This window comes from Oryzias latipes, chromosome 15 (genome assembly GCF_002234675.1).
Source record: "Oryzias latipes chromosome 15, ASM223467v1".
Lineage (NCBI taxonomy): Eukaryota > Metazoa > Chordata > Actinopteri > Beloniformes > Adrianichthyidae > Oryzias > Oryzias latipes.
Genome location: NC_019873.2, coordinates 302,237 through 435,000, shown reverse-complemented (window position 1 = coordinate 435,000; position 132,764 = coordinate 302,237). Strand labels below are relative to the sequence as shown.

Genomic DNA, 132,764 nt, shown 5'->3' with positions numbered 1-132,764 from the left:
GCACCAGTTCTAAGTCAGCTGCTCTCTGACACTCTGTTCCCCAGCATTTGGGTCTGCCAAGTCTTTCCGGCCTCCTTCCCCACCAGCAAATCCAACTCACTACCAGGTAGTGATTGGTGGTGAGTTGGGACTGACTTTCAGGGCCCAGGCTGTGCATGGAAATAAGCCCAGCTATATCTAGCCAGTGCCTTTCAACCTCCCGCACAAACTCAGGCTCTTCTCTCCCAGAGAGGTGATATTCCATGTCCCAAAAGCCAAGTTTCATGACCAGGGTTTTGGCCAATGAGGTACCCGCCTTTGATTGCCACCCAAACCACATTGCACTGGCCCTTTTGAGTTCACTTACAGGTAATGGGCCCACAGGAGAGTGATCACACATCGATTTTTTGCTGGCCTGGACCTAACTAGGTCGCTTGGAAGTGCCAATTTCAAACAAAAGTGAAAGTTTTTAGTCCCAACCCCCCAGAGTGGTGCCAGGTGCTGCCAATCCGGGCGATGTAATGGAATCTTTGGTTTTTGAATGCTATGGGAGTGTCTTGACTGACATGTCTCTGTAGCATGGCAGTCAGGAACTGTACCACTGGACTGGCAGAAAGGGGTGATAGTTCTACTTTTCAAGAAGTAGTGTTCCAACTACTAGGGAATCACGCTCCTTCGCCTCCCTGGAAAAGTATATGCCAGGGTATTGGAGAGGTTCGTCCAATAGTCAAACCTCAGACCCAGGAACAAAAGTGCAGTTTCCGTCCTGGTTGTGGACCAATGGACCAGCTCTACAGTTCTCATCTAGTCCATATGTGTTTTGTGGTTTTGGTGAAGCCGTTTGTCCGTGTCCCTCATGGAGTCCTGTTTTGTAAATAGAGCCTTAAAACAGTCGTGAAATGTGTGAAGGAATGGGAGTGAAAGTGAGGGTACCCCGGAAGCCCAAAACACATGTTCACATGCATTTACATAGACTGTTCATTGGAGGTGGCAGCTCTAACTAACGTTGCCAAGGATGGTGTGAGGGTAATTTAAAGGGCCTATATCATATAAACTCAACATTTTGAGCTTTTAAGTGTTTTATAATGTTCATTTATCATTATAAACAAAGCGGTATTTGGATCCATTCATGCATCTCTGAGCATTCCTCTAAAAACCTGCACTCTGAGCACCAGCCCCTCTCAATCCAAGAAAACCAGTAGGTTCTCACATTCATACGTACAAAAGTGAGGAACATCCCCTTCTAGGAAGAGTCTGGAGCAGTCTGATCAGCAAAAGTTTTCATTTTTTTATATGCATCTCTGCCCAAGTTCGGATGTTCTTTGTTTTTGTGGATGCTTCCGAGGACGACTCTAGGTTTACGTCATGAAATGGGCAGCACCCACAAGGAGCGCTGGTGCCTTGGAGATAGAGTAGTCTTCTGGGTAGGAAATGAGCTGCGAAAATAACTTCTTTAGAACAAAAAATTCGACACCAAGGGCACACAGACAGGAATTAATTTTTAAACAAGTAAACAAGTAAACAAGTATTCTCCTGTTAAATTGTGTTGTACGGTTCATCAAAGCAGGTCATTTTCCAGAGAGTTATGCAGAAAGTTTTAGTCTTATTGAACTTTGTTTTGCACACACATGTGCAACTGAATGGTAAATCCCAGAGATAAAATCACCCGAGGAGCAAAATAAAAAGTATGCCTTTATTTTTTACTAGACTTGCTTATATTAATTTCATGTGTTTCTTCCCTTCCTTTTTAAACTCAGTGTATTCCAAGGATATAAATTGGGTCCCTTTGGGGAACCAGGCAGATGTATTTGCAGACAGTCGGATTGGGGCAGTGCATGATGACATTGTAATAGCTCAACTACGACCTGGGCAGGAGCTGGACGTGGTCATGCATTGTGTCAAAGGCATTGGTGAGTGAAAACTCCATACATCCTACTTCTGTGTGCAGCCCTGCTGCTGCTTGTGTGCAGCTCCATCAAATCATTGCAAAAGCAACAAGAAAGGCTAACCAAAGTTGGAAAAGACCTGCAGTTAAACCCCACAAAGGGGTTTATGTCCCAGAACTTGTACCAAGGACATTTCAGCCATAGGTCCATCTCACTAACCTGTTGGCTACCACTGCCCTGATGTTCTGTGCCATGATAGTACAGAGGGTCTTGGTTTTAAGGTTTGCTTTGTGTTCAGGAAAGGATCATGCCAAGTTTTCCCCGGTGGCAACAGCTAGTTATCGTCTTCTCCCAGATATCACACTGATGGAACAGGTGGAGGGAGAGAAGGCAGAGCGCCTGAAGCGCTGCTTTTCACGTGGAGTTATAGATCTAGAAGATGTTCGAGGTAAGAAGCAAGCAGCAGACTGTTGGGTCATTTTCTCATTCATTTTGAAGCAATTCATTTAAATTTCTTTTTAAAAGCTTTACATTTAATAGCTTCATTGTGTCAACTGGTATATTTCATGATTGAGAGTAATTATAATGGCTTTACTTATGTATCTCTTTGACTTTTATTTTTTTATTTTCCAATCAAAAAACTAATCATTTCAAGTTTGCATAGATGTATATCTGCTTTCTTTGTCTTTTGTATTTTTTGTTTTAATAGATTGAAATGAAAACGTTTCAATTCTAGTCTTCACAGACCTTATTATTTAGAGATGGTCAGTTGTCTGCTTGTGTCTGCAGGGAAGAAGGTTGCCAAAGTGGTGAACAGTCGACTAGATACGTGTAGCAGGGAAGTACTTCGACACAAGGATCTGAAGAACTTGGTGAAGCTGGGCAGAGTGCGAGACCATTTCATCTGTGAGTTCTGTTTTACTCTAACTGTAGTTACTAGTTAAGAGGTTGGTTAGAAGACTGAAGCAATGCCACTCCTCTCCACAGCTATGTCTCCATGTTTTCATGAGAGAAGAATAAAGTTAAAGTGCAGTTTAGTCCCCAACATGACCAAGACCAAAGAGCTGTGTAACCCTTGTGCTATCCTAGGCACTTTACCATCGGGAGTTGGGTCATCTAGACCAGTGTTTTTCAACCAGTGTGCTGCGGCACACTAGTGTGCCGTGGGAGATGGTCAAGTGTGCCGTGAGAAATTGCCCTCATTAACTGATCTAAAAACAATTATTCCCATCTCCAGGAAATCAGCTCTCTGTTCATCCAAACAGGCCCTTATAAAACACTGAGAAGTTAAGAATATGAAATATCATAAAATACTTATTTCTTTGTGTTTATATGATTCTATTAAAGACATTTTGATAAGAATAACGGGATACCGCGATTTAGCTGCAGCTATAACTGTGTAAGGAAAAGTCCCGCCCCTTTAACTGTCTCCACCAATCATTCTTGGTCTCCTGATGACCTTGAACCTGTCAACACTCTTTTAAACTGCATTTTAGATATAAAGCTGTGGATGGCAGAAAACTTCTTGCAGCTCAACCAGGACAAGACTGAAGTTTTAATCATTGGTCCTGAAGACAAGAGAGAGATGATTTTACCCAAACTTAGGAATTTTAAGTCTTCTCAGTGTGTGAGAAACCTGGGCGTTCTTTTTGACTCTGAGCTGAATTTTACTCCTCACATCAGAAACGTTGTGAAAATAGGATTTTACCATCTCAAAAACATTGCCAGAGTCCGCCCGTTCCTCTCTCTTGCCAGCACAGAGGTGCTAATGCATGCTTTTATTTTTAGTCGTTTAGATTACTGTAATGCCCTGCTCTCTGGTTTACCCAAAAAGTCGATCTCAAATCTACAACTTCTACAGAACTCAGCGGCGCGAGTTCTGACGAGAACCAGGGGGCGGGAACATATTACACCGGTTTTAAGATCGCTGCATTGGCTCCCTGTGCGTTTCAGGATTGATTTTAAAATTCTTTTAATGGTTTACAAATGTTTTTATGGTCTTGGGCCTTCTTATTTAAATGATATTATTTTAAAATACGAACCCTCGCGGACCCTGAGGTCCTCTGGCACTGGCCTCTTAGTTGTCCCTAAGGTAAGGACCAAGACACATGGTGAGGCTTCATTCTGCCATTATGGTCCTCGCCTGTGGAACGGCCTGCCGGAGAACCTCAGGGCCGCAGAGACTGTAGAGGTTTTTAAGAAGAGGCTCAAGACCCACCTTTTTAGTCTGGCTTTTATATGACTTTGATCATTCCTTATGTCTTTTATTATTCATCTATTTATTAATTGAGGTATTTATTTACATATTTATTTGTTTATTTATTTATCTATTTATTTTCTTGTAAGGACTATTATTATCTTTGTTTCTAATATGCAAATCTTTTTATTGTTATTTTACCAATGATACTTAGGTTATGTTTTAATCACTGACGTTTTTTATTTTTTAATTACTAACATTCTTATATCTTATTTTATTTTTTATCTTTTTCTATTTTTATTGTTGTTATTTTATGATCATTTTTAATTTTTATTCTGATGTTTTTTACTCCAGTGTTTCCTCTGGGGGATCCATCGTTCTTGGGCACCACCAGCTTGACCTGTAGGGCGTGCCGTTGCTGTGGTGCCCGTTCTGGTTGGGCGGGCTGGGGTCCCACTCTGTGGTCTAATAGCCATGGATGGGGCCCTGGGCTGCCCTGTGTTGGGCGGGCGCTGCGGTAATGGCCCCTGTGGTCGGGCTGGGCCTTGGAATGAATGGATCCCCATGATATCGTTTCCTCACAGCAGTACCAAGCCAGACCTTCTTCAACTGCAGTTATTTGTTTCTGTTCAATGTCCTACTGGGGTAACTGGGTGGGTGGGGATGGGGGGTGGTGAGGGAGGGGTACCTTCTTTGTGGGATTGTCCTTTGTTTTCTGTTTTGAACAACTTTCATTTTTTATGACTGTTTTATCTGTTTTTATGTTAAGCGCTTTGTGTTTTTAACCAAAATGAAAGGCGCTATATAAATAAATAAAGTTTGAGTTTGAGTTTGAGTTCTTGAAGGCTTAATCACATGTCATCAGTCTGACCAATCAGAAGTGGATAAAGTATTCACTTCCTTGTTTCGATTTAGCGCAAAAAAGTCTCTCTGTTCTAACAAAAATACCAGCTAAAGCTCGTCTTTAGCGGTGTAGCTTTCCACAGAATCTGGTATCAGACTGGAACAAGTGAACAAAACCATGAAGCTCAAAGACGCTGGTCTTTCTGCGGTCGGCGGATTACGGGCACTACATCTCCCATGATGCAGTAAAGTGACTGTCTTAGCGCACAATGAGTCTCTCCTCTTAACGTCTTAAAACAACGAACACACATCAAACAGTTTTTGAATCTTTTGACTTAATTTTTAATACATATTTTAGAAAAAACAGCTGCAGCTTCCAGCGTTTTCTGCAACAATTATCACAAAAATGCATGTGAGATTGCGGAGCGGCTGTAGATCAATACAGACTGAGCTTTTTCTTTTTTTTATTATTTATCTATTTTTTTGGATGCTGGTGTGCCGCGGGATTTTTGTCAAGGTTAAAGTGTGCCGTGGCTCAAAAAAGGTTGAAAAACACTGATCTAGACCCACTAGACAGAGCTCTGAACCTTTGTTCTTCAATGATTTGTGATCTTCACTGGTGTCCATGGATTACATGAAATCTTTCCACCTTTATCCACCTTTGTCATGGTAGGGAGAACACGTCAATGGAAGGGTGGGGTCATCTTAGATAGCACAAGGGTTAACAACACCAGGGACCAGATGGTTCACCTGAACAAGACTTGGATGAACCGATCTACATGAAGCTGCAGCTTGGAGAGAAGAGATCAACTGTTGGATCAAATATTAGAAAAATACAATAGAAAAGGAAATACAACAAAATTGATGACCTCTTTCCACCTGGGGCTTTTTCTTTTTCCGGGGGGGGGGCTTGCAAAAAATAATTGAGAAGCACTGGTTTAAACAATAGTGAACATGAACAGCAGTGCCATTATTTAGTACAAAATTGCTGTAAACAGGATAAAAAATGAATAAGTCAAGTGGCTGCCAGGCACATTTATATTAATTTTTGAAAAACAAAGCCATAGATACCGCATTATTTAAAAACATAGCTGTAAATCAGAAATTAGTCCTGTGAGCAAATTATAGTGTCTTTGTTAAAAATAAATGACACCATTTAGTGCAGATGTGGTGTAAACAAAACTAAAATTCTCCCAGAAAAATAAAGTCGGGTAGCTAGGAACTTTCCACTAAGTTATTTAAGACATAAATGACATAAATGAAATAAATGACCAGGGATAAAATACTTGAACTTTAAGTGCATCTAAAAGTAAACATCTTTGTGAACAAAATGTTTGGGTGAAAGCTGCATGTGATGTATGTTTATACAGTCAGGACCATAAATCTTTGGACAGAGACACATTCTTTCTAATTTAGTTTCTATACATTAACCACAGTGAATTTTAAATAAAACAACTAAAATGCCATTGAAGTGCAGACTTTCAGCTTTTATTCCATGGGTTGAAAAAAAAGATTTCATAAAAAGGTGAAAAACTAAAGCATTTTTAAACACATCCCTTCATTTCATGGCCTCATAGGTAATTGGACAAATGAAATGACTGAAAACCAAATGGTCATTCCTAATATTTGGTTGAAAAGCCTTTGTTGGCAATGACAGCCTGAAGTCTTGAACTCATGGACATCACCAGATGCTGGTTTTCTCCTTCTGAATGCTCTGCCAGGCCTTTACTGCAGCGGCAAACAGTTGCTGTTTGTTTGTGGGCCTTTCTGTCTGAAGTTTAGTCTTCAACAAGTGAAATGCTGCTCAATTGGGTTAAGATCAGGTGACTGACTTGGCCATTCCAGAATATTCCACTTCTTTGCTTTAATAAACTCCTGAGTTGCTTTGGCTCTATGTTTTGTGTCGTTGTCCATCTGGATTATGAAACGCCGTCCAATCAGTTTGGCTGCATTCACCTGGATCTGTGCAAACAGTCTGTCTCTGAACACCTCAGAATTCATTGGGCTGCTTCTGTCCTGTGTCACGTCATCAATAAACACTAGTGTCCCAGTGCCACTAGCAGCCATGCACGCCCAGACCATCACACTGCCTCCACCGTGTTTTACTGATGATGTAGTGTGCTTTGGATCAGGAGCTTCTCCACGTCTTCTCCATACTTTTCTCTTGCCATCATTCTGGTAGAGGTTGATTTTGGTTTTATCTGTCCAAAGAATGTTTTTCCAGAACTTTTTAAGATGCTTTTTAGCAAAGTCCAATCTAGCCTTCCTATTCTTGAGGCTTATGAGTGGCTTGCATCTTGCAGTGTACCCTCTGGATCTACTTTCATGCAGTCTTCTTTTGATGGTAGACTTGGATATTGATCCGCCTACCTCCTGGAGAGTGTTGTTCACTTGGTTGGCTGTTATGAACGGGTTCCTCTTCACCATGGAAATGATTCTGCCATCATCCACCACTGTTGTCTTCCGTGGACGTCCAGGTCTTTGTGCGTTGCTGAGTTCACCAGAGCTTTCTTTCTTTCTGTCTCAGGATGGACCACACTGTTGATGTTGCCACTCCTAATACTGTAGCAATTTCTGGCATGTTTTTTTTCTGTTTTCTCAGCCTAATGATGGCTCCTTTCACCTGCATGGAGAGCTCCTTTGACCGCATGTTGTCTGTTCACAGCAAAATCTTCCAAATGCAGCACGAGTCCTCTAATCAACTCCAGGCCTTTTATCTGCTTCACTCATGATGACATAACAAGGGAATTGCCCACACCTGCCCATGCAATAGCATGGAAGTCAATTGTCCAATTACTTATAAGCCCATGAAATGAAGGGATTGTGCTTAAAAATGCTTTAGTTTTTCACATTTTTATGCAATCTTTTTGTTCAACTCATGGAATAAAAGCTGAAAGTCTGCACTTCAATGGCATCTGATTTGTTTTATCTAAAATTCACTGTGGTAATGTACAGAAACTAAATTAGAAAGAATGTGTCTCTGTCCAAAGATTTATGGTCCTGACTGTATGTTCATGTTTTTCTTGAGAACCACTGGCTTTTTAGCGTCAAGACGCCGCACGTCTATCGCTGCTTTGAGGAGAAGGGCGGTCTATGGGAAGGGATGCCTACCGATATATCAGCTTAGCCAGTTAAGTTCTGTTTAGTTTATAACCTATTGAATTGTATGACTTCATGGTCTTCATGATTTCATGTTTATTATAAAGCCCATTGAGACGACTATTGTTGTGATATTGGGCTATATAAATAAATTGAATTGAATTGGGATTCGTGCATTGCTCAGGTTTGTAGGGCATAAACTTCTTTTCCCAGTCTTTGTTCATAAAATGCACCTTTAAAGTCACGAAGGACTTTGTGGCCCTGGAGGTCCAGCCGTCACACATGAGCCCCACTCTTTCTGCTGTTTCCAGAAACACCAAATATGGTTGCTTCTGCACTAGGCTGGAGGGTGATATGGAGTGCATCTGATAAGGTTTTAAAAATTGTAGACCAATAGTTCACCAAAGCAGAGCATGACCAGAACATGCGGGTTAGATTGGCTGGACTATTTTTTGACATCTGTCACAATTTGTACTCTGATGAGGATAAATTCTTGACAGTCTTCCCTTAGAAAAGTGAGCCCTATGTATAATTTTAAACTGTATTATATTTAACTTGGCTCAAGAGGTACTGTGGTTAACTCTCTGTAAGGCCCCATTATCATTCAAACTTTGCCCAAGCTCTTCCTCCCAGCTGTCTCTTATTTTCAGAAGAGCTGTGCTGTCATGAAGTGATATACGGTCTTTGATTTTGGAAATTAATCTTTTTGAATTAAATGGCATCTCACACACCTCATCTAACAGAGACTGGGGGTATTATAGAGAAGTTAGGGTCATGCTGCTGAAGGAAGTTTCGGTACCTTGAAGGTACCGAAAAAAGTGAGAGTGAGGCAGATTAAATTTGGAAGTAAGATCATTGAAGCTTGCAAATATACAGTTTAGGTACATGTCCTTAAAGTTAATACCTTTCTCTTCCCAAATTGTGAATACAAAGTCTGTCTTACCAGGGAGAAAAAAGTGATTTTTACGAATAGGACTAGTGGTAAGGACCTGAGTGAGTCCATATGTCTGTCTGAATTGAAACATAATTTTAAAGGAATTTGTAACTACTGGATTGGGTTTAATATAGTGTGAAATGACACTATATTAAGTGTCATTTCACTTAATATAGTCACCTCCAAAGATTAGTTAATGCAAATTTATGTCGGGTATTATAGGGGTAGTTTTCGTTATAAAATCCTCATTGTCCCAGTTGGAAGCATATACATTAACCAAAAGAAAATGTCATAAAGAACCCCGGAGACGATGACAAAGCGACATTATGGATCTAATACGATCCTGGTCGGTCTAAATGGTATTCTTTTGTGTACCAGAATGGCAGAGCCCCATGATGTAGAATTTAAATTTGAATGGAAAATCTGCCCAATCCAAGATTTTCATGAGTCTCATCTGATCTTTGTTCTGTAGGTGGGTTTCTTAGAGAAAATTGATTTCACATTTTAACGATTTGAGATGATTACAGATTTGTGCTTTACAGGACCATTTAGCCCCCTCACAGTTCAGCTAACAAATCTCACACCATCTTGTCTCTTACAAGCGCTCATTTATAAAAGATAAAAAAGTATTATAACAAAAAGGGAAATGTAGCACTGTGACGCGGCAGCAATACGGTAGTAACAGGGCTGGTTAAAAAACATACCAGTAAAAGTCACTGAGAGCAGCAGTAACTGCGTAATAAGCGTGCCTCTTGTGCACTGAAACCATGGAAGTCTTCCTCCTCAGTGTGGGATTGGAATAGCCTCAGATATTCTTCACCACACTTTCTCTGTCTCTCCTTCGTTGTCGTCAGTGTCACTCTGAGGTAAATTCTCTCCTGAGATCTTGCTGTTCTCTCCGTCACGCAGCAGACCGGCTTTTCCAAACCCGTTGGTGATGGTGGGTTTTTTCACATTGCTTTTAACTTGAAAGCTGTGTCATATGCATTTCTTCTTGCGTTTTTCATGATGAAGGTCCTTTCGTGCTATTCATTCAAAAAGCAGGAATTTACACTAAACTTATGTCTTCCTCGACACATATACCATATTCCCCCTGTCTCACTCTTACCTTTTCTGCTCCGGCTTCCCTAGCGGCCGTTAGAAAAAAATGCATAAATTAGCCGCATCATTGAATAAGTTGCAGGGTTGAAAGCGTATGACAAAAGTAGCGGTTTATAATCCTGAAATTACGGGTATCTGAATTTTGACAAGGTTTTTTTCTATGAAAATTTTGAAACGATTTTTTGTTTGTTTTCAGAGGCAAACATACTCGATGTGTGCATCTGTCCGTCCGTTTCTTTGCATTTGTATTGTGAACATGTTCTCAATGTTTATCCATTAGCTGATTTTGGTGGTTAATCTGTTTCTCTCTTCTTTTCTTGCAGTCACCATAGAATCTACCGGCAGTCTACCTGCAGATGTCCTAATGCAGGAGGCCATCAAAGTCCTAATGGCCAAATGTCAGATGTTGCTCAATGAGTTGAGCAGTGCTGGCACGCAGTGATGATGGTGGTTTGACAGGAGTCAGAACCCGTAAGGTCTTATCTAGTTTCCGGGGGGGCAGCATTTGCATTGTAGAGAATGTTTTAGATCCAAGAGCAGTGGGGTGTGATCTGATTCAATAATTAGTTGAGTAATTAACTGCTAATCTATGTTTGTGATCTCACTTAGCTTTATATTGTTTCTAAATATGCTAAGGCCCTGTTCATTCAAAGATCTGCCGTATTTCTCATATTCAGTGTTTCAAGTATATATCGATGCTCTTAAGAATCACAAGAAGATCTTAGATGCTTCTATTTTTGTCTTCCTTAAAGAGTTATTAAATTGGAACCAGAACCTTTTACTGGTAGTACAACAATAAAAACTGTCAACACAATCAGAACTTGTATTTTCTTGTTTAAACTTGACACATGGAAGTGTGAAGCAAAAATCATCTCATGTTGGACTAAATGTTTTTTTTAATGTAACTTTGTAAACCATGGTGATGGAACTTTCTTTCTCATCCATCAAATGCCGTTTCCTCTCCCTGTGTACTTAGAAGCTCACTCACCCACAACTGTCAGCATTGGGTCAGCTGATCCAGCTGTGGTTGTTTCTCCCATGGACCAATGACATCCCTCCTGCAGTATGTTAAAATGAATCAGTTAGCTTCTGACTAAATGTCAAGCTACTGTAAAAATCATCATAAGATGCCACTTTCTGATTACCTTCCAGTTTACATTAGAACATGCTGCTGCCCCAGTGAGTAAGAAACAGCTTAGAAGAAGCTTAACTGACCGTTCTGTGTCTGAGTTTAAACACACAGTTCAGCCAGTACTTAGTAATATTCTGAGCAAATTCTCCGAGTCCAGCTCCCATAGCATCAGTCCTAGTATAAATGACCACTTTGTTAATGATGCCTTACAAGCCCTCAGGAGTACACTTGATGTTGTTGCCCCCCTGAAACCTTAGCTTGTTAGACAAAACCGAGTAGCACCGTGGTTTAACGCTGAAACTCGTTCTCTTAAACAAGAAACCCGTAAGTTGGAAAGGGAATGCCGCCGCTCTGGTTCAGAGCAGTCTCTGAATACCTGGAAACATAGCCTATTAAATTATTAAAAAAGCTCTGCGTAGAGCTAGAAGCCAGTACTATTCAACCTTAATATCAGAGAATGGAAACAATCCCAGATTTCTTTTTAGCACTATTGCTAAATTAACTCGCAGTCAGAGCTCAGTAGAACCACATGTTCCTGTTTCTCTCAGCTCTGATGATTTTCTTACATTTTTCGATAGTAAAATCTCAAATATTAGACATAAGTTAAATCAAGTTATTCCTACTATCAGCCCAGAACAGGCTGAAGCGGTAGAAATGGAGGCATCCATAGAAACCTCTGTAACATTAAACTGCTTCACTCTTGTGGATCAAGCAGAAATAGCATCAATTATTACGTCCTCCAAATCCTCAACGTGTCTGTTAGACCCAATTCCCACTAGACTTTTTAAAGAAACTTTTCCCCTCATTAATGATCCCATATTAACAATGATAAATACCTCTCTGGAAACGGGTTACGTGCCACAGTCTTTTAAATATGTGGTTGTTAAACCTCTTCTGAAAAAGCCCAGTCTAGATCCTAGCATCTTGGCCAACTATAGACCGATATCAAACCTGCCCTTTATTTCTAAAATCCTAGAAAGAGTTGTAGTTAAGCAGCTTTACTGCCACCTACAGGACAACAGCCACTTTGAAGACTTTCAGTCGGGGTTTAGACCCCACCACAGTACGGAAACTGCACTAGTTAGAGTCTCTAATGACTTGTTATTGGCCTCAGAAAAGGGACTACTTTCTATTCTGGTCCTGTTAGACCTCAGTGCAGCCTTTGACACTTTTGACCACAGTATTTTACTCCATAGATTAGAGCAGGACATAGGGATCAGAGGATCTGCTCTCTAGTGGTTTAAATCCTATTTATCCAATAGGTATCAGTTTGTTAATGTAAATGGCCATTCCTCTCAGTGCACTCGAGTTAACTATGGAGTCCCACAGGGCTCAGTCTTAGGACCCATCCTGGTTACGCTTTATATGCTACCCCTAGGAAACATAATCAGGAAACACAGCATTAATTTTCATTGTTATGCCGACGATACGCAGTTGTATTTATCCATGAAGCCTGACCAGAATGACCAGATAGAGAAACTGAACGCCTGCATCAGAGACATCAAGACCTGGATGACAATTAATTACCTCCTCTTGAACCCAGAAAAAACTGATGTCATTATACTAGGTCCTAAAAACCTCAGAGATGCTCTGTCTGATCAGATAGTCTCCCTGGATGGCATAAGTATAGCCTCTAATTCCACAGTTAGAAACCTTGGGGTTTTATTTGACCAGGATTTATCATTTAAGGCTTAGATATCACAGGCTTGTAAAACAGCATTTTTTTCATCTGCACAAAATTGCTAAGATCAGAAATATACTTTCTAAGAGTGATGCTGAAAAACTCATCCATGCATTTGTTACGTCTAGACTGGATTACTGTAACTCCTTGTTAGCAGCGCGTCCTAAGAGTTCCTTGTTCAGCTTGTTCAGAACGCAGCAGCTAGATTGTTAGCTGGAACTAGCAGAAGAGATCACATCACTCCTGTGTTAGTTTCACCTCACTGGATCCCAGTTGATTCCAGAATCAAGTTCAAAATCCTCCTGCTTACCTATAAGGCCTTACATGGACTGGCCCCGTCCTATATTAAGGACCTCATACTCCCTTACCATCCAATCGGAACACTTCACTCGCAAAATGCAGGACTGCTTGTGGTTCCTAGAGTTAATAAAAGTACAGTTGGAGGTAGAGCGTTTAGCCACCAAGCCCCTGTTTCATGGAATAAGCTCCCAGCTCATGTAAGAGAGGCCGACTCAGTTTCTACATTCAAAGTCAGACTGAAAACATTCCTCTTTGGACAGGCTTATTGTCAGACTAGTTAGTATTCAGAGATTATTTAACTTACTATTAACATGTTTGAAATAAATTTAATAACAAACATTCTGGCTAAAGCTACTAACAGTATGGTCACAAGTGTCTGACTTTTATAAATTAGTTTTGGTTTTCAGGAAAATAACTGTTGTTTTTTGAGGTCAATGTAGAAATATAGCCGGCCTCCCAGGGTTCGGTGTGGAAAGGCTGGCGTGAAATGATAGAGGTTGGAGACAAACGTCTGTTCACTCAAAAGGTCTTTTTATTGAGAGTCTCTTGCACTGTCAAACACAGGCTCCCTCCAGTCCTAGTTTTACCTGCCGTACACTGCGAGAGTACCTGGGGGCGACTACAGAACTTTCCTCACGTTTAGCTTTCAAACAGTCCGTATCAGGGAGTCACCCCTCTCTTGGTCAAAGAGTAACCTCCATGATTCCTGTGAACGGGTTAAGATGAATGAGTGGTTCTTTTCTTCTTTTTAATCTATTGCTATTTTTACTATTTTAATGTTTTTAATGTCTGTGTGCGTGTTTTATGAGTGTCAACAGATGGCCATTTCAAGGAAAGTGTCCAATCTCTCTCTCACTCTGTCTCTCACACGTGCAGTGAGGTTGATGGCTTACTGATCTGACTCCTCTGAAGTCAGATTTACGATGATAAAAACTGAATATTTCACCATTCACCCAACAGTATTTAACTGGTAATTCTTTCCATCTCAACATTCCTCTTTCAATTACACTTACACCAACAAATACACAAACACCTGGACAGAGCATCCTTCTGGGGGGTATTCCAGGAAGCATGTTTAAACTAGCCTGACTTTAAGCCTGAACTCTGGCTGAAATCCGCCTGAACCTGCTTAATCTGGGTATGTCGGTTCCAAAAGACCGGATATGAGTTGGGGTAATAACGCTCCACTTGGTAACCCTGGGTTAATGCTCGTGCACAGCAGGTACATAAAGACATTCTCAATGGATCGCCGATTTCTGGAGTCACCATGGAAACGCGTGGTGAAAAAAAGAAAGCGCTATACTTCACTAAGACGGAGTCAGAGATTTTAATGACGGTGTATGAAGATTATACGTCCATCAAAAAGAAATATGGCTGCATCATCAGCAAGAGAGAGTTTCTGCTTGTAGTAGAAAAACAGACAAAGTAAACGAGTTTCTGATCTCATTTCCATTTTCCATTGGCCCGTTCAGCTTGGCCATTAGACTGGGGATGGTATCCCGAGGTCAGGCTCACGGTGGCGCCAAGGGCAGAGCAAAAAGACCGCCAGACCTGGGATACGAAGTCAGAAACAATGTCCTTGGGTATCCCGTGATGCCTGAAGACCTGGTGAACTAGAACGTCAGCCATTTCGGTGGCCGTAGGAAGTTTAGGCAGGGGAATGAACTGAACGGCCTTGGAGAAACGATCAAAAGGTGGCCGTGGTGCAGCGGTAGGGCGGTCGACCCATGATTGTAAGATTGCAGGTTTGATTCCCGCCTTGCACGCCCATGTGTCGAAGTGTCCTTGGGCAAGACACTGAACCCCACCTTGCCTCTGGTGGGAGGTTGGCGCCAGTGTTTGGCAGGGGAGCCGCCATCAGTGTGTGAATGTGTGCGTGAATGTGTGTGTGCATGGGTGAATGGGACTGTGACTGTAAAGCGCTTTGGGCCTTCGTAAGAAGGTAGAAAGTGCTATACAAGTATACGCCATTTACCATTTAACAATGGTGAGGATAATAGTGTTACCTTGAGAAGGTGGTAACCCAGTGACGAAATCTAATGCAAGGTGGGACCATGGGCGCTCGGCGATGGGCAGAGGCTGGAGGAGGCCGGCGGGAGGTGAATTGGAGGACTTGGATCTGGCACACATCGTACAGGCGGACGAACTCCCTGGTATCCTGCTCCATGGTGGGCCAGAAAAACCTGTGTCTTAAGAGGTTGAGAGTTCTTTGGACACCCCCATGGCAGGATACCCTCAAAGTGTGCCCCCACACCAGGACGTCTAAACGGAGAGAAGAGGGAACGTGCAGAGTGTTAGCGGGGGGAGGAGGATGGTCGGGTTCTTCACCTTGGGTCTGCTGGACACGAGTCTCGATATCCCAGGTGAGATTTCCGATGACACATGTGGGGGGAATGATGGGAACCGCCTCCTGCTGGTCGTGGGTGCTGAATATGCGTGAGAGGGCATCAGGTTTGACATTACGACTACTGGGTTGGTAAGTGATAGTGAAGCGATCGAAGAAGAGACACCAACGGGCCTGGTGAAAGTTAAAGCGTTTAGCCGTGCGGAGATAAGCGAGATTCTTATGGTCGGCCCATACAATAAAGGGATGCTCAGCTCCCTCAAGCCAGTGACGCCACTCTTCTAATGCGTGCTTAATGGCAAGGAGTTTGTGGTTACCCACGTCATAATTCTGTTCCGCGGGGGACAGTTTACGCGAAAAGAAGGCGCATGGCTTGAGTTTGCCAGTGACTTCTTCACGTTGGGAAAGGATGGCTCCAACCCCAGAATCCGAGGCGTCAGCCTCAACGATAAATTGACGTTGCGGTTGGGCTGTATAAGGATGGGAGCGGTGACGGACATTCTCTTAAGAGTATCAAAAGCAGTTTGAGTTTCTGGACTCAAAATAAATGGTTGATTGATAGATGTGAGTTTGGTGAGAGGGGCAGCGAGACTGCTGTAGTTCCGAATGAACCTACGTTAAAAATTCACGAAACCAAGAAAACTTAATTGTTTACGTGAGCCGGGGGTCTCCCAGTTAGCGACTGCGTAGACTTTAGCCGGATCTGGACGGATGTTGCCAGCTTCAATAATGAAGCCGAGAAAGGAAACAGTGGGGGCATGGAATTCACATTTCTCGGCTTTCACAAATAGTTGGTTCTCGAGGAGACGTTCGAGAACCTGACGTACGTGGAGGGTGTGGAGCTCAGGATTGGGGGAGTAAATGAGAATGTCGTCGAGATAGACAAAGACGAATCTATTAAGGAAATCACGGAGGACGTCATTAACTAGGTGTTGGAAGACTTCCGGGGCGTTAGTGAGCCCAAAAGGCATCACCAAATATTCAAAATGCCCAAGTAGGGTGTTAAACGCAGTCTTCCATTCGTCCCCCTCCTTCATGCGAACCAGGTGGTACGTGTTCTGGAGATCCAATTTAGAAAACAAACGCGCTTCTTGGACTGAGTCTAGGGCAGAACTGATGAGTGGCAGGGAGTATTTGTTTTTAACATTAATCTGGTTTAACTCACAGTCGATGCAGGGACGCAGGGTCTTGTCTTTCTTCTGGACGAAGAAAAACCCCACCCCGACGGGAGAAGAGAAGGGGCGAATATGACCTGAGGCGAGAGATTCATGAATGTATTTTTCCATAGCGAGTTTTTCTGGACCGGACAGATTAAATAAACGGCCCTTGGGAAGGGTGGCGCCGTTTAGTAGCTCGATGGAGCAGTCGTAAGGTCGGTGAGCGGGTAAGGCACCCGCCTTACTTTTGCTGAAAACCTCGGAGAGATCGATTTCTTCTGGAGTGGAAACCTGATCTGGGGGGACCGCGGGGATGGCGGAGCGGAGGCAGTTGGCGAGACAGTGAGTGCTCCAGTTGGTGATGTGGTGGTTCACCCAGTCGAACTGAGGATTGTGACTGCATAGCCATGGAAATCCTAAAATGAGAGGAGACTGAAGAGATTGCGTAATGTAGAATTGGGTGACTTCATGGTGGTTGCCAGAGGTGATGAGATGCACAGGCTTGGTACGTTGAGTAAAGGCCCGTACACACCGGGACAAATATTCGCCAGGCGTTATTCGCCAGCGTTTTTCGCCACGTTTTGTGTGTTCACACCCAGGCGATTTTTGCTGACGATGAGCCGAGCGAACATGCAATTTCATTCCCTGACATTAGATGGCGCTTAATGTAAACAGAAATACTCCTGTACACAAGGTGGCGCTGCGCAACTTTAGGCTTCTTAAAGTCGCTTTTCACTCACAAGAAGAGAGCAAGTATTTACGCGCTAGTCAGAATAATAAAAAGAAAACATATTTCAAGCACCAGTACCTTCTTTGCTGGTATGTGTGCTCAGCAAGGCAGTTTTGTGTTTGAGCGCCCCCAAGTTGTGTTTTACTGCAACTTCAGAAGCTCCAGACACGTGTGCAAAAGCGGCATTCTCATTGGTTGTATAGATTTCGACGCGACGCGTCAAAAAAAAAAAAAAAAAAAAACGAACCCGAGGCGTTTTTTTTTTGACGCGTGACATTTTTTCGCGTCGGTGTGCACACTCTCATTGGTGCCCTTTGTTTAGTCACGAGGCGTTAAACGTCGGGGAAAATCGCGCACGAAATTTGTCCCGGTGTGAACGGGCCTTAATGCGTGTGAGCAGCTGGCCACCAAGGCCTGCTGCTTTGACAGGGTGATTCAGCGGCTCAATGGGGAGACTGAGCTTGAATACCAGTTGACAGTCAATAAAACTCTGTTCAGCTCCTGAGTCAATGAGAGCCCGACATTCATGAGTGTGAGATTGATGACTGAACTTGACAGGAATATAGAGGAAATTACTTTCCTGGTTAGCTGTAGGGGAAGCCTCCCGTGGCCTGTCTTCTAACAGAGGGCTCTTAAGTTTAAAAAGTAAAAAAACCCTTTAAGGGCAACGTCCGACCAACCAGCCTCTACTGCTAGGATACGAAAGTCAATAAGGTGTTCACTTACGGATCGGCTGCACTGTTTTAAGCCCAGAAGGCGGCGAGTAGCCTCCTCTGCCTTGTGGGGTTGGTCGAAGACCAGGCGAAACTCCCCGATGAAGCGTTCAAAAGGCACTTGGAAAATGGGGTTAGCTGACAGATAAGCCTGGGCCCATTGGAGGGCTTTACCTCGTAAGGAGTTGACCATCAGTGTAATCTTACAGTGGTCTGCGTGGTAATACCGCGGAGCCTGCTGAAAAATTAACTGACACCACAGGTGTTTACATCACCTTGGAAGGGCTCTGGTTGCAAATGAAAATTTTCCTGATTCCATAATGTGGAGGCTTGGTGGGAGCTCCCGGCTGCGGAGGCTGATGCATTAGAGCTGGTGTTAGCCGACTGTTGGCTAGTTAGTCCAACTAGAGCTTGAGAGATGCTATCCAGGCTGTGAAACAGATCTTGCTGCGCAGATGCCATCTGGTGGAGCGTTTCAGCTTGACGGCTGAGGGCTGCGCCTTGATGCGTGACGGCGAGGCGGAGTCCCTCCGGGTCAGCTGGGTCTGGGTGATGGCCAGTTTGTTCTGTCATGGTCGTCATAGACGAGGCAGACACAGTTGCTGAAACCCGGAAGTAACTCTCGACCATGAATAGTTTGCAAGAGGTTTATTTTCTCCAGGAGAATTTGCAGAGTTTCTTGGAGAGCGGAGCTGGAATAATCTTCGGGTGAAGATCTGAAGTTCTAGGAGTGCGGTGGATCGTGGATCCTGAGGAGCGTGGCGTGGACGCCGAGGACGGCGGAGCGACGTGAGGCGAGGCGTGGACGTCGAGGACGGCGGAGCGACGTGAGGCGAGGCGTGGACGCCGAGGACGGCGGAGCGGCTTGAGGTGAGGCGTGGACGCCTGAACGACGTGAGGCGAGGCGTGGACCCCGAGGACTGCGGAGCGGCTTGAGGCGAGGTGTGGACGTCGAGAACGGCGGGACCAGCTTGACATGGGGCGTGGTGCCGAGGACAGCGGGACCAGCTTGGAATGTGGAGAGAAGCTCTGGACGGGGGAACCAGCGTGACCAGTGGTGGATGAACCTGAAGGTGAGCACAAGGCGAGGTAAGTAAAGTAACTTAACTTGATTAGCAGATACTAAAAGGCCAGACATAAGCACTGGAGTGAGTATAACAAACTGGTGCTGGATACTGGTGTGTAGAACCCTTAAGAAGGCAGACAGGAGATGAGGAGATGCAGGTCAGCTGGTTCAAATCAGCAGAGCAGGAGCCCTGGGAGGGGGAGGTGGCTGACACAGGCACCGTGACAAGTGATCTGTGATGATTGTAAAAACAGACAGTCCCACATAATGCTTAAACTCACAAACTGCACACACTACACCCCACAATTCCCTGTCAAAAGTGGACCACTGTTTTTTACCGTGTATTAAAGCTTGACTGGCATACGCCACCACAGGTCTCAGACCTTCCACCACCTGGGCTAATATAGCCCCAACTAAATGGATAGACCATTCAATTTTTATTTGAGGGACAAATAAAAATTAGGTAAGTTCACTACTGGTTCAGAGTTAAGTACCTTCTTCAGATAGGTGAAAGGTGCTTCACAATTGGCCGTCCACTGAAAGGGGACATTCTTTTTTTATTTTATTTTTTGACAGGGAATATCAACAGTTTTTTCAACATTTACTGTCATGGTGCCTCTGGCAGTCTCTCCTCCCCCATCTGCTCAGTCTTTCAGATTGGACCCAGCTGTCAGCACTCACGTCATCAGCCTGCCTGCCTACTTAAGAGGTTTCTTCAGCAGCATTCATTGCCAGTTTGTTGCTCCTCTATGGTGCTTATATCTGGTCACTATGTCATGCCCTCTTTACGCTTTTTCAGACTTTTTTGCCTAATCCAAGTTTTATGCCTCATCTACAGGAGAGTTTCCCCTGTGTGCTGATCTGGGTCCTACCTACTCGCAAGGCGGTTGAAAATTCTACGCCGTCTCTCACGACTCCAAGCCACATCAAGTCTCTGAGCTTCGCCACTACTCCAAGCCACGCCACGCCTCTGAGCCACGCAACTCCTTTCTACCGCTCCACACGAGCTGTTGCACCTCAGGGAGAAAACAACATCCAGACTTACCTGCCGATCTTCACTCGACCTTGGACAACTCGATCTCCTGTTATCCTTCTGGGTTCCAGTAATTGGGTCTTCTCAGCTCTGCTGCTCATGACAATTTACACCACTGTTCTATGTTTCCAAGTTACACATTGTTTGACATATGTATATTTTTTGTCAGTAAATCATATTACGTGTAAATGATTTTTTTACTCTCACTTTTCCCCTCTTTTTTTATATGAACAAAAGAAACAATAGTTGTCACACTCCTCCCTAAAAAAAATAGATAAATCAATAAAATAAACCCACATTGTTATCTTGTAGAGAAGTATTTTATTGAAATTAAAGTAGGACTGGTCTAAGAGGTCCAATATATTTGACCTATTTTTGCCCACAATCTCAAACCTTTTATCTGTTTGCATGTTTATTGCAAAAGTCAATTTTTCCATAACAAATGTCATTGTTTTATACTAATCATCTACCGTTGGAGCATCTGGTTGTAACCACTTTCTTGTCAAGGCCTTCTTCCTTCCCACCAGCAATATTCTCATTAAATATTGGTCTGCTGCAGACTGGATGAAGTGTTTTACTGTTCCCAAATATACAGCTGAGACATTAAAGGGAAAGGTTTCTTGAAATGTCGTCTCCAAACATTTATGGATTTCTTGACAAAAGTATGTGAGTACAGGACAGTCCCAGAATGTATGGTAGTGGTTGGCTTCAGATGAGCCACATAACCTCCAACAGCTTGTACCAACACCTTGATGTCTCTTTTGTGCGGGGTTGATGAAGAGTCTGATTATGCTTTTCCATCCAAATTCCCTCCAACTATGTGAATGTGTGATTCTCCATTGGGATTTACAAATATTTTCCCATTTTTCCTTAGAGATGAAAAATCTTCCTTCTCGTTTCCATTTTCTTTTCACATATTGAGAGTTTGTGTGTCGGGAGTCCTTGTACATTCTAGATACAAATTCTGCGTCCGCTCCCAGGCTGTTGCAATCACATTCACTTTTTTGTTGTCTAACTTTCCTGATTCCACAGCCAGGATCCTATTCAGTGTATGGCGTATCTGTAAGTACCTAAAAAAATCCCTCTTCTTCAAACTGTATTCTTTCGTACACGTGTTGTAGATTTGGGCTTGTCTTTGATATTTATTAGCACTTTTACTGGTGCGTGATCTGATATTTCTATTGTTCCTTTGTCGCATGACTGGATTCGGTGCAGATCTTTTCCGAACATGAAGAAATAATCTATTCTGGAGTTAGTTGATTTTGGTGATAAGTGTAGTCCCGGCTAGTTAAGTGTAGTCCCTCCAAATATTTATTATACCAATTTCTTTGATGACTAAGTTTAATTAGTTAACTATGAGTTTTTTGTGGCATAAACTAGATCCAGAAGAATCCATCTTTGTTAATCTTATATTCATATCTCCTCCACTTCTCCCGCCAGATTCTGTGGATGATATTGAATCCTTTTTTTATAAAATTGCCAGTCACTTCCTGGGGGGGCATATATACTGAGTAATGTTACCAAGAACCCTTCAATCCTTCCTATGATCATTACATATTGACCCTCCTAATTTTTGGTCTCTGAAATGTGTTCATATTGGACCTGATTTGATATTAGAATGGCTGATCCTCTTCTGTGTCCTGACTTATAGGACATATAAAAAATGTGTTTAAAGCCCCCTCTCCTCAGTTTTACATGTTCAGCCTCTGTTAAGTGTGTTTCCTGTAGGAAAACCACTTGTCCCCGTTCCCTTTTTAGCTTTGAAAATATCTTACTTCTTTTAATAGGATTCAGTATACCATTTACATTATAGGAAATTATTCTTAGGGCTGCACGGTGGCGCAGTGGTTAGCGCTCTTGCCTCACAGCAAGAAGGCCCCCGGTTCAAGTCCCGGCTGGGGGACCTGAACCAGAACATCAATGGGGGACCTTTCTGTGTGGAGTTTGCATGTTCTCTCTTGTATGTGTGGGTTTTCTCCGGGATCTCCGGCTTCCTCCCACTGTCCAAAAACATGCTTCATAGGTTGATTGGCAACTCTAAATTGACCATAGGTGTGAGTGTGAGAGTGAATGGACGTGTGATTGAGGATGTTCTACCCTGCGACAGACTGGCGACCAGTCCAGGGCATCCCTTGCCTACGCCCAAGTGGCCGGGATAGGCTCCGGCAACCCCGTGACCCCGAAAGGGAAAAACGGTCAAGAAGATGGATGAGTTTTAGTTTTATCCACCACCATTGTTGTGATGTGTCTGGATTTTAGTGGATGAGGGAAAGACAGCTTCCAGGCTGCTCTGAACTGCAGCGAACAAACGATAAACAAGATAACTAGTTACAAAAATGTGCTTATTTAAGTAACACCTATATTCCTCAGAACTTCCAAAGGTGCGGTTCCCCTGAGAACCCTGTTGTTGTTGTAAAGCAGCCATCCTGAGGGAAAATCTCTCTTTTAGGAAAGGGCCCTCTGACAAAGTTATTTGTCTTTGATGGTGAGTATACAGCTCAAAATTCAGTCCACCGACAATCGCTACCACCATTTCGGCTTTTTGTAATGATGAAAATAAACATTTACATAAACATTGTTATTCAGAAGTAAACCAAAGAGTTTCTGTCTCACTTTTAAGTCATTAGAATTATAGAAAGGATGCATTAGCCCTGAGAGAAAGAGAAGATAAAAAAAAAGGATCAGCATGTATTTACCCATCGTGGCCAAATGCAGCATGTGTGGGCTGCTGTTGTCACTGTTTTTTACTCTTTATTCATGTCTTCCTGCGGCGGGCCCCGTCTGAACTTTTGAAGCCTGTCCCTTGTATGATGATCCTCCTTGTCGCCGTCTCTGTCCTCGTCCTTGGCTGACGGTCCAGGTCAGCCTCCTGATCTGCTCTAACAGCGTCTCTGCTGCTTTGAGCACAGTCACCGGTAATCCTTTTTCTGCCATCTCTCTCGTCGCTTCTTCAGCTGAGTTGTGTACACGAGTTCTGTCCGGGTAAAAAAACTCAAAGTTTGGCAGGGAAGGGGGTCTGAAATCAGATCCTCTTTTGTTTCCGAAACTTCTTTGCTTCTGCACATTCTTTTATGTTAAGCATGCTCGGTGCATAGTCGTTATCAAAATTTACTTGAACACCCTTCCAGACGTATCCTTTCTTCTGCCAAGATGTTAGTAGAATCTCCTCTTTTATTCTGTAACTTTGTTACTAACTATGCTTGTTCGATCTGGAGGTTTTTGTCTTCGGCAGCTCTTTGACACAGTGTATCATTGATGTGGATTTATTTTCGGAGCCCTCCGCCACAGAGTAGATCCTGATGTTATTTCGTCTGGGCCTTCCTTCCTGGTCAGATTGTTGAGTTTCTAGTTTCTAGCTGAGACTGAAGTTTCACCCGCTCCTCCAGCACTTCTTCCAATTTATTTATTTATTTATTGATTGATTGATTTTTTCTTTTAACTAGTTTTATATGTGTATGTAAATACATTTATTTATTTATTTATTTATTCTATTAATTTTTAAGTTGCTCTTACTATTTCATATGCCTATTAAGGTTTATGTAATTATTTGTTTTTTTGTCCATGTTATATATATATTTTAATTTTATTCCTTTTACATTTTATTACACTCCAGTGTTTCCCTCTGAGGGATCCTCCACATCGGTGACTGACCCTTCTCAGTGAACGGGGTCGCTGCAGTGGGATCTCCTGGGTCTGACTCTTTTGATGGGATCTGGGGGGTTCTGTGGTAGTGTTCTCCGTGAACTTGGGTTGGGGGGTCGCTGATGTGGACGTGTCCCCAAAATTTCGTTTCCCCACTTCAGGACAAAGCCTGGTCTCTACATTCTATCATTTTATCACTTTTTTATTTATTTATTTATTTTTTGATGTGTGTGGGTGTTTTTGCGGGGGGGGGGGGTTGTCGCACGGTTTGTCTTGTCATCTTGTTTTTAAATTTTATTGTATTTTATGCACAGCACTTTGAGTGACATATGTTGTTGAAAAAGTGCTATATAAATAAAGGTTTATTTGATTTCATTTGATTGATTGCAGCCTCTTCTAGGTGCTCACAATCCGCTCTTCCGCCTCATCAAGTCTCATCTTTGTCTTGCTAATCTTTTCCTTAATTTCTCTCAATTGCTGTTTGTTGTCTTGGTGGACACTCTTTATTTCTGTCAGTATTGTTGTTAGGCTGATTTTTTTCATCTGCCTCGTCTTCGTTAGCATTAGCCAGTTATGCACTGCTAACACTAGCATGTTGGCATTCTGGGCTGTTGCTTCCATGAGAATCAGCAGTTTGTGTGACTTTCTTTGGCTTAGGTTTAGCCTGCCTGTCTCTCGTCCACATCTTGCCCTTATCTATCTCTTAGAATCAATTTAGATAGCGTTTGTCGAGTTTGAAGGGCAATTTCATTCCTAATGTCGGGGGTGAGCTGCCATCTTTGCCATCTGTGCACTGGAAGCCCGAAAGGGGCCATTTGTACCTGCCAGGTGATTCAATGGAGCGGTATAATATGAAAAGTTTTTCACAAACTGGGGCGACAGTGGCTCAGGTGGTTGAGCGGGTCGTCCAATGATCGAAGGGTTGGCGGTTCGATCCCCGCTCCCACCAGCCAAAATGTCGTTGTGTCCTTGGGCAAGACACTTCACCCTCCTTGCCTCCAGTGTGGCTCCACTGGTGTGTGAATGCGCATGATTGATCCCGGTGATGGTCAGAGGGGCCGTAGGCGCGAAATGGCAGCCACGCCTCTGTCAGTCTGCCCCAGGGCAGCTGTGGCTACAACAGTAGCTTACCATCACCAAGTATGAATGAGGAGTGAATGAATAATGGACATAATGTAAGCGCTTTGGGTGTCTTGAAAAGCGCAGATAAATCCAATCCATTATTATTATTATTATTACAAATCACCTGTAATATGAGCATAAGCCTACAAAATCTCTCACCTTCAGGGGTAGGCAACCTTTCACTTTGTCTGTGTTTTTGCGGGTCTGGCTGAAACCCTTCTCTGGAAACAACAGGACCTAAGAACACCACATGATCTCTGGTAAAATGACACTTCAGCAATTTTGTTCAGCTTCAACCCTGCATCCCTAATTCTAGTTAAAACCACTTCCAAGTGGTGCATGTGATACCTAAATGAGCAGCTGTTAATTAGGATGTCGTCTAAATAAACCAAGCAAATATACCATGGCCTCGTAGCACCAGCTCTATCATCCGCTGTAATGTGGCAGGAGAATTACTGAGACCAATGGGCATGGCACGCCACTGATAAAGTCCCCTGCCTGTCGTGAAAGATGTTTTCTCACAATCTTCCTCAGCCATTTCTTTTTTTTGTTTTGTTTTTTCTTTTCTTCTTTTAACTTGTCCTGTCCAACAGCTGGGCAGACAGATGAGAGCTGAGGGCCTCTTGTGTTGGACATATTTTACTTTAACAAGAGGGGTTATTAATCTTCATACAAACCAGAGGTATGTCTGAATAAACCCCTTTTGTAATTGAGGCCAAACTTTATTAATTTCAACCATGTTTGAAAATCTTGGGTGTTGGACCGGACGGAAAAGGAAAAAAAGGGAAGAAAAGGGAGGGATGTTAGAGAGAGAGGGGGGTAGGAGGGTGATAATAGGAGGGGGAGGGGGGATAAGACCATGAAGCAGCATAAAGCAACAAGTTTACTGGTTGTTTATCGTTACGGTAAGGTTCAAATGTAGTACAAAAAGGGCGGGGCCTGTCCACACACACTCAAATGTTATCAACATACCTGTTAGCTGCAAAAATGTCCACATGTCGACATGTACACAAAACAGATAGTGTTCACACGCATACTTATGCCTTAAAACCAACTAGTGTGAAATATTTCAGTCATTAAACCATGCAAACTGTTAGTGCAAAGGTGAGCTAACACCTGTGCTCAGGTGAGTGTTTATGTTCTTCAAAAATGGATGGTGGAATATGAAAAGAAGGAGGGAGAGTGCCCAGCCATTCCCATACCAAGACCCCCGCCGCAGCAGCAGCGGCAGCCGGAATCCCCCCAACGCCACACGGGAAACAGGCAGGGAACAACCACCCCCCGGGCGACCAAGACCGCCACCCAGGCCAGGGCCAGCAGGACCGCCGCGAGGCCCCCAGAGCCAGAGAGCAGGGAGGCACGGAGGGAACGAGAGCGCCGCCCCAGCCCAACCAGGAGAGCAGCCCCCCCTCCGCACCGGGAGAGCCCAACACAGGGCCCCACCGGAGAAGGACGCCCACAGCCCCAGACGAGCACCCCATCACCACCCAGGAGTTCCTGGCATCCCCCCGCCCCCACCCCAGGTACGAGCCAGGACCCCCCAAGGGAGACCCGCTCCGCACTCCAGGCAGCCACCCACCCGGCCCATGGTTGGTCCAGGGAGGAGCAAGGCAGGGGCCCGCCGCCCCCGCCCAGGAGGGGGGAACCCCGGGGAAAAAAGGGGGCCCACAAGGGGTGTTGTAAATATGGCCCGACCAGGCTCGGCCACAGTTGGAAATTTGGCGGGGCCCAGCACTCAGGGGAAAGGACCAGGACCCACCCCCCAGGGACACGAACACTCCCGGCTCAGGTGTAATGTAAACCCCTCCACCGCGCGGAGAGCGAACCGCCGGGCCCAGGAAGCCGGCACCCAGGGGACACGACCGCCGTTGCCAAGGGGCCCGCACCCCCCACCAGGGAAGGGGTAGGAGACAGATGGTCCTAGGTCCCACCTTCCTTGCAAAATGTGTGTGCGTGTATGTGTGTTTGAGAGGGTGTGTGTGTGCATGTGTGTGTGTTTATGTTGGAATGTATATATTGAGGGGGGAGGGGTGTGTGTACTAAGGGGGGTGCAGTTAAAATTGGCGGGTAGGGCACTAAGGGGACATCTCCTGATTACTCACAGTGATGTCCCCTCATCCCTCCACCCCAAGGGGCCCTGAATGTCTAAGGTGCGGTTAAAATGGGCGGGTAGGGTGCTAGGAGGACATCTGCTGCTTGCTGGCAGTGATGTCCAAGCACCCCCCCTACCAAGGACCCTACATGTCTAAGGTGCAAATTAAACCGAAAGAGGGGGGGCCCACTCCATACGGCAACCATAGGAGGGGGGCCACTGCCAAGTACCCCCCCCCCCCCCCCCAAGGCGCATCGCAGGCTAAACCCCCCACCCCCTCACCCTAATATGAGGTTATATGAGGAAGGGGGTGAGTTGGGGACAGCTGGTAGACTGTCCCCCGGTGGTCAAACAGCTGTCCCCCAGGCCCCCCCCCCCCCCCCCCCCCCCCAGCAAAGGGGCCAGGCCCACCCAGCCCAGGGGCCCCACCCCCAGAGGCGCTGACACCCCAGGCCCGGCACCACCCACCGCACAGGCAAAGGGACCACCCCCCCAAGCCAAGCCAGATCACCACCCCACCCCACCCCCCCACCACGCACCCCCAAGCCCAGAGGACCACGCAGCGCCCCAGCCCGCCCCACCCAGGCACCGGACCCGACCCCCCGACCAACGGAGCCCCCACCACCCCCCGCCAGGCACCGGAGGCCCCGACCCCCACCCCGAACCACGGCAGAAGGGTAAGGAGCAGCGACGACCAGGCCCCCCCACCCCCTAAGTCATGCAGTTAGCTACGGGAGACCAGAGAGACTGAATTCTTTCAAAGTTACTTGAACTTTGGGCTGACATTTTTTCCAAGCCGATATGATCAAGCAGCAGATTTCTGTGTTGACTTATATTTATATTTTTCTAGTTTTTCCAATTTATTAAAATAGTTTTTTTAGCAATACAAAGAGTTATGAAAATGATAGAGCCTAATCCTCCTTTTACATCGATGGCACTCATGTCACCAAGCACACAAAGTGACGGTGTCAATGTATTTAAACTTTTTAGTAATAATTGATTTAAGTTGCTGATATTCCAAGAAGTTATTTATTCCATGTTTGTCTTGAAGTTCCTGGGGAGTTATGAATCTTCTATCAATAATTATGTGCTCTAGTTGTTTTATGCCCCCTGCTTGCCAAGCTGGGAAGTGGATCATTTTTTTGTTTATAAGGATGTCTGGGTTGTTCCAGATGGGTGTCGGCAGCGACCCAAAACATTTTCTTTTTCCACACGGGGGGCCTTGCAAAAATAATTGAGAAGTACTGAACTTAATGAAGCCAAATGTTGGTTGATTTCATCTTAGTTGGCATTGATTGGCTTTCCCACCAGAGGAGAATTCATTAATGATTGTTGCCGTTTCATTTACATGTAAATTACTTAAAAACAGTAATATGTCATCTGCATAGAGACTAATTTTATGATGGCTGTGTTTGGTTTTTATTCCTATAATGCTCTCATTCTGTCTTATTGCTGCAGCTAGAGGCTCAATAAATATAGCAAAAAGAGAAGGAGAGAGTGGGCAACCCTGTCTGGTTCCTCTTCCAAGAAAAAAACCTGTTGGAAGTCTGTTTATTAGTTCTAACTGATGCATTGGGGTTGTGATATAATATTTTGATCCATTTGATGAATGATTCTCCAAAACCAAATTTATGGAGGGCAGCAATAAGGAACTTCCAGTTTACTCTGTCAAAAGCTTTTTCAGCATCCAGCGATAGTATGGTCATTTCTTGCTTTTTAATGGTGGCAAAGTCTATTATATTAACTAGTCTACGGACATTATCATCCGAGTGTCTGCTTTTGATGAATCCAGTTTGGTCGAAATCGATTATGTGAGGATTGATTTTTTTCTATTCTCTGTGCTAGTGCTTTGCAGATAATTTTTACATCTGCATTGATTAGAGAAATTGGGCTATAGCTTGAAGGACTATTGGGATCTTTGTCTGGTTTAAGAAGAAGGATTATGTTGGCTGAGTTCATGTTAGGTGGTAGTGATTGACTTTCATTGATAGATATGACCGTTTTATAAAATGTTGGTGCCAGTTGTTCCCAGAATTCTTTATAAAACTCAGCAGGAAAGCCGTCAGGCCCTGGTGCTTTACCATTAAGCATAAGTAACAGAGCTTCATGAAGTTCAGACAACGAGAGCGGAGAGTCTAAGTTTGTGATATGATCCTCATTTAACCTGGGTAGGTTTACATTATTAAGAAATGAGTAATTACTTCGCTCTGACGGATTGATCTGTGGTGTGTACAAGTGTTTATAAAAGTTTTCAAATGCGTTATTAATTTTGACCGGGTCATGAGTGACATTTCCTGTTTGGTCCATAATAGAGGTGATTGTTGATTTTTCTCTATTAATTTTAAGCTGATTAGCCAGAAATTTGCCAGATTTATTAGAGTTTTCAAATCTTTCAAGTCGTAGCCTTTGTATTTGGAATTGTGTTCGTTTATTGATGATGTCATTTAACTGCAGCTTTAATGTTTTCAGATCTCCCAGAATGTGTTCCTGTGCAAAAGCAGCAGAAGCAGTCTCCAGGAATTTGATTTTATTTTCTAATTCTAATAAATGTGCTTCCTCTTTGCGTTTTTTATGCGTTGAATAAGAAATGATTTTCCCTCTTATTACTGCCTTTGATGTTTCCCAAAGAAGGCATGGTGAGATGTCTGGAGTATTGTTAAACTCTAAGAAGGTTGCCCACTCTTTTTTAAAGAATTCAATAAATTCCTGGTCTTTTAACAGAGACGTATTAAACTCTCCAGGTTGTACCTGAGGGTGTCGATATTTCCCTAGAAATATTTACAGAAACTGGTGCATGATCACTGATAATAATTGGATGAATGTTTGAACTTTTAATGTCTTTTAATAGAGATTTACTGATTAATACATAGTCTAAACGGGAGTGTGAATGGTGAACCGGAGAGAAAAAGGTGAACCCTTTAGTGCTTGGGTGACATGAGCGCCAGGCGTCGCAGAGACCCAAATCACTCATGTACTGCTTTAGAATACTTGCAGACCTCCATGTGCGCTGGTTTGCTGCTTTGCTGAGTCTGTCAAGTTCAGGGTCCAAAACAAGGTTGACGTCTCCTCTTATAATGATTGTGGAGTCAGAGTGAACCGAAAGTGAGGTGAAGAATCTGTAAAAGAAGGAAGAGTCGTCAACATTCGGGCCATAGATACTGGCTATGCAATAGTCCCTATTCCTCAGCCATTTCTAACTGCGAGTAACCAAAAATCCAGTGTGCAGAACCACATGAAACCGGGCAGGGCATCCAAGCTCTTGGCAGCAGGTGCGAGTCTTTGATCGTGACGGAATTTAAGCCATGGTAATCTATGAAAAGAAGCCATTGGCCTGTGATGTTGGCCTTGACCAACATCACAGGAGAAGCCCAGGAACTTCAGCTCTCTCTGACCAACCCATCAGCTAGCAGGTTTGACACTTGCAGTTCAATTTCAGCTGTTTAATGGGAGCATGATGTTTGACAGTGACCCAAATCTCTGTCAGACAAACAGAAAAGAGAACAAAATCTCCCCAAAAGGGCAGAAAGTTGAGCTCTCTGCTTTTCAGTAAATGGGAAATCTTCCAGAAAAAACATTAACTTTGAGGATAAACAGAGAGAGGGCCCGACCTCAGTTGGAGTCAACGCATATAACATACCCAAATGTAGTCCCTGTTTCAACGCGACAGTGTTACCAGTAGGGTTAAGGACCCGGGCAACAGTAACTCCCTCTTTGACTGCTGTCACCGAATGGACCACCAGTCCAATGTTCTTTGTAATATTGGGCTCTAAGTAACCGTCAGCGCCCTCGATGACTTTCCTCGCAGGCACAGCGGGACACAGATGAAGAGAGAGCCATTGGCACATCCCTCAGTCTTCTATTCTTATCCGAGAGTTCTTTCATTTCCATTCCCATGTGAAACATGTCCTCCGTCAGTTTGAATATGGCTTAATAAAGACCTTCGGCAGTAGACACCGTCTGTACAGGCAGCTCACCCCCAGCGCACGAAGAGTGGAAACAGGGAACTACACAGTCCCTCTGCAGAGCCTCTCTGGGATTCTCACACGTCTCTTCAATCATCAAGGCCTCTTCCTAATCAGTGGCACCCTGGTCCAAACACTTAGCTTTAAGTGCAGGATCCAGACCAGCGAGAAAACGCCAGAACTTTTCCTCTTGTTGTACCACGTCTCTGTCCTGCTGGAATGCCGCCATGATGAGCCAACTTACGTCCGTGGCGAACACCTGCAGGCTTTCCCCAGCTGCTCGGGTTTGCGCAGACAGGTTGGTCCTGAAGTGCTTTAGCACCTGTCGCTGTCCGAAAGCTTCTTCAGCTTCTCCTTTGTGGCCTCATAGTCTGACTTCGCAAAGTCCCGGAGGCTGTCCCACGGCAGAAACGCGACCCCGTTAAGGCGTGTGAGCTCGCCTCTACAGGGCTCTCGACATTGTGCTGACAGCCACCTCCAGCTGTTTGATCCAGATCTGGAAAGTATGTCTATCATCTCATTCAAATGGAGCAGGCAAGTATATTTTAAAGTCCATGAAGGGAAAATACCCGTTGACGTGTCCCGTGCCGGGTTTATACGGGTCTTCATCTCCGAGCCACATGGTCGATAAGCTAGCTCCTGAGAAAAAAAGTTTGCCACTGGGAGCTATGCAGTTCCTAATCTGCAACACATTGCCCAAAGATTCCTATTCTTATTCAATTACAAAAACACATTGTATTATCTGGAGTGGTTTGCGTTGATAAATTATTTCATTTGGCATTCAGTGTTTTATTAATATCTACAAAATGTTTCATTTGAAAAGCAGGTTCTTAAAAATCAACCCGTTGAAAGAAACAAAGTCCCACTTTCTGACACACACTAACTAGGTGTGCAGAATAAAGAGATCTGTTTTGATTTTAAATCACTGCGAAAAATAGAAATGCAATACTGTCCACTCTCATGTGTATGTGATTGTATTTATCCCTCTCTATTTCTTTCTGTTATGTCAACATGGATCTGAGTGTAATCTTTTGAAGTTCTTTAAGAAAAAAAAAACTATGCATCATACGTCACTTCCGCCTCGGTAGCAGTAGAACAAGATGGCGGCTGTGTTGGAGCGAGTGGACGTATGTGTCGCTCCAGCGGACTCGGAGCCATTGACGCCGCGTCAGAACAGTCCCCTACCTGAGCAGCATCAGAACAACCCCCTGCTCGGACTGCCTATTGTTGCGATCGAAGCCATCCTCAACTTCCTGTCCTATGACGAGATTAGCCTTCTGCGTGCGGTAAGGACGCTCGCGGCACCGGCCGCATGAACGTTCGGTTCGAATAATGAGCTGCAAAATAGGTTGAAAAATTTGCGTTCAGAGCTTGAACTACTGAGACCAGTTAAACGACACACGATGTGCTCACCTGTATCCACGTGCGTGTGTGTGCGCGCGCGCCTACGCACTTTTTTGTCAGTGTGCTCTCTTGTCCTTGATTATCTCTGTTCCTGTCATGTTCTTGTTTTCATTGTGCAGACTGTATCATGTTCGTAAGCGATGTAGTGAAACAATTGACTGTATACAACTGGACCAAGTGACAACGCCCCCTGGCGTTCCCAAGTGGAAGTGCCTGCCTAACCCTGTTCCCATAAGCTGAGATCCCACAGACTTCTAAACAGCGGTTACTCAGTCCCTCTATTGTTCAGAGTAACTAACTTTTCTGATACCTTTTTTAACATTTTCTTGATAATCCCCTTTTTTTGTCATGTTATTTTTTCTGTAGTGCAAGTTAATTGAGTTTCAAACTGATAAATCAAATGCCTCAAAAATAGGTGCTCTCATGTGAAACATTAAAAGCTGTTGATTAACAGATGGTCCCAAGCTTGCTTTCAGTGGAAGGGGCGTGGTCTTCTAACATGCTTACTCCAGGACAGAGTGGTTGCCATGGAAATGTAGACTCAGACTGATCACTACTGATGATTTCTGGTTCCAACATGGACATGACCTTAATTAAAAAAATGGCAACCCAATTGATTTTTTTTCTATTAGTGACGTCACACTTACTCGATCCAGTCCCTTTATATAGTCAATGGTTGGAACTGTACTCGTATGACTAAAAAATCTTGTGGCTGCAGTTCAACAACAGAAACCAAAGGGGTCTACCAGCCTTATGGAACTTTTACTTTGTTCACATGTGCTTCATATTTAGACTAGGGAACTAGAAACAAAAATATTCCTTGTAGCACCCCACCACCATTGGAAAACAGATGTCTGCTCCAGGGTTCCAGTCAAGGGAAGCAGTGCCTCACCTGCCATCATCCTAATTTTCCATCATAAGATGTACACGAATAATAAAATGTGCCCAATTATCTAAATTATTATTTTCAATCATTTTTATAAAGCCAAATCTCTGTATTTAGCATATTTCCTGTTGAAGAACAGCATAGTCAGTGAAGTGAGGCAGCACTGCGGTCTGGCTTTTGTTTGCTTAATCCCATGGAAACTGAGTCAATGCATACCTTTAGCTTATTCAGCATATGCTAATAATATAGGGTTTATTTAAAATTATTTTACACTTTAATTTTTTTTACGTCCTCACTTTCTATTTTATAGGTAATGTGTTGCACATTTGTCTATCGTTTATTTATAGTTTGGATCTGACAAAGTCATACTGAGGACACAGTGGATGAAGGGAATAGGTCTGCCTCAATGTAGAGAACGGAGTCATTTATGTTCTACTCTGATTGCAAAAGTGGCAGATGTAATCTCATGAAAAAATGTCTCAAAATGTGTAGTAATAATGTATGACCAATGCCAGACAAAGACATCTTCAGGCACAACCATCGCTGATGATGCATGTATCTGTTATATCTGTATAGCCCCCCCCCCATTTAGAAGGCTACAAGACAAGCAAGCTGGTCGTTGTCCTTTGGGTTGTCCCGTAGGGTTGTGCCGATTCCATCGTGATGGCTGATTGACATCACGATGGAGAGACACCATCGTGATGTCACACCCCCGCCACGCTGCGAGTCGACACCATAAGCCGTGGTTAAATGTGCAAAATATCTTGATGGGATCAATGGTCGGATTAGAATTCAACCGTGTCCATGGGCCCGTTTCTGGGCCCATGGACACGGTTCAACATAAACGTTTTCCGATTATAATAAACGTTCAAATGGGGCACACTTTCAGTCAGAATAAATCATTCACACATGGGCAGTAGGGTTTCAAATACAGAAAGAGGAAATGAGTTCAGCTGAGAGGCTACATACGTGTAATATACGAATGATCTTCTAAATAGGGTTGGGCGATGTCCCCTAAATTGGCAGTTGACAATGTTTGCAGTTAACCATCGGGATGGACGATGATATCGTCGGGGGGGCTATTTTTAATTTTTCGTTCTTATATATTTGTCATTTTACTTTATTACTTTATTTATTTTATTTCCCAAATAATGACTCATCGGCGATGATCCAGGCTAAACTGAGGGAAGTGACTTTAAAAAAATAAACAAAATAGAAAAGAAGTGGTCCGCTCCTGCGTTTGATCAGACCGGTGGAGCGAGCGACCGTCTCTCTAGCAGAGCAGACGGACTTACAGTTTTGTGTTTTAGGGGAAGGGAGGATGCTTTGTAATGTGTGGGAGACTTAGGACTGTGATCCGTCCCGCAGCTCTACGTGAACGAGCAACCGAATTTAGGAGAACCGGGTCTCCCGGTAAAAGTGTGTGTCAGGGAAGAGCTCGGAGCGCTAGCTAACGCAGTGTGTAAGCTTCGAGCAGAAAGGCCGCTCAGTCCTTAGAAACTGTTCAAACAATCGCGTGGATTTGTGTTTCCAGTCGTGTCCCGACAAAATAAAGGCTGATGTTATTCCCACATATTTACGTACAGCCAAGATGCAGATTGTCGCATGGATTTGTGTTCATGCTAATGTTGTTAGCCCGTGTTAGCATACTGCTAATCCTGGCTTCCGGTTCTGTTTTTCAACAGAAAAAGCACTGACCACACGGATTAAAATTAAAATGATGCGCGAACAGGCTCTTCATAATAACCGTAACATTAATAAAAGCACGTTTAGGAGATCATTTCGTATATTACAAAGCTGACATATCTATGTATGTAGCCTCTCAGCTGAACTCATTTCCTCTTTCTGTATTTCAAACACATGGCTACACACATTGTTTTGTATTGAATTGTTACATTTAATAAAGTTTGAAAAAAGAAATAGCCTCATTTCCTCTTCCGGCTTTTCAAACCCTACTGCCCATGTGCGAATTATTTATTCCGACCAAAAGTGTGACCCATGTGAATGTTTTTATAATCTGAAAAAGTTTTTCTGGGCCCATCTACACGGTTGAATTCTAATCCGACCATTGATCCCATCAAGATATTTTGCACATGTAACCGCGGCTTATGGGGTCGACTTGCAGCGTGGCGGGGGCGTGGCATCACGATGGTCTCTCTCCATCGGGATGTCAGTCAACCATCACGATGGACGATGGTATCGTCCATCGGCAAAACCCTACTTCTAAACATGCTTTTATTAATGTTACGGTTATTATGAAGCGCCTGTTCGCTCATCATTTTAATTTGTATCCGTGTGGTCAGTGCTTTTTCTGTTGAAGAACGGAGCCGGAAGAAGCCAGGACTAAGAGGCTAACATGCGCTAACAACATTTAGCCTTTGATGAACATAAATCCATGCAGGAAATGCTGCAATCTGCATATTTGGGGAACGTAAATATGTGGGAATAACATCAGCCTTTATTTTGTCGGGACACGACTGGAAACACGAATCCATGTGATTGTTTGAACGGTTTCTAAGGACTCAGCCACATTTCTGCTTTGAAAAGCTCACACACCGCCCCAAAGCCGCTGTGTGAGCTGGTGGTCCGAGCTCTGCCCGGACACAGACTTTTACCGGAAGACCCGGTTCTCCTGAGTTCGGTAGCTCGTTCACGTAGAGCTGTGGGACGGATCACAGTCTGAAGTCTCCCACACATCGCGCACACGTATCAAAGCACCCTCCCTTCCCCTCAAACACACAGTCCATCTGCTTTGTTCAGAGACTCGGTCGCTCGCTCCACCGGTCCACTTGACTAATCAAGTGCAGGAGAGGACTGCTTTTTTTTTGTTCATTTTTTTTGTTAAAGTCACTTCCCTCAGTTTATGCTGGATCATCGCGGATGAGTCATTAGTTGGGAAATGAAATAAATGAAGTAGTAAAGTAAAATAACGAATAATAATTATATAAAAACGAAAAATTAAAAATAGCCCCCCCCCCCCATGATATCATCGTCCATCCTGATGGTTTACTGCAAACATAATCAAGTACCAACTTAAGGGACGCCGTCCAACCCTACTGTCCCGAGCTGATCACGTGATTGGAAATCAGGCCAGATCATGTGGTTGATGACTCAATTGATATTTGATGTTGTCGCCCAATCTGTATTGGACATTTCATTTATTAATATTATGACCAGCGCTTTATACTTCAGGCTTATTATTCCGGAAAAATACTCCACTAGAAATGTGCATGTCATGAACGGTTCACGACATTTTATGGCTGTAAAGTGCAGCAGAATACGGCAAGTTCAAGCTGGAGGCTAACAAAAATGGTTCAGTCAAGCAAGATGTTCGTAGATTCAGACTTGTGGGATCAATAGCTCTTTTTAAAAAATGTTCACAGACAAGTATCTCTATTGGCCTGTCTTAATGCTAACAACAACCTACAAATTAATTTCAACAGTAAAAAGACCAGGTTTTTGTTTCTTATTAATCTCTCCATGCTGCTAACAGAGAGACTGCTGCACAACACTGCTAAGTGATTTAAGCCCTTAAGACCCAAACTCTTCTTTGATACGCTTTCTTTAATTTCTCTGGCAGAGACCCAGTTAAGTAAATTAACTACTCTCCTAATACTACTCAAAATGTGATGTCTTGAGAGGTTAAAAAAAGAATCCCATAATGTTAAATAATATAATTAAATATAAATCAATTAATAAATAAAAAATGGTTCTAATGATATCAGCTAGTCATAAATACTCATCACATTAATGCTACAACAGTCATTATTAAGAATTTTTAAATGAAGACATGAATTGCATTTTGTTTAAAAATGTTTAAAGGTTCTAAAGATATTAAAGTTAAAGTCACTAAACATTTTCACATAACTCATCACCTATATAAACTAGATAACAGATCATTTTTCCCCTAGTTTATAGTTGCACTATTTTTACGTGATTGCTCAGGTTACGTCACAGAAGTGCTCTGTTTAGTGTTAAATGATAAAACAAAGTTGATGAAATAAAATGGTGAACCAACCTGAATCTGTTTATTAACTTTGTTCATTTTTTAAATGACTTCTAAAAGTATCGGATCAGGACTCTGTGTCAGCAGATACTTCAAATCAAATGACTTGGAATGGGATTGGCCCCAAAGAAAACCTGATCGGGACATCCCTAGTTGTCATGCAGATTGATGGAAGGCTGAGGCAGCAGAGTTGTGGGTTTGATGAAAGTTTCTGCTGTTCTGCAGGTGTGCAAGCGTATGGACACGATCTGCCAGCGTGTCCTGAACCAAGGCTTTTTGAAAGTGGAGAGGTACCATAGTCTGTGTCAGAGACAAGTAAAAGCCCAGTTGCCCAGGTGAGTTCCTCTACTGTGGCATTTATGCTTTCTCCTCTAGGAAATGTGGAAAATTAGGGACCTTCATATGCATTTTTCCAGACAACTGGAGTAGGGAATATGGTCAAAAAATAAAATGGTTTTTTTTACGTCATTCCAATTTAAATTTACGATTTTTTTCCTTTTTCTCACTCCTTTTACCTTCATTAAAGGGGCTGTATCATGCTTTTCTTATGCCCTTCGGAGTGATTTATTTCCATATATATGATAGTATATTACCTTTGGCACACTAAAGAACAATTTTTTAATGAAATATGAGTTATTTTCACATCACATTTCCCTACCTGGAAGTAAGACAACTTGATCTCTGAAGCACCGGCTTTGGCTCCGAGTGATGTCATTCACGTGATTCATGATGTCAGCCTAGAGCCAGCCTCAGCAGCGTGTCTGCGTTTCGCCCATGAAAACAGACAACCTTTGAACTTTTAAAAAGAAGGATGTGCATATTGTGCATTTAAATAAAAACGTTTTATTGATCGCCACTTGCTCCACAGAGAAAGTGTGTGTGTGTTAGCCTGCGGGGGTGCTGGCAGCACAGACTCTTCCTGGAAAGGGGCTGTTCCCCACTTTGTGACATCGCATATTTTGTGGATTGGGAGGGGCTAGCGCTCAGAGCGCAGGTTTTTTGAGAAATACTCAGAAATGCATAAATATATCAAAATACCGCTTTGAGTTTTTTGTGAGGAATTAACATAATACTACAGAGGCCGTGACCTGACATGGGTAACAAAACAATGAAATTGTTCCCATTAGTTATTATTTTGTAATAACTATAAAATAATAATTCGTTCCCACAGAATAAGTAAATTGTTCCTATGAAATATGAATTTGTTCGAATGAAGACTTTTTTTTTGCATGAACCAGAAGTAGTTGCCGTATTTTCACGGCACACTCGGTTATAGGGCGCAGTCTCGGTTATGGGTAATTTTTCAGTATTTGACACATACAAGAGGCGTACTGGGTTTGAAGGCGCGGGCACGTTAACACCAGTGATGCACGATCATGACTTTTTACAACTGATTCCAATACCTGATATTTTTCTGCCTCTTGTAGTACCATAATTTCTGAACTACAGAGCGCACCTGATCATACATTTTTAAATGATAAACTATTTCATACATACCTAGGCCGCACCTGTCTATAAGCCGCATGTGCCCACATTGAAACATATGTTGTAGAATGATATGTATGTGCTAAAAGCGCGCACCGCATGTGTAAGAAAGAGGAGCGAGAGCGGGCAACGGAAGAGTGTTGGGGGTGCGTGTTCATGTTTGATATACAGAGTAAAGGAGAACTGTAATAAAAGGTTTCCCCCAGATGAACAATGATTCTTTCTTAACCCACTTTTCCATGATGAGGGTCTGTTTATGCTATTCATCACAAAGCAGGAATTTACATTAAACTTGCCTCTTCCTTGACACAAAAACCGTATTCCCCCTGTCTCACTCTTACCCTTTCTGCTCGAAGCGCCCCCTAGCAGTCGTTAGAAAAAATGCATAAATTAGCCGTATCATTGAATAAGCCGCAGGGTTGAAAGCGTATGACAAAAGTAGCGGCTTATAATCAGGAAATTACAATACTTACTACAATAGAAATATAAGTAGGTACAAAGTAACAGCAAATGTTTCTTATGTATTCAACAAATTTGCAGAACTAGTTTTAAATGCAAAAATATTGAACAACAGATACATGTACAAACACTTTATTAGCCTTTTCAGTCTGTCATACATCTGTGAACAGAGAAAGTGCATTTCAATGGTCAGAACAAATACTTAGACTTTAACTTAAATAAAAATGTAACAAGTACATTTTTCAATGCCTGATATAATAACGTGCTAAAGAAATAGCTTAATCTTAAAGTGCTTTGTTGAAACTGAAGTGCAAAATAATAACTATAAAGTTTTTAACTGATGTGCAAAATAAATGGTTGCTCATAGAAATAAACTTTTCAAAAACATAAACATTCAAGCATTTTACAAACCAGAATGACAAAAAGAAATAAACCACCACAATGACATTTCTTTTTTTGCTTTTAACTGTGGTTGGATCAATGGGAGATCGGCTGATAATTATCGGTATCCGATATTATCATGCAACCCTAGTTAAAACATACCGGTAAAACATGCATGCTAGTGTTTGTTTAAAAAAGGCAGCAGGAGCAAAACTGAGTTGGTTGTGATTTATTTTTCATTTTTCAGTCATCGATCAGCATCCAAAAATCCTAAATTTCTATCAAACACGGTAGGTTCTCTTTCGTCTTTGTCAGAGTCCGTCTCGTTGCTGTGCGGCTCTTCATGAAGGCTGGCGCCTTTTCAGCACTTCGAAAGCAGTGCAAGCAAAGTTAGACCAAGCCTCTACAATCCATCAAAAAGTGTGGTGTAACTCGCCTGGCGCTGCCTCCCACAACATTAAAAACCGTGCCACGTTTGAGTATCCTGCCGTGCTGCTCCCATTCTTCTCGACATTGTGACTCACCGGGATGTCAAAGTCAGCGGCGCCTCGTCCATGTCGGTGATGTGGCTGGAGGTGTGTGTGGCAATCTTTTTACTGCAGTATGGGCGGAAGATGGACAGCTTTTCGTTGTAAGTTGTAATCTGCTGGAAGTCGCTGCGGCACCATAATCCTCACCCGGATGGAAAGATGACGGCATTTTACAAAACAAAAGCAAAGCTTCATCTGTACTGCCCTCAGTCGAATGGTGACTGCAGAGAAGCTTCTCCAAGCTGATCGCTGATAGTTAATCCATCACTTGAGTTGCATTTTTTCCGCCCAAACTCATCTTGAGTTTTTGTTTTCCAGCTTCCTCCACTTGTGAACCATGGATTCATTCATCTTGAATTCTCTGCAGCTGCTCCCATGTTCCTCCGTGTAGCTGATAGCTGCAGTTTAAAGTGCTTCAGCCATGTTGTAAATAAAGTTGTTCACGCCCACACTTCACTCCCCCGTTCTCATCTCGTCTTCTTCTACGTCCCACAACACATCATAGGGCGCCCCCTACACGTTGGAGAAAATTTAAGACTCATAAGTGCGCCTTATGGTCGTGAAAATACAGTACTTGTGGGGTAGTCTCTTTTATGGATTGCCCTGATTTTTTAGAAAATGAAGCAAATCTTATCTACTTTGTTGGATATGCTAAGTTTCACTTTGCAAAATGTGGAACTACACTGTTTCCATTACATCATATATGCAAAGAAACACAAACCAACTCGCGTGATAAGTCATTCATAAATACTGATGTGAGCAATACTTGGATTTCCAGCAGATACCTTCCACATTTCTGTTAGCGTATGTCTCATTACATGGAAGACACGGAGGATGTTTAGAAATCAGATTTATATTTTTAATTGTTTTTATTGAGAACAAAAAGAGAATTGTTACATGCATGAAGTACAACGAAACAAAGAACACTCTCAAACCCCCCCCCCTCTCCATAGTTTGAAAGACAAGGCTATGAGATATATTCTTCAATGTTACAAAAGCATACCTCTGATCAACTCGATGGCCGAATCGGTCAACCAAATGGCAACAGGTACATATATAGCCGATGTGATATTTATACATAAAAAAAAAATAAAGCAATAATTAAAGTTAAGTCTCTCTATCTGTGACACACCTAGGTGTGCAGACACAGCCGCGCTCGGTAACCCGCCAATCCAACCTCTTAATGCTGAGTGTCAAGCAGGGAGGCATTGGGTCCCATTTTAAAAGTCTATGAAATGGCTTGGCCTGGGTTTGAACCCATGACTTTCTAGTTACAGGGCGAACACTCTAACCCAGTGTTTTTCAACCAGTGTGCCGTGGCACACTAGTGTGCCGTGGGAGATGGTCAGGTGCGCCGTGGAGAAATTACCCTCATTAACTGATCTAAAAACATTTTCCATCTCCAGGAAATCAGCTCTTTGTTCATCCAAACAGGCCCTGATAAAACACTGAGGAGTTAGGAATATAAAAGATCTTAAAATGACTTTTTCTTTGTGTTTATTTAATTCTATTAAAGACATTTTGATAAGAATCACGGTACCGCGATTTACCTGCAGCTATAACTGTGTAAGGAAAAGTCCCGCCCCTTTAACTGTCTCCGCCAATCATTCTTGAAGACTTAATCACATGTCATCAGTCTGACCAATCAGAAGTGGTTAAAGTCTTCACTTCCTTGTTCTTAATTCTGCTCATAAAGTCGCTCAGTGCTAACAAAAATACCAGCTAAAGACGAGCTTTAGCTGGTGGTTCATCTCTTATAAAAAAACAGCCGCAACTTCCTGCTTTTTCTGCCACAATTATCACAAAAATCCACGTGATATTGCGCGTGCGGAGGGGGGGCTGTCGATCAATACAGACCATGAATTTCTGCTTTTTTTTTTTTTTTTTTTTTTTGGATGCTGGTGTGCCGCGGGATTTTTGTCAGAGTTAAAGTGTGCCGTGGCTCAAAAAAGGTTGAATAACACTGCTCTAACCACAAGGCCACTTAGCTGGTTCATACTAATAATTATTAATAATAAACTGTAAACTACGGGGATGTGATGGTAGAATGTGAGGAGGCCTCAGGTATAATTCTGAGTTTGCCAAAGTGATCTAAAACTCCAGACAGAGAAAAATTTGTCCCTCGATCCCCGAACTGAATATTTTATTATTTCAAGTTGTAATAGTTGCATAAGATCTGTCAGCCACTGGGACACCCTGGGTGGGTCTTTAGATTTCCAGTGCAATAATATACAGTGCCTTGCTATTAGAGTAGCAAAAGCAAGAATGTCTTCGTGTCTTTTTCTTAATGTATCTGGGTTTTGGTGTGAAACGCCAAATATGGCTGCTTCTGCACTAGGCTGGAGGGTGATATGGAGTGCATCTGATAAGGTTTTAAAAATTGTAGACCAATAGTTCACCAAAGCAGAGCATGACCAAGGGCCTCATTTATAAACGTTGCGTACGCACAAAAGAAAGCGTACGCCACTCTCTACGCAATAATTGAGATTTATAAAAAGCAAACTTGACGGGAAAATGTGCGGTCCTTCACGCAAGCTCTGACCCAGGCGTACGCACAAAAACGGGTGGAATGAGAAGCGGCGACACCGTCGGCAGATGGAAGAAACACGTGAAAGTGAAAATGACAATACTGCCTCTCAGAAATAACATGAAGACTTCACAAAGCAAGTCTTACAATTAACAGCCTACATGAACACCCGTTTGATCGATCAGCATGAAACAAACAAAAAAACATACGAAAATTACAACAGAAATTCAAATGAACCCTTATTTGCAAAAAGAAAAGTGAAATATGTTCTGCAATATGTGCATGTTGTGCAATTCATCCTCATAAATAATATAGTTAACAGAACGAAATAATGTACAAAACTGATATTCTGGTCAGTGTGTCCGTCTGGCGGAGCAGATATAGGTGCGGACGTGCGGACGGATGGACAGATGCACTAATTGTCCACTGGGGAAAGTTGTTTTCATAGTAAAACATTTGTTCATAAGCTATGGAATTATGGTATTCATGCATATGCCTTTAGTTTGTTTTATTTTTGATAAAACAATGTATGGCGTATGTCTCAACCATTCAGAAAGCAACAAGAAATTACATTTGCGCTGAACAATTTCCCATTTCCACGTTGATTATTACCGACATCTGCAGCTTGTCAGATGTCATTGAATGGATGGAAATAAAATGCCCCATCACAATGCGTAATGACGCACAATGGCTGATCTTGCGCTCTTAGAAGATGTGGCAAATGGAAGAATTCGGAGTGAACGCATCTTTAGACAGCAAGAAGAGGACGAGTGGCTTATGAGCCGGTTCCGACTTCCTCCAGCCGTCCTGTTGGACCTCTGCGGGCTTTTGGGGGGGTGTCACCCGGTGCACCTGGCGCGTCGGTGTTACCCCCCCGCCTCAGTCACCACTCCACTTAAAAGGGATTCCCCAATTATTGCCGCCAGTCTTTCATCAAGAGGGGTCAGCTCCGATCCAATTATGGCTGTCAGAGTTGTTGTTTTACACCAGTTGATGTCAGAAGCCTGGAGCCAATGCATAATTTTTTGCAGGTGGGGCGGAGTCAGCAGCTGTGCAGGAGCTGCACTTCTGCAGGAGCTAGAACTCAAACATATATACATACACACACAAAACAAGCAGACAAGACCAGGGGTTGTAACATTCACATTTTCATCCTGGAACTTATTTAAAATCTTACTTGTGTCATTGGAATTTTCTGTTTTACAACTTTAGTGTGTCTCTCATCTTTTTCAGAAAACATCTTTTGTCTATGAACTGAGCGCGTATTCTCATGGAGAAACTCGGACAAAATGTGGTCATCACATGGTTAACAAATATCAGACGATTGCGTTGATGTTAACCAACCCTTAATTGGCTGTGATGGCTCTTTTTTGCTGCTGTGTTTTCCCCGAATTCAGTTCAGACTTGTAGATATGGTGACTCTAGGGAAGAACAAAGAAAAGGAATTGACTTTCTTTTAATGGAGGAAATCATTTTAGTCACAACTGAATTGCTTTGAGAAACTTTACAATAGATATTTGTCTATGGAATTTCCAGCTAATTGTCTGATTAATAACTACTCTTAAAAGTATTGTTTGTGCTGTTTTTATGTTGTTGTGTGGCTCGTCCTACATGGAGTTTTTGGGCTGGCATGGCTCCAGATTTGCTCTATTTCTCGTTAAGATTCTCCTTAAATTCCTCCATTTTTGTGAACCATTCAGGCGGGAGTCTGAGAGAAGGAACCACTCCCTTGCTCGACACGCAGACATCCTGGCAGCCGTGGAGACACGCCTCTCCCTGCTCAACATGACCTTCATGAAGTATGTGGACTCCAACCTCTGCTGTTTCATTCCTGGGAAGGTGAGCAAAACAAGCTGCTTCACTGCCCCAGCCAGGATCTCATTTTAAATTCACAAAGACGTGCATAAAACAGACTCTTCACTCAAAAGAGAAGCAGCAGGTTAATGGCTTGAAGCTGGTTTTCTTTAAGTCGGTCTAAAGTTTCTGCTGATACACCTGTCTCTGAAACCAGTTGGTCACAAATGTTTTAGCAAAAGCTGACGTCTTTCTAATGTACAGTAGGGGGCGCAGCTGTCTGCCAAAAGACACCTACTTTCTGAACAGGCTGAATCTCAGCTGTTGTTGGGCTAGGGCGGTGTAAAAAATAATGGATTAGAATCAAATTTGGAATGAAAAAATCTGGAATTATATTTTTATGTCCATGTCCAGGACCACACACACATTCACACCTAGGGCAATTTAGAACCTCCAATTAACCTGCGAAGCATACTTTTGGGTTGAAGGAGGAAGCTGGAATGCCCAAAGAACACTTACCCATGCACGAGGAGAGCAAACGGAAAGGTCCAAGCTGGGATTCGTACCGGGGCCTTCTTGCGATGGGGCGAGAGTGCTAACCACTACATGTTAGACGATCTTTCTCAGGGATAGATGATATTTTGAAATTGTTGGTGTGTGGGTTTCATGAGCTGGAATCCCAATTCGTTTAAAAATGAACAAATAAATAATTGAAATCAATTAAGCAGTGGACCCCGAATCTATATTTTATGAAAGTTTAATTTTTTTAAATGGAATTATGAAAATGAATACACTTTTCCATGAAATTGTAATGTTCTTGGAGGCCTGTATGTTTTACTGTCCATTGTACTGGTGTTCATTGTAGATCATGCATCTACAAACAGGCCTTTGTTTGATAAGTTCATTACCCACTGACCCCCGCCCCCCACTATATCTCCCTTGTGCTACCAGAGATAAAGTTATGTGTATTATTGATCAGAGGGAGTTAAGGATTGGGTTAAGGATTAGCCAGACCCTGTTTTCTGATGCCAGAAACCCAGGAGCTTCCGTAATTCCACCTTCTACTGTGTCTTCAGGTCATCGATGAGATTTACCGTGTGCTGCGCTATGTGAATTGTACCCGAGCCCCCCAGAGAGCTCACGAAGTTCTTCAGGAGCTGAGGGACATCTCCTCCATGGCCATGGAGTACTTTGATGAGAAAATTGTCCCTATTCTAAAGAAAAAACTACCAGGAACTGATCTGTCCGGCCGCCTCATCGGCTCTACTCCAGGTAACTTTCCATTCTCTGCTCCTAAAGGCTGCTCACTAGAAAAAGCACCCCCCAGGATTAGGTCTGTAAAGGAGGTCAACCCTTAGTAGGTGGATAATCCCTGTGGTGATCTGTTTGTTTGTTTTAAACTAGTTTTGTAGTTTCCAGTCAGGATCTAGATGAGGGGCGGGCAAACTACAGCCCGGGGGGCACATGCAGCCGGTAAAACGGTTTGACATAGGCCTGCAAACTGGAATAACTTATATTTATTAATAATGTTTTTTCCCCTGTACTTCTGGTGTCTCTACATCGATCAGGGGTCTCAAACTCAATTTACCTTGGGGCCACTGAAGGCAGAATCTGGCTGAGGCCGGGCCCGCAACCTCAGCGCACGCACACGCGCACAGCTCGTGTGTTTGGGAGCCAATCAGAAATTTAAACTTTTTTACCCATCTCAATTTAATTATTTTATAATTTCAATTAGGGTTAATTAGGGTTGTGCCGATACCATCGTCCATCGTGATGGGTGACTGACATCCCGATGGAGAGAGACCATCGTGATGCCACGCCCCCGCCACGCTGCGAGTCGACACCATAAGCCGTGGTTAAATGTGCAAAATATCTTGATGGGATCAATGGTCGGATTAGAATTCAACCGTGTCCATGGGCCCAGAAAAACGTTTTCCGATTATAATAAATGTTCAAATGGGTCACACTTTCAGTCAGAATAAATAATTCGCACATGGGCAGTAGGGTTTCAAAAGCCGGAAGAGGAAATGAGTTCAGCCGAGCGGCTATTTCTTTTTTCAAACTTTATTAAATGTAACAATTCAATACAAAACAATGTGTGTAGCCATGTGTTTGAAATACAGAAAGAGGAAATGAGTTCAGCTGAGAGGCTACATACATAGATATGTCAGCTTTGTAATATACGAAATGATCTCCTAAACGTGCTTTTATTAATGTTACGGTTATTATAAAGCGCCTGTTCGCTCATCATTTTAATTTGTATCCGTGTGGTCAGTGCTTTTTCTGTTGAAGAACGGAGCCGGAAGAAGCCAGGACTAAGAGAGGCTAACATGCGCTAACAACATTTAGCCTTTGATGAACATAAATCCATGCAGGAAATGCTGCAATCTGCATATTTGGGGAACGTAAATATGTGGGAATAACATCAGCCTTTATTTTGTCGGGACACGACTGGAACCACGAATCCATGTGATTGTTTGAACGGTTTCTAAGGACTCAGCCACATTTCTGCTTTGAAAAGCTCACACACCGCCCCAAAGCCGCTGTGTGAGCTGGTGGTCCGAGCTCTGCCCGGACACAGACTTTTACCGGAAGACCCGGTTCTCCTGAGTTCGGTAGCTCGTTCACGTAGAGCTGTGGGACGGATCACAGTCTGAAGTCTCCCACACATCGCGCACACGTATCAAAGCACCCTCCCTTCCCCTCAAACACACAGTCCGTCTGCTTTGTTCAGAGACTCGGTCGCTCGCTCCACCGGTCCACTTGACTAATCAAGTGCAGGAGAGGACTGCTTTTTTTTTTTGTTCATTTTTTTTGTTAAAGTCACTTCCCTCAGTTTATACTGGATCATCGCGGATGAGTCATTAGTTGGGAAATAAAGTAATAAAGTGAAATAATGAATAATATGTATATAATAATGAAAAATTAAAAATAGCCCCCCCCCCTTTCCCCCCATGATATCATCGTCCATCCTGATGGTTTACTGCAAACATCATCAACTGCCAACTTAAGGGACGTCGTCCAACCCTACTGCCAATATCACACACCCACCCACCCCACCCTCCAGTGAGTAAAGGTTACAGCAGCATTGCCATTTCTGTGCTGCCCAGCGAGACATCATACGACGTGTACTTTTCTGGTGACTTTTTGGGCGAAAAAATCCACAAAATTACAATTTCCAATTCCGTTTCTTTTTTTCTTTTTCCCATTCAAAAATAATTGTATTTCATTTTATTTGTCACTGATCTGTCAGGGGCAAGATCAGAGGTTTTGTATTTAATGTGATGTAATTGGGCAGGACTTGTGCAGGGGAGTCTGCCTGACAAGCATTTACTGTTAGCGTGGAGACGGCTGGACACCCCCCCCCCCCGGGTATCCTAAATTGATTCTTTTCTTTTGGCATTGGGACTGAAGTTTTCCCTTTTTTGTGTTGGACAGAAAACGGACTCCAGCCCTAGACAGGTCTCATTTTCCTTTTCCCTTTTTTCAAATGTGACTAGATTTTGGGTGGGTGAGTCACCTGCCCTCCCTGTGGATTTAAGAATAGTTGCATTTCAGCTGAACAGTTGCGCTTGTTTCATCTGTTCCCCTGGTGAACAGATTGAATGAATTGTACTTGAGAAAAGGTTGTTGTCACCTACAGTGGGGCAAAACAAAGTATTTAGTCAGCCACCAATTGTGCAGGTTCTCCCACTTCAAACACGATAAGGGAGGCCTGTAAGTTTTGTCTCTCAGTTATGAGAGACAAAATGAGGAAAAGAAAATCCATAAAATCACATTGTCTGATTTTTATAAATATATTTACAAACTATGGTGGAGAAAGGTTTCTCATTCACCCAGTCTGCCCTGATTTATACAACATGAGGCTGAATATGTAAAAAAAAAAAATCCACACACACATGCATAAACTCGTGCCCATGGTGGTTAAGTCAGTTAGTGGTTTTTGGCTTAAGATTTATAACATGAAATACTCACACCTGGAGTCCAGTGTTAATATGATCAAATTTCTGGTCGTAAAATGTCTGCGCTTCGTCGGGCGTGTCGAAGGTCAGTACCTTGTTGTCGAACATCACTCGCAGACGAGCCGGGTAGAGCAGGTGGAATTTGACGTTCTTCTGGTAAAGCGCTTGTTTTACACCATTAAACGCAGCTGTATTGTTAGCCAGCGAATGACATCCTGGTAAACTCTGATGGTGGCATCTTGGTATTTCAGCTCATGACTCTTGCCGCAGCGCAGCGTCGTTTTGCTGGAACCTAGAAAAGCAGACCAGGAACGTGCGAGGAGATGATCCTTGGCCAGGTTTGGAGGTTGGGCTTCGGTCAGCTCTCTCAAATTCAGGCAGTGCAGAAAAAACTTCGGGTCCCATCAGCTGCATCAGCACATCTGACATGAACTTTACGGGGACTTTGCTGTTTCCACTGCCTTCAGGGATGTTCAGAATGCAAAGATTGGATCTCCGCTGCACATGTGACCGGGGTTTGCACGCTGTTGGCCGATTTGGCAGATTGAGAAATCCTCATTCTTAGCAAGAGAACCTGATACGACCTCCCCAGTGAAACGTCTTAAAGAAAGGTTGACACAAAATGAGTCGGAAGCCTCTTCTTATGCGTCCTCTCCCTACATGTCACAACTGGAAGTCCCCTCTATTCCACTTTTACTTGCATATTAGGAATCAGGAATCTTTTATTGTCATTTTATCACAGTGATAAAATGAAATTAGGTTCTCTGGTCCCAGGGGTGAACAGGAGGGGGCTTAGCACACAGCCCTGGGGGGAGCCCGTGCTGAGGGGTGATCGGGGAGGAGGAGACGTCGCGGATCTTCACAGACTGTGGTCTGTCCGTCAGGAAGTCCATGACCCAGTTGCACAGAGTGGGGCTCAGGCTGAGTGTGTAGTTTTTGGATGAGGGTCTGTGGGATGATGGTGTTAAAAACTGATGTGAAGTCCACAAAGAGCAGTCGAACGTACGAGTTCTTGTTCTCTAGGTGGGTGAGGGTTGTGTGGACCACAGAGGAGATGGCGTCCTCTGTGGATCAGTTTGACCTGTAAGCATATTGGTGCAGGTCCTTGGTGACATCAATGGATTGATTCTGTGATGCAGGTAATGACCAGTTTTTCCAAGCATTTCATGACTATCGGTGTCGGGGCCACTGGCCGATAGTCATTCAGGCCCGTCACTGAGGAGGGAATGATGATCACCTTCATTGATCTAGGGCCTTGTGGGGGTGGTCCGGTGGAGGGGGGCACAGTGAAACACCTGGGCTCGTCTCTCACCAGTCCGCCCCCAATTTTAATTGTCATTTAAGACACCACACACTACATGTTGGCACCACACGCTCAACACATACACACTACACACAGAGGGACCCTGGGGTGGGGGGGACTCTGTTGTTTGCCATTGGTGGTTTAAAAAATTTGAATCTACCTGTAGGGGTGATGGGGTGGAGCTTAAGAGTAAGTATGTTTGTTTCAGTTGTAAGGTTGGACCGTTTCACTGAGGTAAATGAGCAGAAGTTAGGTTCCTTTGGCTCCGTGGTGAAAGATGTTGGATCCACCTTCTTATGCTTCTAACCAATTTATGTCATGCCTGAAACGCCACTCTTTCTGGAGACTCCTGCTTTAACCCTTTAACACCTGAGCTTTTGCTGCAGTCTTGACTTTCCTCGAGTTTTCTCAGATGATTACTTAATCCATTGGAATTACAGAAATTGGGCAAATGGTCAGAGAGCTACAGTAGTTCAAAGTGTATTTTTTTTTTGCATTGAAGACATTTCTGGTATTAAAGGGTTAACTGCTGAATGGCCCGCAATCAGCAGGGGGCGCTGTAGTCTACAGCCCCTGCTGTAACTGTTACATCAAAACTAGCACATTGAGAGTTCACCGATGTCCTTGAAGCTTTAACAGGGCAGCCATGGTTCTACTGCAGTTTGACTTAACACTCTGTCCTGTTCCCTCTCAGTGGCTGGACCATCCACATCGCTGACCACCATGTCCCTACTGGCCAAGAACACACCGTCTCGCTCGGAGATGACGAAGGTACAGCAGCAAGTGAAGGTGAACGGCGCTTCCATGACGGCTCTGCGCAGAGAAATGCAGGAGGTCCGTTTGAAGCAGCTAGAGCAGCAGAAGCAGCTGCAGGACCAGGAACAAAAGCTGCTGGAGCAGAGTCAAGTGATCGCTGAGCAGAATGCTCGCCTCGGAGAGCTTGAGCACAAGCTCCGTGAGATCCTGGACAGCCGTGCCGCCACCATAGGGAGGAGGGGGTCTGCTGCTGCTGTGTCCTCCACATCATCTGCTGTGCCAAGCACGCCTACTACTGCGCTGACTGATAGCCGAGCCTCACTTGCAGAAGCAGACGACAGCTCGTCGCTGAAGCGAGCCCAGAGCCCAGAGCTTCCCCGACAGTCCAAACGACTGCGCAGGAGGAAGTGAGACTAGACGCTCTGCCCATTTTTGTGTCCAAGGCTTACCTCACATATCAACTCCCCATATTGATCCTTAAACCACCAACTGTCTGTCTCAACAACCCATGTTTGCATATGGACCTTCAAGGATGTTGGCTGCTGACTCAAGCGGGAAATTTTAAATGATTGGAAATGCCAAAAAGACCTGAATGCATAGGAAAACTCTCCTGATATGCATTTGATGCCCTCAGACAGAACATGAGGACCTGAAGGAGGTTCTGCTGAGGTAGACCTCTGGTTATGAGGCCAGCGGCAGGAATGATGCTCAAAAATACTTTTGTGTCTGCTTTAAAATGAAAATCAAAATATTTTTATTTAAGACACAAACAGGAGGATCGTAGTTCAGATCCTCCTCAGGACTGTTGAGACACTTTTGGTCTATTTTGTAGAGCTCCATCTGAGACCTTAGCTTCTGTGTCAAAGTTGGGCCAGCCTTGAAATGTTTTGCACGAATGAGCACACAGGAAGATAAATTTTTCGGTTCTATCAACTTTAACACGGAGTAGAAGTCCCTCAGCCCTGCCCTGAAGAAGGACTTACTAGAAAGTTGGCTGCTTCACAAACTTGTTTGCTTCTCTACTTTCTTGTTAAAAGCATCACTGTGGCCCACGTGCACATGTGCATTGGACCTCCTTTCAGTTGTCATCTTCATTAGAAAACTGTTATCTTCATGTCTTTGAAGCTGTGGATGAATTCTCATGTATTTGAAGGACATTTCAGTCAGATGTATCTATTAAATCTTAATATAAGGATACCTGCAGGTATGTGTACGTCTCTGATTTGCCCTTTGTCTTTCATTGAAATGGGTTCTGCTGGAAGTCACCCCACTCCTTGTTCACCCTTAGTTCCAAAGGCAGTCTGTTGTTTCTTTATAAAGGTCTTCATGTTTAGCAGCTTTTCTGAACTTTAATCTAAACTAAATTTGCAGATCAATGGTATGTCCCAGACTGATCCATCAGCTGCTGCTCCAGAAATTAATGAGCACTGTAGAGCTGCGTACACGCCGAACGCAAGTCGTGCGGCAGGGGCAGCCAGTTTGTTTTATGGTAAGTCAATGGTACAGCCGTGATTTTAGGTACTGCGGCGCAATTTGAGCTTCGGGTGCAGCACAAAGGTCTGGCTGCGCTGCCAGACGTCTGAATTTTTTTCAGGGTGCTGCGTCGCATCTACCAATCAGGAACTTGTTCTTTGGCACGTGACGTTTTCAGTTAATCGATTGAGAAGCCCCTGGCTGCAGTGTTTAGACAGAGGCGTGCCTCAACGTTTAACTCCGCCCACTGTATGTGATTTTTCGTCACAGTAAAGGTTGTCATTCCAAAATACAAAGTGTCTCATCTTTGTGAAGCTTCTTCAGTCATTAATGATCTGCTCTGTTTAGGAGAAAATCCTCTCAGTTCTCAGGTGCAGGTCGGTTGTGGATCCAGTTCTAGATGGAATTGTTTTCTTGCAGACTCAAAATTCTCTTTTCACATCATCAATTAAAGTGAAGTGCTCCCAGATTTGGCTTGTTTTTCCAGGATGAGGAGGGTGGTGTGTTTGTCAACTGAGCAGAAGCAGGGAATACAGATGCGGGAAAAAATGAATTGCATAGTCTAGTCTAGTGTAAGTCTATGTGATATATTTATATGATTGACACATCACCGTTCAGTCTGCCCGTAGCCATGAAGAAAAACGGCTGGTTTTTTTTCTCTAAAAAACCCCTCAAAGTCTTTATATCCAAAAATCAAAATAAATATTTTACTAAATTAAAAAAAATGTAAATGGCGAGCCTTAATATAATCATCTCAAGATACACTCCTGAATCTGGGAGGTGGCAATATTTCACCACGTGGAAACGCAAAATGGAGAAAAACACAGCAATTGCAGTGAAGAAAAATAACCTACAGTGGGAGGAGCACGACAACGCATTTAACCCCGCCCCACGTTGAGCCACACCTCGGCAGCCAGGGGCTTCTCCACCAGCCTGTGGAGTGTGGCGTACTAATAGGTCTTACTCACACTCCTTACCAGTAGGTGGCGGTAATGCCCCTCAACGCTGTGTGCCATACGCCAAAAAACACCAGAAGAAGGCCGAGCTTCCAGGCGCTGTCGGCTATTGCCTTCTTTTCTGGGGGTTCACGTGCCAAGGTAACGTCCTGCGACCCATGTGGTGAACGAAAGCTGGACCATTAAACCTCAAGTTCGGTTTCTTTCCCTCTCAGAAAGTGGGTCGGGTTTTTTTGCTGCCTTTAGTAATGTACGTAACGTCACTTAACGAACAGCACGAGGAGGACGGAGCATCGAAGTGAGGTATGTTCATGATCATGTCATGGACACGGTCCATCAGAGCCCTGAGGGGTTTTAACGAAGCCTTTGCGTGTACGTCGTGAGCTTTTCCTACCCGCATATTATTCTAGATAAAGCCACCCAACTGTCCTTATCAGATAAACTTACCTGAATGAAGGATGTAAAGTCGTAAAGACAGCAGGGTACAGTACAATCAACCAGATTGATCTGAGATCAAATCGACCTATATTTTCAAAATGAAATGCATCGATAATCGAATCCTCTTGGAAAATACTATCTAGATTGAGGCATGGTAGGTTTATTTTACTACAACACACATGTGATGTCATTAACACGGATCCGTCCATCATTCCAGTCCAGTGTGTGGACAGACTTTGAATAAAGTCATGTGACCATCCAGTGTCTAGAATGTTCTAGAATGTTCCCTTTGGATTCTTTGGATGTGGAAAAACAACAAAGGGGAACTTTAGGAAACTAACATGTGAATGGATTTGACATTTATTTTTACATTCATTCAAGTCAAAGCAGAACGGCTGAGATGTCGATTGATCAATCATTTTGCATAAACTGATGGATCTCTGCTGAACAGAGACTCTTTTTGTTGGTTATTTCTGATATTATGTTTGTTGGATTTTAACTTTTCTGAGTTTACTTCTTTCAGTTGTGAGGTTTCTGATGAGAAGATGAAGAACAAAAGTAGTGGCTGGACGGACAGCCGCCTCAGGCAGCGGGTGGAGCAGGTATAGACCCCACCTATCACAGCCTTGTTTGCTCCCATGGTAGATTGCAGAAGAAATATCCAGAGCTTTTCTACCTTGAGTAAGGCCCACAGCTCTTACTGTTAAGGACCCATTCACCAAAATGCACACACTCATTCACACTAGGGGTGTCCTGATCAGATGTTTTTGGGCCCAATGCAGTTCCAAGTCATATGACTCTGAGTATCTGCCGATACCGAGTCCTGATCCGATAGTTCTGTAACACATTAAAAAAAACGAACAAATTTAATAAACAGATGATTTTTTTTTTCTTTTCTTAACCTTTTTTTACCTATTAACACTTAAACATAGAATTTCTGTAAAGTAACTCTACAATCAAGTAGGAATAGTGTAACTATCAAGTAGTAAAAATAGGTTACTATTACCTAGTAAAAACTGGTGATATTTAGTCATGTGGAGAAAGTGTGACTTTAAAGTGACTTTAGCTTTAGTATCTGCAGAACTATTGAACATTTTTGATCAGATGTGATTCATATCTCCATTAAAATTTGTAAAAAACATTTTCTTTAACAATTGTAGCATAAATATGATGATGAGTATTAATGTCAATGAAACCATTTATTAGTTTTGGTTGTACTTTCTAGACAACATAGGATTCTTTTTGAACGTCTTAAGACCAGACATCAACATGCGTGGACATCACATTTTGGGTTTTATTACCAAAGCCATTAATTGTGCTTAACAGGACCCCAAGAAGAGAAATAAAAAGGATTGGGTCTTCAGGGGTTAAATGACCTTCTCCCACAGGAGTGTCTCACTGAGTCTGTTTTGGCACCACAGAGTGCCGTTTCTATTAAAAAGAAGCAAAAAATCTCTTAACATGCTTTGTTGGTTGCTTTTTGTGTTAAGACCACTCAATATAGACACTTGTCGTCAGTTTAAAACGTTTTTTGAAAAGGTTTTAATCCCAGAAGTCTGAATCTGTGAATATCTTACTAGTTTAGCTTATATTATGTTAGCCTAGCTAAGCTTAGCTGTTTTTGAGCAAACTAGCACCACAATAAATGTGCTGATCTGTTCATGATATGCAGACTTCCAGTAGAGCATTTACCTGGAATATGAAGCCTGAAATATAAAGCGCTGATAACAGGAATAAATTAAATGTCTGATACTGTTCAAGCTACAACATCCAATTTTGATCGAGTCATCAACCATGTGACCGGGCCCGATTTTCAATCAGGTGATCGGATTCACACTAAATGAAGGCAGGTCTTCCGTCAAGTCACTAACCAGACCAAAAAAGGTATTGTGGGGTTCAGTGTCCTGTTCAATGACACCACTACACACAAGCAGAGAAAGCACTACTATATGCCATGACTGCATCTTGTTCTGTGACAGATGTTTCTGCATGATAACAGGCACAAAGCCTTTTACTACAGTCTCATTGTGAAGGTATATTAAATGTTTCTAGCAGTGAATTTTAACGCCACAATCTGGATCAAAGACGAATCAAAAGACAGATATTATGGACTTCCTTCTCTTTCAGTGTCATTAGTGTTTCTGGAGAAATTCACTTATAAAGTAGATTTTTCTTTTTCTATTTAGATTGTGTTCACGCATTAAATACTAGGAGCCCCCTAATTAACCAGAATTTCTTATCTTTTTTTTTTTCTCAAAGTACCTGGCTTCAAAAGACAGTGAATATGTGGACCTGTCAGAGATGGCGCTGAATCTTCAGAGACTCTACAGGTGACTTGGTCTTGTCTGCCCCCTACAATGAGCCCAGGCTTGAAGCGTCTCCTGCCTGAAGGTGTTGTTGGTGACAGCTGGATGGTGTGTGACGTCTTGCTAACCACGTCTTGTTCCTACAGAGTGGACTACGGTAGAAGAAACAAGACTGCCTTCAGGATTCAGGTGGAGAAGGGTGAGGCACACAAAGGCTGAGACTTAATGTTCTTTTGGACTGTAGTTCTCATTTATAGTTTTGAAACTTGTGTCAAGGCAGCTAAAGTCCAGATTCCTGACCGCTGAACTTCAGGTACAAGTGCTGTCATGAAAATGTGTGAATCTAATGGCTCTTTTTCCTGTGGGTTTGAAGTATATGAAGCAGTCAAGGAGGCGTCAGAGCTCAGCAACATAGAAAAGAAACACCTTGCCAAGAGAGCCAGAAGCATCCAGAGGGAAGGGTAAGGACACACCCTGAAACTGGCTGGAATGGGTCCCAGCTACGCTTCATGTGTCAGATCCTGTAGGTCAGGGCCTCTAAGTATAGATTAGGCCTGCACAATAAATCGCAAATTTATCGTTATCGCGATTTCAAGCTGTGCAATATCCACATCGCAAAGTTGGCGAAAATCGCAATAAATGGTAAACCTTAAATGTGCTAAAATAATCTTATGGCAGCTTGAACTATTTAACGAATCGCAGAAATCCATTTATGCATTTGACCAATCAGATGGAGCCCTTGATGTTGTGGACCAATCGGATGGAGCTTTTATGTTAGATGTTGGCCTCCTATGTAGACCAGGGTCATTTGGAGAACAATTTAAGATATTTTAACTCTTATTTAAATTAAACGGTTGCAGTGAAATGGAAATGTTTTTGTTGTTTTGCTATTTGTTTAAGTATCGCAAGTTATATCGACATCGCAATACTGATCACTAATATCGCATATCGCAAGTTTTCCTCATATCGTGCAGCCCTAGTATAGATGCAAATGGACAGAAATTGGGCAAATCTGTCATTCAGCAAAAAAAAACTGTTTTCAGCCACCCTATGTAAGACGATGTCTGTACAGGCAACATTTCACTGAGTTGGAATAACCTTTTTTAGAAAATACACCAGAATATAGTTTTACATTTTAGATATAGTAAAAATTCTTAAATTAATTTAAATTAATTTTGGCAATGTTTTTAGATAGTAAAATGCTGCTGATGTTAGTGTCTTGATATGGCTGTTAAAATTCAGGTCAGAGTCTAGGTTTCTGACTTGATTTGAAGGTTTTAGTGACTGAGAGTGGAGGTAACTGCTGACACTTTCTCTTTGTTTCTGTGGAGAAAAGACAATAACTTCAAACAAACAAGACAAAGTCTTGTTTGAGTTTAGCTGGAGAAAGGTGTTTTGCATCCAAGCACTGATCTGTTGGGTGCAACAACTGAGTGAATCCACTGGCCCATAGTCCTGACCTGCTGTCAGTGACACATAGATCTGAGGATCGTTTGCATAGTTATGATAAGATATGTTAATACTGCAAATTAACTGATCTAAAGGCAGCATGTAGAGGTTGAACAGAAGGGGTCTCAGGATTGGTCTCTGGGACACACCACAGGTCAAGTGAATGCAGTCTTAAGGCCCGTACACACCGGGAAGAATATTCGCCAGCGTTTTTCGCCACGTTTTTTGTGTTCACACCCAGGCGATTTTCGCTGACGATGAGCCGAGTGAACATGCAATTTCATTCCCTGACATTAGATGGCGCTTAATGTAAAACAGAAATACTCCTGTACACAAGGTGGCGCTGCGCAAGTTTACGCTTCTTAAACTCGCTTTTCCCTCAGAAGAGGAGAGCAAGTATTTACGCGCTTGTCAGAATCATACAAAGAAAACATGAATATTTCAAGCACCAGTAGCTCCAACTGGTGCTTGGTTCAGGGATATTTTAGAATGTCCGTCATTATTTCTTCGCGGCTGTGTAGATGCAACTCAGCGTCTATCTTCTTCGTTGGTATGTGTGCTCAGCAAGGCAGTGTTGTGTTTGAGCGCCCCCAAGTTGTGTTTTACTGTAACTTCAGAGGCTCCAGACACGTGTGCAAAAGCGCCGTTCTCATTGGTCGAATAGATTTCGACGCGACGCATCAAAAAAAAAACGAACCCGTGGCGTTTTTTCGCGTCGGTGTGCACACTCTCATTGGTGCCCTTTGTTTAGTCACGAGGCGTTATTTGTCGGCGAAAATCGCCGGCGAAATTCGTCCCGGTGTGTACGGGCCTGGAGACGCAACTCACAATTTCAACAAAATATTTTTATTATTCAAAATAAGATATTTTCAGGATTAAGACAGGGACTTTGCCAGCATCAGTGTTTAGGCAGATGTCAGTAATTACCTTGATAAGAGCAGTTTCTGTGCTATGATGGGGACTTAAACCTGACTGGAAAACATCAAGTCGGGGAGCTGTTGATAAACAACATTTTCAAGGGCTTTTCTTAAAATGGGCAAATTTGAGATGGGTCTGTAATTGTTCAATACTGTGACATCAAGATTGCCCTTCTTCAGGCGAGGTTTAATGAGTGCAGTTTTTAAGGCCTCAGTAAATGTTCCAGATTGAGTGAACGTGTTAACTATTTGAGTAATTGGTGCTGACAAAATTTTCATTACAGACTTTATGTAGCTGGTTTACTAGAATCTCACAAGACTCAGTTAAAGCTAATGTTAAGGGCCAAAGTTCGTCTCAGAGGAAGTTCTCAATGATGACATGGGACACTAAGATGCAGAGAATGAATACATATTAATATTTGATTAAGACAGGGACTTTGCGGCTTTAATTATTATTAATTTCCTTCTGTCGGAAGAGTCGCATTTTGAGGGCTTTAACATACTCGAAAACTCACAAGATTTTGCACACACATCAGAAGTCGCGAAAAATTTAATATTTTATAGGAGACCGGCATGGGTGCACAAAAACAGCTCGATAGTGCCATCTACAAAATTGGTTTCCGGGAGCCCCACCACATGCTTTAACGTACAAGCTTGATTTTAACAGGGCATGTTCATCAGATGGAAACCTACAAAACTTTCAACACTGGTGTGTGGTGGTGATGCTACAAAAGTCATAATTCTGCATTGAAGTAGGCGGGAACGAAAACATAAACATCAACCATGGCGGATGATGCTGCTGAGATCAGTCAGTGGAAGGGAAGCGAGGTCACCGCTTGGATTCATATTTGGGGTGACAGCTCCATTTAGGCCAAACTCCAGGGCTCTTATCGCAACCGGGTGGTTTTTGAAAATTTTCCCTGACCACGTGGTCAGAAGCGCGGGGGAGACCCTGGGGGGGGGGGGGGGGGGGGGGGGCTGCAGGTAGCATGTGTGATGGAAATGGTGGCTGAGGAAAAAGATGAAGTGGATTCATTGATCATGCCTACAGCGCCCCCTTTTGGTGAAAATTGGAATTCAGCCACATACTTGGAAATTGTGTAGAAAAATGAGCTGTAGCTTTAATTACTTTTTTTCTTGACTCCAAAAACGTCGCTTCACACACGGTTTCAGCACACACGCCACAGCTGGCCCACTGACAGAGCGCTGCCGTCATCAGCGGTGGTGGATGTGCAATTACATTTTAATGTAGAACGTAAAAAAGGATTTCCCCCGTCACATGCGCCTCCCAGGCATTTCATGGCACTATTTAACCCCCATTTCTGGGATGGATAATAGATAAATGAACACTCTTGGAATCAAAGTCCCAGCTGTGTTTAAGTCACACTTTGTTGTCTAGACTAAAAGCAGACAAACATTCACCTTGAGAGTAGCACGATTTTCTAAAGGATTAACAATACAGCTCATATCTGGGGTTCTAATGTTTTAATTAAATTAAGAAACCCTGTCTTCTCCACGGTAAATATGGGTACCATGTCTTTGGCTATATGCAAAGCGAGCACTTTGGTGATTGTTCTCCATCGTACCCCTTTCCTAGGAATGGGTACCGAACCCATTGAATGAGCCCTGGGGCAACATTCTTCAAGAGCGCAGTTTAGTTAAGATCTGACCTCATCGGTTCTGATATCGGTATATATCGATATACTGGAGAAGTCCAATTTCTTTGTGTTCCACAAGATATAAACTAGAGCTGTGACTGTGTGGGATTTTTGATCACCGCGCTGATGAAGCAGGAGTCGCGGTCAACCCTCCCCCGCCCCGCCGCCGAACACAATATCCCTCCGGCGGGAAATGAATTCAATTCATAATTACAACGCAGTATTACTAACTATATAACTAATGAACTAACTATATAGGTGTTGTAGAATGAGTGTGTATGTGTGTTAGCACGCTGCGTGTTTTCAAGTGTTGCGGGGTTAACAGTAATAAAAGGTTTCCCCCAGGTGTTGGAATAGGTTTGTGGTGCTGCTGCCTTTGACAGCAATGGGCTTTATCATTATTGTTATTATAATTACTATTTCATAACAACCAATTTTGCTTTTTGTTCATCATAGATGTCTCCCAGTCAAGAGCCGAACACTCCAAGCATTAAATATGAACACAATAAATCAAAATATATCAGTAGGCATTTAACTTTCTGTTAGTTTTCTAAAGGCTGTTTTACTACGTTTGGTAGAATGAATTTTAAAAGTAAGGCTCATGGTCTTTGTGTGCCATCCCAAGATTTAATTTCTGGAGGCACCATTGCTTTAAATACTAAATCCTCCTTCTCTACTGTTTTCAAATTGCCTGAGAAAATGCCCAAAGTGCCTGTAAAATGCATACAATGGACCCTAATTTTCAAAATGTTCCTGGAAGAGGATCCCCAGACCCTCCCTCAATTAGCACCTTGCTTCTTTAGCGCTTGTCTACCAGGCTGTGCCTATTAGTTTTAGCTTCCTACTTTGAAATTTTTCTCCCATCTCTGTTCATCTGCTTTACCTTGTGCTGTAGCTCACCGTCTTTTCAGTGTCTCACTTTTTCTTAGCTAACCTTTTTCTCTTAAACTACACAACTTCTTAATTTCACCCCCCAGTCTCCCTATCTGCTCTCCTCATTCCAGATGACACACCAAGTACCTTCATCACAGTCTTCCTGATAACTTTGGCTGTAGCTGTTCACTCAATTTGAAGAACCTCCTGATGTTCAAAAACCTAGTCTTGTGTCTTGAAGACATATGTCTTCTTGTGCTCCTTAATTTTTTTTGTGAAGAATTTCTTTACCACCGTCTTTTCCATCCAGCTTTGTTTTTATATGTGCAGTGAATGTGGCAGCAGCTCAACAGACTCCACTGACCAGGACGACGGTTTCCGTGAAAACACTGTAAGTGTCAGGTGCTGAATAGAGCTTCCGGGGTTTGAGGTATTATCTTGGGTATTCATATGCAGAACCCAACACATTTAAATAATGCCCCCCCCCCCCCATTATTTTTGGTGGGAAACGACAATAACAATTTTGTATGCAAGCATATATGTTTCATATTTCAAAAAGAAATTTAATACCCAAGATGCTTTTTTTTTATGTTCGCAAAAAAGCTGCGTTCATTGACTCAAAATTAAAATGAAAAATTAATCCGTCAGCTTTTTCCTCTTTAACATAGCTCATACTGTCACTTAATTAAAATGATAAAGAAAATGATATATGACATTTCATTGTCAAAAAGTTATCTCGTTAATGTGTAGCAAAATTAAATTAGAATTAAAGCCGCAAGCGGCGTTGAATGGCCCGCAGGCTCAACTTGCCCCCGCCGCCCACCTCTATGTACCACTTCCGCAATTGCTGCCCACCTCTACGCAGCACCGCCGACCTTTGATCAATGTCAGAGCTGCATATGCTAAAAATGCTAACTATGCTAGTAATGCTAATGTAGCTAAAAGTGATAGCATCACGATCAGCATCATCTACTGACTCAGAAAAACAAATTGCTTTAGATGCTAATTATGCTAACAATGCTAGTTATACTAATGTGGCTAAAAGTGCTAGCATTGCGATCAGCATCAACTCATTTAAAAAAAAACATTGTTTAAGATTTCAATTATGCTAACTATTGTAGTTATGCTAATGCGGCTAAAAGTGCTAGCATTGCGATCACCATCATCAACTCACTAAAAGCTACATGTCATAAGTTGATATAAAAATCCACTTTTCTCAAAATGGCTGCTTTCCTGGTGATTTTATCTCCATAGCAACAATTTTACATTCTGATCGCCTAGGGATAACGAACAGATCGACGTCAGTTTCAGACGAATCAAAAAAAGTCAACTTTTGGATGCCCTTAGCAACAGGGGTTCATTGGTAACCACGCCCACATTCCTTGTATGTCCATGTACAGTGTTTTTCATTATGTTCAGTTCCAGCCATGGACGCAGGCATTCCATTTCATTAGTTACAGTATACACTGTATACAGAATACAGTATACACTATATACTGTATTCTGGATACAGTATACACTGTATACTGTTGACAGTACGCCACTTTTGCTAGCTTGTTGTAGATTTTGAACACACCGTTCAAAATCTACAACTTGTAATTGCAACATTTTCCCATAGTAGCTTGCTCTTGATTCCTAAGTAGTTACGGGATGATCGATAAAAATCCCAGCGACAAGTTTACGTTTGTTTCTGAGATTAAATATGCTTTTTTTTAAATGAAAATGATGGCCTTTTTCCAAAGTCAAAGGTTGAGGAAATTCCAGAGGTGGTTGTAGACTTATGCTAGGGACATGTGCGTGAAATTTGCGCAAAATTCTGATTTTTTTTTTTTCATTTTTGCCGAGTTAGCACATTTTTTTGCAACGGTTTTATGCTTACCACACCCACATTCCTTCATAGATCTTGTCAGCGCGGGCCAGGGAAACACATATTTCATTTTCACGACATTCCGATAAAAATGTGCGAGCTAGCTAAGATCACAATGTTTGCAAATTCGCCATACAGACAATGTTCAAAATCTACAACTTCTAATTCCAACATTTTGTCCACAGTACCTTGCTATGGATGCCTGAGTGTTGAAGAAGAAGAAGAAAAAAAAAAGAATAAGCTGTTTGGCGAATTGATTTTTCATATTAGTTTTGAGTCAACGATTGCAGCTTTATATTGCAAATGAAAAAGCATTCGTGTTTTGACTTTTATTTTGAAATATGAGATACATATCCTTCCATATTTTTCTGCTACTTTTGGTTAGTCCATTTTCATTTCCTCCAGGTTCCAAGAGGATGAACCAAAGTTCACCTTCTGGAATTGTAGAAGGCAGAAATAATTCAACAGTATTGGTAACATTAACACAAATATAAACTATGTGTGGGTGATGCTTACCTGTCTCATCCCCAGGCAGGTGTTTTGCTTCAATAGAGTACCATTCACTTTTTCTTCTTAAACTAAAGTTGTTTTCCTTATCGTCTGTTCCAATAAAAAACACATTTCTTTATTGTATGGTTTGTATTAATAATTATTTTCCATATGTTTACAGCTCAACAGCACTCTGACTTCACTGTACAAACCTGGCATCTCCATTCCCAGCAGCCCTTCTAGCAGAGGGGCTGGCATTCAAAATTCTGGGATGCAGGTTTCCTCTGGAGGCTGGTTCATTGACAAAGGCCCAGGTCCTACCAGCAGCAACACCCTCATTGACCTGTGTGAAGACGAGCCAGTTGATGGCCATGTATGTGACCTAGTTACATATGAAGTACAGTTGTGATATTATGTTTTCATTTGGTAATCTGCAGGGGTGGGGCCAAGTCATTGTTTAGCAAGTCACAAGGAAGCCTCAAGTCTTTGTCCTGAAGCCCGAGTCAAGTCCCAAGTCAGAATCAGAATCATTTATTGTCATTACAATTCTTAAATGTAAGCTTCGAGCAGCTCAGGACAAAAACGAGAGTTAGTCACAGTGTGCAACTATGCAGTTATACATGAATGGAAATGTGCAATTTATGAATAGAAAGTGAGAGGTAAATGTATAAAACAAGCACCAGTAAAAAGTCCAGTTTCTGACAACGGTACAGAGTTTGTGTCATTGAGGGTGTGTGCTTATATTATCATTTTCTTGCTGTTGTCCATGAGTCTCTTGAAGTAGCAAGGCAATTTCTAGAATAATGATAAAGCTTCCTTTTACTGCACAACTTTGTGAATGGACTTAATTTCTGTGCATTAGCTGCTGGTGGCGTTCAGGCTTTCTGACGTCTCTTACAGCAAAGATGTCATGTAGCTGATGGTTTAAAGAAGTGGTTTATTTTCAAATATATTTTGTTTTTCTGTCTGTGCAGACAGAAGTGGCCTCATCTAGGGAAAACAGGATTCTTAAGAAGTCCAGAAAAAGAAAAAAGAGCTCAGCTGATCCAACAGAAACTCAGCCTCAGAACAATAAAGGTGGTGCAGGTGATCCTCCTGACAGAACTGTGCTTCATTTGGCTTCATCTGTCACACAATAACCTTGTTTTAAAATGTTTAAATTTTGAACACAACTTTTTTTTCTCTTAGCTAAGTGGAAGCCTTTAGAGCTGCAGTATCCCTGTGTGACATTTGAGGACGTGGGGGGGAATGAAGAGGCCTTGACGGTGAGTTTGTCTGCAGCAGTGGTCCTCAAACTACGGCCTGCGATGCCAGATGAGGCCTGCATCCACATGTGACCCAGCCCCCTGAACAATAACAGAGGACGCATGATTTTTTTGCCACTGTGGCCACGCGATCGAGACTTGTACCTGCATAGACTGACATTTTTTCAAACCTTCCAGAGTCTGAAACCCCCCAAAAATCTGTCACATAGAATGGAATAATAGCTATATTGCAATACACCTTCTGCGAGCTCGCTGAATTTTTTTTTTGCGCAGTAATGTATGCTGCTTTTTTTATTTTAAACCGAACACCACGTTCTGCGCCCTGATGGGCTGGAGACAGGGCTCCAGACTAACTTTTTTCACTAGGAGCACAGTGGCCCCTAACTGAAAATTTTAGGGGCACAACCAGAAAATTTAGGGGCGCATACCGTAAATCAACATTCTAACCAAATCTACTAATTTCCACTGTATTACTAATAAATACTTTAATAATAGATGCAGAAATTACAATGTGCTGTTTCAAATTCAGTGTCACATTTTAATCTGCACTTTTGAAGATGCAACAACAAGGTAAACTGACAGCACCATCGCTGTCATGACAGTACAAATAAGTAAAGAAAACGGATGGAAATTTATCTTTGTGACACCAAATAGGTGCAGCCAAGATGCACAATAAGCGTGTTTGAGATCACCCAGGTGAACTCAACACTGCGCAGATCACCTGGTGTGTGACATATATTTTTGTTTTTGCTCCAACATCAACTGTCAATCATCACAAAAATATCCCGAGAAAGGGGTGGGAGCAAGGGGCAAACCTACCCGAACACAGCTGAAAACTGAACTGACTGAAAGCTGCCCTACAGACTACAAAACAATGCATTATGGGACATGTGTCCTGATGGTTTTTGTAGTGGAGTGATTAATTAAAATAATTTAAAATACCAATTCATTAAAAAAGACTACATACATCACAAAACATTAAAATAATCATAAAATATATAATAACACAGATCATACTAAGGGGGAGAAGAATATTAAAACTAAATTGAATGTTAAGGACAACTCCATCTTCCTGTTCTCCTTCAGTCTTGCTGCAGATTCGCTTTCATCTCACAGCCCCCCTGCCTGGTCTCCCCAATGATCCAGGCGAGGTGCTGGTTCATCTCAAACACGTCTATCGTTGTATTTTCCCCACGTATTTTCAGTGTGTCTAAAACTAATGTTGTTTTTGCTCGAGCGTGTTTAAAGTTCAAGCCCCGTTAGCTGTCACGCATGTAGGTGTGGGACATTTATTCTCCTCAGCTGACCCGACTCCCGCGGGAGCGGCGTGCTGCCGTAACGGCCGTGCAAAACCGTTTGATGCGCCGCCGTAACCAAAACCTAATCCTTCCTCCGGGTCTGTGTGACCCAGAGAAAAGTTCAGCACGGACTGCATGTATTTAGACAATTACAAGCGAATAAATACGTTCTAAAGGAAAGTAAGGAACTCCTTCATGTGGTCTGGGGAGGGGGCTGTCAGGTTTCCTGCTTTCAAACCCTGTCATTGTCACGCCCCCCAAGAGTCATATACCCCACTGTGATTGGATGGTCAGCTCCGCGCACGACAATGAAAAAGTGTCATTCATACAAACAGGCGGGCTGCTGTAACATTAAACCTTCATATTAAGGCGGGGGCCGCAAAATATCATCTTGGGGGCCGCAAATAGCCCGCGGGCCGCGAGTTTGAGACCCCTGTTGTACACTCTGGCACTGGTACACCAGCCGCAGGTCGGAAGAATGAATCAACGGTTCTCTTGCCCATAGCTCAGACGCACATATCAGGTTGTGATATTTGTCTCAGTTTCCTTCCCACAGATGTTTACGCGCACTCGATTATCTCTAGGCCCCTCCCCCTACACGCATTTTAGCCACTCACAGTGGCTTTCCCTATTCTTCTCACACGCAGTGGCCGCCTCACAGAGAGGCATCACACGAGAGTGTACGTGCTCGCGTTTCATGAATATGTGCGCGAGTGTGTGTGTGTTTGCGTGCGTGTGCGCTCGCGTCTCATTGATTATTTCATTGATCATTGACTTGCCCCTTCCACGTTTAATGTATAAAATATATGGAGGGTGGGGGAGGCAAATTTGCTGGTCGCACATGTGCGACTGGATGTAAAATTCAGTCTCAAACTCTCAATCGCAAAATGCGACCAATTGTTCGCAATCTGGAGCCCTGGCTGGAGACCTTGAGAATCAATCTCATCCATGGTGTGTCACTTGTACAGATACTCTCCAAATCTACATAAATCTTTGATCACGATAACTGCGTAGCTGTTTATTGCCCAGGTCTTATTTTTGCCATTGAGCTGGCTTCTCAGGACTTGCCTTACTCATTGGAAGTATTTAGCTGTTGCAGCTTTCCTTGTTGCCTGCTCCAGGTTGCCATTTGCCTGTGGAATTCCAAGGTACTAGTAACTGTCCTCGATGTCTGCTATTGTTCCTTCTGGGAGTGAGACCCCTCCTGTGTGGACTACCTTGCCTCTCTTTGTCACCATCCAGCTGCATTTCTCGACCCCGAATGACATCCCAATGTCAGTACTGTAGTTCCTGGTGGTGTGGATCAGGGAGTCAATGGCCGCGGTTATATGGGCAGAATTTCTTGATCGGATCAATGATTGGGTTAAAATTCACCCGTGCACATGGGATCAGAAAACCTTTTTCCGATTAGAACAAACGTTCCCATGGTCACACTTTTGGTTGGAATGAATCATTTGGGCATGCGCAGTAGTGTTGAAAACTCCCGGATGAGGAAATAGGTCCCGTTCTAAACAAACAGCTGCCATAGACATTTGTTTTATGCAGCAGTTCGGTAATATACGAGACGATCTTCCAAACTTGCTTTTATTAATGTCATGAATAGTATGAAGCGCCTGTTCGCTCATCGTTTTATTTCATCCGTGTGATCAGTGCTGGAAGAAGGGTTAGGACAGGCTATAAACACAGACTAACAACATTAGCCTGATGGACACAAAATCCTGGACCATAAAACGCTGCAATCTGCATCTTGGCTGCACGTAAATGTCTGGGAATAACATCAGTCTTTATTTTGTCGGGACACAACTGGAAACACAAATCCAAGTGATTGTTTGAACAGTTTCTAAGGACTGAGCGACATTTATTTCTGCTTCCCCAAACTCGTTGCGTGAGCTGGCGGCTCTCCTGAGTCCTGCAGCCGCTAACCCAGAGCGGCGGGACGGCTCGCAGTCTGAATTCTCCCACACATAACAAAACAAATCAAAAACGCACACCCAACAAGCATCCTCCTCCCCTCAGACACGAAGTTATTAATCCAGCTCCTCTGCTCACTCGGGTGCCGGTGGACCGAGTGAGCGTCGGGGGGCACGAAGTGCTCCTTCCCCGCATCTCCCTCGTGAGGGGTGAGAGAGAGGGGAGAGCCAGCGGGGGGAGAGCAGAGCGGCGCTTTTCACCAGGTGTCCGTAGAGCAGCTGGTCGGTTCCGTATGAGCTCCAAAGCTTTCTAACAGCGAAACACCATCTATGCATGACGTAAACCAGAGCAGTAGTGACACACGATCGGAATGACCGTTTACATGCTCCACGATCGGATAAACGATCGGTATAACCCACCTATCTCGATCAGAAAGAAATTCTGATCCGAACGAGTCTGACCGGGACAGAGTATTCCGAATGGCGCGTTTACATGACGCATTTTCTTTCCGATCAGGCGTTATTTCCGATTACTTTTGCCCATGTAAACGCGGCTAATGTCACGCTGGCTCTTAGCATATAGCTTGATGTCGTCCATGTAGAGGAGGTGACTGATGTTGGCCCCATTTCTGAGTCGGTATCCATAGCCAATCTTGGTGATTATTTGGCTGAGGCGGTTCAGACCTATGCAGAACAGTAGTGATTGATGGACACTTGTGCAAGTGGTTTCCCATTGGCTTCAAGGGTGGTTTTCCACAGCTTCATTGAGTTTCCTATGAAGGCTCTTAGAGTCCTGTTGATGTTGTACAGCTCCAAGCATTCAGTGATCCATGTGTGTGGCATTGAGTCACGGGCTTTCTTGTAATCAATCCAGGCTGTGTGCAGGTTGGTGTGTCGTGACCAGCAGTCTTGAGTGACTGTTCTGTCAACCAGGAGTTGGTGTTTGGCTCCTCTGGAGTCTCTACCAATGCCCTTCTGTGTGTTGCTCATGTATTGATCCATGTGCCTGTTTATCTTGGTTGCAATGATGCCTGACATGAGCTTCCATGTTGTGGACAGACAGGTTATTGGTCGGTAGTTGGATGGGACTGCACCCTTTGAGGGATCCTTCTGGATCAGGATCGTTCGCCCTTCCGTTAGCCATTCGGGGTGAGTCCCATCTCTTAGCAGCTGGTTCATTTGTGCTGCCAGGCGCTCGTGGAGTGCGGTGAGTTTCTTTAGCCAGTAGGCATGTATCATGTCAGGGCCCGGTGCTGTCCAGTTCTTCATACCTGAGACTGCAGCAGAAGAATTTGACTTTTTTGTTTCATTTATAATAATAATAATAATAATGGATTGGATTTATCTGCGCTTTTCAAATCACTCAAAGTGCTTACAGTGTGTCCATTATTCATTCACTCCTCATTCATACTTGGTGATGGTAGCTATTGATGTAAATTGATGACTGAAAGAGGTGTGGCTGCCATTTGGAGCCTACGGCCCCTCTGACCATCACCGGGACATGCATACACATGCACACACCAGTGGAGCCACGCATGAGGCAAGGAGGGTGAAGAGTGTTGCCCAAGGACACAACGACAGTTGGCTGGGGGGAGCGGGGATCGAACCGCCAACCCTTCGATCATTGGACAACCCGCTCAACCGCCTGAGCCACTGCCGCCCATTTGCACTGGATGAGAAAGAGGACAGCCTATTTAGTGGTTATATTTTCAAAAAGGATTTGTATGATTTCTCCTGACTGCGTTATTAATATTTGGTTATGGGTGGTTTTCCGGAAAACCATAAATGTTGTTCCACTTTTCTGCTAGCCTACATGCTGAGCTCGGCCTTGCATCAGAAAATAAAAATGTTCTATGGCCCTCACAAGAAAAAGTTTGGGTACCCCTAGTCTGCAGCAACATTTCATTGAGGAGGGGACTGGTACTACTCAGTTTTGAAGATTGATCACTGAATTTGGGCTCCTTCAAGCTCATGTTATTTAAACAATGTGACACTTTTCTGCAGGAGGTGTGCAAGCTTCTGATCTACATGCATCACCCAGAGGTGTTCCAGCAGCTGGGTGTGGTTCCTCCCCGAGGTTTTCTGCTCCATGGGCCCCCAGGCTGTGGAAAAACGCTGCTAGCCCAGGCTGTGGCAGGGGTGAGGATCCTGCCAGCTTTGATCACACATGTATTTCCTGTCAGCTTACATCCATGCAGTTTTTTTTTTTTAACTTGTTCTGTCCAACAGCCGAGCAAACAGATCAGAGCTGAAGGCTTTTTGTGTTGGACAGGTTTTACTATCACAAAAGGAGGTTATATAGCTTCGAGAAACTAGAGTGTAGATTTGTATAAACCCTTTTTTGTTATTTTATTATTTTTTATTTATTTGTTACATTTAGTGTGTGTGGGGAGGGAGAGGGGAAGAATTGAAGGGGGGGGGGGGTGGAAGAGAGTAAAAGGAGAAGAGGTGAGAAAGTGGGGGATACAAGCACTGTTTTGAATAAGTTGTTATTTTAAGCTGTAACAATTATACCAGATCTGCTGGAAAGACAAATATTACATCGAAGGTGAAAATCTGACACTCAGATGAGTGGAAAATATCTGTCCATCAATACACTGTGGGTTAGGAGGAGGGATGAAGCAGACAGGGAGCACTGTGGCAGTGTACAGGTGCACGTGCACGTGGGGATGGAGATACATGCATGCTGCCGAAGTGAACCGTGTGTTCATAAGGGGAACCAGATCCTACCCAGCCAGACCAGGAGAGGGGAGGAGAGACCCCCAGGCCAGGAACCCCCCCGGCACCGGACTTAGGCAGCCCGGGAGGGGAGTAGGAGGGGATCGCCCACCCACCCAGCCAGGCGCAGAGAATGCCCCCCTACAGGGGCCCCCCCAATGCCCAGAGGCATAAGCGAACCCGGCGTCCGGCCCCAAGGCCACATGGTAGGAGCGCTTGGCCGTACCAGGCGGCAGCCATGGGGACCACCGGGCGCCGCCTCCGCGAGCCAGCCTCGGCACCTGGCCATAGCATCCCAGAGATCGCCTTGCACCCACAGCCACCCCCCATAACCCTACCCTCTACAACCCTCCTCCCCCGCCATATTATCTAAGCCCCCCTCCCCAACCCCCTTAGTGCCCTCCCCCCTCTGTGCAGTTTTCTTACATGAGATCCTTTGAAATGCTCTCTCCTCCTAGTGTTGGTGAAAATTGGTGCTCTGTTCTCTTTGTTTCTGAAACAAATGTACTCCTACATGTTTGTACACTGTAGTCCTCATCTGCCGGCTGCTATTTTTCAGGAGCTGCAGCTGCCTCTGTTAAAGGTGTCGGCGCCGGAGCTGGTGTCTGGAGTGTCTGGGGAGTCTGAGCAGAAGCTAAGAGAGCTGTTTGACCAGGCAGTGGTCAGTACTTACTCCTTCTTTTCAGTATTTGTCAGTTGACCATCAGACACAAGTGAATTGTCATCAAAAGCTGCTAAAACCCAGTGTCCTTCCTATGACTACACTTGGAATGCTGACGTTAGGGTAAATAAAGCTCTGATAAATGCTGCAGGTGTCTGCATATAACCCCCACATACATTGTTTTTTGATCCAGTTGCCCAAAATACTTCAATAGTCTTGATATTTATTTACAAAGGGGGTTATTAACAAGTTCGGATTTTTTCTACCAGGTAATTTCCTAGTTTTGTCCCGGGCCAAATTTCCATCCATCCATCCATGTTCTTCTACTCATCTGGGTTTGGGTCACGGGGGGAGCAGTTAATCTTGCTCAGTCTTCCCTCTCCCTGGCCACCTCCTCCAGGACCTCTGGGAGGACTCAGACTTTCCCAGGCCAATTAAGAGACTATTGTTGGTTGATATGGGCACACAATCTCTCCAACACACACTCTACACAGGGTTCGGGAACCTTTTTTGGCCAAGAGAGCCATAAACTCCACATATTTTTAAATGTAATTTCAAAAGAGCCATACAATAATGTAGTGTCCCTTTTCCACACTGCGGCATGGAGACTTAACCTTTTTTAGGGTTCTTTATTCTGGTTACTGTAGACCGCAACCAACGCCGTACAACTTATTCAGCAACTCCTCAATCTTTCCCGCCGAGATGAGAGCGCTTCTCCCAACTTAATATTTCCTCACTGGCAAAACAGCCCTCCCATTTCCCTTATTTGGCCCATAGCTGAACCCGATTGGTCCAAACTCCCCAACGACAGGCTGAGTGACAGAACTGAGAGCCAATCTGGATCTCTGCTTGATACGTTCAATGAACCCCGGAATCTATCACGCGACCCAATGGCCCCCCAGTTAAACTCAGTCCGCAACAATATGTTTAAAACTAAATATACAAGTGAATGTTTGCATTTTATGTAATTTCAACAGTTTTAAAGTACAATAAGTCTGTGGTTTTTTTTTAAATAACATTGTCATGCTGTTGCTAATAAATGAGTATTTCTTACCATTATTACGACTTCTGGTGCTGCATGGTTTTGCTGATGGTCTAGTGTGGTTGATACGTGGTGAGTTTCAGCTTCATGCAGCTGTTGAGACTTTAAACGTGATCTTAGGTTGGTCTGAATGTTCTATAGATGTGAGAAAGACTGCTCACATACACATACACACTGCAGCGTGTTTTAAGTTGTGCCCCCCCCCCCCCCCCCCCTTCTTCCTCACACATCCCGCTGCAACTGCACGCTATTTCTCAGAGACGGGAGCGCGCAGTTGAAGGGACGGCGGTTCGCAGGTTTCAGGCTGTTATAAACTCTGTGAAATAATAGATGATAGTTAATTTATAGTGGTGCAGATTTATTTTCTCCAAGCACCACATTTGCGCGGTGACAGTATATGTATCTATAAAAATTAAGTAAGTATACATGAAATTTTATCTTTTACCAATTAAAAAAAACCCAATGTAAATCCACTTTCGACAAATATTTATATTTCTTTAGCCACAGAAACCCTGTTAGTCTAAAACAGAAAAGAAGCTTAAAGAGCCTGAAATAAAAATCTGTCAGTCATTATTTAAACTGGAAACATTTTGATCAACTGAACCATTTGATGCTGAGAAAAAGAATTCAATCAATAAATCATATTAAATGTAAATTGATCTGAAACATTAACACAGCAGCACCAATAGATTTAATGTTTTTAGTCTGAAGAAATAGATAAAAACATTGTTCTGATTTTATTTCTAAATGATGGATAATTTATGATCTGTGACGCTGTTTTCCTGCATTACCTGCTGTCTGCATGTCAAATACTGACACCAACTAAACAGACTAATGCAGACACCTGTTGCGTAATCGAGGCTGCCCCTCCCCTTTCCTTCTAACACACGCATGTAACAGGAGACTATCCACAGGAGATTAACAGGAGATTATCCATCATACAGAAATTTCTTGACTTTACAAAGCTTCTTTGATGTATTTTTTTCAAATTAATTTTTTATTGAAAAAGCTCATCGTAAATTGTACATTGCTTTAAAAGATTACAAAGTTGTTGCTTTCTCGGTTTTAAATGAAAAACAAAAAAACGAACATGTGAGGGAGCATAGACTTTTCAAAACATATTTAGTTTGTGACTGTGTGTGTGAATGTGTGTGTGACTGGGTGAATGGGTCTGTGACTGTAAAGCGCTTTGTCCTTGTAGGAAGAAAGGCGCTATATAAGTATACGCCATTTACCATTTACCATTTAGTTATTTTAGTATGACATGATTTCAGTGATGTTTCAGATAAAGTCTGACCTTATAGGCTTTACATATTCTGTCCATATAGACCAAGTAGCGTAATGTAATGAGTGTGAGATTCTTTCCATTATATAAATTCGTTGTACAACATCAATCCAGTCCTCTGTCGTTGGTTGTTCAGGTTTAAGCCATTTTCTGGTTTTTGCTTTCCTTCTGGCCACCAGTAGAATGTAGAGCAGTTTCTCATTTTTGTTGTGTAGGCCATCAATTTTACTCAAAAACAGACTTTCACAGGACAAGGGGAAAACAATAGAAAACACATTTTGCAGATGTTCATGTATGTCAGACCAGTACTTCTTGATAACACCACAGTGCCAAAATATATGTAAGTGATTGGCTCCATCATTACCACACCTCCATTTACTTCCTGTTCCTAGGTATTTTTTCTGAGAGGTTGCAGTAAAAAACCTCATTATGCTCTTCCAACAGAATTCACGCCAAATGTTTGATCCTGTAGTGACCCATTGTTTCTGACATACTTGTTCCCAATCCTCCTCTGTAATAGTGAGCCCTCCTTCTCGCTCCTATCTTTCCTTTACATAGTACGTGTTCTCCCCCTTATGCGTCAAGATACTACCGTAAATTCCGGACTACAAAGCGCACCCGATTACTAGCCGCACCCACCCATTTTCACGTGTTTAACTACTTTTACACATACACAAGCCGCGTCGGAGTACAAGCCGCATGTATTAGGCAGCATTGTCATCCTGACAAATCACGTCCTGACTCCCAGAGTAAGTGTGATTCATTAGCACACAGTGGGTGGAGCCAGCTTTGTTTCAGGCTCAAGGTATTTGAATATTTCTACATCTGCCAAACAGCATGGAACTCTATTCTGTTCACAAGTTCCTCAGTTATGGTTTTTTTTATTCATTTTTTTTATTTTTATTTTTTTAACTTATTGACAATCTAGGTATCATACATAAAATTACAAACAGTAACCATATAATCAACATTACATCCCTCAGTTATGATGAGGAAATTTACATCCGCGATCCCCCATTTCCCATGAGTCTTAGGGGCTAAAGGCGGGGCCAATGCCCGGCTCGCCATTCTGTTGTACGTGTTTAAGAATGAGCAAGTATCAGCAGTGCATGGAGGGGTGAACGGGTACAGCTCTCCTTCCGCTTGAGTCGCGGCAGCGTTATGGGATTAACAGGGCTGGTTAAAAAACACGCTAGTAAAATAAAGCAGCGACGACTGAAAAGCGCACGCCTCAGCGCGATACGCGCGCCTCCTCGCGGCGCGTGGGTCAGAAGTTTCCTTCCACAACAAACACTGTTGTTCCGCGGACGCCTCGAGTAAGCCCTGTCTGCAGCCTGCAGAATGGCTCGACGCCTCCGCGCTCCCGCGCGCTCCTTGTCTCCCCTTCCTATCTACTCCGACACCTCTGGCCAGGGCGGCTTCAAGGAGGAGCGCTTCGTCCCCATTGCGCCGGTGAACGGAGCAAATCGTGTCTGTGCAGAGCAATCGGACTTAATACTGTACGTTTTGTGTATGAGGGGCAGGTGCGTTGTTACGTGTGGGAGCCTTCAGACTGCCATCGGCCCCGCAGCTCACACGACACGCAGTCTCCAGCTCACACGGAGGCTGTGAGCGTTTCAATGCAAAACTCCGCTCAGTCCTTAGAAACCGTTAACACGACCACGTCAATTTGTGTTTCCAGTCGTGTCCCGACAAAATAAAGGCTGATATTATTGCCACATATTTACGTGCAGCCAGCCGAGTCACTATGACTCAGAGGTAAATTCACTCCATGCGCTGTTCTCTCCGTCACGCAGCTGACCGGCTTTTCCAAACCCGTTGGTGATGGTGGATTTTTTTCACGCTGCTTTTAACGATTGCTTTTAACTTGAAAGCTTCATCATATTGTAGTGGCGATCACGTGCACGTTGGGTCTAATGGCCCCAAAGGATTCTGGGATGCGGCCGGGCATGCATGTTTCGTTTTGTTGAACCATGACTGAAGTGTCTAAGACCTGAAGTCAAGTCCATGCTGTTTGGCCGCTTAGAGGTGTGTTGAAAAACAAATGATTTGTGCTTGGTGTTAGATAGAGAATTCAAACCATCCACTGTATCTGAAGATACGTACATCGCGGCCGCCAATTAAAACCATAAATTAGCCGTGTCACTGAATAAGCCGCATGGCTGTAAGCGCAGGAAAAAAGTAGCGGCTTATAGTCCGGAACTACGGTATTGTATAATTTAGAAATTATTTTTGTAGGGCATATTGTTTTTATTACTGTTTTAAGAAACCTCCGGTCATCTGTGGGTATTCCTTTTTTTCTTTTGTTAATCTTAAAAAGATTCAATTTTAGATATACTTACGCAATTTCTATAGATACTAACCTCATATATTGTCACCGCAGCTAGTGTTTATGTGTGTGTGTGTGGGGGGGGCATTTTCTTTTTCCTAGGGGGGGCCTTGCAAAAATTAATTGAGAAGCATTGGTCTAATGAATCCTGTCTGGTCCTTATGTATCAGCACAGGGAGAATTGTTTCAAATCTCCTTGATATTATAGAAGTGATTAGTTTGTAGTCGATGTTTGGGGGAGGGACAGACCGCCATTTTTCCTCTTTTTAATTTTCTGATTGCCAATTGAATTTCTTCACGGGTAATTGCTGTAAGCAATTTTTCATTTTGCTCAACTGTTAGAGTTGGTAAATCTAATTGTTTTAAAAATGCATCTATTTAGTCACTATTATTTAGGTATGTTTCTGAGTAGAGATTTTAATAGAATTCACAATAGCACTGTTGAATTTTCTCCTGATCCGGTTCAGTTTTGTTACTTGAAGGATTTTTTTATTTTATATATTGCTCTCTCTGCTTGTTGTTTTCTCAGTTTATAAGATAGAGTTTTCACAGATTTGCCGCCTACTTCACTATATTGTTTTTTCATTAAAACAAGTTTTTTCTGCACAGCCAGTGTATTAATGTCATTTATTTCTTTCTTTATTTTTGTAATTTCAGTCTTATTTTTGGTCTTTACATTTTGGAAATGCTCCTGTTGAAGTTTTAACAGTTTTTCTTTTAAGCACTTCAGTTTCTGTTGACTAGCTTTTTTCTGGTAGGATGAGATACTAATTAGTATCATTATGTACTAAGTATTCTTTAATTTCATTGCCTAATTTGTCTTTGATATTTGGGTAATTTAAGATGTTAATATTTAATCTCCAGTGGATCTTTTCTTTCCTGCCAAGTAGAGACTTAATGTAACTGGGTTATGGTCAAAAATTGCACAAATTCCAATATCACTGTTTTTCACTCTTAGTAGGTCATTTTTGAACATAAATATGTAAAGGGAAACCTTTCCAGGGTATTTATAAAACTCACTCCACCGCTGGGTCAGCACCGGTTCTCCTGAAGGCTCTCAGTTTGTCTTTATGACTGGGACCCGGTGGGCCTGGTGCAGTGTGGCCTGTCCCTCTGGTCACTCTGCTCCAGGTCAGCTGCTTGAGCTGCTCCAAAATGGTTTCCGGTGATTTGATGACCTCTACAGAAAATCCTCTTTTGCACGTCTTCACTTGCTTCTGTTGCAGTGTTGTAGATCTTTACCCCATCAGCATACTTCACTTTCAGCCTTGCGGGAAATAAGCTTTGGAACTGGATCTGTTGGTCTTTTTGAATCCTCCGGATAGCTGGATATTCTCTTCTTTTCTTAAAAGAAGATGAGTGGGGTGGTAGTTATTGTCCAAAAATATCTGTTTACTTTTCCAGGTAAAGCCTTTTTGTTGCCATGATTTGCGGAGTATTTGCTCTTTGGTCTTGAAGCTTAAAAACTTCACTAGAATAGAGCGTGGTGAGGCTCCAGTGAGCGATGACCTCGTTCGAAATTTAGAATCTGCACGTCATCTAGCTTCAAACCTTAACGTAGTAAGGTTTCCTCAAAAGCATTCATTGAGGGGGAATCTCGCTCAGATGTTTCTGGCACACCATAAATCCGGATGTTTTCTCTCTTGTTGCGACTTTACAGGTCCGTTAGCTTGTCTGTTAGCTTCACGTTTACCTGCACTAGCTCCGCCATAACGTCTTCCACGGTTTGGATTCACTCCTCTACCTTCTCAATCCTCCCCTCAGCTTCTTCCATTCGATCATTCACTTTAGCAATGTCTTCCTTAATACTTTCTAGTTTTTCGTTGTTTTCTTGGCAAAACGCTCTTAGTTCTTGTAGTAGTACACTGGATTCTGCCATTGTGCTTGTGGGCAAGCTTTTTTTAAGTGGTGATTCTGCGGTGATTAGCTTTAGCAGCTAGCGTTAGCACATTTCAGAGTCGGTTTGCTTCCACAAATCCGCTGCAAAGCGTTGGTCTTTGGTGTATTCTCTTTCCCCTCTAAGTTAAATTCAACTTATGTAGTTGATTTCGCCGTTCCCGGGGGGTTTTGTGATCAATTTCTCTGGTTCAGTCGGGAGCTCTCTCACTACACAGCCATCCCGTTGGTGTACAAACCGGAAGTAATGTATTCTTGTATATTGACAAAATGCATTCATATTACAATATCATTAATATTGCAATAATATTTTATCATGATGGTGCAGATTAGGATAACGTAGACTGACAGAGAGAGAAACATATATAGCTCAGGCACGGGCCCCCCAGGCTATGATGCTGCTTCCTTAGAATTGCATTTTTTTTATAGAAATCATGTTCATATGTCTTCTGTTATTTGATCTTTGTTAAAAGAAAGTACCGGTTCCAGCCAGCACCCATTCAAAACTAACAGATTAACCAATGTAGCCGGTTCCAAGCCTGGATATAGACAGAAGCTTGTTTCAGGAAAGGTATCTATGTAAAATCTTTGCCGAAACAAATATAGTGGGGCAAAAAAAAAATTTATTCATCCACCAATTGTACAAGTTCTCCCACTTGAAACAATGAGAGAGGCCTGTAATTTTCATCATTGGTATTTCTCAACAATGAGAGATAAAGTGGGAAAACTAATCCAGAAAATCACATTGCCTGATTTTTTTAAATAATTTATTTGTAAATGATGGTGGAAAATAAATATTTGGTAAATAACAAAAGTTCAATTCAATACTTTGTTGTATACCCTTTGTTGGCAATGACAGCAGCCAAACGTTTTCTGTAACTCTTCACAAGTTTTTACAAACTGTTGCTGGTATTTTGGCCCATTCCTACATGCAGATCTCCTCTAGAGCAGTGATGTTTTGGGGCTGTTGCTGGGCAACGCAGACTTTCCACTCCCTCCAAGGGGTTGAGATCTGGAGGCTGGTTAGGCCACTCCAGTACCTTGAAATGCTTTTTATTAAGCCACTCCTTTAGTACTCAGGCAGTGTGTTTGGGATCGTTGACACGCTAAAAGTCTCTGGCGGCGTCGTGTGTTACTGATGGTAGCCTTTGTTACTTTGGCCCCAGCTCTCTGCAGGTCATTCACTAGGTCCCCCCATGTGGTTCTGGGGTTTTTGCTCACCGTTCTTGTAATCATATTGACCCCACAGGGTGAAATCTTGGGGGAAGCCCCAGATGGAGGGAGATTATCAGTGGTCTTCCATTTCCTAATAATTGCTCCCACAGTTGATTTCTTCACACCAAGCTGCTTCCTGTTGCAGATTCAGCCTTCCAGCCTGGTGCAGGTCAACAATTTGGTTCCTGGTGTCTTTAGACAGCTCTTTGGCCATAGTGGTGTTTAGAGTGTGACTGTTTGAGGTTGTGGACAGGTGTCTTTAATATAGATAACCAGTTCAAACAGGTGCCATTAATACAGGTAACCAGTGGAGGACAGAGGATCCTCTTACAGACAAAGTTACAGGTTTGTGAGAGACAGAAATCTTGCTCGTTTGTAGGTGACCAAATACTTATTTTCGTCTATAACTTACAAATAAACTCTTTAAAAATCTGACAATGTGATTTTCTGTATTCATTTTTTGTCATTTTGTCTCTCATAATTGAGGTATATCTCTGATGAAAATTATAGGCCTCTTTTTAACATCTTTTTAAGTGGGGGATTTTATATATTGCACAATTCCTGGCTGACTTCATACTTTTTTACCCAACTGTATGTGAATCAGACCTATGATATCCATACCGATCATTGTGATTTGTAGTGAGAGCAGGGAACAGGTGGGGGAGAAGCTAAAGGGGTGGAGGCTTGCCCTGAAAAGGAGAGGAATGAAGGTTAGCCACACTAAGATGGAGTACATGTGTGGGAATAAGAGGAACCCAAGTGGAATACTGAGGTTACAGGAAGAATAGATAAAGATGATGCAGGATTTGGAGGATCTTGGGACAACACTCCAGGGTAGTGGAGAGTGTGAAAAAGAAGTTGAAGAGGTGCAGGCAGATTGGAATGGGTGGAGAAAAGTGTCAGGTGTGATAGAAGAGTTTCATTTCAAATGAAAGGAAAGGTGTAGAAAGCTGTGGTGAGAGCAGCCATGTTGTTGGACCTAGAGACAGTAGCACAGACAGAAAGCAGAGCTGGAGGTAGCAGAGATGAAGATGCTGAGGTTCTCTTTTGGAGGGACCAGGATGGATAGGAATAAGTACATCAGAGGAACAGCACATGCTGGAGGTTTTGAAGATAAAGTCAGAAAGGCCAGACTGAGATGGTTTTGACATGTCCATGAGAGAGACAGTGAATCTATTGGTAGAAGGATGCCTAGAGGAAGACCAAGGAGGATGTTTGTGGATGCAGTGAATGAAGACATGAAGGTAGATGGTGTTAGAGGAGAGGATGCAGAAGACAGGGAATAGATGAAGAGAGAGCCCTGAAGAGAAAAGTCTAATGGGAAAGATTATTTCATTTAGACCAAAGGGTCTACTGATAAATAGGACTGGGCAAAGACTGGAGAAAACCCAACCCAACCAAACGTGAAGTCCAGGTGCCATGACTTCATTTCAAGACAAGTCATCTAGATCAGTGTTTTTAACCCTTTTTTAAGCCAAGGTACACTTTTTCCAGGACACAAATCACAAGGCACACCAGCAACCAAAAATTTAAAAAGAGAACTCTGTAGCCTGCATTGATGTACAGTCTCCATGATCTCCACATGAATTTTTTGTAATAATTGAAGCACAGACATTGTGAAGTTGTAGCTCTTTTTCCTAAGATTTGCAATAGTTTTCAATAATAATTTTCCGCTTATTAAGTTTAATATTTTCCCAGTTAGTTGTTTTTCCCACCAGTTCATTAAAATGCAATTTCATAACCAAACAAAAACCAAATAAGGATTATATCCTTTGTAAACGGTAATTTCGTTTTTAAGTATTTTTTAAAATATTTTTAAGAGAAACTGTAATTTTTTAGCTCATATATGATCACATTATATTTTATAAATTTCAGACAAAGAAGACTATTATTATATTCATGTTTATGTTTATGTGAAGTTTTATTAGTTTTTCTTTTGTCTAAATAAAAAATGTAACTTTAACAAAAATGTTTAATTTATTTTTGGCTGATTGTTTCAGTTTAGTGTAAATGTTTCTGTTGACCACTTTATCCTAATCCTATTTCTTTTTATTTTGTTATCAATTAAATTCAAACCTCAAGTTTTCATTATTTTATTCACTTTTTAAAACGGTCTGAGACAGGATCCCGCGGGAAGGGGTGCATGATTGATCCGTGATCCATACGAATCACTAGTCCCAGTTCTGCACAGGTATGTACTGCGGATTGCCCCCTCCGCGTCCTCCGCCTTTGTTTTAACACACGTCAAAGTCTCCGCTCAACACTTTCCAAAACATGACACTCCCGCTACGTGTGGGAGGAACTACCGTTAACATTTTTCTTGCCCTCCTTTATGAAAGACATAGTAACGAGAGATCCAATGGTTTATAATGAAGAGCTCCACAAAGGCATGGACAAATAACTCTGTGAAACCTGAGCCTTTTCTCTCATATCACACTAGTGTGCCGCGGCACACTGGTCGAAAATCACTGACCTATACTAAGGAGAATCTCACACGTGTATTTAATGATGTTGCTGAGATGTCTTTTGGTTTGTAGCAGCTTCTGTAGATGTTTTATGACCCTGGTCATGTTCTGAACTTATACTGTTCTTCTTCTGACTCACAGAGCTCAAGCCCATGTATCCTGTTCATTGATGAGATCGATGCCATCACCCCTAAACGAGAGGTTGCCTCTAAAGACATGGAGAGAAGGATGGTAGCTCAGCTCTTGACCTGCATGGACGGTAGGATGTTGTGGTTCTGCTCTGATGAGGTTTGTTGACACTGGCCTCATGCTATGACTCAGTGAGATGTCTTGACCTCCTTGTTTGGAGGAAAAGATGGCGCCAGTGTATGCGGCCTGCCGTCTTTTTATCCTCAGTGTTTTTTATGCCCATCTGCTCTGCCACTGTGGAAAAGAAGGTGGTAAAACCATGCACATAAAAGCCAATTTGAGATGCTTTACTGGACCCATCAAGTATAAATTTGCAGAGTGTCTCTGTCCTTCCCATCACTCCCTGGAGCTGGTGATCAGCTGGTTGACGGTTTGACAAGCTGTTGAGCTCTTGCCAGCCCAGCTCGCCCCGTCTGCAGCTTAGAGGAGTAAACCTTTGACCCCTGCACTGGAGAACTTTGTGGTCTGGACCAGATGGGGACACCACTGACACCATTCTGCTTGTGCAGTTGAATGCATGGTCCATCACTAACAAAATTTTCTATCTGAAAATGAGTTAGAGCGCTTAGACTGTTCCCCCAGACTGCTAGGGGGTCACTGAAAAACATGTTTTCATTCCCCACCCTCACCCGAAGATTCACAGGAACCTTATCCTCAACACCTGGCTGCAGTCCACCTCCTGCAAGTTCAGGTTTGGTTTTATTGATGATTTTAATCTGTTTTGGAATTGCCCCTCTTTTTATAGATCTGATGGCCTTCACCGCAGTCTCCTTGGGAACAGTATTTTAATAGCTAAGAACCAGAACCAACACCTTCCACACAAATATTCCTCAAACTCTCATCACCACCAGTTACCCTCCCCATGCCATCGGTTATATCAAACAGACCTATGATTTTGGAGTCACATGAAATGGCAGCTTAGCTGTGGAACTCAGCAGCTCAAGCAATTTTTAAAAGGAGAAATAAACAACCACATTTTTATTAGTTTAAGAACAAACTGATTACCTAAAACGTGTCCCAATAAAGGCTGATGTTATTCCCACACATTTACGTGCAGCCAGGATGCAGATTGCAGAATTTCCCGCATGGATTTATGTTCATCCAAAGCTAATGTTGTTAGCCCGTGTTAGCATACTGCTAACCCTGGCTTCTTTCCGGCTCCGTTCTTCAACAGAAAAAGCACTGACCACACGGATTAAAATTAAAATGATGAGCGAACAGGCGCTTCATAATAACCGTAACATTAATAAAAGCCCGTTTATCTTGTATATTACGGAGCTGACATATCTATGTATATAGCCGCTCGGCGGAACTCATTTCCTCTTCCGGTATTTCAAACACTACTGCGCATGTGCGAATGATTTATTCCGACCGAAAGTGTGACCCCATGTGAATGTTTGTTATAATCTGAAAACATTTTTCTGGGCCCATGTACTCGGTTGAATTCTAATCTGACCATTGATCCGATCTATTTTGCACATGTAACCGTGGCTTATGGGGTCGACTAGCAGCGTGGCGGGGGCGTGGCATCACGATGGTGTCTCTCCGTCGTGATGTCAGTCACCCATCACGATGGACAATGGTATCATGGTGGGGCGACAGTGGCTCAGGTGGTTGAGCAGGTCGTCCAATGATCGAAGGGTTGGCGGTTCGATCCCCGCTCCCACCAGCCAAAAATGTCGTTGTGTCTTTGGGCAAGACACTTCACCCTCCTTGCCTCCAGTGTGGTTCCACTGGTGTGTGAATGTGTGTGAATGTCCCGGTGATGGTCATAGGGGCCGTAGGCGCGAAATGGCAGCCACGCCTCTGTCAGTCTGCCCCAGGGCAGTTGTGGCTACAACCGTAGCTTACCATCACCAAGTATGAATGAGGAGTGAATGAATAATGGACACAATGTAAGCGCTTTGGGTGTCTTGAAAAGCGCAGATAAATCCAATCCATTATTATTATTATTATTATCGGCACAACCCTATTAGCAATGCTAACTCCAGCTGCAGTTAGCTTTGCCCGAGGTTTGACCGGTAATCCATAGAGAATGACATTATTCATCCTTACTTGTTGTTCCACATCGTCCAGTCTTTTCTCCAGAATGTCGACCCGGTTATCTTTTTGTTTGTTTTGAGCTCGGAATCTTCAGAAGTCTTCCATTAGCTCCATCAGAGGAGTTAGCTTAGCGGTCACTTGTTCCATAAAGGGATACAACGCAGCTTGGATATCATCAAGAATCTTTTTAAGGTCTTAGTAGCCCTGTTTTTTCTTAGGGGCCATGGTCAGCTTTCTTTTTTTTTTGGAGAAAAAAACAAATTTTAAGTCACTTGATAATTGATAATTGTTGAGCCGCCGAGAGCCACACCCGTCCGTGCTGTAACCCGGAACCGGAAATGGATAGAGAGGCCTGTAATTTTCATCGTTGGTATACCTCAATCATGAGAGACAAAATGAGAAAAATAATCCAGAAAAATCACGTTGTCTGATTTTTAAAGAATTAATTTGTAAATTATGGAAAATAAGTATTTGGTCACCGACAAACAAGCAAGATGAGAAAAATAATCCAGAAAAATCACGTTGTCTGATTTTTAAAGAATTAATTTGTAAATTATGGAAAATAAGTATTTGGTCACCGACAAACAAGCAAGATGTCACACACTTTCACAGACCTGTAACTTCGTCTGTAAGAGGATCCTCTGTCCTCCACTCGTTACCTGTATTAATGGCACCTGTTTGAACTGGTTATCTATATAAAGACATCTGTCCACAACCTCAAACAGTCACACTCCAAACCTCACTACAGCCATGACCAAAGAGCTGTTTAAAGACACCAGGAACCAAATTGTTGACCTGCACCAAGCTGGAAAGATTGAATCTGCAACAGGTAAGCAGCTTGGTGTGAAGAAATCAAGACCACTGATTATCTCCTTCCATCTTGGGCAAGATCTGACCCGTGGGGTCAAAATAATCACAAGAAGGGTGAGCAAAAATCCCAGAACCACACGGTGGACCTAGTGAATGATCTGCAGAGAGCTGGGACCAAAGTAACAAAGGCTACCATCAGTAACACACAATGCCACCAGGGACTCAAACAGTCTTGTCCCCCTGCTAAAGCCAGTACATGTGCAGGTCCGTCTAAAGTTTGCTAGAGAGCATTTGGTTGATCCTGAAGAGGATTTGGAGAATGTCCTATGGTCAGATGAAACCACAATAGAACTTTTTAGTAAGAACTTTATTCATGTTTGGAGGAGAAAGAATGCTGAGTTGCTTCCAAAGAACACCATACCTACTGTAAAGCATGGGGGTGGAAACATCATTCTTTGGGATGTTTTTCAGACCAGGACGACTGATTCATGTAAAGGAAAGAATGAATGGGGCCACGTATCATCAGATTTTGAGTGAAAACCTCCTTCCATCTGCAAGGACAATGAAGATGTGGCTGGGTCTTTGTTACATGTCACCCCAGGGAGAGGGAGAAAATAGGTAACATAAAGAATACATTTAAAGCCAGTAGGATTTAGACTGCCAGGGCAGCGGTTTATTTGATGGACAGATTCAATGGGGTTAAAGAAGATAAATGGTAATAACTTAAATTCTCAGGCAAGATTGGGTGGAGTAGACCTCTGCAAAGGAAAAAAGTGCACACAAAAGGCCAGAGGCCATAACTAGAGCTGTGACGGTGTGGGATTTTTGATGAACCAGCAGGGGACGTGGTGTCGTTTCGAGGTCTTTTCGAAAACACGCCATAAGAAAAATGGCCTTTACTCAGCCATGCATCATTTAATCTGATCCAAAATTGATGTGCATGATTGTAGTCTGACTCTGAACTCATCTGCAGTGGAAGAATCTGGAACAGGTGTAGCGCCACCTGCTGGCAACAGGAAATGACATGTTTTACTTGGAGCATCGCTGCTCCAGGTGGGATGAGCCGACACACCTCAAAACTATGACCACCTGTTGAAAAGCCATTGAAGTTTACTCCGATAAACCATTAACTTTAAACGCGGGGGTGTGGTCGTGACAGAGCGGCAAAGTTGAGTGTCTCGCCATGCACACAAAAGTTGCTCTCACGTGCACAGTCCTTGTGCGATCTCACTGAAGTCAATAGATTTGATGAAGCTTCCTTTCTGAACCCATGGATATGACCATCTTTGACGAGCTGCATAGCGCCACCTAGTTATTGAAAAACACAGTTTTTGTCGCATTTTCCCCTATCTTTTCTCTGTGCTTTGTTCGAAGTGCATGAAATTAAAACTGGTGATGCTTATAATCTATAATCTTCTCATAATCTGCAGTTTTATGGGTGTACACCTGACGGTGCCTGCAAAAGCCACCGCCAAACAGGAAGTGGTCAATTATGTGCACTCAAATAATAAAAAAAATCAGCCGTTTGTCTCAGGAAGCTAAGACTTCAGAATTAGATGCCTCTTACAAACTCCACCTTTGATATGATGCACTATAGGGTCTACAAGAAACTTCATCACTCAATTTTGCTAAAAATGATTTGAGAAATTTTGGACTCAAACAAATATTTTTCTTATAACAGCTGTTTAAGTTATCAACCACAAACTTTCCAGAAATATAGGCATTTATGTGCTACTGCTTCCTAAATATTTTTACATTTAAAAAGTTACAGGTGAATTTTGAGACACTTTTTTAACCTAAGAGTCTGAAAGAGTCTATTTGGCAAAACTCCTTACACATATATTTTTTCATAACTTATTTTTAAGATTTCGAAACCAAACTTAAAGAAAATGTAGGAATCTGTCTGAAGGACTCTCTTCCTTGAAGATTGATGATCTTATAAATTGTTGATTTAGGTGCAATCTTAGCCACAATATCTTCGCTTGTGAAGCCATTTTTATGCAACGCAATGATGACTGCATGTGTTTCTTTGCTCCTTTCTTTTTTGCTGTTTTCTTTTCTTTCTTTTTCATTGGTTCTTTAAACCAATGAAAAAAAATTCTACGTATTTTCCAAATCTCCAAATTACATTTATTTAATCATTTATTTAATATAGATACAGCGCATATTAATAAACATTTCTGTCAATGTGCCACAGTTAGCCAAAGGGATATTTTTCATCTGCAGTCCCTGGGTAAATGTTAGAATGACCATAAAAGATCATAAAAAAACCCTATAATTACTGAACAGCTGAAACTTATTTCTCCACCTTTTCCTGAATATTTTTATTTTAAGACTAATCTTCTTAACCACCATCTCCTTTACATTCACAAACTATAATTCTGAATGAATATGGAATTTTAAACAATATATCAACAATCTACCAAAATACTAATTATATAATTTACTACTTTCTCTTAACTACCCACCTTGCTGTATTATTGTAAGAAATTTAAAAATAAATCTTGATAACCTCCACAATATAAACACTAATCTAAAAATCAAAATGAAAGACTATCCTTTTAAAACAACAATAAACTAGTTATACACAAAATGCAATTAACTCAATATTTTATCATTTCTCTTTACAAACAGAACATATGAATATGCTCTAAAACAATAATCAACCTCACTACACCCATACAGATGTAACATAATATAATAAATATCTCTTAAGACCTAATCCCTGTCTTCCTATTTATAATTGCTGCAACTTCTTTTCCTTTCTATACATCCAATGAAATTAAACTACAACACCAACAAAAACAATTGATAACAAATGTCTCTAAAAAAAATAGCACCACCTAGTTATTGAAAAACAGTTTTTGTCACATTCTGACCTGTTCTTTCTCCCCGATGTGCATGAAATTATAACTGGAGATAATCAGAAGGGTTTTCTCTCATGATCTGCAGTTTCATGGTGTACACTTGATGGTGCCTGCGTAAGCCACCGCCAAACAGGAAGTGGTTGGTTGCGCTACAATCATAATAAGATGCCTCTTACGAAACTCAAAAGTGTTAATCAGCGGATGTTGGCCATTATTGTACATGATGTAATAAATTCCTCAGATGCTTTATGGGTATTTATATTCTGTAAGTAAGTCTCCACATAGGAACATCAATTTTTGACTTATTACAAATTTCTTCTATTCCCAATCTTTATTAAACCATGTTTCTGAGACTGCAATTATATTGAAGCTTTGTGAAAACTGATTCAAGTAGCTCTTGATTAAATAGAAATTGGCACACAAAGTTCTATCAAAATGGATTATGGAGAACTTATTATTGTCACAAGAACAGGCAGACTGGTGGATCCAAGTGCAGCAGGTTTATTAGCTCAGCTAAAAGTCCACAAAGGCAGGCAGGCAAGAGTCGATAACAGTTATGCAATCATCAAAGAAGAGACAGGGTGGTCAAAATCCAGGCGAGGGTGGCAGCAGATTGCAAGCAAACAGTCAGGGTCAGGAGACTGAAGATCAGGTCCAGATATAACACTCTGTACGGAAAGCAGTATGGCACAAACAATACTTGCCTGAAACACACAAATAGATCTTGCAAGTACTTTGGTTATTCGGGATCAGAGCCATATTCCATTTCTAGTCACAGTGCCACAACTAGGAATCGTGTGGGCACTATCGTCTTTTCAATTTCTGCTGGAATTCTTCAGTTGTTCCACTCATCCAGTTTTATCTCTCTCTCTCTCAAGATTTCTGGGCCGGCCAAATTAAATAATCTGCCTTTAGGTAGAGGAGCACTGTTTATTAATTCAATTGAACAATCATAAGGTCTGTGAGGGGGAAGAGCTCCGGCTTTGGATTTGCTGAAAACGGTCTTGAGATCATGGTAAACTGACGGAATACGGGAAAGATTGAGTTGTTCAGCAACTTGATTGGCAAAAGGAAGAATAATTGGTTCAGCGGATCTTAGACGGTTAGCCATACAAAATGAACTCCAGTTATCGATGTGACGGATAACCCAGTCAAACTGAGGATTATAGGTGCGAAGCCAGGAAAAACCCAAAATGATGGGTGTCTGAAGGGTTTGAGTAATGAAAAATTGTATGTGTTCTCTATGGTTACGGAGGTGATGAGTAGAACAGGTTTGGTGCGGTGAGTGATCCTGGAGAGGGTTGACCCCCTAGCCCTGCAGCTTCGACTGGATGTTCCAAGACTTCTGTGGGCAGATGAAGTTTGGAAACCAGATTACAGTCAAAAAACTCTGTTCCACACCAGAGTCAACCAGAGCATTGAAGTCAAAGATACCATCTTGAGGACATAACTTTACAGGAACAAACAAAAAACATTTCTAAGTAAGACATGCAGAATTACCCGCCCGCGGCCTACCTTCTATCAGGGGGGTTTTGGCTTTTAAACGGAGCTGACATTGATTGACTATGTGCCCCGGGTGACCACAATAGAAACAGGCTCCCTTGTCTTTACGTCGTTGACGTTCCTCTTGGGTCAACTTGGAATGACCAATTAGCATGGGTTCATCAGAGTCTTTACCGAAGAGTTTACGATCAGGGGGTTGTGGTAAATCCGGAGTAGTAGTATGCTATTCCGTTCAGTAAAAAAGTAAGAATATTCCTATTCTTCCAGAAACGTCATTTTTTTTTCTTTATACTCTGAATTTCGTCATTTTGATTATGAGCTTGAAAGTCTGCACGCACATCAAATGTTAAGTAATTTTTTTCGGCATTGGGCGTAACCCGCGCAAATGACTGGCGGTCACTTATGTGTCGGGAGCAGAATCAAAACACTCACACTGTCAGGCGGTCTTTTTATTATTTATTTTTAATACTCTCTGATGGATTTGAGAGTTGTATAACAGTTAATTACCTATGAAATGAGGCTCTGTATGTTAAAATTATTGTCGAGACACATCCAAGTCAAATCCATTAACCGACTTTGCACGATATCAAAGAGGAATAAGCAAACCAATGAGTAGTTTGAATTGCCCCTTTCCAACATTGATGCTTGACTACATTAATATGCCCAGAAACAGCCTAACAGCATGGCTGTTTAATTCTGCCCCTGAACCGGCCCCTGACTTAGGGTGAGGAACTTAACACCCACAATTCCCCACTTCTCATGAGTCTTAGGGGCTGAAGGCGGGGCTAACCCCCGGGTTGCCACAATTTGATGAGACGCAAAGAGCCGCATGCTCATGGGCCGAGAGCCGCATGCAGCTCGACAGCCGCATGTTCGCCACCCCTGGTATATGGGGTTAGCCGAGAGAAAAGCTTGATCCCACTTTGCTTTGTTTCTCAATGAGTTCATAATTAAAGTAATCTTGCTGTGGTCTGCTTGATAGCACCGGGGTGCTTGCTGAAATATCAATTGGCATTGAAGGAGGAATCCTCCACAGGCTTCTACATCACCATGAAATGGTTCGGGTTGGAGCCGGAAGTTTTCAGGAGCTGAACCGGAAGTGTTGAGGTTGCTGGAAGCCGGGGTAGCAGCTGAGGCTGCTGGATTAGCGGAGGTTTGACCAGTTAAATCCATCAAGGCTTGAGTTATGCCGTCCAGACATCGGAAAAGATCTTGTTGAGCCGAGGCCATTTGAGTTAAAGACTCAGCTTGCCAAATCCCTGTTGAGTGACAGCTAGTCGGATTCCTTCCGGGTCAGCTGGGTCTGGGTTTTGGCCAGTTCGTTCTGTCATGATATGTATGACGTAGCAGACCTAGATGCTGGAACCCGGAAGAAAATTCAAACATAGAATGAATAACAAAGATTTTATTTTTCCGGCTGGAAAATTAAAGTCTTTGGAGTTCTGACTCTTTTGGCTGGTGACCAGAACCGACAGCAATCTTGTCAAAGTAGGAGTTTTCTTCGTGGCTGTGGCAAGAGTCGTGGCGTGGCTGGAGCGGAGCGTGGCAGTAGTCGAGGTAAGGCAGCGGCAGATCTTGGAGAGGACACTCATGGAGATGGACCTGAGAGCGAGATGACGAGGCAAGGTAAGTAGCGAGACACGTAGAGAGGATGAATAAACTAGGTGACCAGGCTAAGCACCGTGAAGGGCAACAAACTGGCGATGAATGCTGGGCTGGATCTCCTTAAGAAGGCGGTGACTTGATGAGATGGTCCATAGCTGGTCCCAATCTTCAGAGCAGATGAAAGAGGGGAGGGGGAGGAGAGCTGCCAGAGGCACCATGACAATTTCTGTAAATTACCACAGTGAATTTTAAATAAAACAATTCAGATGCCATTGAAGTGCAGACTTTAAGCTTTTATTTCATGGGTTGAACAAAAAGATTGCATAAAAATGTGAAAAACTAAAGTATTTTTTAAACACAACCCCTTCATAAAGTGGTTACATGGCGACCACTTACTTCTAACCTTTTATAAGACTGAGACATTAATTTTTGCCCCTAAAATACCCACCATGGTGGTTTAAGCAACGACGTGAAGACATTTAGCCTTGCAGCTCCGCAGAAATACCCGATTTTTCGTTTAAATTCTAAACATCTAACGTCCTGAACCGATCCACCATCTCCGGAAACTTTCTCTCAGACCAAACTGAAAACGTTCATTCATGATGTCTGGATCAAGAAGTGCCAAAGACTGCCAAAGCTACCGAGAGCTAAGCTAATGGATGCTATCACGAAGGTTAAAGAGCTGCTGCGAGGATGCCAGGGTGTGAAATATGGAATGCTGTACCCTGCAAGGCTGATAATTTCTTCAAGCTTGGGTGAGAAAATATTCCTGGATCCCACTCTAGCCAAAGACTACACCCAGAAACATCTGGTGCACAACAACCAGCAGGAAGACTGAGACAAATGAAGGAGAGTGTTCTGGAAAGGGAGGTTTGTTACATTTTAGTTTAGATTCTGTTAGATGGGAATATTTTGTATCCTAGGTATTTTCTGTTATGAGCATTGTGGTTGGTGAGTATAGTGGTTGGACAGGTTTACATGGTACACCAGCTCATTGGGGGGGAGGGGAGAGATTCGGGTTTAATGTGTGGGTTAATTTTTTGGTTTGCAGGTTTTTTTTGTTTTTGTTGCAGCTCCAAAGATATATACCTCATCCTTGTGTGGATGTGCAACTTTATGAGAAGATGAAACCTAAGTAGACATGGCCGCCCTTACTAATTTAATGAATTTGTCTCGACTAAGAAAATTTGTGGGAGGAAAATAGATCCCAATCCATTCACAACAGTGGGTACGTTCACACTGCAGGGCTTAATGCTCTATTCGGATTTTTTGAAAAAAAACGAATTGTTTGCTAGACCGTTCACATTTCCAAGTAAATCCGAACTTTTGTGATCTCCAGTGTGACCGTGACACAACCCAAACGAGACCCGCATGCGCAGAAGCCAGAAGAATACTCAACGGTGAACGACGTCACTTGTTGTTTGAGGAGCCAACGTTAACAATGGATGTCAACAACAGTGTTGTCAAAAGCGGAGCTCTTTTTGTAATATTAAATTTATTTTCACGAAGGAGCAGCACAATTACAATCTTCTCATTTTAAGAAGGCAATGGAGTCGGGATCGTCTGTACCCACTGTAGTGGAAGAGGAATGTGTTTGTGTTGGGGCCGCGCACCCACGTGTGTGTGTGTGTGCAAGCGCGTGCCGCGATAGAGAATAGGGGTATCGCGGCACGCGCGCGCATTCATGTTGTGTGTTACGGAGGAAGGATGACGGTACTAAAAGAAGGTTTCCCCCAGATTAAATTCTATGGACTCTTTATTAACCCGTTCTGGAGAATCTAAGGATCAGAACAGGGAGGAGGAGGATGATCGCCTGGGTCCCCCGTGCTTGAGCACGGTCGGAATTGGAGAAAGAAAAAAAAGTCATCGCGGGAAAGGTTCAACACCACGCTCTGCCATTTAGCTGGAATTTTTTTCAAAAACCGTCCAGTTGCGATAAGAGCCCTGGAGTTTGGCCTGAAAAGAGCGATCACCCCAAATATTAATCCAATCAGTGACCTCCCTTCCACTGACTGATCTCAGCAGCATCGTCCACCATGGTTAATGTTTAAGTTCTCGTACCCGCCTACTTCAACGCAAAATGATGACGTTTGTTGCGTGTCGATGACGTACGGTTCGGAATCAAGTCGCCTGGCCGGTCAGACGGCGGTCGCAATTGAAAAGAACGGCTACAATTCGGAATCAGGACGGCAAACCCACGGGGCCTGGGTCGCAATTGAAAAGATCGGATCTGTGTCATTCAGACTGTCATGAAAAAATTCGGAATTGGGTCGTTTCAGCCTGCAGTGTGAACGTAGCCAGTGTTTGGTGCTCTCCCGAACACAGAGGGACTAAACTCATATCAAACGAACCCAATAGCTTTTCTATCTCTCCTGGCACGTAGACTAATTCTAGAGAAGTGGAAGGATGAACAGCCCCCTTCCTTTGTCCAATGGGTGAGAGAAGCCATGATGTGTTTACAAATGGAATACCTTTCGTATAGTATACAGGGCTCAACGGGCAAATATTATAAAATGTGGGCACCTTTCATAACATATATTGAGGGTCTGCCATTTACATGAGGTAAGGGGTTTTAAAGAATATATCAGCGATTTTAAGAGGGAGCTGCAGTGTATGTGTTTTTAAGTGTGTTTTTGTTCTGTTTTGTTGTGGTTTATTTTCCCTATAAGAGTATGTTTTTGTATTTATATATATAAATGGTCCATTTCTGACCTATATATGTCGTAACATTTGTCATTTTTGGTCTATTTTAGTTGACTCTTATTTGGGTTTTTGTTGTTGTTGTCTGTTTTATAAAAATTTGACTAAGGGAATCTATAAGCAAGCTGTGTTTCACATGCCACTGGATGGCTGGTTTTATATTACTCTCATTTGTATAGACCTGTATATGTACATGTATATGTATATACTTGGTTCTTATTTAATTCACCTTCTACGACTGTACAGTTTCAAAAATGTTTTTTATATGTATGTGTGTTTCTATAAAATATTGAAAATCTTTAAATAAAGTGCTCAAAAAAAAAACCCACCATCAAAGACTCCATGGTTCACTGAGCTTCTCCATTCAGCCTTGTTTCAGGAATCTTGGTGTCTGGTTCGACAAATCTTTGTCTTGATTTCTGTTCGAAACGCCTATTAATCACCTATGGGACATGGCTAAACTAAAAGCAATTTTACACCAATCTGATTTAAGCTGATAATCCATGCCTTTATCTCCTCTCTCTTAGACTACTGTAACTCTCTTTTTATCTGTTTTAATTTTGGGAAGCCTCTTGTGAGATGCTCTCTTTGAAAACTGCTATACGAATAAAGATATACTTACTTACTTTTTTATCCGTTCCCCAGATCTGAACAGTCTACCAGTTACGGTCCAAGTGATGATCATTGGAGCCACCAACAGACCGGATTCTCTAGACCCTGCCCTCCGGCGAGCCGGGCGCTTTGACAGAGAAATCTCCCTTGGTATCCCTGATGAGGCAGCCCGCCTAAGGTAACCTTCAACATCTTTGGTGTATTTAAAGGAAGCAGCTTATCTAAATTTTTAACTTATTGTCATTTCCAAAACTGCCTCTAAAGTGCATGCATAAAAGTTTGAAAGTCATCATCATCTTTACAACAGCACATTCAACATGCAGACAGCATTTTAGGAGAGAAATACCCCCAGGTAAGGTGCACCCCTGGCGACAGGACCCACGCAGCCCAGGGGGGGGGGGTTCACGGCACTCACTCAAAATCTACTTGTTGACCCCACCCCCCGTCGCCACACAGTAACCCCATCTGGCCGACCGACACACACACACACCCCCCAGCGCCGCACGCCCGACCACCACTACAGCCAAAAGGATCCCCACAAGCCTGGCTGCTCTGAGAGGATCAGGCGGGAGAAGACCGACCGCCCCTCCCCGACCCCACCAATGTACAATGTATGGTTGTGTGGGTGTACTGTGTGTGTGCTGCAGGTAAAATAGGTGGAGGGCCCCACCGCTGCCAAGCAGCAGAGTCCCTCTTTGTGTGGTACTAATATGCAGTGTGTGTGTCTAAAGTGGAAGTAAAAATTGTGGGGCGCAGGGCTCCAGACTAACTTTTTTCACTAGGAGCACAGTGGCCCCTAACTGAAAATTTTAGGGGCACAACCAGAAAATTTAGGGGCGCATACCGTAAATCAACATTCTAACCAAATCTACTAATTTCCACTGTATTACTAATAAATACTTTAATAATAGATGCAGAAATTACAATGTGCTGTTTCAAATTCAGTGTCACATTTTAATCTGCACTTTTGAAGATGCAACAACAAGGTAAACTGACAGCACCATCGCTGTCATGACAGTACAAATAAGTAAAGAAAACGGATGGAAATTTATCTTTGTGACACCAAATAGGTGCAGCCAAGATGCACAATAAGCGTGTTTGAGATCACCCAGGTGAACTCAACACTGCGCAGATCACCTGGTGTGTGACATATATTTTTGTTTTTGCTCCAACATCAACTGTCAATCATCACAAAAATATCCCGAGAAAGGGGTGGGAGCAAGGGGCAAACCTACCCGAACACAGCTGAAAACTGAACTGACTGAAAGCTGCCCTACAGACTACAAAACAATGCATTATGGGACATGTGTCCTGATGGTTTTTGTAGTGGAGTGATTAATTAAAATAATTTAAAATACCAATTCATTAAAAAAGGCTACATACATCACAAAACATTAAAATAATCATAAAGTATATAATTATAATAACACAGATCATACTAAGGGGGAGAAGAATATTAAAACTAAATTGAACTAAATTGAACTCCAACTTCCTGTTCTCCTTCAGTCTTGCTGCAGATTCGCCTTCATCTCACAGCCCCCCCTGCCTGGTCTCCCCAACGATCCAGGCGAGGTGCTGGTTCATCTCAAACACGTCTATCGTTGTATTTTCCACACGTATTTTCAGTGTGTCTAAAACTAATGTTGTTTTTGCTCGAGCGTGTTTAAAGTTCAAGCCCCGTTAGCTGTCACGCATGTAGGTGTGGGACATTTATTCTCCTCAGCTGACCCGACTCCCGCGGAATGCGGTGTGCTGCCGTAACGGCCGTGCATAACCGTTTGATGCCCCGCCGTAACCAAAACCTAAACCTTCCTCCGGTTCTGTGCGGCCCAGAGAAAAGTTTAGCACGGACTGCATGTATTTAGAAAATTACGAGCGAATAAATACGTTCTAAAGGAAAGTAAGGAACTCCTTCATGTGTTCTGGGGAGGGGGCTGTCAGGTGTCCTGCTTTCAAACCCTGTCAGTGTCACGCCCCCAAGAGTCATTTACCCCACTGTGATTGGATGGTCAGCTCCGCGCACGACAATGAAAAAGTGTCATTCATACAAACTGGCGGGCTGCAGTAACATTAAACCTTCATATTACGGCGGGGATGGCAAAATATCATCTCCGTTTCCTTCCCACAGATGTTTACGCGCACTCGATTATCTCTAGGCCCCTCCCCCTACACGCATTTTAGCCACTTACAGTGGCTTTCCCTATTCTTCTCACACGCAGTGGCCGCCTCACTGACAGGTATCACGCGAGAGTGTACGTGCTCGCGTTTCATGAGTATGTGCGCGAGTGTGTGTGTCTGCCTTTGTGCGTGTGCGCTCGCGTCTCATTGATTATTTCATTGATCATTGACGTGCCCCTTCCACGTTTAATGTATAAAAAAATACGAAGGGTGGGGGAGGCAAATTTACTGGTCGCACATGTGCGACTGGATGTAAAATTCAGTCGCACACTCTCAAATTTTGGTCGAAAAATGCGACCAATTGCTCGCAGTCTGGAGCCCTGGGGCGGACCAGTGAAAGAGGAGCACGGATGTTTCACCGTGCCCCCCTCCACCAGACCATACCCACAAGGCCCCAAATGAATCAATGTGTCTAATATGCGAGTAAAAGTGGAATGGAGGGCGGGCGCCGATGCGACCCCAAAGAGAGACAACGGAATGGAATAAAAGCTGAAAGTCTGCACTTCAATGACATCTGAGTTGTTTTATTTCAAATTCACTGTGGTTAATGTACAGAAACTAAATTAGAAAGAATGTGTCTCTGTCCAAATATTTATGGTCCTGACTGTATGTAATGTACAGTGTATGTGATGTAATGCTGGACATGTTGATTGTCTAACTGTGTTGTGCAGATCAGTACTATTGTATTGTGGCTGAGTTATGTGGCAGCTTAGGTGAGGGGAAGGGAAAATTGTGTGAAAAAAGGGAAAGGAGTGCAGAGGGGGAGATAATTAAGAAAACAGGGAGGGTAAAAACAGATTAAACGTATTAGAAACAGGTTTGCAACTGCTGAAGAGAATGGTGGTGATATTACCTAAAGTGGAAAACCTTTATGCCCAGTGTGTCGCATATAAGCATAAACTAACACCTGTGCAGAGAGTGTGGATAAATATCTGATTTAGTAGAGCCAGGGGGTGACGTTTGGGTCGCGGTGGAGCTGTCCGTTCACGTAGAATCGGTCCACAGAGATGAGAGCGTGGGCCCCTTTACTCAGAAATGTCCTTCTGATGGGGAACAGGATCCTTCGACGCTCCAAGATTTCTTTTGGGAACTTATCATCCATCCTTACGTCGGTCCCCTGGAGCTCCCTCCAGTACTTTTAAACGGTTCAGGAGCGTGAATAGTGCTTCAATAAAAGGGGGGGGCACACTGATTCTTTCCAGAAACAATAAAGTGTGATGATGAGGCAGCATGACAGGGTGAAGGAAAGTTGCTTTAATTTGACAAAGATGCTTTGTTTACACATTATTCAGTCTGCTCTGCTGCACCTTTGCATTCACGCTTCTCACATGCAGAAGTAAACTAACGCACCTCGCAACGATGTCTGCCTTTTTTCAGAGCGTTGTACACATCCGTCTGATCCATCAGGTCACTAAACTAGAATCCATTGCTGGGAGGTTCTGCAGAACTTTAGCCCGCTTTGCCGATAGCATTTTAGCTGATGCTAAGTGCATTAGCCTATTAACCGCTGCCATGCTTCACTCGTATTTATCTGAGCCACTAAAAAGCACCACAATCCTCGTTTTTATATCTTACTGGCAGCAACATGGTTCAGAGTTTCTGTTTGGTATCCATCCCAAGTAAAAACTAAGTATTTCATGTTTCAGAACAACAGAACAAGCTGGCTCTGGCTGCAGTCTTCCTGTTGTCTTGTGTGGAGTAGAGCTGTTTAGAGAGGCTCCGTGTGCTCTGCTACCAACTAGCGGTCGGAGGGTGAAGTGCACACCTAGAGGTGTCGGACACTAAAGGACGCTCAGAAATAATTAAAGAAATATCGTCCTGGCAGCGTTTTGAATCGATACAAGTATTGCCAAATAAACTATCACGATATTTTGCGTAATCGAGTTTTTCTTACACCCCTGGCGAAAACACAGGCTTACGCACACAGAAAAACACTCGGTGTGTTTTCCAAAAACAGCGGGAGCAAATCTGAGTAAGTTTCGCTTTATTTTTTAGTTTTCCTCTGTGTAGCTGATAGCTGCAGTTCAAACAGGGCTTCAGCCATTTTGAAAACAATGTTTCAGGGACCAGGGCCTCAGCCCCTATGGCCACTAAAACTCACGGGAAGTGTTGATTTCCACACCATGAGTTAGGGAGCTGTGAAGAGAAGTCACATTCATGTTGTTACACTTTTCTGGAGTCAGTCACCTCCCCTGTTCAGCGCCTCTCAATAACACATTAGGCGCACCGCCTCATAAAATTTCAGTCTTTTAAGTGCGCCTTATAGTCGTGAAAATGCGGTACAGTAAACCCTTGTTTTTCGCGGGGGTTACGTTCCAAAAAGAGCCCGTGATAGGCAAAATCCGTGAAGTAGAAACCTTTATTTTTTTAACCATTATTATACAATTAAATACTCTATTATACATTTAAAAGAAAGAACAAACCATTTTACAGGCTCAAGCATTAGTTTCACATATAAAAGGACTTTAGAAACGTTTTTTCAACAAATAAATCTGTACTGTCAAATAATAATTTTAATCATCGATGTGAACAGAAGGCTTCAAATTGCGGAGATTAGCCCCGCCCACCGCAACCCGAGTAATTCGATTAAACGGGAGAAAATTTAAAAAGGTTTTGAATTAAATACAAAGTAATGTGGGACAAATAGTGACTCAGGTGTATTTCACTGATCTTCAGACTGAGCCGCTGCATCCTGACTCCGCTCTGCAGTGTTTTCTTCTTCTGATGCCCGCGGTGCAGCTGTGTTTGTTCAGGAGAAGAACATAGTGATAGGCAGTTGTTGTCGCTCTTTTTTCTGCTTTGCAAAAAGATCCTTATACACCGACCTGCCACCATCAAGAGAATTTGCACGGACGTAATGTAAATTTGGCAAGCTGTTTTACGTTCGTGTACATATTAAACTGCAGCGTTATTGACGCACAGGTAGAGAAGAAGCAGAGTGACTTTTTAGCCAATCAGAATGCAGAACACAATGCACGATGCAAATCCGTGAAGTAGCGAAACCGTGAAAAGTAAACCGTGTTATAGCAAGGGATCACTGTACCAGCCTTTTGATTGTCAAACTGAGGAGAGTTTTCTAGATGTTTTGACTGACGACTGTTTCTTTGAATACCTGTGTTTGTGCACACCTGTGCATGTGTGACGTCATCAGTGTCAACATATTTGAGTTTTGCTCCCTGCAGAATCCTGGAGACGCTGTGTCGGAAGCTGACGCTGCCAGCAGACTTTGACTTCCTAAAGCTAGCTCGGCTTACGCCGGGTTATGTGGGTGCAGATTTGATGGCTCTGTGCCGCGAGGCTGCCATGAACGCCGTCAACAGGATTCTAATGGCAGTTGGAACTCCAGCAGAAGATCAGGGCTCCAGTGAGAAGAAGCTGGAGAGGTCTTGCCCAGCTGTAGCCAAGAGCAAGCAGCTACAGGTAGAGTAACCTAAGTCTGTTTATCCTGAATGTTTCCAATTCATTTTGACATTTTTTTACAGCATCTTTGAGTTCCAATGTTTCAGTTGATCTGTCCCCTAATAAATCTAACTGGTGGTGGTGGAACTTTGACTTTGCTTCCTGACTGCAGCACCTTCTCAGTCTACTAAAGACTACAGAGATGCTGCCACAGGAAGATCTGGCAGTGCTGTCCATCTTCATGTTGGATTTTCAGGCTGCTCTCAGCAGCGTGCAACCTTCAGCCAAGAGGGAGGGCTTTGCCACAGTACCTGATGTCAGCTGGGAGCATGTGGGAGCCCTGCAGGATGTGAGGGAAGAGCTCACCATGGCCATCCTGGTAAGAAGCATGCTCTTCATGCTGGTGCTAGTCATTTAGGATAACCGGTGTTGAGACTAATTAGTGCTGCATATCTGAATAAGGCAATTTTGTGCGTTTGTCATGTGCAGGCCCCTGTGCGCTCTCCAGAGCTCTTCAGGGCTCTGGGGCTTGGTGCCCCTTCAGGAGTGCTGCTGGCTGGACCCCCAGGATGTGGAAAGACTCTGCTGGCAAAGGTTCCCATGAGCATCAACACCTGTTGAAGTCCATGTTGTTGTAATCTGTCTACCTGCAGCAGTCTAACCAGGCAATTACTATCTTGCTTTGTTTGCCAAGAACAGGATTCAACCAAAAACTTGCCAAACTATCAGTTAGTCGCTTATATAAGCTGTTTTTATACAGTTCAGATAACTCTGTCTTTTTATAACTTAGCTTTGAGATGACATCAGTTCTAAAATGATGCTTGATTATTAAACTGAATTCAATAGAATCATGTTGAATCAAGCACCAGGGATGAGTCTTATCTGGGAGTCAGACCACAGTTCAATATCACAGGTGATGCAGCGCTTAAATACCGTAATTTCCGGATTATAAGCCGCTACTTTTGTCACACATTTTCAACCCTGCGGGTTATGTAATGATGCGGCCAATTTATGCATTTTTTAAATTTTTTTTCTCAATGCATTTTTTTCTAACGGCCGCTAGGGAAGCCGGAGCAGAAAAGGTAAGAGTGAGACAGGGGGAATATGGTATATGTGTCGAGGAAGACATAAGTTTAATGTAAATTCCTGCTTTTTGAATGAATAGCACGAACATGGCCTCATGTGCAAATGCAAGAAGAAATGCATATGACCCAGCTTTCAAGTTAAAAGCAGTGTGAAAAAACCCACCATCACCAACGGGTTTGGAAAAGCCGGTCTGCTGCGTGACGGAGAGGACAGCGAGATCTCAGGAGAGAATTTACCTCAGAGTGACACTGACAGTGACAACGAAGGAGACACTGAGAGAGAGTGTGATGAAGAATATCTGACGCAATTCCAATCCTACACTGAGGAGGAAGACTTCCATGGTTTCAGTGCACAGTTACTGCTGCTCTCAGTGACTTTTACCTGTATGTTTTTTTAACCAGCCCTGTTAGTGCTGTCACTACCATATTGCTGCCGTGTTACTGCCGTGTCACAGGCACTGTTTGGAATAGAGCTGTGACGGTGTGAGATTTTTGATCACCCCGGGGATAAAGCAGCAGGAGTTGCGGTGTCGCGGTCCGCCCCCGCTCCCCCAACACAAAATCCCCCAGCAGCTGAGTCGCAAATGAATACCGGTACAAGTGGTAATTATAATGCAGTATTCTTTATTAACAAATAACAGTAACAACTATCTAACTAATGAACTAACTATATAGGTGTTGTAGAATGAGTATGTGTGTCAGCGTGCTGCATGTGTAAGAGGAAGGAGACTGAGTGAGAGCGCTCCCTCTTGCGCTGCACCGCTCTCCCCTCTTTCTTACACACCCGACACCCGGTTTCAGCACATACACATCCTCATTCTACAACATGTTTCATTGTGGGCACATGCGGCTTAGAGACAGGTGCAGCTTATGTATGTACATAATGATTTATCCTTTAAAAATGTAATGAGTGCGGCTCATAATCAGGTGCGCCCTATAGTCCAGAAATTACGGTACTGAGAATGCTTAGACTGCAGTCTGTCTCTTTGAAGATGACTGCAGTCTGTCTCATTGTTCCCTTTCTCCTGGCAGGCAGTGGCCAACGAGTCTGGCCTCAACTTCATCTCTGTGAAAGGTCCAGAGCTTCTCAATATGGTGAGAACTTATACAATAGTGCAGGTCTTTCATTCCAAACGCTGTTGCTCTACAACTCATGCAGTAATGATTTATTGTTGGCATTACATTCACTGCCCTGCTGGTTTTCAGGTGGGGATATTTTTTAATGTATGTATCGTTTAACTATAAATGTTTAGGATTTTTAAAATTCTTCTAACTTTTTTTGCACAATTTACATTTTTATTCGGTGCACCTTGATGTTTGATCCTGGAGATGTTTCGATAGTTGAATTTCCCCATTGTGTGATTAATAAAGAGAATCTTATCTAATCTTTTGTATATGTGTGCGCCTGCAGTATGTGGGGGAGAGCGAGCGTGCCGTCAGGCAGGTCTTCCAGAGAGGACGTAACTCTGCTCCATGTGTGATCTTCTTTGATGAGATTGACGCTCTATGTCCACGGCGGTCAGGCCATGAGGTTAGTTTGGTGTTGACTGTCCAGCATGATGATGCCAACCCATCATGTTTTTTTCTATGAAACAAATTCAGAGATTGACGCTGTGCAGAGTGGACTGTGGAGAAAACTGGGGTTTGACAGCAAGCGACAGTGTTAAATTCAGCCCTTCAGACACCTCCAATCCTGCAGGTGGGGGCTGAAATCTGTTTATAGTTGAAGTTAAAGAGGCCTCCAAACCCCTGACATAAAAAAGGAATAGCAGTCCAGAGAAGGTCAGGGGGCCTAGAGGTCTTTAATAACGCTTTGTAAAGTGGATAAAAATGTATTTCACAAAGAACTGAAGCAGTGAAAATGAACCTACTACTGAGATTCCTGTTTCTGTTTCAAGCCTTTCCTGCTGAACTTACCAAACAACAGTTTTTACAATGGGACAAAATCTTATCAAGATTCATCTGGCTGTCATCTGGCTGCAAATAGCCACGAATTAGATTTAAAACCTTACAGCTTTCCAATGAAAGAGGAGGGATGGCAGTCCCTAAACTAACAGATTACTTTTATTCCACACAACTCAAACCCCTAATAACTCATTGTAATCCAAATTACTATGTCTGTTGGAAAGACATTGAATTCCTTTTACCGTATTTTCACGAGCATAGGCTGCACTGGATTATAGGGCAAAGTTTCATTTTTGGGTGCTTTTTCTGTATTTAACACATACAAAAGGCACACCGGGTTTTAAGGCGCGGGCATGTTAAAACACACCGCTAAAACATGCATCCTATTGTGTTTTTATAAAAAGGCAGCGGGAGCAAAAAACTGAGTTGGTTAAGATTTCTTTTTTAATTTTTTCAGTCATTAATCAGCATCCAAAAATCCATCAAAGTCCTCATCTTCTGTATCTGAAATGAACAGCTGAGCTAAATTTTTGTCAAACACTCCAGGTTCCCTTTGGTCATTGTCAGAGTCCGTCTCGTTGCCATGCCATGAATGATGACGGTTTTTGTGAAAATTCAAAGAACGGTGCAAACAGACACGTTATTCCAAGCTTTTACAATCCATTCATGACTTGTGGCGTAACTCGCCCCCCGCTGCCTCCCAGTCTTAGGAAAACTGTGTCCGCCATTCGACGGCACCTCGTCCATGTTAGTGATGTGGCTGGGCTGGATCTGTTTGTCAGCAATCTTTTCACTGCAGTAGGAGCGGAAGATGGACAGCTTTTTGTTGTAATCCGCTGGGAGTTGCTGTGCAACCGTAGACCTTGCCCGGATGTAAAGATGGTACAGTTTCATAAAATGAAAGCACCAAGATGAACCTCCATGAAAATATTCAATTTTCATTTCCTCTGCAAGCGTTACTGCCTTCAGTCCAATGGGGACTGTAGAAACACTTCTCCCAGCTGTTCTCTGATCATTTTTCACGTCCACACTTCCCTCCTTACCATTCTCATGCTGTCCTCTCCTACATCCTCTTTTCCAAAGTCACGCAACAACACATTAGGCGCACCGCACCATAAGGCACAACGTACGTACGTTTTGGAGAAACTTTACAACACCTTATGGTCGTGAAAATATGGTAGTTTCAGACCCCCCCTACAAGTGCTCATGGGAAACAAAGAGATACGGGAAAACCTAAGAAAAGTTGAAAGTCTGGTCCCAAATAAAGGAGGAATACAGACTACACAACAACTTAAAAATTGTGAGATAGTGCACATATGACCATGATTTCAAGACCAATCAGTTAGACACTAGATTTTGCAACTGGACAGTGCAAGGGTTGAAGACACATCACTCTTTTTTTGACAAGGGAATAATAAAAGAATTCCAAACACTTACGGATAATCATAACTTGGGAAAAAATGATTTTTACAGATATTTACAACTACCCAACTACATTAACAAAGAGATCCTCCACACCAAAAATCCAGAAAGTCACATTGTCTGATTTTTAAAGAATTTAATGACAACCGGGGTGCATTACCATGTCGAACATAGCCCAGCTTCAAGCTCTTCATGTGGTGCCAGTGTGCGGGAACCCCCCCAAAGAGGGCTGGCAGTAACTGAGAATGGGAGGAGGAGGGGAGGGGTTTATTTTGGTTCTGTTCTGACTGTTTGCTGTTTTTTTAAATATTTTTTTCTTTCGTGTCTTGCTGATTACTATTGTGGCTTTGCATTTATGTAAATGGGAAATGGCATTTACTTATATAGTGCTTTTCTACCTACAAGGCCCAAAGCGCTTTACAGTCACAGACCCATTCACACAATGGTGGCGGCTCCGCTGCCGAACACAGGCACCAACCTACCACCATATATGTCTTTATGCATAAGAAAAGTCAAATTAAAACATTGCAATGATATACTGAGCTGTCTTACAAGTCACGGTCCCGTGGGTCAGGTGAGCCACTAGAAGTAGGTTGGAGCTGTTTCCAGCGCTTGCTGTCTCTCCAGCATCTTGTGTCAGCACATTCTTACATTTGGCTCAACCTCATGTTGTATGCTAAAACTCCCTTTTAAAAAGTGAAGCCCCCTGTCCAGCTCTGCAACAGAAGATGGTTCTGTAGCAGACTGACCTGTCAAAAGCACTGCTGTTTAATTCTGACTTGCTGCATCTGTGTTCAGTCAGGAGCCAGTATCCGGGTTGTCAACCAGCTGCTGACAGAGATGGACGGGCTGGAGACCCGCCGACAGGTCTTCATTATGGCTGCTACAAACAGACCAGGTATGAGGAGGCTTAAGCTGTCAGAGTCCTGAAAGGTGTTGATTGTTTCCAACCTGAAGCATGTGGTTTGTGATCATGTGGATATTATTTGCTCAGTTTCAGTTTAGAAGAGAACCGTTTTCTAGATCTGTCGATGTTCTATGCTACCAGTCCGATCTATGAACATGAAGCCAGACTCTGTGTAATGCCTCCATTCTTCAGATATTATTGACCCTGCTGTTCTGAGGCCGGGCCGGCTCGACAAAACGCTCTATGTGGGTCTGCCGGGTCCAGCAGATCGCTGTGCTATTCTGCTTGCCATCACTAAGGTAACTGTATTAAATCTTGGTCAGTAAAGCAGAAATTATAATGCTCAAATCACATAGTTATTTATTAGAAGAGTTAGATTTTTGATTTATTGCTTTAAAAGGAGTGGGAAGAAGCGATCTTCTATAATCCCACACCTACTGAGGTATTTCATTTCATAGATTTCATTATGCAGTTCTGATCAGATTCAGTGGAGATTTATTTTTAAGTAACAAAATCGAGTGCTACTTGATTACCATCAGAAAATTCCCCGCGGCTCCAAGTCATTTTGGTCCGTCAGTCGCCGTCCGTCGAGAAACTTTGGTCGTCGTGCTAATCAAAACTTCCTGGCCCGTCTACCTTGGTCACCTAACGATGCGGCTGCCAAACTCTCCGTCAACTTTGGACTTCTGAACATCCGCTCTCTCACGAGCAAGGGTCATCTCAGCCAAGATCTCCTACTCGACCACAAGTTGGATTTTATTTGCCTAGCAGAGACTTGGCAGCAGCCAAATGACTTCACCTCACTGAATGATGCTACCCCTCCGGGGTTTGTTTACATCGCGCAACCGCGGAGGGGGGCTCGCGATGATCTATCGCGAGAGTTGGAGGATAACGCCTGTGACTGTCCCTTTTTATGAGACTTTTGAGGCAAGTGTATGTCAACTCTCTGGCCCTGTTCCAACTATTGTTGCTGCATTTTACAAACTCCCAAAATCAGTCAAAAATGTTATTGTTGACTTTTCTGCTCTTTTAACTCACCTTTCCACTCTTTCACCCAGAATGATAATGTTAGGGGATTGAGTCCGCTACAGCCGCGCCCGCCGTGCCGTCGCCTGGAACGTCGCGGAGAACGCGTTTATCTAATCTAATATTTTATGTCAAATGTTTATCCATATGATTTATAATAAAGCTGCTCAATAGCCCTGGCCCTGTTGTCCTGCTACAACAAAGAAGATCATCTTCCTGCTGATCCTGTCCGTTCGCTACGACGGAGTTTAAGGGCCACGGTGAGGAAAAAAAATTCTGGCCAACATGACGAGATTAAAGTCGCAATGTTGCGCGAGAGCAGTGAAGCTGAGTCTTTCAGGAGTATTCAGTGTTATGGCTAATGTTAGTGAGCTAGTGGCTTTGTATTTAAGAGTTTACGACAGATTTTTATGGCCACCAAAAAAAAAATTTTATTAGGAGATAAAAACTCGTAAATTTACAGGAAAAAAGTCACAGATTAACAAGGAGAAAACCCCGAAGTTGTCTGTTTATCGGAGCATCGCTTGAAGATGAAATACGTGGAGCCTTTTTTGAAGCTTTATTTCCGGATTATAGGTTTAAAACAAAGAGATTCTGAACCTTCTGGCGACTCAAAATCAGATTATTGTCAGTGGAGCCGTCTTTCTGGGGTTCGGTGTCAGTAAAGCGGACTTTCATTTGTAAAATAAGGAGCTCAGAGACACGTTTGGGTGTAGAGGACCGCTGCAGCCTTTATTCTCCTTTTCATTCACGTAACCTGAAGTTCATCTGTCACATTACGTCATGAACCTGTCATCAGATCCGAACACCAATGCGGAAGTAAACAGTGTTACATACGCCCCCTCCTGCAGATGAAGCTACCCGTTTGATCATTAAAAAACAAAGATGAATGAAAATAGTCTGTTATATTAGCATTACAACGTTGAAAAAGGCAAAAAGTGCTTCTCCTCCTCAGACGGAAGCGTCACACAAACATAGAGATCTGGTCTTTGGTGGAGGAAGAAAGGATTCAAGCAAACAGCTGCAGGGACACCCGATGGCTTCATCATCGGGCTGCAGAGATCCTGCAAACCAACCATCAATAAATAAAACTTTAATAACTTGTAAATCAAACAAATGAGCTTCCAGACATTTGGAACGTTATCAATAAACATTCAGCTCACCTGTTCAACAAAGTTTAGTCGGTCTGCCCTGCTGCTGCACGGCGTTCACCTGCTGCTCTGATGCTCACTTCCACAAAAATCTCTTAAATTTACGAGTTTTTTTTCTCTCGCGCACAACATTGCGACTTAAATCTCGAAACGTTATTTCGACTTTTATCTCGACAAGACGAGTTTTTTCTCGAAACTTTGTGTCGAGTTTTTTCTCGTCATGGCGAGATTAAAGTCGACATGACGACTTTAATCTCGCCACGTTGGCCAGAATTTTTTTCCCTCACCGTGGCCCTAAAACTCCGTCGTAGTTCGCAGCCGTCTAGCTGCATGTCTGCATTTAAAGCACAAAGAGATCATTTCTCATTAAAATGCAGAAAAAAACTAGGTTTTTCTGTAGAAATACATTTTTAGTTCACTCTCTGTGTTCATACAAAATGATTGAGAGAATTGCTGACACATTTGAACATTTATCAGAAGAGTTATTGAAGCAGGAAGTGTGAATCTGTGAAGCTCTTTCTAACTTTACCAAGTTCTCCGAATCCTGCACTCTGATTGGTTGACTCCGCCTCCTCTTACCCTCCCTCACCCCCTAGTTCCATTTTCGGACACAGATCAGTTTTGACACAAGTTTCTCGCAAGGAATGTGTCAGAATTCAGAGCGCAGTTGGAGCGCACCTGTGATTTGCGGCAGCAGATTGGAGCACACGCAGAAGCACATTTGAGCGGTTGGAATCACAGATTTGAAGTTGTAACTCTAAATGAACACATGCAATTGGAAATTTGTCAGTTCACAGCAGAAGATTTTTACACACAGATGCTGATTTTTGATGCACAAGTATTCACATTCTATATTACAAGTTCTTAAATCAAATTCACAAGTGCGTTCTTTTTGACATATTTTTACCTTCATACCAGACCCCCTCCCGTATTCTGATCATATGCTGTTATCTTTTCATGCCAACCTCTCTGTTTCTAAATCTAATCTTCCACGCACCATAAGATTCCGCAAAATTACGGACAATAACCTGGACCATTTATCCTCACTCATCCATAGCCTGCCCAGTCCTGATAGTGCTTCCCCTCCCGAGGAACTGATCTCCCTCTACAATTATAACCTCCATAATTTTCTAGACATTCTCGCCCCACTCAAAACAAGGTCTATCTCGTTCAACGTCTCTGCACCCTGGTTTACTCCTAACCTCAGAAAACTCAAATCTAAAGGTCGTCAACTAGAACGACTCTACAAGAAAACTGGGCTCTCTATTCATAAAGACATGTATTGTAACCATAACATTCATTACAAAGACTCCATCTCCAAGACCAAAACTAATATTTTTCCGGTTTGATAAATTCCGCTAATGGCAACTCAAAGGTCCTATTTTCTATCCTCTCACGTACAACAACCTGCCAAAATTCACTTCCTCCTCATTTGTACTCCTCTGATTTCTGTAACATCCTAGCGTCTTACTTCTCTTCAAAAATCCACGACATTCACCAACAACTTCAATCCAACTCAAGTCAAAATGTAATGGCACCAGCTGTTCTCTCCCCACATCATCTATTCTCATCATTTATTCTACCATGAGTTGAGCAAATCACTGAACTCATTTACAAATCCAAAACCACCTCCTGCCAACTTGACCCAATTCCCACTGCTCTGGTCAAGGCTACTCTCTCCTCTTTATCCCCCCTCATTACTAGCATCATTCCCGCCTCCCTTACGACTGGAACTGTTCGTCCTGTTCTCAAAACCGCAGCTGTCACCCCCATACTGAATAAAACAAGTTCTGATCCCACCAATCTCAATAACTACCGCCCAATCTCTAATGTTCCACTCATTGCAAAAATCCTTGAAAAAACTTTCACCTCTCAACTCCACCCCCACCTCTCTTACAATATTTTTTTATAAAAAACAATTGATATGAACAACTCCAGTCTGGCTTCCGTCAATTTCACAGTACAGAAACAGCCCTCCTTAAAATTACTGACGACCTTCTACTCGCCGCTGACTCTAGTTTAGCCTCCATCCTCCTTCTACTCGGTCTGACTGCTGCCTTTGATACAATCTCTCACCACATCCTTCTGGAAAGACTTTCAACCATTGGCATCACTGACCTACCCCTCAGCTGGTTCCAGTCCTATCAGGCAATTCATACTATTAAAGTCATTCACCTCTCCCACAGTTCCAATTTCCTCAGGTGTGCCCCAAGGCTCTGTCCTAGGGCCCCTGTTATTCATCATTTACCTTCTCCCCCTTGGTTATATCTTCCGTAAACACAACATCCACTTTTACTGCTATGCAGATGATACCCAGCTCTACCTCTCCTCCAAGCCTGACTCCACTCTTCCACACGCCTCCCTCTCCAAATGCCTTCTTGAAATAAAGTCCTGGTTCACTGCAAACTTCATTAAATTAAATAGCAACAAAACTGAACTCCTCATTGTAGGAACAAAGACCACCCTGAATAAACTCCCTAACTTCTCCATTTCCTTCGATAACTGTTCCATCCTTCCCTCCCCACAGGTTAAGAGTCTGGGTGTCATCCTCGACGTCACTCTCTCCTTTACTGCCCACAACAATAACATCATCCGGACCTATTTCCACCTTAGAAACATCCGCCGTCTCCGCCCCTCTCTCAGTCCTCACTCCACAGCCATTCTAGTCCACAGTCTCATCACCTCTCGTCTGGACTACTGCAACTCCCTTTTTATCTGGACTCCCTTACAAAACTATTCACAAACTACAACTGCTCCAAAACTCTGCTGCCCTGATCAGAACACAAACCCCCTCCCCTCTGCATATCACACCTGTCCTACAGAAGCTTCACTGGCTACCAGTGCCTCTCCAGATTAATTATCAAATCCTTATTTTGACCTTCAAAGCGCTCCTTAACTTCGCCCCCCCACATCTGTCTGATCTTATCCATGTTGCCATTCCCACCCGTCATCCTCCTCACTCCAGCTCGTTACACCCTCCGCTCAGCTCGTCACTATGGGGGGCAGAGTTTTCAGCCGCTCTGCCCCCCAGCTCTGGAACTCACTTCCTTCAGGTCTGCGGAACATGAACTCACTCTAAAAATCACGCTAAAAATCTGAAAACCCCCCTCTTCAGATAAGCACACCCACCCTAATCAATTTTATGATTCTATTGTTTTGTTTTGTTTTTAACTAATGTGTCTTTCTTTTAATTGTATTTTATTGTTTTCTATCTATAAGGTGACCTTGGGTGTCTAGAAAGGCGCCATATAAATAAAATTCATTTGTTATTATTAAAGAAAATTGGTAGCTTATTGATTTGAATCAGCCATGTTTTATCTTCATCATTTCAGCAATCACTATTGCACATCCATTAACAAAAACTTAGGGCTCATTGGTTGTTATAAGAGCATTGATTATTTCACCACATCACGTATTTGAAGCATATTCAAACACCAGTTGAGCCTAGACTCCTCTTGTCCTCATGTGAAATTAGTCGCTTTATACATTTTCTTGATCATTTTAGCTGAACATTGTTTGAGCTCATTACTCACTTTTTTGCCCCGCTATAGCCACAAGGGGGCTCAAACCAGGGTCTTATTGTTCCGGTCCCAAGCCTGGTTAAATACAGAGGGTTGTGTCAGGAAGGGCATCCAACGTAAAATCTTTGCCAAACCAGAAATACGAATCCGACCTATGATATCCATGCTGGACATTGGGATTTGTAGTGAGAGCAGGGAACAGGTGGAGGAGAAGCTAAAGAGGTGGAGGCTTGCCCTGAAAAGGAGAGGAATGAAGGTTAATAACTATCGCCATCGCTGCTGTTCACATACAGGGTGCCAGTGGAAACTGAACTACTGTTGGCCTACTGATAGAAGAGTTTCATTTCAAATGAAAGGAAAGGTGTAGAAAGCTGTGGTGAGAGCAGCCATGTTGTTGGCCTAGAGATAGTAGCACAGACAGAAAGCAGAGCTGGAGGTAGCAGAGATGAAGATGCTGAGGTTCTCCTTTGGAGGGACCAGGATGGATAGGAATAAGTACATCAGAGGAACAGCACATGCTGGAGGTTTTGAAGATAAAGTCAGAAAGGCCAGACTGAGATGGTTTAGACATGTCCATGAGAGAGACAGTGAATCTATTGGTAGAAGGATGCTGAGTCTAGAGCTGCCAGGCAGTCTAGAGGAAGACCAAGGAGGATGTTTGTGGATGCAGGATGTGGATGAAGACATGAAGGTAGATGGTGTTAGAGGAGAGGATGCAGAAGACAGGGAATAGATGAAGAGAGAGCCCTGAAGAGAAAAGCTGAAAGAAAAAGATTATTTCTTTAGACCAAAGGTTCTACTGATAAATAGATAAATATAATTTTTTACATTTCTGGCGATAACAATATATAATCATACTACTATAATTGTGAAACTTGAATGCTCTTTTGCTCAAAAGAGAAATATGTAATCATCAGCCGGTTGTTTAGATTTAAATATTTATTTTCTATCATACTTTAAACATAACAGTAAAGGAACATGATGAAACAAGTTTATTTTCAGATAACAAAAAAAGCCATATATATTACAAATTATACTGAAAATTAAAGCAACGTTTTAAAGGAGAACAAGAATAAAACGCACCACTAAACTGATCAGTTTGACTGAACAAACACAAGATTGTAACTATTTTACACACAAAAAGCTTTTGCGTTTTACATTTTGAACTATTTTCGGAATTGAAAAAATTAAATTGCATAAAAGTATAAAGATGAACGATGAAAATGTATAAACACGTCTTTATTGTCATCTAAGTGTAAACTCAAATTCAAACAAATTTAGAGAGATTTCCTAATTCTGCGTGATTACATTTTAGATGAAATCATAACCAAAAAAAAACAGCCTGAAAACATAACGTTATGGATTATTGTCATTATATGTCATTTACATTAAAGCTGCAGCGCTCTGACGAGGGAAGGGGGCGGGGGGTCTCAGCACATGTGACACAGGTTGCAGTTTTTGCTGTAACATCGGCTCTGTAATGGTCCAAAGAGCTGATAATACACAATGGATTCAGTTCTGTTATATTAAAAAAATATTTTTTATTAATGCCCTACAAATGAAAGACTTCTGAAAGTGAAAATAGAATTTCAAGAGCCCAAAGTCTGCTGAATAGTTTAAAAGTTGAATGGTTTCTGTAGTTGAACGCCTTCTTGACCTTTTTCATTTTGTAGAGCTGAGAGGTTTTAGTTAAAAAAAGGGGCATGTGAAGATTCTATCAGCCGTTTTCAATGGAGTTTTTAAAAAGCGGTAGTTAGGTGAACAGTTTAAAAAGTGGAAGAACTTTGGAGCATCCATCTCCTGAAGGAGTTGAAGGTTTTGATAATCGAATGAGTTGAACAGGTGAAGGGGTTGATGAGCCAGGAAGGTCCAAATAGTATACAGAAGAAAAACAGAAACACTATGTGTGTGTGAATGCTCCACAGCATTGACACACACAATAAAGAGTGTGAATGCTGTATAACGTTCACACTATAATATTGGGGCCAATCTAATTTATTTTAAAAAAAATCACAGAACTGGGTTAAAAGTATTTGGCAAAGATTAGAGGTGCCAAATAAAGCATTACAGTATCATTGTTGAGAAACACTATATCCTGCTTTGGAAAATGCTCCTATTTTCATTCAAAAATATGACAAACAGACTTTGAATGTTTTTTATTGATTTGTTTTAGGGAGGAACCAGGCCTCAGCTAGGCCCAGATGTCCATCTTGAAGAAATTGCATCAGATGAGCGCTGCAGCAGCTTCTCGTAAGTGAAGTCGCTTCATGCCTCCCCCGGTTACCTGCTTCCGCATATGTAGTGACTCCACCAACTTCTTGTGGATCTGATGTAAAAACGGAAACCTGACGTTTTCTTTCTATCAATTCAGTCAATCAGTTTCTGCCTGCTCACCCATGAAAAGCCTCGGCCCCTTTCTGTTTTTGTGTCTCCCTGTTTGCAACACAGGGAGACTTTAGGCTGTTAGGCTTTAGAAACAAACATGTCTGTGTCCCTTCTCTCTGTATGATGCAGAGGAGCTGACCTGACTGCCTTGGTGAGGGAAGCTTCTGTAAATGCTCTCAAGGACTATTTGAAGTCCCAGCAAGGAGGTAAGACACTCCAGCCAAACCTCAACCTGTTCACAAAAATGACCGTTTTTCAGAACAGCTGTCCTTTCAAAAAGTAACTCTCATCCATACTTTAAATCAGGGGTCTCAAACTTGCGGCCCCCACCGTAATATGGATGTTTAATGTTAATGCGTCCCGCCAGTTTGTATGACTGATGCTTTTTATTTGTTGTGCGTGGAGCTGATGAACCAACCAATCACAGGGGGGTATATGACTCTTGGGGGCGTGACATTGACCGGGCTTGAAAGCAGAGGAACATTTAAGGCAGGACACCTGACAGCCCCCTCCCCGCACCACAAGAAGGAGTTTCTTACTTCCCTTTTAAGAACGTGTTTATTCGCTCGTTATTTTCTAAATACATGCAGTCCGTGCTGAGCTTTTCTCTGGGTCGCATGGACCCGGAGGAGGTTTGAGGTTATGGTTACGGTTAGGCGCGCGGCGGTGTATCATCAACCCTGACCAAACAGTTCTCTCCACTCCTGCAGGAGGTGGGTCGCTGTGGAGAATAAATGTCCCACACCTACATGTGTGGCAGCTAACGGGTTCTAACATTAAACACGTGCAAGTAACAACATGTAGAAACACTAAAAATATGTGTGGAAAATGCAACAATAGACGTGTTTGGGAGGAACCAGCATCTCGCCTGGATCGTTAGCGAGACCAGGCCGAGGGGGGGTGAAGGCGAAGCTGCAGCGATGCTGAAGGAGAACAGGAAGTTGGAGTTGTCCTTAACATTCAATTTAGTTTTAATATGCCTCTCCCCCTTAGTGTGATCTGTTATTATATCTTTATAATTATTTTAATGTTGTGTGATGTATGTAGCCTTTTTTTAATCAATTGGTATTTTAAATAATTTTAATGGATCATTCAACTACAAAAACCGTCAGGACACATTTCCCACCATGCATTGTTTTGTAGTCTATTGGCGGCTTTCAAGTCAGTGCAGTATTACATTTCCAGCTGTGTTCACGTAGGTTGGGGCCTTGCTGCTCCCGCCCCTTTCTCCTGATATTTTTGTGATGATTGACAGGTGATGTTGGAGCAAAAGCAAAAACATCCGTCACACACCAGGTGATCTGTGCAGCATTGCGTCCACCTGGGTGATCTCAAACACGCATCTTGGCTGCACTTATTTGGTGTCACCAACATGACTTTCCATCCGTTTTTTATAAAAACTTAGGAGTGGCTGACCGGCTGCTCTACCATAACTTGTGACCAGTTCAAATGTGCAAAAAGTCATAAGAAAGAAAATCCAAAAATGGTTTCTGAATATTGTTTGTCCTATACTGATTTGTGGTTTAAAATGTAAACTTAAAAAAAAGTCTGCACGGTGCCGCAGTGGTTAGTGGTTAGGCTCCGGCAGCCCCGTGACCCCGAAAGGGACTAAACAGAATAGAAAATGAAGGAATGAATGAATGAACTTAAAATATAAATTCAACACAGACTCTAAATAGGGAGCACACACTCTCTGACTTCTCCACCCTAAATTTCAATAAGTCCAAGTCCAGTCCAGATTTCCTGACAATCATCTTCATCCACACTGAGGGTCTCAGCTGTTTGGGAGGAAGTGCTGCCAAGTGTCCATCAGTAAGAAGAAGACAAGAGAAGCCGATGTTCAGAAGAAGCATTGATGGAGGTTACAGAACTGTAGAATTTAAGTCTTCTTTTGTGTTAATAGTTATGATTCAACAGTGTTAACTGAACTGTGTTAATAAGGGCGTTTAAATTAGAAAATAGCAGAAATAGAAGACTAAATAAACAAAAATGTATTACTGATTTATTTACTTATTGATTTTTTATTCACGTATTTTATTTGAATGAAAGTTTTATAAGTACATTTTGTACAGAAAACAGTTAATAATAGAGTATAGAGTGTGTTATCTTAGATGACCCCCCCCCTTCCATTGAGGTGTTCTCCCTACCATGACAAAGGTGGATAAAGGTGGAAAGAGTTCATGTAATCCATGGACACCAGTGAAGATCACAAATCATTGAAGAAAAAAGGTTCAGAGCACTGTCTAGTGGGTCTAGATGACCCAACTCCCAGCGTTAAAGTGTCTAGGATAGCACAAGGGTTAATATTTTAGTATACGTTCCATACACATTTATTGGCTCTCAGACACTCACAAGTTGTGTGTGCATGTGTGTGTGCGCATTGAAGTTGCGGCCCTCCCTCAGCTAGACCCTGCCTTCTGTGGCCCCCAGGTAAATTGCTTTAAAGACTGAGAAACTTGTAGTTATTCGAATTTTCCTCCACACATCCATTGGTGCTGCCCTCCAGGTCTTCATTCCTCACCTCAGGGTTGTTCATTCCTGTTCTCAGGTGAGGCTCTTCCCTCTGGCTGCACTGTTGACATTCAAGTGAGCAGAGTTCACTTTGAAGAAGCCCTCAACAAAGTTCGTCCCTCTGTGTCCCCAAAGGTAAGGAGATTCTTTCAGATAGAATAATGGTGGTCTTGGTGCAATCCAGCAGCAGCGACGTCCGTTCATGTGCTTTGTGTTGAAAGCTTGTGTGCGTTTGTGTATCCAGGAACAGCTGCGGTACGAGCAGCTCAGAGATTCACTCCAAAGATGACGTCCACCTGATCCTTGATCTTCATTCTTCAGCAGACGGCATCTGTGTGGTGGGGGGATTTTGTTGTCACATTCCTCCTCAAAACTGCAGCCTCCTATCCCAGTGTTGATGGTTCGTCCCAATTACTCAGACGTGCTCGAGGTTTTAGATAAACAGATGCAAGCACCTTCATCCTCTGACAAGTCAAAAAGGATAATGCAGAACCAGGAACCTGCAGTTTCAACACCCTAAGATCCAACAGAGCTCAGCAGTCTCTAAACCATGTCAGCAGTTCAGCGACAAACGGTGGGATCTTCTCTGGTGTGTCATCACAGCATGTTAATAAATTTGTTTAAGTATTTTGTGTCATCAATTGATTACAACATACAAACTCACCTGTTCAGTGGTTTCAGACAGGAGCTTCCAGAAGCCTAAGAACCGTGCAGTAACAGGAACAAGCTCTCATTGGCTGGAAAGCCACTAAATTCTTATGTTCCTAAACATTTACATTATCTTGACTCGATCAGGATTTAGGAGACACCCAAATGTCAACAAATTTGAAAGGCAGAAAACCAAACATACATGTAAATGTGAGACTCCTTTAACCCTTGTGCTATCTTAATGACCCCCCCCCCCCCCCCTTCCATTGACGTGTTCTCCCTACCATAATAAAGGTGGATAAAGGTGGAAAGATTTCATGTAATCCATGGACACCAGTGAAGATCACAAATCATTGAAGAAAAAAGGTTCAGAGCACTGTCTAGTGGGTCTAGATGACCCAACTCCCAAGGATAGCACAAGGGTTAACAGCTCAAAACATTGATTTTGCAGGGTAAAGGCCTTGGAGGAAAACAAAGCTTTTCACATTTTTGATGAGCTTTCTGAACAAACATGGATGCTGGTCTAAGGCAGATGAGCCCAAAGGCATCTTTATTGTAACACTGGATAGAGTCAGACTGTAAAAGCAGGAAGAGCATAGTGAGTTTGGTCAGTCTCTTAATCAGTTACAAGAGCTCCTCAGTCCAGCACCACAGACAGTACACACACACAGCAGACGGTTAGCTTGCAGATGAGTAGCCAGATCTGAGTGCAGTCACTCCTGTTTGATGTCCCCTTTCAGCTTTCTCTTAATCCGGGAGTACGGGCTGAGCGTGTCATCCATGATGAAGTCGTACAGAACTTGAACCCATGACGTGTACTGGGGCAGGTCCTGGTAGTACTCGGATGCCATTTCCTTGACCTGCAAAAACAGAAATATATCAGAGTCTAACTTTTGATTTGCTACCTGTGGTTTCAGTGCTCACACTAGCTCTAGTTCTCATTTATCCCCCATATTAGGACCTGAACTTGGACCCATAACTCAGAATCTTCCCTCTAACCAGCACAAGTTACCTCCCCTAGAACTGGTTCTGCTTCAGTCAGCATTGATGAGGTGCAGCTAAGCTCATTCAGCAGAGTACATGGTTTGCAGAAAACAAATGTCCAACTGGGACTATAAACCAGTCAACCTTTTTTGAGCCACGGCACTTTAACCTTGACAAAAATCCCGCGGCACACCACTATTCCCCCCCAAAAAAAGCAGAAACTCATAGTCTGCATTGATCTACAGTGCCCCCCCCCCAATCTCACATGCATTTTTGTGATAATTGTGGCAGAAAAAGCTGGAAGTTGCGGCTGTTTTTTTCTTAAAGATGAAATAAAAGTTAAGTTAGAAGATTTAAAAACTGATGTGTGTTTGTTATGGTTTCAAGACCTTTAACCCTTGTGCTGTCCTAGATGACCCCCCCGTACATTGACGTGTTCTCCCTACCATGACAAAGGTGGATAAAGGTGGAAAGATTTCATGTAATCCATGGACACCAGTGAAGATCACAAATCATTGAAGAAAAAAGGTTCAGAGCACTGTCTAGTGGGTCTAGATGACCCAACTCCCAACGTTAAAGTGCCTAGAATAGCACAAAGGTTACCAAGGACGACTCATTGTGACTGTCACTTTAACCCAATGCATCATGGGAGATGTAGTGATGGCAGACAGACTCGCTTTTCAGAGCTTCATGGTTTTGTTCACTTGTTCCAAGGTCTGACACCGGATTCTGTGGAAAGCTACACCGCTAAAGACGGGCTTTAGCTGCTATTTCTGTTGGAACTGAGAGACTTTATGAGCAGAATCAGAACAAGGAAGTGAAGACTTTAACCACTTCTGATTGGTCAGACTGATGACGTATGATTAACCCTCCAGGAATGATTGGTGTTATGATAATGATAAATAATGATTGCTGTATAGTCATTCTTATCAAATGTCTTTAATAGAATCCAATAAACACAAATAAAAAAGTATTTTATGATATTTCATATTCGTAACTTCTCAGTGTTTTATCAGGACCTGTTTGGATGAACACAGAGCTGATATCCTGGAGATGGGAAATGTTTTTAGATCAGTAAATGAGGGTAATCTCCCACGGCACACTGGTTGAAAAACACTGCCACAGACAACACCAGGTAAAGTTCAGGACTTACCAAGGGCAGACGCCGCCCCGGGATGCTGGGGAAGTCGTGGTGCTCATTGTGGTAGCCCACATTGAAAGTAAGAAGATTTAGGGAGCCGTAGTAGGAGTAAGTCTCATAACCCTTTAAGAACATGTAGTGCTCTGCTATGAAATGGCCAGAGATAGGGTGTAGGCCCATTCCCAGCATGGAGCCAGCTAGCATGTACACCACCGGCTTGGCCCCCCACATCCAGTAGAGCAGGATATCAAAGGCTACCTGGATGACCACATTGGTCACTTCCAGCTGACTGATAGGTTTGGGGTTGATGCACAGGGGCCTGACAGCATAGAAAAGGGGCTGCAGAATGATCCAGATAAGCTTGCGAAATCGAGTGCAGAAGAACCATCCTTCAAACTCAGTGGGGATGTCCACATCCACTCCATCCCCCCCCAGGTAGCGATGATGGTCCAGGTGATAACGCTTGAAGGAGGCAGAGTAGGGCAGGCCGATGGGCAGATTAGCAAACATGGCAAAGTATCGATTCCATGTGGCCTTGTTATTTCCGAAGGCAGTGTTGTGGGAGATCTCATGGATAGCCAAAGTCATAGAGTGGTTGATGCAGCTGCCAAAGGAATACGTCCAGAACAAAACCCACTTCCAGTCCAAGTCCTTGACGAGGTAGAAAGCTAAAAACTGGATGACCACCATTGTGCAGACGATCCATTTCAGTCTGCGGTCGGGCCCCATCAAGGACTTGATTTCTGGGTGTTTGGCTGCAGAAGAAACAAAAACAGTCAGGTTACAAAACGGAGGAGTATTTCCACAGATTTAAGTCTCAAGCTACGTCACACTGCCCTTGGCAATCCGCATTTAAGCAGCCAGATCCAAAAAATAACAATAATAATAATACATTTTATTTATAAGGCGCCTTCCTGGGCACTCAAGGTCGCCGCACAACATGTTTACAGAATAAGAAATACAATAAACAGTTAAAACATAAAAGAATTTAAATACATACACAATTAAATAAATATGTCTATGTAAACACACGTGTTTAAAACTCTTGTGTTCATGCATTGCTATGAATGTTTTAAGGCTTTACGTACAAAACGTGCATCCATTGAACACTTGGGTTTAATTTTGACTATTTAGGGACTCAGATTTGGTTTTCACTTATGGATGGTGTCCCTTTTATTTCACTGAACTACCAACCGTTTGTACATTGATCATCAAGGAGAAATTAATGGTTGTGGTTTGTGCCCGGCTGGTACTATATGATCCAAAATCTTTCAAATATTGAAAAAAAAAAAGCTGTGAAAGAAAAGGCATGGGACAAGATTCACCAGATTAACACAGCTTCAACATTTCACACAAAGACTCTTAACTGCGAGTACATGCACTAGTATGAGAAAGCGACAGTTCAGTGTGAACACCATGGGCAAAACAAGTGTTCAAGAATGCCTGTTTAGCGCCTTCTTGAACACACGTCACATACCTGGTTCTACCATAGCATTAAAAATGTGGACCGGAAGTTTTGCACATCACTTTTAAGAAAATGTTTACAGAACAAATTCCTTCCTCTCTGCAGCACCCTCTGGCACAGGGCTCTTCCCAAGCGCTAGTGCCCAATGACTGCTATAGCAGGCAGGGTCGGGTACGGACAGGTGCGTCTGGCCGATTATCTCCCTCTGGTCTCTGGGTGTTGAGAAAGGACCGTGTGGGTACCGTCCGTGTTGTTTAAACAGCAGATAACTGCATGATCACAAACATTTATTATGACCCGCAGCAGTCACAGACTGCAAGGACCATATTGTAACTGCTACGAGGGTCGAACTCCCAAAAAGGTCCAAAACGTCAAAAAAAGCGTGAAAACGCCAATAAACCAGGTCAAAAGTCACCCGCACAAAACTACACGACAATTGTGTAACACAACAAAAATACACAAACACAACACCACCGCACAAACGTCAAAATTGTAATCGGACAAATGACGACAAAAACACGAAAACGCCCCAAAAAGCCCTCAAAGGATGGGTTTAAAGCCAAAAAGACATGCCCAGCCTATAGTAAAAGACAGGCTGCATTGAAATACATAATAAATCCTGAGAGGAAAAAACTTCTTATTGTTTTTCGAACGTTTCATTATTATGGCCCGCAGCAGTCATTACGTTTCTTCTTTCTTACGGATCCGTTGTTCGCAAATTTGACCCCCGCCACATACCTGAAAACTCACCAAAATTGGCACACACCTAGGATAAATTGAAAATGAATTTTCGGCAAAGAGATCGTCACCCCCCCCAGGACGATGACATCACGGCGAGCGTTCCCGTCAAAAAATGAATAGGCCGAAAATCTCTTATGGGGCCAAAAAAAAATTATTTCAAAATACAGTTACCAAACCAAAACAAGCGTGTTGGAGATATCCCAAAGAAGTTATGAAATCATTATGGGATGGCCACACGACCTACTGCTTGGCGGCCATTTTGTGGCGAACACAGAGAAATGGCAATTTTCGTGTTTTTTGACAATATGGGAAAACAATACTTTTGTTTGAGCGATTTTCACGAAAACGCACACACATGCCGCCAGCATTATTCTACAATAACCAAAGAAGTTTCATTGACCTTTGACCTTCGGAAGAGGCGGCCATCTTGAATTTTCAAAAAAAAAAGCACCTTTAATAACGGATACCAGCAAAAACTCGTCCTAGGGATTTTTATCGATCTTGAAACTTCTCGGGCATCAATGGCAAGCTACTGTGGACAAAATGTTGAAATTAGAAGATAGATCTAGATCTACATTTTGAAATGAGTGCGCATGGCGAATTCGCAACTGTTGCGATTTTAGCTAGCTCGCACAAATTATATCGGAATGTCCTTAAACTAAAATATGCGATTCCCTGGTCCACACTGAACAAAACGATGTCACATACGACGAAATCGATAAAGGAATGTGGGCGTGGTAAACAAAAAACGATCACAGAAAAAGTCTTGACTCGGCTAAAAAAAAAAATTCTGATTTTTTTTTTAAGAACCGGCTAACAAAACCCAGGTATCTCCAAACAAAACTTTGAAATCATTACATGATGGCGACACGACCTACGGTTTGGCGGCCATTTTGTGCCAAAATCTGCCATTTTGAGATTTTCGCGTTTTAACCCGATATGGAAAAATAAACTTTTTTTGAAGCGATTTTCACGAAATTTGTCTCGCATGTCCCTAGCCTAAGTCTACAATCACCTCTGGAGTTTCGTCGACCTTTGACCTTGGGAGAAGGCCGCCATCTTGAATTTTCTACCATAAACACCTTTATCCCCGGGATAAAACGTAAACTTGTCGTTGGAATCCTCTCGAAACTTTTAGGGCATCAATGGCAAGCTACTGTGGAAAAAATGATGGAATTAGAAGTTGTAGATTTTTAACGGCGTGCCCGTGGCGAGCTAGCAAAGTGGCACACTGTTATAACTCCTATGTCTTTCAATGGACTACTGTGAAATTTGCATGCATTCATGCCTGAAACTGAATACATTGAAAAACACTGGATATGGTGTTATAAGGAATGTGGGCGTGGTTAGCATAAAACCACTGTTGCTAAGGACAACAAAAAGTTTACTTTTTCCAATCTGTCGGAAACTCGCGTCGATCTGTTCGTCCTCCCGAGGCGACCAAAACATAAAATGGTTGCTATGGAGATAAAATCAACAGAAAAGCGGCCATTTTGAAAAAAAGTGTTTTTTTAATCAACTAATGACATATAGCTTTCACCAATGGAGCAATGTGATTTTCTGAGTAAGTTGATGATGCTGATCGCTATGCTATAACTTTTGGCAAAATTAGCATAGTTAGCATAATTAGCATTCGCAGTTTTGAGTAGCCTTGATCAAAGGTGGCTGGTGAGGGCGGTGGGGCGGGTGGCGGCGGTGGGGCGTAGAGTTGGGCGTAGAAGGCGGGTTGCCTCTGCGGGCCATACAACTCTGCTTGCGGCTTTAAGTGTTCTTTTCCCTACAACAGAGACTTACCTGAACTGGATTGAAACGCCGAAAAATAAATAAAGGTGCCCAATTTCAACACCGTATAATCGTATATTCTTGTACATGGACAAAAGTAATCAGAATGAACGCCTGATCAGAATAAAAATACCGTACATTCCGGACTATAAAGCGCACCCGATTACAAGCCGCACCCACCCATTTTCACGTGTTTAACTACTTTTAAACATACATAAGCCGCGTCGGAGTAAAAGCCGCATGTATTAGGTAACGTGGTAAACCTGACATATCACGTCCTGACTTCCAGCATGGGTAAGGTTCATTACCACACTGTGGGAGGAGTCAGCTTTGCCTCAGGCTCATGCATGTGAGTACGACCACATCTGCCAAACAGCATGGAGCTCTATTCTGTTCACAAGTTCCTCAGTTATGGTTTGTTTATTTATTTATTTATTTGTTTTTTTTTTTTTACTTATTGACAATCTAGGTATCACACATAAAATTACAAACAGTAACCATATAATCAACATTACATCCCTCAGTTATGATGAGGAAATTTACATCCGCAATTCCCCATTTCCCATGAGTCTTAGGGGCTAAAGGCGGGGCCTTTGCATGGAGGGGTGAAAAGGAACAGCTCTCCTTCCGCTTGTGTCGCGGCAGCGTTATGGGAGTAACAGGGCTGTATAAAAAAAAAACACCAGTAAAATAAAGCAGCGATAGATAGATAGATAGATAGATAGATAGATAGATAGATAGATAGATAGATAGATAGATAGATAGATAGATAGATAGATAGATAGATAGATAGATAGATAGATAGATAGATAGATAGATAGATAGATAGATAGATAGATAGATAGATAGATAGATAGATAGATAGATAGATAGATAGATAGATAGATAGATAGATAGATAGATAGATAGATAGATAGATAGATAGATAGATAGATAGATAGATAGATAGATAGATAGATAGATAGATAGATAGATAGATAGATAGATAGATAGATAGATAGATAGATAGATAGATAGATAGATAGATAGATAGATAGATAGATAGATAGATAGATAGATAGATAGATAGATAGATAGATAGATAGATAGATAGATAGATAGATAACTTTATTAATCCCACAATGGGGAAATTTCATTTATCTGTGGCAGCAACACGACATTCAGAAATAATCTATATAATATAACATCAATAAAGGACATCACAAATTACATTTATATTAGATAATTAAAAATATTACTAAAATTATTATGAAAAATTATTATCAAAAATGAGATTCTTATTAAATAAAGAAATAAATATTAAATATTAAATAAATACAGCTGCAAAAGTGTAAAAAACATGCGGTCTGCAAAACATGTAAACTGTAAAAAAAACATTACAAATTTTTTCAAAATACAGAAATAACTAATGAAGTTCACACCAAAAACAAAAACAAACAACTGTTCAGGAACAAAAAACAATTTAAAATTGAAAAACAACAACTACAACAAAAGTAAATGAATCAATGACTAAACAGAAAAACACCCCTGGGACCGTGGAGTGTCACTTTGACACGGTGTTGTACAGTCTGATGGCTGTGGGGAGGAATGACCTGCAGCAGCTCCTTCTTACACTGAGGGTGCAACAGTCTTGTGCTGAAGGAGCTGGTCAGCGCCTCTACAGTTTGGTGTAGGGGGTGGGAGGGGTTATCCATGATGGATGTCAGCTTAGCTAACATCCTCCTGTCCGCCACCTCCTCGATGGACTCAAGTGTGCAGCCCAGGACAGAGCCGGCCCTCCTAACCAGTTTGTTAAGCCTCTTCAAGTCTCTGCCTGCACTGCCCCCCGCCCAGCACACAACTCCATAAAGGACCACTGAGGCCACCACAGTGTCGTAAAAGGTCCTCAGCAGCTGTCTGCACACGCCAAAGGACCTCAGTCTCCTCAGCAGGTGAAGGCGACTCTGGCCCCTCCTGTACAGAGCATCCGTGTTGTTGGACCAGTCCAGTCTGTTGTTCAGGTGAACACCCAGATATTTAAATGTGTCCACGACCTCAATGTCTGAACCCTGGATGTTCACCGGTGACTGTGATGGTGAGGACCTCTTGAAGTCCAGGATCAGCTCCTTTGTCTTGCTGGTGTTAAGCAGCAGGTGGTTAACTTCACACCAGCTAACAAAGTCAGTGATGACCCCCCTGTACTCCTGCTCATCCCCCCCTGATGAGAAAAAAAAAGCGTGCCTCAGCGCGATACCAGCACCTCAGCGCGGCGCGTGCGTCAGATGTTTCTTTCCACAACAAACACTGTAGCTCCACGGACGCCTCTGAGCTCCGCGCTCGCCCCGCGCGCTCCCCTTCCTATCTTCTCACCTCTGGCCAGGGCGGCTACAGGGAGGAGGAAATCGTGTCTGTGCAGAGCAATCGGACTTAAAACTGTACGTTTTGTGGATGAGGGGCGGATGCGTTGTTACGCGTGGGAGCCTTTAGACTGCCATTGGCCCCGCAGCTCTATGTGAACGAGCAGCAGCCAGGAGAACATGTCTCCAGCTCACACGGAGGCTGTGAGCTTTTCAATGCAAAATTCCGGTCAGTCCTCAGAAACCGTTAAAACGATCACGTGGATTTGTGTTTCCAGTCGTGTCCCGACAAAATAAAGGCTGATGTTATTCCCACATGCGCTGTTCTCTCCGTCACGCAGCTGACCGGCTTTTTCAAACCCGTTGGAGATGGTGGATTTTTTCACGCTGCTTTTAACGATTGCTTTTAACTTGAAAGCTGCATCATATTGTAGCGGCGATCACGTGCACGTTGGGTGTAACGGCACCAAAGGATTCTGGGATGCATGCGTGTTTTGTTTTTTGAACCATGACTGAAGTGTCTAAGACCTGAAGTGAGGTCCATGCTGTTTGGCTGCTTAGAAGTGTGTTGAAAAACAAATGACTTGTGCTTTGTGTTGGATAAAGAATTCAAACCATTCACTGAGTCCGAAAGTCCGCACATGGCGGCCGCCAATTAAATCCATAAATTAGCCGCGTCACTGAATAAGCCGCAGGGCTATGAGAGCAGGAAAAAAGTAGCGGCTTATAGTCCGGGAATTACGGTACGTCATATAAACACGGAATACTCTGCCCCGATCAGACTCATTCGGATCAACCTATCTTCCGACAAAGATCGACGGGTTTTGCTGATTGTTGATCTGATCGTGGTGCATAGAAACAGTTTATTCTGATCACAGGTCACTACTGTGCTGGCTTTGCGTCACGCATAGACGGAGTTGCGCTCCAGAGAAAGCTTTGGAGTGCAAACAGCACCAGCCAGCTGCTCCACCCATGCGAAACATGTCTCTGAGCGGACTTGTAGCTTTGTATTTGCGGGCAGGGGAGGGTGCTTTGTTACAGTGTGAGCTCCGAAGGAGACTTTGTCCGTTTGGCTGCTCTGCGTGAGCGAGCTACAGGACTCAAGAGGACCATGTCTCAGAGCAGAGAAGCGGCTTTCCAGTATTTTAGACAGTCCTGTGCATGTCCAAATGATTTATTTCGACCGTAAGTGTGGTGCATGTAAACGTTTGTTATAATCGGATACGTTTTTTCTAGGCCCATGTAGACAGTCCAATTCTAATCCAATCTTTGATCTGATCAAAGATATTTTGCACATGTAACCGCAGCTAGTGAATGCCCCAAGCCTTCCTCATTCTGATTTGTCCTTCATCTAGGCCCCACCCCCACATGCCAAAACGGGACCAAAAGTTGAAATAAGGAAAAAATTTAAGTGAAAAAATATTTTTGGTTTCAAGTTGTAGGCCCTCATTTGCCACCATAGAAAAGGTCTCAAATCTCATCGGTGTGTAAATGCTGTTTTTGTGTGTGTGCATCAGGTATCTGGTGCATACTATTTGAAGATTTGTATGCATAGGAGCCGTTATGTATTCGTAGTCAGTTTCAGCTGTTGTAATTTCTGTGTGTGTAAATTATATCTTGTAACTAGAGAGTTTTTGATTTTAAAGTGTACATGTGAGGTTCAGGAGTACCAGCTGCAGATCCAGGCTGTGAGGCTGCTGAACGGACTGTCCTCCTCATCCATTCACGCTCTCACAAACTCCAAAATGACCAAAAAGACCAAAATGACCCCCCCTCCCCCCCAAACAAAACTGCTGCTAAACGCATATAAGTCATTTTAGTCACACTGAATGCTGGTCCCCATTTCGTTTCATTTTATTCTATTGCAACTCTATCTTATTTACTGCTATTTCTTTTTATTCTCTGTTTTTTTATTGCTGCTTCTTTGCACTGTCATGCTAGTGAGAAACGACATCTCGTCTCACCTGTGTATTTCTCTGCAAATACTGTGTGGAATGACAATAAACCAAATCTTGAATACACAATTGCAAGTACACAATTACACACAGAATGTATTATAGGAGTTAAAAATCAAGAATTACGCACATACTAATTCTGTGAGAGTATTTTCTTTTCATATTGGTGTTTATTTTAAACAATCAAAATACACACAGTACACTATGAAGGAATTAAATACAATTGTTAAATAGAGTTTAATTGCTAGAGTGTGAAAAGAAGCAAATGTATATAATCCCAGTCCTATGTTCTACCCAACTTTAATTTGACATAGTTTCAATAATCTGTTCCTTACCCCTATTTAGTGTTATTTATACTTTAACAGTCAAAGTGTAGGGTTAGTACATCAAAAAGTATAAACAACATCAAATACTGAGTTCTTATCATCTCAAAAGATTTGTACATTAATCCAGATTAATTTTTTCTTGCGTTTTCTCTGTTCACATAATTACGGCTATGATTTACCGATTCAAAATCAGTGATCACAGCTGAACCACGTTTCAGAAGTTCTATGATGTTAGAGTCTGTGGCCTTCAAATCTGTTAGTGGAACTGAATAAACTCATTTCTTTTGGTCATCATGACCTGCATTCTGCACACAGGATGATCCCGAACGCATTCAGAAAACGAAAGCTGTCATTTGTCTCTGCAAACAGTCACCGGAACCAACCAAACTTTCACCGGAACCAACCAAACTTTCACCAGAAGGACGACTTTGGGTCAGACGGAAGCAGAAAACTAGTCGGACGTCACGTGACTCGCGACGTCTCGGGTTTCTGCTCGACACTTCAGGGAGTGGCACTCGACAAAACTTTCACACTATGAAGAGAATATTGCAGAGAGCGGGTGGAACCGAGGAATGTTTTAAGTTTAAACAACAACAGTGAATTACGGGTTTTCAGACACTGTACGACCCGGTACCGAAGATTAACGGAACCAAACTCTGTTGGACGCAGAAACCGTTAGTTTAACCGTTACGCAACTTCGTTTTACCGCTTCCTAAAACAAGCTTGTACGAAAGACACGGCAGCAGCTGCTGATCACGTGAAACCATTAGGAGCCTAAGGCGGACATTCTGCTGATCTGACAGAGAAGTTAGCTAAGCTTACCCAGGATATCCTTCCTCCGGTCGGCGTGTGGCTGGTCCGTGTAAACCCACTCGTAGTCCTCTCGAGCGACTCGGTTTCCCATCCTGCTAGTTTGAAACGCGAAGAACCAACTAAACCAGTTTATGTTTACGGGTGTAAAACTAACTAGATTTAACTTTAAGCGAGTCTAAGTGGCTCTGCTCTAGTCTCAGCCGCTACGGTACTAGCTCCGCCCTCAGCAAAGCGCCCCTACTGCGTCACATGACGAAGGAGCGTTTTTGAGCAGCTACGGGTCACAAGGTGGCCCAAAATTCCTTTTGAAAAGCTTCCATTAACTACTTGAACAATCAAATCCCCTCTGGGTAGTTTCTGCTTCACTTCCGCTAAACAGTTGAACTCAAAAATCAGAGCTTTGTTCCAAGATCATTTAGTTTCTGTTCCCTCAGCTAATTTCACTTTGAATATTGAATGGAAAAAAAATCTGGTCTTTACCACAAAAAAACTTCTTAACAAATAAAGTCAAAGAAATCTCTTTTAAACTCCTACACAGATTTTATCCAGCAAAACATTATTTAACTAAATTTAAGGCTGACATAAACACCAGCTGTACTTTCTGCCAGAAACAACCTGAAACCTGCTCTCATTTATTCTGGTCTTGTGAATTCACATACAAATTTTGGAAAAACATTTATACATGTTTCACAGATTTTATTTTTGCTGATATACAACTTTATTATAAAAATGTACTATTTGTTTTCATAACTTTGATGTCAAAGACCGTGATGCTTTCTTTTGTAATAACATGTTATTATTTATGGCTAAATTTCATATTCATAAACGTGTTTGTGTTCAAACTGGAACTGCAGCAATATTTAAACTTAATTTCAGCTTCAAAAAATACAAAAGCTCAAAAAACAATTAACATCTGTAAATCTTTTGAAATAATGACATAAGCTTATTACTCTGGCATTTTCTCTTCTTATTTTTTATTTTGTCTATTTTTTTTCTATGTTTAGTTCTGTTTTCTTTCTTTATGTTTATTTTTTATTCCTTTTTGTGATTGTTGCTAATAATTAGAATCTTCCTAAGGATGTAACACGTTTATTCTGTATTCAGAATTGTAATGTACATTATATGTACATAATTGTTGCATTTTTTGTTCTGTATGTTGCAATTGTTCAATAAAAAAAAAAAACTTGAACAATGGACCTTTTTCGCAAAAAACGGGAACACGTCAACGAAGCGTAACGAAGCGATGTGCTGTGAGCTTTTTTTTTAAAAAAAATTATTTTTATTTTTTATTTTATTGAACTTTTCAAAGACAAAATACAAACTTCACCAGAGGATGAACACATTACGAAATACACACTCACTAGGGGGGTAAATAATACTCTCAGATGTCATCAACATATTGTAGCGACCTGGGGGTTAGCCCCGCCTTCAGCCCCTGAGGCTCATGGGAAGTGGGGAGTTTTGGGGTGAAAACCTTGAGTGAGAGGGCTGGAAGCATTAGTGAGCTCCATGCTGTTTGGGCTATTTGTGTGATTGAATAAACGGGCCTGATGCTGAAAAGGCTATTTGACTTCTCTGCCTGTTTCTTCCTACCTGAGACTGTCTGAGGTTGTGCAGTGTATGGGGCACAGACAGCTCTCCAATGAAGCCAACACGTTAGCAGCTTGGCTTTCGCTTCCCCACTAAAGTGATGTCCCAATATAGTGTTAGAACACCTAGAAAAAAATCAAACAAAAATAAAACATTTCAGGAGCCAAATGACAGCACAGGACAGAAACTAGAACAACAGCCACAAGGAAATCTGTTTAGATATTATTTTAACACCTACAGAGGATTGTCATTTTTTCAGTGAGGAATAATGTAATTTAAATTTGTTAATAAAACCTGGGAAGCAGGGCTTGGAACCTCTCCACTTGCAACAATGGATATGGTATTTTCCTAAAAGTAAAATGATATTAATGACATTTGAGAAAGAATCAACTATATTTTCCATAAACAGAATGACATCAGAAATACCAAAAGGGGGAATGTTCAGTTTTAAATTAATCCAATTCCTTATTCGAGTCCAGAAATCCTTAGAGTAATTGCATGAAAAAAACAAATGTTCCAGCGTTTCTTCATTTGAGTTACAAAAAGTGCAAGATTCCACATCAAATTTAAAAATGCTTTGAAGAAAATCAGAGAAAGGGTAATATCAATTACTTTGAAATGAGTTTCTTTAATTTTGGGCAAAACAGGCCATTTAATATACTTTGAGTGTGCTTGAACTAACAGAGATTGGCTGTTGGAATAAGAGAATGATCTAAAAGAGGCTTGATTATGGACATGATAAATTTTTTCTTTCATACAGTTATTCAAAAGATTGTTATTCAGTTTGAGATCTAAGAAATTACATCCATTTATCTGTAATTTTGGTAATGAGATAATTGCGCTATGAGAAATTAATAGTGTTCTTTATTAAAACCCTTGTGCTATCTTAGATGACCCCCCCTTACATTGACGTGTTATTCCTACCATAATAAAGGTGGATAAAGGTGGAAAGATTTCATGTAATCCATGGACACCAGTGAAGATCACAAATCATTGAAGAAAAAAGGTTCAGCCACTGTCTAGTGGGTCTAGATGACCCAACTCCCAATGTTAAAGTGCCTAAGATAGCACAAGGGTTACATGAATCAGAGCAGCAGAGATAGCTCGACCAACTTTTTTAAATTCTTTAAGGCTGCAGGTGAGATGGTATTTATCTATAAAAGAAGAAAAATTCAATAAATTACCTTCACTGTCAGTTAAATCTTTAACAAAGAATGTTCCCGTCAAACCAATCCTGTTTGAATATAGATTTCCTACCAACTAATACTGTTCTGTTATTCCATAATGTTGATCCATGAAGGGGAAATTTGTGATTAAATATCATTTTCCAAAACTGAAGAACTTGTTTGTGGAAGTTGGACAAAATGATTGGAATCTTGTTGACTTCAAAATCACATTTCCAAAGGACATCTATACCTCCTAAATGTTTAAAGATGGATCTTGGAATATGAAACCACATGGAATTATTATCAACCAGAAGAGCTTTTAAAAAATTAATTCTGAAAGTACCGACCATAGCTTCAAAATCTGGTGCATTGATGCCACCATTATCATAACCTTTGACCAGTTGGGAACGTTTGATATGTGTTTTGTTTTTCCATTTGAATTGAAATATAATTGAGTTAACTTTCTTAATTTTTGGAGGGGATACGTATAAAGAATAGCAGGGATAAGTAATCTTAGAGACGCCTTCTGCTTTGGTTCACAGATTTCTCCCAAAAATAGTTAAATCTCTTGTCATCCAGCGACTTAAACTTTTCTTTATATCAAGCGATCGGTTTGTAATGTTGACTTCTTCCCTCCTTATTGTGTTTTTAGACAATAATACACCCAGATATTTCACCTCATGAACAACCCTGACGGATTCAATAGTTTGGTGCTGACATGAGTGAACGGGGAGCAATAATATCATTAATACCAAAAGGTGACAAAGACTTAACGGACCCTGCCAATTACAGACCCATAAGTTTAATAAATGTGTATTAAAAAATACTATCAAAAATATTAGCAATGAGGCTAGAGAAGGAGCTGCCAAAGATTATTCATAAAGATCAAGTTGGTTTTGTCATATGCAACTTTATGGCACAACCCTAAAATTAAGATTGGTAAACGATCTATCTACTGGGCACAGTGGTTGCAAAAAGGTATTAGAACAATTGGTGATTTATTCCAAGGGGATATTTTCATGTCATATGATGACATTAAGATGAAATATAATTTGGAAGGACATGGTAACTTTTGGAGGTATTTACAACTTAGAGATTGCTTAAAATAACAAATGGGGATGTTGCAAGATGGGAATCCAATAGAAAACTTTCTACGACTACCCACATTGCTAAGCAAGGCATCCAAATGGTATAAAATCTGCCCATGGGCTAAAAAAACACAAGCAAAGGACTTAAAACAATATGAGAAAGAGACCTGTGTTGTACAATCGATGATGATTCATGGCAAACAATTCTTTCTGACATGAGAATTTACATCAGGGAAGCCTGAGGCAAATTTATTCAATATAAAACACTAAACACACTCCATCTAGACTTCATGTGCTGGTAATCATTGAAAATGATCTGTGTTAGAAGTGTCATAAGGAGAGAGGTACCTTTATTCATGCAATATGGGAGTGCTCACTTATCTCTACATTTTGGAGTAAAGTGTTGGAATGCATACAGGGCTGGATAGCATATGAACTTCCCAAATCACCAAGACTGTGTCTCTTAGGGGATAGAATTGAGGTGCCATACTAAGCAAAACTACTTCAAGAGTATTGAATACTGGACATGTGCTCGTCTTGTTCTGAAATTATGGAAAGAACCCCAAATCCCAACGCTGAAAATGTGGAAAGAAAAAACGATAGAAAATAGCGCTTGTCAAAAGTATATATGTGGCTGAAAAATGGGACAGCTTCTGTCTTTATCTATCAATGATTCCTTAATGATGACATGTTAATACACTATGCATGGCAAACTGTTATCGGTAATCCTCACTTGTTTATGTTTATGTTCTATTTTTATTTTAGTGTTTTTTGTTTATATTGGGGGGGGGGTTTGTTATACATGTAAACTGTGAAAACTCAATAAAATACTTGAATTAAAAAAAAAAGAATGGTTAATAACTGAGTAGCTAATATAAACAGTTTTGGGGAGATGGGGCAACCTTGTCGGATACCTCTTAATTACAAAACGGGGAGTAATTCCTGGATTTAAGGAAACGGAACTATAAATATAATTGTACAACATTTTGATAATATTACAAAATTTATCACCAAATCCTAAAAAATTCAGGGCTTTAATTAAAAAGGAATGTTCCAATGTTTCAAATGCTTTATAAAAATCAAGAAATAGTATCAAACTATGGGGGTCAACAAAGTCACAATAATCCAACAAATCTACCACCAACCTGATGTGCTTATGGATATTTCTTCCTGTAATGAATGCTGACTGACACTCATCCACTACATCCTTCAGTCCTCTGTTTAGACGCTCTTGTAACCCGGGTGAGAAACTGCGTTAGTCTCCTCTCGCATCTCTTGCGTGATGACGTCGTCTCACTGCGTGCGTCGGTGCGTCACACGGTCATGTGACTCGGTCCGTGCAATCGGAACCCTTTAAAAACAGCTGTGGGCGAGGTTGCCGGGAGAAGCGTGTGGGGAAGGCTCGGGTGTTTAGCTGGAGGTACATTAACTGTTTTTTTCTTCGTCATTTCACTTTAAACATTCCGGAAACTAACGCAACTAACGTCGGAACACAGGAGCTGACTGCTGGCGCCGATTTTGTCCGGAGACGAGCGAAACACGAAAATAAGAGAACGGAACTGGTGATTAATTTAGATGGCGAGCTACAGCCCAGGACCTAGAACCAAACAGGAACTCTGGACAACTAGTCCGAAGCCACCCTATGAACTCCACCTGCTCTGGTCGGGCTGGTAGGAGGCTTCTCACAGCTACTCTCTTTTCTTCCTTTCAGTTCCGTTGCGACTCAGTTACGCGACCATTCATATTTCTACTCTCAAAATCCCCATTCTTCACTCTGAATCACCCTCTGTTGGACACTTTGGTCGTTAAAATGAACTATGAACTCTTGCGAATGAACTGTTGAGTCGAATCTAAAGGAACTGAACCTTCTTGAAGAAAAAAAGATAATTTACAA

At 42.6% G+C, this 132,764-nt stretch overlaps 4 protein-coding genes and 1 long non-coding RNA gene across 11 annotated transcripts in view; 4 read left to right on the top strand and 1 right to left on the bottom strand.

Moving 5' to 3' along the window:
- The window catches only part of polr1c (RNA polymerase I subunit C), a 36,465-nt gene extending 25,610 nt beyond the window's left edge, over positions 1-10,855 (top strand). For 2 of the 3 annotated variants that reach the window (XM_023963197.1, XM_023963198.1), the window contains 4 exons: positions 1,737-1,889; positions 2,164-2,313; positions 2,655-2,771; positions 10,363-10,855. In XM_023963197.1, coding sequence (XP_023818965.1) covers positions 1,737-1,889; positions 2,164-2,313; positions 2,655-2,771; positions 10,363-10,481 — 539 coding nt within the window. In that variant the 3' untranslated portion in view covers positions 10,482-10,855. Of the gene's footprint in view, positions 1-1,736; positions 1,890-2,163; positions 2,314-2,654; positions 2,772-7,933; positions 9,580-10,362 lie in introns of those variants that run through there. The other variant, XM_023963199.1, reaches the window with a different exon arrangement.
- Positions 10,856-17,631: 6,776 nt separating this feature from the next.
- On the top strand, positions 17,632-20,753 carry LOC110013481. Its single transcript, XR_002288619.2, has 2 exons — positions 17,632-19,914; positions 20,001-20,753. It is a non-coding gene; the product is annotated as an uncharacterized LOC110013481 (long non-coding RNA).
- Positions 20,754-32,079: 11,326 nt separating this feature from the next.
- fbxo28 (F-box protein 28) lies at positions 32,080-51,709 on the top strand. The gene is made up of 5 exons (XM_004084368.4): positions 32,080-32,299; positions 37,535-37,644; positions 44,392-44,530; positions 45,562-45,757; positions 50,445-51,709. The coding sequence occupies exons 1-5, from the start codon at positions 32,114-32,116 to the stop codon at positions 50,915-50,917; spliced, it is 1,104 nt and encodes a 367-aa protein (XP_004084416.1). The 5' UTR covers positions 32,080-32,113; the 3' UTR covers positions 50,918-51,709.
- A 1,263-nt stretch (positions 51,710-52,972) lies between these two features.
- nvl (nuclear VCP-like) lies at positions 52,973-115,462 on the top strand. Of its 5 annotated transcripts, XM_023963691.1 has the most exons (25): positions 52,976-53,076; positions 53,151-53,238; positions 53,897-53,975; positions 55,633-55,703; positions 55,826-55,878; positions 56,053-56,140; positions 60,907-60,967; positions 63,114-63,305; positions 63,907-64,018; positions 64,121-64,197; positions 69,410-69,544; positions 70,683-70,784; positions 81,158-81,275; positions 93,379-93,523; positions 98,706-98,943; positions 99,095-99,301; positions 99,412-99,516; positions 101,040-101,102; positions 101,419-101,538; positions 104,133-104,232; positions 104,434-104,540; positions 112,113-112,189; positions 112,454-112,530; positions 114,873-114,970; positions 115,080-115,462. In XM_023963691.1, exons 3-25 carry the CDS (start codon positions 53,919-53,921, stop codon positions 115,122-115,124), a joined length of 2,448 nt encoding a protein of 815 aa, XP_023819459.1. In that variant the 5' UTR covers positions 52,976-53,076; positions 53,151-53,238; positions 53,897-53,918; the 3' UTR covers positions 115,125-115,462. The 5 variants fall into 5 exon arrangements, with proteins under 5 accessions (XP_023819462.1, XP_023819459.1, XP_023819461.1 ...); XM_023963694.1 differs by lacking the exon at positions 53,151-53,238 and having other exon boundaries at positions 52,973-53,076; XM_023963693.1 differs by having other exon boundaries at positions 52,990-53,238; positions 99,179-99,301.
- A 543-nt stretch (positions 115,463-116,005) lies between these two features.
- On the bottom strand, positions 116,006-127,316 carry degs1 (delta 4-desaturase, sphingolipid 1). Its single transcript, XM_004084367.4, has 3 exons — positions 127,036-127,316; positions 117,621-118,363; positions 116,006-116,343 (listed from the first exon to the last, which is right to left on the bottom strand). Exons 1-3 carry the CDS (start codon positions 127,115-127,117, stop codon positions 116,197-116,199), a joined length of 972 nt encoding a protein of 323 aa, XP_004084415.1. The 5' UTR covers positions 127,118-127,316; the 3' UTR covers positions 116,006-116,196.
- Positions 127,317-132,764: the final 5,448 nt, after the last annotated feature.

Bases quoted from the DNA above. Each gene is read 5' to 3' on its own strand.
- fbxo28 (XM_004084368.4), top strand. From the start codon at position 32,114: ATGGCGGCTGTGTTGGAGCGAGTGGACGTATGTGTCGCTCCAGCGGAC. The intron at 37,645-44,391 runs GTGAGTTCCTCT...TGAACCATTCAG, and splicing joins GTAAAAGCCCAGTTGCCCAG to GCGGGAGTCTGAGAGAAGGA. The intron at 44,531-45,561 runs GTGAGCAAAACA...CTGTGTCTTCAG, and splicing joins GCTGTTTCATTCCTGGGAAG to GTCATCGATGAGATTTACCG.
- nvl (XM_023963694.1), top strand. From the start codon at position 53,919: ATGAAGAACAAAAGTAGTGGCTGGACGGACAGCCGCCTCAGGCAGCGG. The intron at 104,541-112,112 runs GTAACTGTATTA...GATTTGTTTTAG, and splicing joins TTCTGCTTGCCATCACTAAG to GGAGGAACCAGGCCTCAGCT. The intron at 114,971-115,079 runs GTAAGGAGATTC...TTGTGTATCCAG, and splicing joins GTCCCTCTGTGTCCCCAAAG to GAACAGCTGCGGTACGAGCA.
- degs1 (XM_004084367.4), bottom strand. From the start codon at position 127,117: ATGGGAAACCGAGTCGCTCGAGAGGACTACGAGTGGGTTTACACGGAC. The intron at 118,364-127,035 runs GTAAGCTTAGCT...TTTCTTCTGCAG, and splicing joins CCGGAGGAAGGATATCCTGG to CCAAACACCCAGAAATCAAG. The intron at 116,344-117,620 runs GTAAGTCCTGAA...CTGTTTTTGCAG, and splicing joins CGGGGCGGCGTCTGCCCTTG to GTCAAGGAAATGGCATCCGA.